Source organism: Oculina patagonica, chromosome 1 (assembly GCF_052425735.1).
Source record: "Oculina patagonica isolate OP01 chromosome 1, crgOcupat, whole genome shotgun sequence".
Lineage (NCBI taxonomy): Eukaryota > Metazoa > Cnidaria > Anthozoa > Scleractinia > Oculinidae > Oculina > Oculina patagonica.
Genome location: NC_135758.1, coordinates 41786690 through 41929255, shown reverse-complemented (window position 1 = coordinate 41929255; position 142566 = coordinate 41786690). Strand labels below are relative to the sequence as shown.

General features: G+C 38.3%; 8 protein-coding genes, 1 long non-coding RNA gene and 2 other non-coding genes across 15 annotated transcripts; 8 read left to right on the top strand and 3 right to left on the bottom strand.

Moving 5' to 3' along the window:
• The first annotated feature begins 2552 nt into the window (after window positions 1-2552).
• On the top strand, window positions 2553-3935 carry LOC144632230 (histamine H2 receptor-like). Its single transcript, XM_078490828.1, has one exon. It carries the CDS (start codon window positions 2553-2555, stop codon window positions 3723-3725), a length of 1173 nt encoding a protein of 390 aa, XP_078346954.1. The 3' UTR covers window positions 3726-3935.
• A 3216-nt stretch (window positions 3936-7151) lies between these two features.
• LOC144632496 (transmembrane protein 223-like) lies at window positions 7152-12072 on the top strand. The gene is made up of 6 exons (XM_078491170.1): window positions 7152-7284; window positions 8061-8336; window positions 9450-9529; window positions 10787-10908; window positions 11423-11576; window positions 11770-12072. Exons 1-5 carry the CDS (start codon window positions 7210-7212, stop codon window positions 11542-11544), a joined length of 675 nt encoding a protein of 224 aa, XP_078347296.1. The 5' UTR covers window positions 7152-7209; the 3' UTR covers window positions 11545-11576; window positions 11770-12072.
• A 12540-nt stretch (window positions 12073-24612) lies between these two features.
• Window positions 24613-24699, top strand: Trnastop-uca (transfer RNA opal suppressor (anticodon UCA)). Its single transcript has one exon. It is a non-coding gene; the product is annotated as a tRNA-Sec (tRNA).
• A 13748-nt stretch (window positions 24700-38447) lies between these two features.
• Window positions 38448-59543, bottom strand: LOC144631955 (Na(+)/H(+) exchanger beta-like). Its single transcript, XM_078490546.1, has 27 exons — window positions 59203-59543; window positions 59044-59089; window positions 57067-57108; window positions 56387-56455; window positions 55851-55932; window positions 55615-55642; window positions 55071-55171; window positions 54525-54600; window positions 53761-53831; window positions 53523-53634; window positions 52180-52261; window positions 51510-51605; window positions 50482-50603; window positions 49490-49566; window positions 49280-49408; window positions 48046-48135; window positions 47296-47361; window positions 46762-46874; window positions 46160-46216; window positions 45619-45672; window positions 44900-44941; window positions 44374-44432; window positions 43370-43452; window positions 43178-43257; window positions 42416-42581; window positions 41186-41343; window positions 38448-39876 (listed from the first exon to the last, which is right to left on the bottom strand). Exons 1-27 carry the CDS (start codon window positions 59441-59443, stop codon window positions 39699-39701), a joined length of 2520 nt encoding a protein of 839 aa, XP_078346672.1. The 5' UTR covers window positions 59444-59543; the 3' UTR covers window positions 38448-39698.
• On the top strand, window positions 42971-43057 carry Trnastop-uca (transfer RNA opal suppressor (anticodon UCA)). The gene has a single exon. It is a non-coding gene; the product is annotated as a tRNA-Sec (tRNA).
• A 113-nt stretch (window positions 59544-59656) lies between the features above and the next one.
• On the top strand, window positions 59657-71875 carry LOC144632088 (kynurenine--oxoglutarate transaminase 3-like). 3 transcript variants are annotated; one of them, XM_078490693.1, is made up of 15 exons: window positions 59657-59855; window positions 61828-61895; window positions 62207-62258; window positions 62541-62639; window positions 62883-62960; window positions 63319-63390; window positions 63657-63743; window positions 63838-63954; window positions 64077-64197; window positions 64543-64619; window positions 65049-65138; window positions 66825-67011; window positions 68984-69060; window positions 69771-69857; window positions 70215-71875. In XM_078490693.1, the coding sequence occupies exons 1-15, from the start codon at window positions 59745-59747 to the stop codon at window positions 70278-70280; spliced, it is 1389 nt and encodes a 462-aa protein (XP_078346819.1). In that variant the 5' UTR covers window positions 59657-59744; the 3' UTR covers window positions 70281-71875. The 3 variants fall into 3 exon arrangements, with proteins under 3 accessions (XP_078346819.1, XP_078346826.1, XP_078346831.1); XM_078490700.1 differs by lacking the exon at window positions 59657-59855 and adding an exon at window positions 59938-60691; XM_078490705.1 differs by lacking the exon at window positions 59657-59855 and adding an exon at window positions 59938-60749.
• Window positions 71876-72830: 955 nt separating this feature from the next.
• On the bottom strand, window positions 72831-79413 carry LOC144631657 (tubulin polyglutamylase TTLL11-like). The gene is made up of 6 exons (XM_078490144.1): window positions 78981-79413; window positions 77724-77823; window positions 75496-76387; window positions 74899-75066; window positions 73687-74277; window positions 72831-72861 (listed from the first exon to the last, which is right to left on the bottom strand). The coding sequence occupies exons 1-5, from the start codon at window positions 79326-79328 to the stop codon at window positions 73938-73940; spliced, it is 1848 nt and encodes a 615-aa protein (XP_078346270.1). The 5' UTR covers window positions 79329-79413; the 3' UTR covers window positions 72831-72861; window positions 73687-73937.
• A 115-nt stretch (window positions 79414-79528) lies between these two features.
• On the top strand, window positions 79529-112584 carry LOC144631458 (hemicentin-1-like). 2 transcript variants are annotated; one of them, XM_078489900.1, is made up of 33 exons: window positions 79529-80655; window positions 82252-82448; window positions 82798-83131; window positions 83636-83860; window positions 85341-85598; window positions 85970-86236; window positions 86707-86964; window positions 87364-87633; window positions 88567-88836; window positions 89315-89590; window positions 90067-90345; window positions 91191-91466; window positions 92347-92595; window positions 93605-93877; window positions 94438-94689; window positions 95454-95489; window positions 96159-96425; window positions 97401-97571; window positions 98456-98626; window positions 99187-99652; window positions 100586-100770; window positions 101366-101428; window positions 101972-102094; window positions 102938-103069; window positions 103959-104099; window positions 105291-105407; window positions 108133-108264; window positions 108756-108884; window positions 109234-109356; window positions 109499-109621; window positions 110023-110148; window positions 110902-111022; window positions 111344-112584. In XM_078489900.1, the coding sequence occupies exons 1-33, from the start codon at window positions 80394-80396 to the stop codon at window positions 111705-111707; spliced, it is 6936 nt and encodes a 2311-aa protein (XP_078346026.1). In that variant the 5' UTR covers window positions 79529-80393; the 3' UTR covers window positions 111708-112584. The 2 variants fall into 2 exon arrangements, with proteins under 2 accessions (XP_078346026.1, XP_078346018.1); XM_078489892.1 differs by having other exon boundaries at window positions 82237-82448.
• Window positions 112585-113260: 676 nt separating this feature from the next.
• LOC144631635 (uncharacterized) lies at window positions 113261-119393 on the bottom strand. Of its 2 annotated transcripts, XR_013566785.1 has the most exons (4): window positions 119242-119393; window positions 116596-117057; window positions 115096-116055; window positions 113261-113786 (listed from the first exon to the last, which is right to left on the bottom strand). It is a non-coding gene; the product is annotated as an uncharacterized LOC144631635 (long non-coding RNA). The 2 variants fall into 2 exon arrangements; XR_013566784.1 differs by having other exon boundaries at window positions 115096-117057.
• A 116-nt stretch (window positions 119394-119509) lies between these two features.
• Window positions 119510-128345, top strand: LOC144631596 (uncharacterized). The gene is made up of 4 exons (XM_078490071.1): window positions 119510-119683; window positions 124135-124352; window positions 125224-125303; window positions 127358-128345. The coding sequence occupies exons 1-4, from the start codon at window positions 119623-119625 to the stop codon at window positions 127473-127475; spliced, it is 477 nt and encodes a 158-aa protein (XP_078346197.1). The 5' UTR covers window positions 119510-119622; the 3' UTR covers window positions 127476-128345.
• A 4032-nt stretch (window positions 128346-132377) lies between these two features.
• On the top strand, window positions 132378-139694 carry LOC144650719 (thrombospondin-type laminin G domain and EAR repeat-containing protein-like). The gene is made up of 2 exons (XM_078510460.1): window positions 132378-132655; window positions 138175-139694. The coding sequence occupies exons 1-2, from the start codon at window positions 132461-132463 to the stop codon at window positions 139258-139260; spliced, it is 1281 nt and encodes a 426-aa protein (XP_078366586.1). The 5' UTR covers window positions 132378-132460; the 3' UTR covers window positions 139261-139694.
• Window positions 139695-142566: the final 2872 nt, after the last annotated feature.

Below are 142566 nucleotides of genomic sequence, written 5' to 3'. Positions count from 1 at the left end.
GAAAAATGTGTTATGCGTCTTCTTTTAGGACAATTCACCCGGAAGAAGATGACCCTGTGTTCTGGCTTCAATATATCTTTTATTATTAAAAACTAGCAATGGTATATTGCGATTCCTGCATTTTGATTGGTTAACAGGCAATGGTATATGAGCTCATATACCATGGACCACAAATATGGTAGCCGAAACGCGTCAGCGAAAACAGCTGGGGAGCTCAAATATTGCAATTGTTTGGGAGTTTTTAATAAAACAAATATTCCATTCGCGTTTGTTGGATATGAGATCGTTATAGCCAACAAGGCGCGTAATCTCAGCGCTACGCGCCTCGTTGGCTATCTACTATCTCATATCCAACGAGCGCTCGTGGAATAATTGCTAATTATGAGACAGTGAGCAAAACAGTGCAATTTTCAAATAAGTGTCATAAAACCAAACTTCCAATCAAAACTCGACGCAAAATACATGTAGTCAGCACGGAAAACGTGCGCGAGCGAGTCACGATTGGTTTTGGTTTTACGTCTGATTGGTTAAGAAAATTGCAAAGTGGCACGATTTTTTTTTAACCAATCACGAAGCGTAGAAATGCAAAACAAACGCGAATTTAACTTTCGACACTACTCAACTGAAAATCGCTCTAAAACACAGTTTTCTGTATTTTATTCTCTGGCCATAAGCAAATTGGAATGCGCGCAGGATCAAACTGTATACCGTATTATAAAACAGAAAAAAAATCACTTTTCTAAGTGTGAAAAAAAAAACTAGCTTCCTTTTGGAGCAAATATAAAAATAAATTGTAAGCTTTGTTAGTCGTATCCGTTGGTAATTTTTTGTAATATAGTGTTTACTCTTTTAGTTGCAACATATTAAAACTTATCGCCACCATAGTGTTTTCACTTTAATTTGCTAAAACTAATAATTTTAAATTTCGTAACATAGCTTACAAGTATTCGGATAAAATTTGGTTGATATCACCTCTGAAGAGATCACGAACATGCTCGCCGGTTTTCAAGTCTTTAAATGAAGCCGAGGAAAAAAGAGACGCAAATTTAGCCCGAAACAATGAAAAAATGAATTTGAGCGCGTCAATCGCTTGCTATCTAGGTAGAATCTTTTAGCTCAGTGTTATAATGTTGCAACGGATAAAGCTGTCATCAAACTTCGATCAGAAAATGAAAATGCATTAAAAACGTTTTTACCACCCAGTATACATAGGATTTAATAAAAAAAGAACATAATGCCAAAATTATATCAAATTTTATGAGGAAAACAAAGCGAAGCCCTCACCGAGAAGCCGAAAAGATTCATTTATTGATAAACAAAGACATTTCGATTGAAACGTCAAATACTTCACCGACAATCAAAGTCAATTGAAAGAAAGAAGATTTTAAAACACTCTTTAAGTAAACTGCTCATAGAAAATAGATTAACTATACGTAAAGACAGATAGAAAATCCCGGAGTAACACGTCTCGCTTCATTCTAGAGTTTTCGTATTCATTTTAAATAAGTCTTCATTAATTAAGATTCTGAACCCATGTAAATACGATTTCCTTTTGAGATTATTTTTAAAATTGCCTTTTTCATTTTGCAGTCAGCTCGATGACACTTCTTTAAATGAAAACTAATAGAACCCCCAGGAGAAAAAAGTTCGGATTTCCCGGCGAAATTTTTTATTTGTTAAAACTATATTAAAAATGAAATATTAAAGATGTCAAATCAAACATTATATGTCAGAAAATGACTGACCTGGCGGTGGTACAATTAAATCAAGCACTTTCGCCAGAAATTGTTTGCGTTATACCTCACATAAAGATTTTCACTTAATAACAAGAGCTAGCAGCAAACAAAGAATTGACCCCTTGCGTAATACAGTTAATTGTAGGTAATAACAGCCCAGGAGTCTTAAAGCACCATAAAAGTGGCTTATGTTTGCAATAAGACTCGCTGATGAAAGTTTACATGTGACAATTTCTTTGCCCATACTGAGTTAATTGCGTCCGGTAGTGGGAGGGAATATATCGAGATAAAAGAAAAAGCTCTGTCAAAAACTACCGCCAAAGTCCGGTTTTCATCACAGTTCACGTCAGATCATTCTTCATCGCCTTGAAATATTACTTTTGCCCTGGAGGGAGACGCTTTCACGCGATAACAGTTCACATGTTACATGTTTTGCAACCAAAATATCGTATTTAGATGTTACATTTAGCGGTTTAACTCTGCTGAGAAGCGGGTTTCCGGTAGGAGCAGTACTTTTCAATCCATGTTGTTGATTAGTTTCGCTTCTTTGGAATTCACCTGTTTTCAGGTTCAGAGAAAGAAGGCGAAAGTGGTCGTTTCACAAAAAAGTGGAGGATTTGCCGAGCAAAGGGAACAAAAGAAGCGATACAACACTTTTTCTCCGCTCCTTTGACGAAGCGACTTCTAAGCTACAAGTTGTTTTATAGCGGCATAACTCGCCACAACCTTGCCGATTCAATTCCGTATTGATACAAAAGGTGACGGAAAAGAATTCTAAAACACTTAGGCTTGACTTCTGTACAATATATCGAGAGCATGAGTTTCAACAACAACACTATTACCGCAGCAAATTTCAATGCCGGCGGCTCAAGCTCGCTACACAGTTTCTACCTTGTCTCGGCAAGTGTCCTAATATTAATCATCATTGTCACCATCATTGGAAACATATTGGTGTGCGTGGCTATTCTTGTCAACGGCCAACTTCGTTCATCTCCCACAATGTTATTTATTTTTTCCTTGGCGGTCAGCGACTTGTTGACAGCAACTCTTTCGATGCCTTTTGATGTTGATCAACAACTTTCAGACTCCGAATGGACCCACAGCGAGGGCCTTTGTCAGGCATGGACGACTGCGTATCTTATCACTGTACCCTCGTCTATTTGGAACCTTCTGGTGGTGAGCGTGGATCGGTATAAGAGCCTAAAGGACCCGTTAAGTCGCTACAGACAAAGTCCCTTTATGACGCGCAAGCGAGCGGCCCTGGTCATAGTGCTCCTGTGGGCCTACTCGGTGTCATTCGCTTTGATACCAGTTATGGGATGGAAATTCCGGCCGTCGAGCTTAGAAAACAACAAATGTTATTTCAACATAACAACGGATTACTCAATACTCAGCTCGTTCGTTAACTTTATTTTTCCACTGCTGGTAATGTGCTTTCTGTATTTCAAGATATTCATGATAGCGCGAAACATCAACAGCAGGAAATTCTCTCAGCGAAACGGAAGAACCTCCGAACTGATGCCTTCTGAAGCTAATTCTTCAGCAGACGTTGCAAAAATCACACGGCGCGCCAAGAGATCTCAGAAAAGATACAAACGAAACATGAAGGCGGCCAAAAACATTTTGATCATCGTCTGTGCGTTCTTTTTCTGCTGGATGCCGCACACGCTTTTAAGTCTGGTCGCCATTTTTCACGGGGTGGAGCTATCGAATAAAATTCCGACAGAATTGTTCTCAGCTTTCTTGCTCTTGGGCTATCTCAATTCAGCTCTCAACCCGCCATTGTACACCTTCCACAACAAGCGATTTAAAGAAACATACGTGAAAATGTTCGGGCTCAAGCGACAGAAAACGCCACCAAATCGATACTCGAACATAACCGCTTTGAGCAACATTGACGGCTCAAATCATTCCGGTTCAACAACGAGACAGACAAACAGTTATCTGCACGCTGAAGAACCTGTCGATATCGAAGAAAATAATGTGTAGATAAAAAGAAAATAATGGCTTTGACACCAGGCTTGTCAAAAACCAAAAGCTTTTATTTTTCTGGGCCGGCTGTCATCGCATAAATGCATCACTACGAAGATCACACTTTGAATAAATCATTTTAGCAATTTTCATTGTAATGTAACTCTCGCTTTCCAAAAAAATGCTTTTTTCGCACGTAACACTGCAGACAAATTAGTATTTCGCTGTTAAAAATTTCTTTTTAGGTCCACAGAGAACAGACTAAGGACATTTATGCGTTTCTTTCTAGTCGCTAGCCGCCATTCCGACTGAAAGTTTTCACCAAAACGAATTTTCTCTTGATAGATAGATACTTTATAGATACTTTGTCAACGTGAAATAAGCTTAGCTTTACGGTCAGTTTACAGTTATTCCACGAATTAAAACTTAAAATCTATATATCGTTTTGACAAAATTGTTTTTTTTTTTTTCTGTTCGTGATACAAATCAATCCTGATAGCCGGAAATCAATAAGGATAGACAAACCCGTTTCATTTTATTTGTACAAAAGAGAAAAACAATTCATACAATCCCCAGTGAGCGTAAGACGACAGATAGGATTTTCCTAACTCGCAGTTGCTCTCAGTTTATTTATATTTTCATTCTCTTTGTATTTAAGTCAACAATATTTGTAGAAATCACTTTTTTATCGATATTGCTGAATCAATTCTCAAATCCAAAGACTCTGTAATGAAAACAAAAAACTAGCTTTGCCTGTAATTAAGATTTCTATTGATAATTCCTGATAACAGAATTTAGATGCGAAATATAGTAGTTTTTATGACTTCCCTTTCCTCCCTGATTTCCATGTTTTTTAACTTTTAAATCTTTAGCCGTCAAGTTTTTGTAAAGACCACATAGACACAAGTTTTTCTTTTTCATTCTTCTTAATGGGAGCTTGTTTACATTTCGATTAAAACTCGCCGCTTCCTTGTGTAGCCGTCGGTCTTTCCGGACTGGGCGGTTCCATTTATATTACGGTTGTAAAAGTACGTTCATTTAATGAATATAATAAAAAAGGGGGCTACTTTTTTGTACTTATACCGGCCCCCCAGGCTACCATTATTAAGATAAAAGGCCAAAACAACAAACACTTAAATATCAATGCTAAAATATTGCGCTTAAATCCATGTACCTTAATTAGAAGAACTTGGTAGTTTAGAAAACATTACGCGATTTCTGTGCGTTAAGAAAACATACAAAGGTGTAACACGCCCGATAAGATTTATCTTTTAGTATTGGTTACGTTTAAAAGTAATAATATATTATATCTATTCGAGATTGTAAGATCGAATTTTTCATTAAACTTATCTAGTGCCTTGAGCTGATAAGAATCTCCTTTTTCAGCATTTCTAATTATAAAGAAGTCGAGCTTGTAATGTATATATTTAGCGGATACTCTCTGCAATTTAACGGAATTGAAAGCAGTTTAGATCCCGAAATAAGTTGCACTCTAAGCATATAAGGGGGCACTGGCCCATTGTTTGAGGTTAAAATAAAAGGTAGTTTCCTCTTTAGGTTATTTTAATATGGACATATTAGGCAATAGAAGGCAAGATTGTGGCTCAAACGTTTCTTAGCTAACAATTTTTCTTATATAAAAAACATTGGTTGATAAAGTTCCCGTCATTAATCAACACTTTGTCAGTGTCGTTCGCTGATTTTTTGTTTCATTAGACCTTTTTTATGTTTTTTTTTTTTAACTGAGATTGGTTTAACTAGTTGATTAACAAAGCGCTAGAAAGCGCAAAGCATCTGGGGTCACATTTTTGAGAGGAGTTGCTGTAACATAACTATTTACTATAGCTTTCCGTTAAATGTGTACTCAGTTTAATTTATCTTTATTAAAAAATATAGTAAGAAAATATAATAAGAAATATAGAAATAATAAGTGCAAGGCATATGGGACTCATTTTTGCGAGGAGTTGCTGTAACATAACTATTTACTATAACTTTATTTTAAATGTGTATTCAGTCTATTTTATCTTTATTAAAAAAATATAGTAAGAAATATAATAAGAAATATAGTACACAAAATTTATTAATTCAACGTTGTATCGAACTCTGCTTTTAAATTCATTATTCTGTATGTTAAACTGATTAGATCACTATTGATCCAACGTATACCGGTAGGATTATCGTCGATAGTTGCTTGTTTGAACATTTATTATAAATCTTTATTATTTATGTAGCTATATAGTATATGGCGCATTGAATGGGAAAAAATCTGCCCAAGTATAAAGCGCGCGCATACAAGTTTGTAGAAAAGCTTTATAGTTCAATAATCCTCATTTTGCAGAATGAAGGCATATTTCTCGACGAAGTGAGAGCTGCTATTAACAAAGCGAAGAATAAAAAAAAAGCTAGTTGTAGTCTGTTAAGGTTATAAGAGACGAGACCCGTAGATTGAAATAGTTATCAACATTTTCTCTTCTCTTCTTTTGTGCTCTCGTTACTTCCTTTAGGGCGTCCCCTTTTTTTAATCTGTTTACCGTCGTCCAACCGGCCCAAATTTTGGAGTTTTCCAAAAAAAACTGTTTTTTTTTTTTTTTAGTTTTTCTTTTTTTTTCTTTAGTTTTCTTAGTTTTTTAGTTCTCCTGGCGGGGGCAACTGCCCCCTCGCCCCCCCCCCCCCCCCCTCGCTAGGTACGGGCCTGGCTATTCCAGCGATTGCTGCGTAGATGCTCGCAGATCGCAAAGAGTTTTGGTGGTTCTACATCTGCTTTCGCTTTCCTCGGTTGAGTTTAACCACTACATCGTTCTTTTCTTTCTCCATTGCCGCCATGTTGATTTTGTGACCAACTTTGGTTGTTTCCAGGCTCTCAGTTTCAGCTTGCTCTTGATTTTTTTTTTTTATTTTTATTATTTTTTTTTTTGACTGACCTACCGACCCAAAATTAGGAAACGCATTTGACGGTAAACGAAGAAAAAAGGGGACGGCCTTACAAAAAACAACAAAAAAACAAAAACAAAACAAAAAACAAAACAAAAAACAACAACAAGAAGAAAACAAACAAACAAACAAACAAAGAAACAAACAGACAAAAAACAAAAAAAGACTTTTTTTAACTTTTTTTTAAAATGTGCACTTATGTCGTAAAACTTGACGGTTATTTGAGAATACTTTAAGATGAGCCTGCGGCAAGCGCTCGTGTTTTAAGCTCAAATTCCCGTCGTGGTTTATCAATGTATCGCTGTTTTTTTTGTTTTTTTTTCTTCATTTGTTTAATAAAGCAAAATCGGTCTATATTTAACAAATAAGGAACTCAAACCTGTTTGTTAAAGGTTACTGTACTTTCATTAAACAGGACGGACGGGAATTTGAGAACACGAGAAAAAAATTGAAATTTGTATAATTTTATCACCTTTGCAACAGCTCGGTCATCAAGTGTCGCGCGAAGGCTGGCGCTAGGTGACTTCAAGATGGCGGACAGCTAAGAAATCTTAGCTAAATCTTTCCCGCAATGTTTCTCTTCTCAATTTTTACCCATCAAAGGAAGATACCAATTTCTTTCTTAGGCCGCATAAGGTGTTTACAGGTATTTATTTTCTTGCATTTATTTTTGAAGTTGGTATTTTTAATCTTGCTTCAGAACGAAGCTGTACGAACACTGCACTTGTTCATTCTGTAGTTTATTTACCATCGTTTTTTTTTTCATTCAGTTCCTGTCTTATTGTTTGCATTTTCACGGGTTGTTCGTGTAAAAACTAAGGTTTTTCATTCACACAAACGGCGATAGTTTACTAACAGAGTTTAATAATTAATGGGAATAATTTTCAGAGGCGGCCCAGAACGATGTGATCCATGACAGTGATTAAGCTTATGTATACGAATGGTTCGTAAATCGCTCTGAATTCAACTTGTAGTAAAGGATTCAAATAAAAGTAGCTTACCTTACCCTGCACTTGTGTTATTTTGATGTCTCTGAGGTGGCTGACGATTTAAACTTTCCCAGTTTGCTTTCAAGCAAGCGGATCACAAATAACGTCTGTGCTGCCTGTGAATAATACCCCACCAAATCATTGTACTTTATCTCAAGTCAGCTACCCCCTCCCCCGTGCTCTAACGTTTTGTGCGTTGCTTCTCTTACTATCTTATGGTGGTAGATGTACTGCAGAAAAGGATGGGGGCAGGGAGCGAGTAAGGGTGTGGTGGTGGTGGGTGGGGGGTTTTGAGGGGTGGTACTGGGCTCCCTGGGTCCCATCAAGCACTGTTTCCAAGAGATCAACATGTGTACAAGCTATAGAATTAATTAAAGGCATTGCTCTAAATTAATGGTGTGGTCTTACTGTACTTTTTGGTTCTTATTTTCAGTGTTTAAAGAAATCAAGGCTCTCATCTTACACCAAGAAGAAAGAACCTGCATGGAAAGATGTAACGCTCTACTATTACAATCGTCAGAAATTCTTTCGTCTTGTTGGCCTTGCCTGTGCCAGTCAGTTCATATTTTGGGCATGGATGGTTTATTTCCAGTTAAGCCGAATGAAATTAGCAGACCTGTTAAATCTTGAAAGCAAGAGGAGCCAGGGAAAGATTCTTGATGTCTCATCCAACCCTGGAGTCTCATGGAAAATAGTCAGATTTGTGGAGGTCAGTTTTAGGCCCTGTCCACACCTGGGGTGCATTCCGTGTACACGCCACGCTGAAGAAATGCCAAGCTTTTTTATAGGTCTACGCCAAGGTCCTTTATCATTCATACCTAAAAAAGTCATCTGTACACCAGTTAAAAGGTGCTGACTAAGATTGTACGCCAATACACCATGCAAGTTTGAAATCCACGCCAAAGATCTTTGGCTAAACCTACGTAGAATGCAGCCTGGGTCCACACTAATCTGGATTAATTGTGAATATGCATAATTTTTCTCTGGTTTGACCAACCATCCACACTACCGTAATGATTCGATTTAGTGCCCTCCTTCAAATAAGCGCCCCCTTCCGAATAAACACCCCTCTTCGAATGTGTTTTTGTAAATAAGCGCCCCTATTCCAATAAGCGCCCCCATTCTAATTAGCGCCCCCGTTCTCATAAGCACCCCTATTCTAATAAGTGCCCTTATTGTGGATAACTGCCCATACCGAAGTCATTGACGTCAACTAGATAAACTCCTGACCGTTCGCCGTACAGTTCATGTATATATTTACTCTAAAATGAACAATTCTTTAAAAAGTAACTGAACTTCAAACAATTTTAACTGTTAAAGTTTCTGTTATTGTTAGATACATTTGGTTGTTTCTCAAGAAATTAAATAAGCGCCCTGTCCCGAATAAGCGCCCTGTCTCGAATAAGCGCCCTCCCTCGAGGTGCCAAAAGTAAATGCGCCCCAGGCGCTAAATCGAATCATTACGGTAATCCAGATAAATTGTCCACCAAAAGCTGACCTTTTTGAAAACGCTCTTCAAAGTGGGTATTGGAAAATGCATAAATTTTTATCTGTTTCTGACCAAAATAGATGCACTTTCAAATTTATCCGGACTAGTGTGGATGAAAATTATTTTATTAGGCATTGTCAAATTGCTCTGTTTACACATTGTAACACGTTGGTAACCACCGAATGAAAATAATTTGTTCTCTTTATGAAACCAGAAAGGTACTGAAAACTATCACATCCTTTGTGATTAACAATGGCAAGTTTTTTTAAAGAAATCAAATTAACTGAACATTTATTATTAAAATGCATTCCTCCTGTGCTAATAAATTCACAGGAGAGGCCTGTTATGCTGGCTTCTTTTGCTGTGGCAGTGGGATTATTTTTTACCACATCAGGATTCATCTATAGTCTCAGGTATGTGTAGGTTTAATTGATTCACTTTTTGGGACGTTTTGGCAGATTTTTTGGGAAGCACTTAAGGTGGTGGCCTGACTTAAGGTCACGCAGGACCCTTGCAATCATTAGTATGTATTTATTTAAAGAGTATGCACGAACTGCCGGACGACTGAAGCCGACAACAAACGAAATATTCATGAGAATGTTTGTTTTTAAACTCTTTTGTAAAAGTAATTACTAGTAATTGTTCTCAGCTTTGTGCCACGTGCGCTGGAACATAGGGAATTATCATAATTAGATTCACAGCTTTGAATATATCACCGTTGTTGTAAACATTGACTCGGGTCTTGGGCCTCACCTCTTGTGTCCGTCTCCCCGTTGAATTCAAGAGTGATTCGTGAGGAACATAAACTTGGTGTACTCTATTGTGCTATGACTAGAGCGAATTTTTAAATTTCCTTCTGAAAATGAAGATAGCACGTTTCAAAGCTAAGATTTCACATTTTTGCTCTCTTAGAAGCCATTAACTTGTAGCAGTTTTTGAAATCGAAAATTTCGTTCTAGCCATAGCACAAAAGAGGTTAAGATTTATCACTAAGCTATATAATCATTTAATTTGGTGCGCTGTTCTAGCTGAAAACTTGGACACAAAATCGCATTATCTGCAGTTAAACTTTTAAGGGCTTGTAACATCACAGACAACAGTCATCTCTCAGTAAAAGGACAATCATGATGTAATTCCATCATCCCTGAGTATCCTTATTAAATTTTAGAGGAATCGATGTTCAAAATGTAGTGAATTAAAGCTTTACAAGATAGCACTCTGTCAAGAAATTTGGCTAATGAATTTATTAATGAGCAAGGGTCCCGCGCGACCTTAAGCTCAAAAAATATAACATACTAAGAAGTTCAACAATTTGAAAGATAACAGATTTACACACAGCCCCAAACTGCAAGAATTTGTTTCAGCTCATGCGATTTACACCAAATGCAAAAAGTAGACCCTTCTTAGCTTGGGTGAAGGCAGATCTTGGGGAGGTACCCAGGGTGCTTGCTCACCCCCTCCCATTTCGTAAAAGACACTAACATCAGAAGAGTTTGGAAGTCACATTTTTTTAAGCAAGAAAAGTTACTGTCAAATCATCATTTGGCTACCCTCCCCTCCTTGCTCTTTCCACTGTTTGGTCTCCTCGTGGTCTGACTTTGTGGTTTGTCCAGTTATGTTTGTATCCCTTTGATTGTAATATGCCTTATTTTTCTTTGATGGCATTTTAGGAGTGTTAATCGGCTGGTCCTGCAGGGAAATAATTTAAGGGTGGTGACACATACTCCACTAGGTGGAACACGGTCAGTGACTGTCCCGATCTCAGATGTGTCCTGTTTAGGTTCTAGATTGGGTATGTACATGTACTTACGATTTAACTTTTTGTGTTTTAGCTAATAATTATTTTGTAAATGACTTTTTTTGCATTTTAAAACTGGAAATTAGGATGTTTCTGCTTTGCTTATACAAGAAGCTCCTTTATAAATGGAAAGTTATCTCTTAAATTTTACACTTTTTGGGTTTAAAATTCAATATATTTTACTCTGCTAGATGTGGCACCTTACAGGGCAGTCACTGAGATGTATATGCAATTAGTGGGCAGAGAATTTAATTGCTAGGAAGTTCTTTTGATTCTATTTACATTTTTTTTGCATGAAAGTAGCCGGGGGGTTATGCTCATAGTAGGTGGGGGAAATCCCTGGCCCCTGGCCTTAGTGACAACCCTGACCATTCCATCCTTTAAACTGATCAAACTTCGTAGTCTCGTGAAACCAAAATGAAACAACAGCAAATTAAGATAATTAAATTATAAAAAAGAACTGAATAATGTTAAATAAATATACATTTTTTGTATGTTGTCTTTGAAGGTACAAAGCCTCAGATGTCACTGAAGTTGAAGGGACATCGTTTCTTTTTCCTTGTGGATAAAGAAGGAGAGTTCTTACAACCCACACTGTTTGACAAGACGGCTGGGGTAAAGAGATTCTAACAAGATGGCAGACAGGATCATGTGACGAGAATGTATGTTGAAAAATTTGTTCTACAAATAGATGTTGTTGCTTGTTGAAAATTTTTACTAGTGGTCTCCATACATTTCTTATTGATTTAGTTGGGAGAATTACTATTTATATTTAGTAGGGCTTCATAGGGGAAAATGGGAACTGGTGAACCCTAATATTACGTTATTTTGATAACTATGAATGTTCTCTTATAGGTTTATGTTAACTGGGAAATGCGTTGGTGACTACAGTGAAAGAGACATGCTTGTTACAGGGTGAGGGCCCCTTATTTGCCCCTGATGATACTTACAGGAAGTGTCTGCAAGTGAGGTACCATGTGCAGTTGGCTGGTTCAAATGAGTACCTCTGTCGGTCTTTAAAAGGGGCGTGTCTGGCTGTGAGAGATGTCTGTTAATAGCAGAGGTTCAAGTTAATCCCACACCGGAGCCAACAGGGCAAGCAGGAAGGGTGTAAAGTGGTGGTCGGAATAGAATGGTGACAGGAAACAGATTTATTTTCAACCCTTCCCAGTCACTCTTATCAAGAGAAAATTATTATTTTTTTTTTTTTTTTTCTGGGAAAAGACTTGGGCCTCAACATTACTCAGGCTATGATTTTCATTGTATACCCGGTAATAAAATTGGAAACTCTGGATGCATCAATCCAGTACTCAGGCAAAGATTTGCAAAAAATGGTGCTTGTTCTTATGTCGGTTATGACTGGCATGCAAAGGTACACAGCAAAGAAAGATGTTCCTAAAATGGTTATTCAATATTTTATTAATACAAAATTAAAGCTCGTAAGATTTTACTTTGTACTTTCATTGTGAATGATACTCAACCATAGGGATGTGCTTTCTAATCTTTAATAAATTATTTATCATTACCCAAATTTAATAAAATTTGTTTCATATTTGCAACCTGAAACTTGTTGTTTACTTGTGGAGAACCTTCTTGTACAGATCATTAAATGGATTTTCTCTGTTATATATATGACTGGATTTATGAAAACCAGCACGTTAGTGAAATTTTCACTGTTGTTAGCGCAAATTAACGTAAGCGCGTTTTTTTCTCCCCACTATCTCCAAAGTAGACGATATAAAAACTAAAGTGAATGTCAGTCTTTTTTTCTCTCCTCCTCTCTCTTTTTTACCTTTCAGCGCTGTAGTTCATTTTCTTTTTTACTTTCTTGGCATGTTAATTAGGCTTTTCACATCGCAGTGTAATGTACTTGGTCAAAAACACTCAGGTCACCGGATTTTCTTTGACCACGTTTTCATAAATCCAGTTATATATATATATAGTTATATATATTCTCTGTTCTCTGTTATTTTCTTTACATGACATGATGTGCATGACTTGATATGATACTAAAAAATTACCTCACATCTTCCAGTTAAATCTATAACCTTAACATTTCTTTCCTCAAGTAAAGACTTTGTAACAATTTAACATTAATTTGTCTGTTGCAATATTGGCATCTTGCATTGATCTGCTTTTGTAGCAGAGAATGCCCATGGTCCAAAAATTAATAATTGCGTTCATATGCAACTCTGTTTCTATATCTTAGTACTAGAAAAATTAACCAAGTTTGTAATGTTTTAAATATTTATCAGTATTGTGCTTATTATCTTGCTCCCCGGGGCTCCCTCCCGGGGCCCCGGGGGAGAGGGAGAAATTCTGTCATTAAGATATTTAAAAAAGCCTTTAAATTAAATATTTCGAACAGACGCAACTTATGGCTGTATCGTCTTAATTTATTAAGCGCTACATGAAAATGACAAGAAAACGTCTTGTTTTAAGTATATGTTGTGTCGTGTAGGTATATGAAAGGGGTACTTTTTTCAATAAAAGGTATACGAAAGGGGTACCTTTTTTGTTAAAACGGTATATAAAAGGGTAATGGGTTGGACCTCGGGGCGGAGCCTCCCCGTATAAAACTTTTTTGAGTGCCCCCCCCCCCCCCCCCAGGACTGTGTCACGGTTGTCGTCTGAGTTAAGTTTATTTATTAAAGTTTTGCCAAATACTCACTATGAAACTTAATGGTTGCAAAGAAATTACTTCCATGGATCTAAATGACAAAACCTTAGCTTCATTTGCATCCAAATGTGTCTCCCGGGAGTCATAATTTAAAGTTACAAGCAAACAAGATTAAATTTGAAAACTGTTCAGCCCAACAATATTTCGAAACCCCATTTCGCAATCCGTTTCAATCTTCGTCACGTTTGGCCACCCGTTACTTCTTTTGTATTTGCTGTGTTATTGAAATGTTTCTTTACTGTTTTAGGTGGTTATTTTTATATTTCACCGAAGTTGGTGGCCATTTCCCATGCCTAAATTTGGCTACAATCCGTGAGGAGGCAGCGTGGCCTAGTGGTAGGGCGCTGGACTTGTAATCCGGAGGTCCCGGGTTCAAATCCACCTCCCTGCCACTAGATGGATTTGTGTTTGGTGGTCCCAGATTCAAATTCTCAACGCTGTATGCCAGCTGGTGAGCCTCCTGCCAGCTGGGATTTTTAACTACTTTATGTTTGATTTATAATTTTTATATATTTACAGTTCCCCAATTACACGTCAAATACATGCACTTAAAAAAGTTATTTATTTTTTTATTTTATTTTACACAGTCCCTTTAAGTCACAAGTTCTTTTTCCAAAATAACTTATGTAGTCTTTATAACACTGTGAACACTAGAATCTTTTTAAGTTAGCGTGCATTTGTTTTTCTATTTAGATCTGTCCCGTATATGCTTGATTGTGAATGAAAACCCGTTTGTTTGAATTCACATAATTTGATGTCATGTAAATTGCCTTATTCTATTTTGTAACCACTGAAATTAATCTATTTTAGGCTATTGAATAGTAACTCGGTATTGAAGCAAAAGTCTATAGCTTCATCAAGAAAAAAAAAACTAAACGTCTGCAGACAAATTCAAGCCGTAATAAGCACAAACGTGATTTCTATTAAAGGTTAAAAAAGCAAAACATTTTATTTCAAAAACGCTAAACAAATGAAATCTCTTTCACTTTCCTTTGTAATCATTTAGTTTTATAAAAAAAATAATACTCATTCAATTTATTTAGCAAACTATCGAAAAGTGTCGACTGTCAACTTATTTTCAACCTATTACGTCCATCAATGTAATAATTAACAACAGGACTTTTCGCTTTTGTAAAAATCATCAGTTAATTAAGCTAAAGTAAAAAACTAAAACTAATTACAACCTGCTTTACATGATTGCCGTGTGGGAATCCGATATATCAGCTACCTTCTTAATAATGTGCTTAAAATTATTAACAGATACAGCATCGTTTGGGCATTTGGGCAGGTTATTCCATAACATAGCCTCAGCTGTAAGAGACGGTTCGTTTGTTTTCTTCGTTTGTTTTCTACGAGTGATGGTAAACTCCGTGTAATTAGTGAAAAAACTTTCCTTGTTATGCAATTTTCTATGAGAAATATAAAGAGAAGCCACTTTTAAAAATGTTCGGAATTTTAGCGCAAAGGTTATTCTTGAATTCAGTGCATTTAGCACATTTAGCACTTTTTCTTACTTGAGTCTTTTTTCTTTTCTAATCATTTTGGCATTGCGGTTATTAGAATCTTGTACAACTTATGTTTTTTTAATACCGAGCTTTCCATTGCTACAGAAGACGTGGTAATGTTTGGAATCCTCATAAAAATCCTTTTTTTTTTTTTTTTTTTTTTTTTTTTTTTTTTTTTTTTTTTTTTTTTTTTTTTTTTTTTTTTTTTTTTTTTTTTTTTTTTTTTTTGATTGTTTTTTTTGGGGGGGTAATTAAAATGTATGTATGTATGTATGTATGTATGTAGGTAGGTAGGTAGGTAGGTAGGTAGGTAGGTAGGTAGGTAGGTAGGTAGGTAGGTAGGTAGGTAGGTAGGTAGGTAGGTAGGTAGGTAGGTAGGTAGGTAGGTAGGTAGGTAGGTAGGTAGGTAGGTAGGTATGTATGTATGTATTTTAGTCATAGTCAAAATAAATTTACGTTACAAAAGTAAAAAAATAAATAAATAAATAATTTTGATCATTACATAACGCTCTCTGCATGCATTTTCTTCTTCCTTCTTCCAGTTTTTCTCGCCTTCTATATCAACAACAAAAGAATCTCATGGTATGTTGTCTCGCTTTGTTGGCGATTCTTCTGTTGGCTTACTTTCTTCTTTGTTTTTATCAGGATTCGGTGTCCTCAGACGTGGGTTCTTCGGGAGCAGAGTCTTTGCTAAAAACAAAATATATGAGACATGAATTTCGTCACTCTGCACTACAACAGCTTTGCAGGGGAGCTTTTGGCCCCGCCACACTATTATGGTTACCACAGACATTAGCTTTCAAAATCCCCTGACTTTTCACTGATAAAAATAAAATTTCCCCGACCAAATAAATTCAAAATGTCAGATAAAGTAGCGGCCTCCCACCCCCACTTCCAAGAAAAAAAACATATCGCCGAGATCACATTGACCTGAAATGTTTCTTCCAGCCATCAATTGTATAAAATCAGCGGTGTTATATTATAATTTTCCCTGACTTGTCTTCAAAATGCCAATTTTCCCTCACTCAAAATAAAATTCCCTGACCTTGAAGAAATTTATTTTTCCCTGAGGCCATCCCAATAAAATGTTTCGTTTCCCATCGCCCGACCGACCCATTTTTTTCGAAAAGTAAAAAAAGAAATCCAGATTCACTAGTCAAAGAAGCAATTACTTTAATTTACAAGCGCACGATCTTGTTTTATTAACAACAATTGGTATGATGTAATGTCCTTGTCTTTAATTAACATCGATACTACGTTTTTTAAAGCCTGTTTATACATTTGATAGTCGTGTTAATATACATCTTTTATAATGAACGAAAAGACCACGTTTTCCAGTTGACTGTGTTTTTTGACTTTGTGTTTTTGTGTTTTCAAGTGTTTATTCTTTTTTCTTTGTTTTTTTTTTCTTTTGCCCGACCGACCGACCCACCATCACAAGAGACGGGGCGATCGGAAGCGAAACATTTTATTGGGATGGCCTAACCATTTCCTGACCTTTGGCAACCCTGACTAATCCGTTTTCATTGATGCGTTTTCGGCTATCGTCCACTTTGATACGATCGAAAACGCAGCGTTTTCGACAGCCTCCGTTTTCGCCGTCCACACTTCTACGATAGGAATCCTTTTTCAAGTGTCTCCACTCTGAACGGCGTTTTCAAATGTATTCGTTTTCGATGGAAACGATAAAAGTTTTATGTCGTATCAGTGTGGACAATAGGCGAAAACGCATCGACAAAAACTTTTCGACGAAAATGCACCGACGAAAACGCAAAAGTGTGGACGAGGCCTTGTCCAATTCGGGTTTCTGCTTTTACCAAACACGGTGTCATTTCACGTCAAACTTGCGTAAAACAGAATGCTGAGTGACGGTTGTTTCCAGATGAAATGACACCTTTTTTCTACGTAGAATGCGGCTATATTTTCCCGAAACTGCCTCGTGTCTGCCTCGTTCCCACTCACCAGGCGCTAGGCGGTCAAGGGCGGGAAACGAGAAACGCGCGGCTGGATGGCTGGGCGGCGAAACGCGTTTGCGTTATAGTTTAAAGGTCTCCGCACACGTGGGGACAAGACGCAGGGACATGTCGCAGCAACATGTAGCAGCGTCAAAATAATGTATTGTTCACACTGAGGGGACATGTAGCAGGGATGTGTAGCGGGGACATGTAGCAGCAACAAAATCAAAATGTGTACACACACAAGGAACTGTAGCGGGGACATGTCCAGGGACACATCCCCTCCTGTGTGCTGATAATGTTTGGCACGTGCAACACGAATTCCTGCAATATTTTGTCCCTGCGACATGTTGCACGAATTTCAACTCATCGAACTTCGTGCAACATGTCGCAGGGACAAAACAGCTTCAAAGTTCGTGTTGCGCACGCCAAAAATAATCAGCACACGCGAGGGGACGCGTCGCTGCGACATGTCCCTGGAACATGTCGCTGCTACGTTTTCTTGCATGCGTATGTACACATTCTGATTCTGTTGCTACTACATGTCCCCGCTCCGCGTCCCCACAGTGTGAACAACACATGATTTTGTCCGGCGCTACAACATGTCGCTGCGACGTGTCCCTGCGACGGCCAGTTAAAAGAAGCTGCTCCCAAACTGACCAATAGCCAGGGTACTAACCTTGGTTGATTTTCAAAGGATGCATATCGGCCCAGTCTTCCCCTGTGTTTCGCCTCGAACGTTATTCCAGGTTCATCGTCTTCACTACTTGGAATTTTCCCCACTGTCTCTTCTATTGTTGGAACAGTCTCTTCTATTGTTGGCGAAGTCCTTCCATCCTAAAATAAATTTTTTTTTATGTTAACAGAAAAGGTACTACATAACAAGTTAAAACCGAGGGATTGTCACATTTGCTTACCGAAATTTTACTTCAATGATTTTTACCTGAACTACACAAAGATATACCAACTCAACTGCCCTTTTACTGTAAAATGGTAGGCACGCATAGAATTTTTTTTTTTTTTTTTTTGTGGGAGAACTCAAAGTTAAAGCCGGGAGTAATGCTAGCCCCATTTTCTTTTGGCGCGTCACGCAATCTTTTGCAGGAGGAGGAACGTTGCGTGACAAGCCGTTGTTTGCGTTGTATACTGCACCTCTCGTTTCTTAATGCAATATTCGAGACTGACTCTAAAGTTTAATACTCTTCTAGGGTCAAGGGTCAAGGATCAAGATCCTCGGCAGCATACACTTACTTAAACGTTCCTTGAATACCTGCCCTAGGGTCATTTGTTTACGATTTTTTTCTGCCGGGAGTAACCTAGCCTGCGTTGCATCCGGGGTTAAGTTCGTCTGCAACGCAGGCTAGGAGATACCCTGTGTGCCAGAGGTTTCTTCTGCGGGGCTTGCGACGGCCTTTGGCCGCCGAAGAAAAATCCGCTGAGCGCGAAGAAAAACCTTCTGGTACCCAGAGTAGCCGGGAGTTGTCAAGAGGAAGTTATACAGTTAGAGCTGTCCCAAAGATGCTCGAAATGATTTCCCAAAAAGTTGCTTCAAAAAATCCAAAACGTTGTTTTCAAATAAGAAAATTCCCCAAATATATGCTAATTTCCCTTTGAAGGTGTGATTTCTAAGCATTTTCATGCAATTTAACTGCAGCAGAAATGTATCTAAATAACATTGTTAGGACAAAATTTGTTGATACAAGGATTTCATTCACACACACAAAAAAAAAAAAACATGAAGAAGATACCGAAGACGTCGTGTTTCCTGATCCGAATGTTGAACATCTGAACTTCGATCCTGGGGAATCTTCGTAAAATTTTGTTACTCTTCGGAAAAGTTCCAAAAATGCTCGGAAACGTTCGTATGGCATTCGAACAACACTCGGACAATCGTTGGAATTCTTCGGTCTATAAATTGCAAAAAGTTGCTCGAAATTGCAAAGTTGCTCAAAAGATGAAAACTTGCTTAAAAGTTGCCGAGCATTTTCGGGACAGCCCTATATACAGTCACGTACCTGGTCCTCCTCTTCAAATATAGCAGAAAGGTTTTGTCGCTTGCGGTGTTTATGTCGTTTTTTGTGTTTTGGCTTGTGTTTCTCATCATAGTGGACAGGTTTGGAATTTACTAAAATCTGATTTTGATACGCTGTTTCTCTTGGTTTCCTATATAAAAAAAAAATTAAAAAGAGAGCAACTATTAGCAGATTGACTTGAGCTGTAAGGAATTAGTTGGAAATTGTCAAATTAACAGGAAAATTCACCAATTTCTGATCCATAAACTAAAAAAAAAGAAAATCTAAATTGGCGTAATGGCGTTTAATTGTAAGTAATGTACGTGTTTTTAAGTGTATCAATAAAGTATGTTTATCTTCAAAAAAAAAAAAAAAAAAAAAAAGTAATGGCGTTTAAGTTAAACAGAGGGCATGCAAATAAATAAATAAATAAATAAATAAATAACAAAGAAAATAGGACAGAGGAAAGGTAACGTGGCTGCCTATTTTTTTTTTATTGCCTTTTTAAATACTATATTTATTGTTGAGGGTTACAACTGTATCTGTTACTTAGATTTATGCTTCTCCATCTGAATTTTACTTGTAAGGATGGCCATGAAAGCTTCCCAGTAGTACTCTTCTTCTTTGCTAGAGGCAGTGTAAATATAATGTTTTGCGATAATCAAGCAGAGGTTCAGAAACCAAGTTGACGAGAGAAGTCATTGGTAACACCGTATATAATCATGTTTTCATCAAGAGTTATTGGCTCGGAGTTTTTGGAATTCCACCAATTAGTATAGTGAGACCAAGAACTTTGAACTTTCAAACAGCAAAAAGATGAGTAAGTGTTTGTCTTTCAGAGCATAGATGACATTTATCGGTTTCTTTTAGTGCATCTCTAAAAGGTGTTGAATTTGTTGGCAGAATATGATGAATAATTTTAAATTGAAAGATGGCAAGTCTGGTGTCCTTAGTGACTTTGAAAGGAAGGCTATATAAAATGAGTTGTATTGTTTTCTCATTCAAATTTGCTTTTACCATCCTTTTTTCAGCAGTCGGTGTTACAAACTTTTTTTTAACAAGGAATCGTGTTGCCGATTTGCAAGAGAGCTTATTTCAAGGGAACCTCGACTGTAAAACAGTTCTGGTCAAAATAATAAGTTTACCACAGTCTAAAATCGTTTTGGTTGTTTAAAGTTTTATTAGAAAGCAGAGGTTCTTTTGTGTGAAACAATTGAGCAACGCACTGACGTCATAAATTCCAAAATGGCGCCGAGCGGGAAATTTAAAAGCCATAATCTTTTCCGTTTACGGTTGTTATTAAATGTTGTTTCTCCCCTGTCCTGTAAAATTTGTAGTTTAGGCATTAATTCTAACAACTCAACGTCAACTTGCCTCAAGAACAGAGGTTCCCTTTAAAGGTATTCTATCGTAATCTTTACCATCCAATGGCACCTGGATATTCCCTTTTAGGATATTAATCCATTCTCTAGGGATTGAGTGGCATAAGCCATGATACGTACGAAAGTTAGCTTTGATTTTAAATCTAGAGCAGAACTCAGGAAAAGATAGAAAGGCGTTGTTTTGGTTTCTAAGGTTTCCAGGATACCATAAGTTAAAAAGGCTTTTCATTGAGTTCAGCTTTTGTTCGATGTTTTTGTTATATGCAACTTCATCATCATATGAATAGTGAATACCAAGTGCGAGTATTGAGTTGGAAGGCCAAGCTATTCCGAGGGGTTCTGTTGTATTATTTCTGTTCGCGCCTAACCACAATCTTTCAGTTTTGCTTTTATTAATCTCTAGACCTGAGAATTCCTGAAAGTTTGACAATTGTTGGAACAAGTTTGTTGCAGATTTTAAGTCAGAAACAAAGACAGTTGTGTCATCGGCATATTGAGAAAGCTTAAATTTTTTGTTATGTATATTAATTCCTTGAATAGATTTGTCAGTTCTGATAGCATTAGCTAGAATTTCAGCACATAAAACAGATAAAATGCCTGAGAGTGGACAGCCTTGACGAACGCCCCTCTCAGGTTTGAAAAACTCAGACGCATATCCGTTGTTTATGAAGCAACTGGAGCAATCCGTATAAAAGGTTTTTATCCACTTTTGAATGATGGACCGAAGTTAAAAGCTTGTAGGGTTTTATGAAGAAAATTCCAGTCGACAGTGTCAAAGGCTTTCTTAAAATCGATGAATATAGCCAGCCCAGGGATGTCTTCTAATTCAGTTACCTTCATGATATCCATAATAAGCCTAATGTTTTGACCAATATAACGGTCTTTGACGTAACCGGTCTGATCATCATTGATTATTTTGGGAAGAACTTTTGAAATCCTATGAGCTGTGGCTTTAGATGCGATTTTGTAATCACCATTACATATAAGTAGTGTTAGCGGTCTCCAGTTTTCAAGATATGATTTATCTTTACGTTTTTTTGGTATTACTTTGATAATTCCTTGCTTTTGCGTTATATTTAAGTGTTGATGATCGAACCCGTAATTTAGACTTTGTACCAACTCTTTACCCAGCATCGGTCAGAAGTGGAAATAAAACTCTACTGAAAGTCCGTCGCTTCCAGGGCATTTGCCCTTGGCGCACTGCTCAAAAATGTGAAGACACTCTTCGTTAGTAAGTGGGTGCTCTAGTTCATTTTTTCCAGTTTCATCTAGCTTATCAAGATTAGGATCCTCAAAGAATAGTTTGTACTTTGAATTGTTGCACAGCGCTGCAGTATAGAGGTTTTTATAGAACATCTTTCCTTGTTCTAGGATTTCATTCGGAGAAGTGATTTCTCTATCGTCGTTTGTTTTCAATTTTGAAATATGCGTCTTACAGTGCTGTCTTTTCTCTAAATTCAAGAAATATTTAGTGTTTTTTTTCGCCTTGTTCATGCCAGCGTTTCTCTTCTTTTATTGCGCCTTTTGTTCGTCCACAGCACATAAGTCAGCTCTAAGACGATAAAGTTACTTCGCGCTCCGCTTCAGCAGTCATCAAATGATCAATTTGAGTTAAAGGTCCTTTTCTGCGTTCTCTATTTTTCCGTTTTGTATACTGGACACAGAAGCCTATCACTTCCATCTTTATCATGTCCCAGTAAAGACCTTTGTCCTCTGGATTTTTAAAATCAGGTATCTTGTTAGAAAGTTCCTGTATGAACTTTTTATCACCCAGCAGGGAGTTGTTTATTTTTCCAAAAACCGGGGCCTCGTTGAATGTATTCTTTTAATTGCAGATTAAGAATAACTGCAGAATGATCAGACAATGTGTAATTAACAATTGTAGAGTCTTTCACAGAGTTTGACAAGTCTTTTGAAACCAGCCAGTAATCTAGCCTGCATTGTACTTTTTGGGAATTGCTACGCCACGTGTATTGTGACTGATTGGGGTGTTGACTCCTCCATACATCTTGTAAATTGTCGGTTTTGCATAAATATAGATTACTTCATAGAAAGTGCGACGTACGGATTTTTATTCACGAGTTGCAAAGTTTTGCAACGAGTGAATAAAATCCGTACAAAGCACTTTCTATGCTGTGATTTGTTTATTGTATATATCGAGAATTAAACCATTGTAAACTTTACGCGATTTTTCTAGTTTAATAAATGCAGTTATTAAAATTTCTCAGCAGCGCGAGGAAAAACGAAGCTGTAAAATAAACAACGCTTTCCAAGCAAACTCGCTATATTTATCGAATTAAAAATAAAAAGAAATACTGGCGACAAACTCTCCTAGACAAAAACTTTATTTAAATAAACACACAGCGTTATATTTTGAAAGAAGAACCTTTCGTATCGCATCGAATAAAAGGTCGCCACAAGCGAATGAACTACTGGCGAATCAACTGGCGAATTTTGAACACATTGTGATAACACAAGAAGTCGGTGATTTAAACAATGATAACGACGTAAATACACATTCAAAAATGCAATTTACTTTACCAGGGCGTTCCCAAGAGTGCTTGAATATTCTTAAAAAGTCCGCGGATGCGTTGTCCGAAGAAAGTCTTAAGGTTTTTTTGTTGTGGGGGGGGGGCGGAGAAGGGGGTTTTGGAATGGAAAAAAAAAAAGGAAGGCGCGGATGTTTTGCTTGTAAACATTCCTTCGTGGTGGGCCAAAAAAATGAGCCGAGACGCAGAGGACGGAATTCATCTTTAATTGCTTTCGCTTCCACTTATCGACACTCGTTTGTCTTCATTTCGCCTTTGCGGATTGATTCAGTATAATTACTGCTATGCATTCTTTAGGCTTTGCTGAGCATGCCACTTTATAAAGCCTGAATTGTCTTTCCATAAAATTCTTTATAAAAAGTAAGTTTTGCAAAGAAAATGAAACGTGTAGCCATGTTTTCAAAACATAAACTGCCGTCGAGAGCAAACTTGCTGCTCGCTGTTTCCTCAACCTCGTTGGAAACCATTTGAGTTCTTGCGAATTCTCGCGCTTTGATTGGTCGAGTCGTTCTACTCTAGATGCTGATTGGTTATATTCTTCACATGTAAAAAAAGCTATACGTGAAGCTGATTGGACGTATCGCTTTTCTCACATGTGAAATATAGCAAATATGAGTTCTATTTGAAATATTTATTGCCCAAAATTCTCGCTATATATATAATAAATTATTGATTTCGCTAATTACTGCTTTTTTCCTTTCAATAGAAGTTCCGCCGGTTTTGTCTAAAGGTGCTAGGGTGCAATTGAAGTCACCCCCAAGAATTATTTGCATATCAGCGTATTCTCGAAGGGTGTCATTGAGCTTTGAAAAGAATATTTTTTGACTGTTATTGTCGTTTGGGCTGTAAATATTGCAAAGTAAAAACGAAGAATCATACAGCGAGACTTCTAGCAGTATATACCTTCCGTTTTTATCAGTTATAACGTTTTTAATGCAAACATCTAATTTCGGATTAAAAAAGATTGCAACGCCTTTTGAATGATTTGTCCCGTGACTGAAGAAAAAATTCCCTCCCAATTCTGATTTTCACACTGCTTCTATATTTTCCGTAGAGTAAGTTTCTTGAAGAAAGATTACATCAAATTTATAGTTGTGAAGCCATCTGAAAAGTTGTCTCCTTTTTCTTGTTTGGTTTAAACCTCTTGCATTGAGTCGGAGCAAAACGAAGCTTTAAACGGTGCTGTCATATCCCGTGATTGTGTAATATTTTCTTACCGCTTTGAGGGAAGACTTCATGGTAATCCGAGTTGTGATATTTGAACCATATTTCGATTTTTAAAAAGATAGTGCTATTCTTGCAGCTTGACTTTAGAAATTGGAACAAGGCATAGTTGTATCTTACAAGATTGATCAAATATAGTTGTTTACTTGTAGATATTACTGTATTACTAGATAGTTGCCAACTGACACGCTTTCAATTTACGACTCGGAGAGCTGTTTTTGATCAGTTCAGAGTGAAAAATAAACAAAATAATAGCTCTTTAAAAGATCCTTCTCGTAGCCGAAACCGATCACAAGAAGAAGCACAATAGGTGAGTGAGGTTCCGTACCACAAGTGAACAGTGGAGTGAATTGTGACTTTACATAAAGGCACGTGTAAGTCTAGATAGGGTGCGCGGATGACTCTCACTGGTGTGGGGTGCAGGCTTCAAACCTGTAGCCGATTAGCGTCGGAGCGGTTCGATTCCGCCTTCTGCGCGCCACTTTTTTTTACCCAGATGTTTACCGGTAAAAGAAGGATTTGAACGACTTAAGCTGTGTTCACATCTAACCCGAAACATGTTTAGAATAAACTTGATTCAACGAAACATGTTTCGCCTAAACATGCTTGTTATTGCACTGTTCACATTAGGTGTCAGTTTCAAACACGTTCCATGCCCAGTGTGTACTTTATGCGGTTTTCTATAAATCTTGTACACTTAAACCGAAAAATATAGCTCAAAATTTCAATAAAGTTTCCATTAAATCTTTGTCCTTCTGTTTATTTTCAAGCTATTCGATGGAGCAGGCTTTCAAGGGTTTAGCAAGGAGATAGTATTGTCAGTATTTGCGGTATCTTGGGTAAAAGAATATTCTTTAGTGAAGTTTGTTTTTGCATTGCAATGCTGTGCGCTTGTATCCGCCGTCGTAAACTTTCGTGGCGATGTTCTACAAAATATTCTGCTTTCTACCCATCGCCGATAATTCCTGTTGTACCGCTTCATTAGCCCATATTTTAAATAAACATTTGGTCTCATAGAAGCTCATAGAAGGCCCAATTTTAAAGCTTTTGGCCACTCGCCTTCTCATCGCATGTCCGCCATTTTGAACGTGTTTAGTCTGATCATGATTGAAACTACTTCGTGAGGTAGTTTCAATCATGATCAGAATAAACATGTTTCAATCATGATTCGCGCAATGCACTGCCTGATGTGAACACTTTTCACAAGGAAACATGTTCCATTCGTGATCAGACTAATTATGTTTCGGCCTAGTGTGAACACAGCTGTGGACTATTTTCTCCAGAAAAATCTTTACAGGATACTGCCTACTGACAGTTCACACTTAGTGCTTACATGGGGACAAGGTATCCTCTCTCTCTGAAGAATTCTTCATCGTCGTCAATGAGGTTATTTCTATACATTTTCCTATGTCTCTGCTATGAAAGAAATATATTTAACAGGAAGGTAACGCAAAGAAAAACATTGAATCTAAATCAGGAGAATGTACTGAATGTATTCATCCATACTTACAAATGTTTTTCTGTTTCTTTCTATAAGACTGTTGTTTAAGCTGTGTCTTGAGGTGTCGTAAATTTCAAGTTCTCCACCGCTGGGTACTAAAATTTCAGAAAAGAGGAAGGGTTACAATATAATGAAAGTGCAATTAAAACCGAAAAAAAAAAGCCTGGAGCCATTAAGGACGTTCGCGCGAAAATCTTCCAAAATTGCAATTTTTTTTTAAACTTTCACCACTGCTAGTTTACAAGTTACTTATGTCAGAAATATAAAAAAAATTGGGGTCACCGAATTCGTTTTCGAGATATGATATCGGAAAGAAGGCGCTTATTTGGATAAAATTGACTTCGTCACTCGATATGATCTCTGCGGCTTCTGGCAACAAAATATTTTAAATGAATTGATGCAGGCCAAATGCCTTTGTCCGAATTTATTTGAGTGGGTCTATTGAAGAAAAAATGAAAAAAAATAATAAACTTCTAACATTCAAATTTGGCTCATTTTTTGTTAATCGATAGAGATCTATCTCAAAAGGTTATATATCCCGAAAAAAATGGGTGTCACCGACCGTTTAAGAGAGGAAACTGCAAGCGAAGTTAACGCAACGGCTACCCACCCTATATGTGTTTGGAAAGTTTTCTCAGCGCGCACGCTCATACATGGCGTGGCGTGACGTTGCGACATGAATTACGTGCGCAGTAAGGATGCGCATAAACAATTAGCGCGAATAAACCCATTCTATACCGCAATCCCACCCTCTATGCGCGCGCCTGCAGGGAATCTCGGTAGTTGTATTCATCAAACCCTGCGCGAAACTCAGCAACGATGCACATTGCAGAGTCTCGCGCATGGTTTGATGAATACAACTACCGTGATTCCCTGCAGGCGCGCGCTATAGAGGGAATCGGGTATTGTTATTAGGTTAAAACCGACAGTGGTTTCCTTAAGGCCCGTTTACACAGGCGATTTTTGTCTCGCAACTCAATGCAATTTTTGTCGCGCCGAAGTTGCAGCAAGTCGCCGCGATATCGCGACGACTTCATGCAACTTCGCTGCGATATCGCAGCGATAAAAAAATCGCCATGAAATCGCTGCGAGTTTGCACGCGTGAAAACTAGTGGCGATAAAATCGCCGCGAGTCGCAGGAGTTTCGAGCCTGTTCGAAACTTGATGCAACTTCGGCGCGACAAAAGTTGCATTGAGTTGCGCGACAAAATCGCCTGTGTAAACGGGCCTTTAGTACTGAGTAATAACGAAAAAAAAAAACGCCGCTAAAATGAGGTGACATTTCTATTGCAACAATCCAATGTACAACGAAGCGAAAGCCAAGAAAAAACTAAAAGAGCGGAACGTTTTCACATTTATCTGTTGTGGATATTAATAAATATTGAAAACTACATTCATTCCTGTAAACTGTGACAACCAATATTTTTGTTTTCGTTTGTAAAGGCCTGAACTAAACTAGGAAACATTGTTGCGGAAACATTGTTCCTTGTCATGTTTCCAAGGTGGCTAAATTATCGAGAAGCAAGGAAAATGTTTTGCTGCCCGGGTGGCTAAACTAGGAAACAATGTTCCGTGAGCAAAGTGTCAAACATGCGCATAAACTAGTAAACATTGCTTCCATGGTGGCTAAACTGGGCAACGTACATATCTTTCGGAAGCAAAATTTGTGTCCGGGAAGCAAAAATGTTTTTGACTTGAGGCAAAAACATTTTTTGTTTCCGTGAAGCAAAATTTGTTTCCGAAACATATGTTTCCCGTGCGGCTAAAATGGGAAACATGGGCGTCCGCAACAATGTATTCTAGTTAAGCCAGGCCTTAAGAAAGCTTCTTCTTAAAACGGGCCGGGGTAAAACAATACTGTGAACTACGGTATCGTGTACCTTATTGTTACTTATTTTCGCGGCAACTTAATTTCGCGAATTGGCGAATGCGTTTAAAGGAACTAAATTTCGCGAAAATTGTCAAAATACTGGTCTGCATGCATTAACAAACAGTAAGTCTCAAAATTGACACAACTGATTTTAAGTTTCCACCGCAATAGTTTCTAGTGACACTGAACAAAACCATACAACAAAATGAAACTAAAAAAAATTGACATGTTCCTTTGTAACAAAGTAGAGCTAGTTCGACGACTGAATCAAGATAATTATATAGTAAACTGATGGTAACGCTGATTAATCATAACGAATTACATAGAAGGGTACTTAAGTTCGCGTCGTTATATTTCGCGTAAACCTTTTTTCGCGGGTCTTTAATTTTCGCGATTTTCAAAAAAACGCGAAAATTAAGTTCCGCGAAAATAAGTAACAATATATAAAGTATTTAACTGTACCTCCTTCCGCTCTCCAGTCAACTTGAATAGCGTCTGGAACACGACATTCGTCCCCCGCTCTGAAAAAAGGAAAACAACATTGCAACATCACAAAAGTGCTGGCTTTTTTTTTTCTTAATTTTGTAGTACAAAAAGTATTCTTTTTTCTTTGAATTCTGCCTTCTGCGCGCCACTTTTTTTTACCCAGATGTTTACCGGTAAAAGTAGGATTTGAACGACTTGGACGATTTTCTCCAGAAAAATCTTTACAGGATACTGCCTACTGACAGTTCACACCTAGTACTTACATGGGGACAAGGTATCCTCTCTCTGTGAAGAATTCTACATCGTCGTCAATGAGGTTATTTCTATACATTTTCCTATGTCTCTGCTATGAAAGAAATATATTTAACAGGTAGGTAACGCAAAGTAAAACATTGAATCTAAATCAGGAGAATGTATTCATCCATCCATTTACCATCTTTATTATTTACTACAAACTTGATGAATTCGATATTGCTGATCTTAGCAGTATGCAGGACGCGTGTCACTTATCAACCTAGTAAAAATGGCCCAGCTCACAACGAGTCTCTCGTAGCTCAGTTGGTTAGAGCGCCCAACCGGTATCTGGGAGGCCATGGGTTTGATTCCTGTCGGGGACTCAGAATTTTTCTTTGTCCCATGCTCGTGTCATGTTGAATACTTCATCTTCATTATTCATCCATACTTACCACTGTTTTTCTGTTTCTTTCTATAAGACTATTAAAGCTGTGTCTTGAGGTGTCGTAAATTTTAAGTTCTCCACCGCTGGGAACTAAAATGTCAGAAAAGAGGAAGGGTTACAATGAAAGCGCAATTAAAACCGAAAAAAAAGCCTGGTGCCATTAAGTGTGCATTGCACGTATTTGTTTCGCAGCTTCGCTGAGCCAGGCACACAGCTGGAACCAATGGATTTAAGAGAAAAATAAACCTACCCCAAAACACAATTGTTATTTGGTCAAAACCGACAGTGGTTTCCTCTAGCACTGAGTAACAAAAAAAAACAATGAAAAACGCCGCTAAAATGAGGTGACATTTCTATTGCAACAATCCAATGTACAACGAAGTAAAAGCCGAGAAAAACTAAAAGAGCGGAACGTTTTCACATATGTCTGTTGTGGATATTAATAAATATTGAATACTACATTCATTCCTGTAAACTGTGAGAGACTGTGAGAGACTGTGAACTATGTTTCTCGCGCAGCTAAACTGGGAAACATTGGCCTCCGTAGCAATGTTTCTGCAAAAATGTATTCTAGTTTAGCCAGGCCTTAAGGAAGCTTTTCCTTTAAAACGGGGGTAAAACAATACTGTGAACTACAGTATCGTGTATTTAACCGTACCTTCTGCCGCTCTCCAGTCAACTTGAATAGCGTCTGGAACACGACATTCGGCGCACGCTCTAAAAAAAAAAAGAACATTGAAACATCACAAAAGTGCTGGCGGTTTTTTTTTTAAATTTTGTAGTACAAAAAGTATTCTTCAATTTGTAGCAACTTTTTTCAGTGGAATCCCGACTTCCGATAACTCCAACCAAAAGTCATTTCCCTTTGGATTTGCTTTATTCAGTTAAGGTTATTCCCCAGTATTGCATTGCGCATCCCTGCTGCGCGTAATTGCACGCGTGATTAGCACGCACTCACTAAAAATGGCGGCTTTTTCTTTACGGCTGGACCTCGCCAGAGAGGTAAAACGTCATTTTCTCGAAAACGAGCACGGTGACCTATCATTGTTTTCTTTTGTTTTGAATTGAGTATTAAATTCCTCACTGTAAAATAAATATGGACAAATTCTCAGTGTAAAATAAGAAACAATCGTCGAAAACGTGAATTTAGCCAGCATTCATGACTATAATCATGGTGAAATTATAAGGATTTATTGGGTATAAACAAGGTGATGTTGCTCTTAAACGAGCATGGGGACCCCCAATTTTTATTTCAAAATTTAAGTTCATATAAAATAAACAATCAATAGGCAAAGTTTGACAAAAATCTCAGTGCAGGATTCTATTTCAGTGGAATAACCTTAAACACTGAAATTTACCCCCGAATTCTCGCTCTCCCTTGGAGGTTCCACGAGAAATCAGGATAGATAGATAGATAGATAGATAGATAGATAGACAGACAGACAGATAGACAGACAGACAGACAGACAGATAAAGAAGTAGAAGTGAAGTGAAGTGAAGTGAAACTTTATTTAAACTCAGAATTCCATCAATTACAATTGGTTTTCATGAAAGCCGAGTAAGATTTAAAAATTTAAATAGAGTTAAATAACACGTAAATATTAAAGTGGGACAAACTATCAATAAGAAGACAGTAACATATCAAAGTCAATATCTTGCAGTCCTCTTTTAAAGGCTACAAGATTTTTGGCTGATTTAATTGAATTAGGCAAGGAATTCCACAATTTAGGACCAGCGTAGAGAAAACTCCTTTTCATAAAATCAGTTTTCGGTAATGGTAAATTAATATTTAATTCACTGTTCCTATAATATTGTAAGGATTTCTTGCCTCGACTTTGCAAAATCTGTCAGTTAAATAGGATGGGGCTTCACCAGTAGAAATGTTAAACATTTGAGTGGCCTTATGCTTAGCTCTTCGGGATTTTAGATCAGATCGACCATCCAAGTTCCTTTAGAACATCCTTTGAGCTTACATCATAGGCAGCCCTTAAAATAACCCTACCAGCCCTATTCTGTAGTTTTTGTAATCTGGTTGCTAGACCTTTAGATAAATTATCCCATCCAAATCACAATAGTCAAAAGATGGCTGGATAAGGGAATTATAAATAGTTATAAGAGTATCATCATTAACGAATTGCCTTATTTGTCTCAAGCCCCCGATTGCAGATGAGACCTTTTTTGCCTCATGGTTAATATGAGCGGACCATGATAAACGATCATCAATATAAACACCAAGAGATTTAGCAGAGTAGACACGTTTTATACTTGTATCACCTAACCTGATCTCAGGAGAATAGCCAAGGTTGGCAAGATTGTAGTTAGAGCCAATAATTAAAAATTCTGTTTTAGTGGTGTTTAAACTCAATTTGTTTCCTAAGAGCCACTGTCTAATATTTTCCAAATCATGATTTGTACCATTCTGTAATTCAAAATAATTCTTACCAGAAATGATTAAATTAGTGTCATCTGCAAACATTCTTGGGGCTGAGAAATTTAAGCAATTGGGTAAATCATTGATGTATAATAATAAATAGATAGATAGATAGATAGATAGATAGATAGATAGATAGATAGATAGATAGATAGATAGATAGATAGATAGATAGATAGATAGATAGATAGATAGATAGATAGATAGATAGATAGATAGATAGATCGAAGATAGATAGATAGATAGATAGATAGATAGATAGATAGATAGATAGATAGATAGGTAGATAGGTAGGTAGATAGGTAGGTAGGTAGGTAGGTAGATAGATAGATGGATGGATGGATGGATGAATGAATGGATGGATAGATAGAAAACTATATTTAACGACGGTAGCTTTGTTCACAAAAGCCGTCAATTACTATATTTATTACATTAAAAAATAGTGACAAGATTACAATACACAATTATCTATATAAATAGCTATGAACAAAAAGGATCAAACGCTTTTACAAACTATTCTAAAAATCGACAGAGAGATTGAAAGATTCTAGGATGGGTGGATGGATAGATAGATAATTTATTAGGCACAGAATTAATAAAGTTAACACTTATTTACAATCAAGCTGTGCATCTAAAGTATAGACTAAACAAAAGGATTCCACTGTTTTATTAGGGAAAGTACCAGTGACTGGTACTTTCCCTAATAATACAGTGGAATTGAGTGGTTTGATAGTAAAAAGCCAAACACCCCTGACAATGTCACAGAACAATATTATAGACACAGGTAAAGGTCAAATGAACCGAAATTTCGATTTTTTTATTTTAAGCCAAAGTGCTTATTAAAAATCCATACTATTAAAGCTGATTTCCAGTCCGTACTGCGCAGACTCAGGGTTTGTTTACGTTTTTGTTTTGAATTCGTTGAAACGTTACACTTCGGTGACAGCATACATGACGGTTTTTTTAGTCCGCCATTACAGTTCGTTTCGTTCAAGATTTCCGATGAGCTGAAACGTCGGTTTGAAATAGCGTCAAGGTTCTTTTACTCGTTATTATTTGTTCTGCAAGGATATCTGGCGTTAATAATGAAGAAAAAGGTAAGTTTGTCGGGGAATTTTTAGTTTTGCTTGTAAACATTCCCTTCGTGTGGGCTCACATAAACATTGCAGCCGAGATTGCGCAGTACGGACTGGAATTCATCTTTAAGGAATGAAACGAAAACAGTGAACGTTACCTTATTCGGCTTAACATTGGTTTGTTTGCGCCTTCTTCTTCACTTGATTCACTGAGAAATTAACAAGACAAGTTAACAAGATATGGAAGTTTTATATTGAAAGCAGTTGTATGTTTATACTTTGGTTCTGTTCAATTTATGAGCCCAGCTATCATTGGTTAGAAAAGTCGTGCAACGTCGGAGCTTACGTGTTGTTTTTCAACCAAACAGGTCCTTGTTAAGACGCCAGATCCCACTACTTTGGGACATTTAATTTAGACTGCATTTCTTGGGGCTCCGAATTTAGTTATTTTACGTTATTTTTTAAAAAAAATGCAAAATTGATAACGTATTAACAGATAAAACACAAATCTGATTGGACGTATCGCTTTTCTCACATGTGAAATATAGCAAATATGGAGTTCTATTTGAAAGGTTTATTGCCCAAACTTCTCGCTATATATATATAATAAATTATTGATTTCGCTAATTACTGCTTTTTTCCTTTCAATAGAAGTTCCGCCGGTTTTGTCTAAAGGTGCTAGGGCGCAATTGAAGTCACCCCCAAGAATAATTTGCATATCATTCATTGAGCTTTTAAAAGAACGAGGACGCAAAAACAAGCAAAATTTGACGGATTCTCGGCACCTGTGCGAAAATAAAAATATTTTCCAAGCATTTTATTAAATTCTTCTGAAATTTGGCAGAGTTAACAAACATAAATGGAGCTATGTTCTCGACTTAGCCGACATGTATCGTTGCTTTCGATCGATGTTACGGTACGTCACATGTTTGGTTTAGAGAGGTTCAATTATTTTTTGCTTGATCAACATTTGGATGTCAGCTAAGTCACACAAGAAACCTTTTTTCACAAGTATTAAATGCCACAAAGCAGAAAGGTTTTAAAAGAAAAGCTAGGGAGAAAGTCACATAAATATTTATTTGCGTGACATTTTTAGGTGTTCATTTTCACACCTTTCTGATGGGAAATTGACATTTTTGACTTTAAATTTGCATTCTACGGTAAAAATTACCTTTAGGTAGTGTTAGCAGGAATTCATTCAAAGTTGATAAATTATTTTAAAATGGCCCCATTTTACATCCATCTGACCCGTACGTAATACCTTAATACAATTGAGTTCGACACGACGATAGCGCGACGTTTGAACGGGGCCTAACATCCCTTTGCACTCTACAGAAAGTAAATTCGTCTCATGTAATGGATGTCATGGTTTTACTGTTTAAAATAAAAGTCACTTACGCAGCTGTGATCGCTAAAGCCTCAAATGCACTCCGAGCCAACAGCTCAACCGGAAGGCTGCGAGTAATGGAAAGAAGAGACAAAATATAATACGAGCGATGAAACGAGCGATGGGAAAATTTTGAAAAAGGTTTTTAACGTGACACAGAAACGCGAGTAGGGACCTTACGAGACCAAGACGGCGACTCTGACGACAACGTCGACTAAAAAATGAATTTATATTTTACTTAACAATCCCACGTCTATCCTAATTTATTTAGTGCGTTCACTGGTGTCAGAATTGATCTCGAGCTGAATATGTAAGCGCATTATAAAATTCAAACTAGAAACATGAAAATTTCGCTGTCGTTGGTTCACGTTCTCCAGACTACTCAAAATTTGGCCATTTCACGTCGTTGTTTTGCAGAGGATGACAGAAATGTACCAAGATCATGATGGATAACGCAAGCTATTGTACTGCTGCTTGTTTGGCGACGTTCTCGTTACAGTCGCCGTCGTGGTTTCGTAAGGTTCCTAGTATGTTACCAACAAGAACGGGCCTTGAACGAATCATACCTAAAAACAATGGTGGTAGAACACGAACATCTCATTTCCATTTCTAAGTTTAAACCTTGTAGCGAGAGGATGACAATCGCCTTAAATCGCCCAACAAAGTGTGCAAATGAGAACAGAGTAATCTCGAATTATTCCAGGTCAAGGCTATAGGAAAAACAAGTTTTTCAACTTGTTAAAACATGTTTAAAACATGTCTGTCTGCCTAAACAGAAAACGAGCTTAACAGGTTGGAAGAAAAGAAACCTTGCCAGGCCGAACAGGCATGCAACAAGCTAAACACGTCGTGTCGTGTATCACATTGTGTCCTTTATAAATATTCTAATATTTTACCCTGAAGGAAACAGCACTGTACGGCTACCTTCTCTTTCTAACCGAGTCAGGACATCTCTGAAAAAATAAGAAAACGTCAACAGAACAAAGGAAAACTCGAAACTTTCATACAATAAAATTCCAACAATAATACCCCACACACATATGATGATGGTTGTGTGACAGCTGTAGTATTACTTGTTTTTTTTTTTTTTTTATCCCGAAACTCGGCTTCCATAGTCACCTCGTTTCTGACAACAGACAAAATAAAGTAATACTACAGCTGTCCACAGAAACCTCATCATTTATTTATGCGTGTATGTTAATTAAAACGCGTGACTTTGCGGCCTGAATTTTATATATATTGCGCGATGTGTGCCAGCAGCGGGCGAATATTCATCAAGAAAAATAAACATGCGTGACGGTTGCGTGACGGTATAACTTTATGTTAATTACGACACAAAATACAATCAAAGGATGACATTGCACAATTGCGCTGGGAAAACATTTAAACAAAACCAATCACTTCGAGAACACGAAAACTACGCTTTCGAGAAATTGGAAACGCAAAAGCGTTCAAGGAAAGAATGTCCAAAATATGGGAAAATGGTTTGTGAAAAGAAAAAAAAAAACAAGCGAGGCGGTGCCTCACAACACGTAAAGAATGTTTTAGAACTTTTGAACGAACGTCATGTTTAAATATAGAACATGACACTGGACAATAAAAGGTATATTATGCCACGGTGACAATAAAGCTTAAGTTGATTTTAAAAATGGCTGAGAGTGAAACCGGTTAACCGATTTGATGGATAATTTGGATTTAGAAGATGTGATTGACATTAGCTATGAAAGAGATATCGACGTAGAAGTCATTGATAAGTTTTGTTACCAAAACGTGGCCTTAATTAACGACAAGGTCCGGTTATTTGCAGACTATTGGATGCAGTTGTATTCAAGCTGCTGTTTACAGCGAGATTATGCTGTTGAACTGCTAAATGACAACAACCATTCAGGCATTTTTCCACAATCTTGATGCATTATTAGATGATGGATGCAGAGGCTGTATTATTGTATTACATAATCCACTGTACAAAGTCTCGTAATATATTTTAACTTAGATCAAAATTTTGTTGTAAATATCTATAGTTTTCTAGCATTTTCTTTTAGTTTAACTCTTTTTTGTTATGTCCCCGTATTAGTAGGGGAGTTTTTCCCCAGCTAGGGAAAAATGATATCTATCTATCTATCTATCTATCTATCTATCTATCTATCTATCTATCTATCTATCTATCTATCTATCTATCTATCTATCTCGTCTGTCTGTCTGTCTGTCTGTCTGTCTGTCTGTCTGTCTGTCTGTCTGTCTGTCTGTCTGTCTGTCTGTCTGTCTGTCTGTCTTATCTCTGGCTGAGGCCGCAAAGTCACGCTATTTAATTGTCATACACGCACACACAAAAAAAGCACTAAAAGTCTAATACTAAAGCTGTCCACAGAAACCTCATCATCTATGTGTGCATAAAGCTATCCATGGTGAATCAGCATTAGAAATCCCATGTTATATCAAAAGGCGCAATTGTCAACTTCAAGCTTTTCACAGAGAGAAGTTCATCGAACTAACTCCGAACTCTGAAGCCTACCGGAATTCATTTTATTGCAGAACTATCAGGGAATGGAACGCCTTACCTTACGATGTTAGGAAGGAAATCCCAGGCACAAAACATCCTGCGATACCCTCCTCCCTCCCCTTAACTCCCGATTACAAGTGGAATCTCTCAGCGTAATAGACTTAGGTCTAACTGACAAGGATGGAACAGCAACAACGACAACAACAACAGCAACTGAACAACAACATTCATTATTCCGCTTACTTATAAGCCAGTCTTCTGTAAGCCAGCAAAGGACGAACTGATAACTGTCACGTATTAGCCATCTTCTGAGATAATGTGTGTGAAAATACTCTATCATTTCTTGTAAAATTATAATCAGAAAAAAAAATGTTTAGAGGTGGAGAAACGGAAGTTTCCAAGTATAATTCTCTTACCAAAAATGGCCTAGAGGAAAAAACGCTGTTACGTCATCGTGATACGTCATCTGGTCAGGTTACTTAGCAACAATTGACAGTACACATTCATTCAGGTCTAATTGCTGGGTATATGCAATTAGTGGGCAGGGAATTTAACTGCTAGAAAGTTCTTTTGTTTTTATTTACATTTTTTGTATGAAAGTAGCCGGGGGTTATGCTCATAGTAGGCGGGGGAAATCCCTGGTCCCCGGCCTTAGTGAAAACCCTGACACGCTGTTTGACGTTTGACAAGACGGCTGGGGCAAAGAGGTTCTATTAAGATGGCAGACAGGATCATGTGACGAGAATGTACCGTATTTTCTCAAATAAACGCCGGGGGCGTTTATTTAAAACTTGGCCTCAGAGACCCGGCGTTTATTTGAAGCCGGCGTTTATTTGAAGCCGGCGTTTAATCGGGGTCCGGCGTTTATTTATGAAGTAAAATTTTCAATCATTTTTAAGTTGATTTATTATTTCACATTCTTCGAGACCCATGAACAGTTTGTCGTGGCGGGACGTTGTATCCCTTGGACCCGACCTCAAATTATGTCCGTTTTTCTCATACATACGGCATTACATACGGCCCGTGTATATTGTAATCAGTTTTGTGCAAACAGAACAGCTAGCAACTTGGAACAAGGCGGCCTTGAAGTCCCTATTACTGTTCAATGCGCGATTTCCACCCAGAAAGACTAGAAAGCACAATTTTTGACAAGGCTAAAACAACTGATAAACAAACGCTGGAGGGATCCTCGCGATTTTAGCGACAGCGAGCACTACAACAAAAGAAAGAGAGTGCGTAAAAAACAAAAAGAGCATGCCGGAACATTGACTAACATTACTATATTTTCAATTTTGTGTTGTTGTACGTCATAAACCGCAGTTAATGTTACGCCAGACTTATTCGTTAAGCATTTATTAAAATAACAAAAGCCGTATACCATATAGTACGCGTCATATCAGTGCTTTTCTAGTGAATATCTTCACTTATTGGATCGACTCAAATAAACGCCGGGACCTCGATTAAACGCCGGGACCCCGAATAAACGCCGGGGGCGTTTATTTAAAACTTGGCCTCAGAGACCCGGCGTTTATTTGAAGCCGGCGTTTAATCGGGGTCCGGCGTTTAATCGAGAAAATACGGTATGTTGAAGAAATTGTTCTACAAATAGATGTTGTTGCTTGTTGCAAATTTTTACATTTCTTGTTGTTTTAGTTGGGAGAATTACTATTTATATTTAGTAGGGCTTCATAGGGGAAAATGGGAACTGGTGAACCCTAATATTACGTTATTTTGATAACTATGAATGTTCTCTTATAGGTTTATGTTAACTGGGAAATGCGTTGGTGACTACAGTGAAAGAGACATGCTTGTTACAGGGTGAGGGCCCCTTATTTGCCCCTGATGATACTTACAGGAAGTGTCTGCAAGTGAGGTACCATGTGCAGTTGGCTGGTTCAAATGAGTACCTCTGTCGGTCTTTAAAAGGGGCGTGTCTGGTTGTGAGAGATGTCTGTCAATAGCAGAGGTTCAAGTTAACCCCAAACCGGGGCCAACAGGGCAAGCGGGATGGGTGTAAAGTGGTGGAATAGAATGGTGACAGGAAACAGATTTATTTTCAACCCTTCCGAGTCACTCTAATCAAGAGAAAATTATTATTATTTTTTTTTTCTGGGAAAAGACTTAGGCCTCAACATTACTCAGGCTATATTTTTCATTGTATACCCGGTAATAAAATTGGAAACTCTGGATGCGTCAATGCAGTACTCAGGCAAAGATTTGCAAAACATGGTGCTTGATCTTATGTCGGTTATGACTGGCATGCAAAGGTACAGAGCAAAGCAAAATGTTCCTAAAATGTTATTCATTTTTTTTATTACAAAATTAAGCTCTAGAGATTTCACTTCACACTTTCATGGTGAATGATTCTCAACCACAGGGATGTGCTTTTCAATCTTTAAATTATCATTACCCAACTTTAATAAAATTGTTTCATTTTGTAACCTGAAACTTGTTGTTTACTTGAGGATCTTCTTGTACAGATCATTAAATAAATTTTGTCTGGAAGTTCAATTATATGTACATGTCTTGACATGGTACTAAAAAATTACATCGCATCTTCCAGTTCAATCTACAGTATAACCTTAAACATTTCTTTCCTCGTGTAAGGTTTTTATAACAATTTAACAGTAATTTGTCTGTTGCAATATTGGCATCTTGCATTGATCTGCTTTTGTAGCAGAGAATATCTAGAGAACAAAAGTTAAATTATTACTAACGTTTGCTCTTTTCGTCAAATTACGTTCATATCCAACTCTGTTTTTACAATATCGTAGCACTTAAAAAATTAACTAAATATTCACCAATATAATGTGCTGATTATCTTGGTTAAGTGGTTCTTTTTCCAAAATAACTAAATGTAGTATTTAAACTTATTTATAACACTGCGGACACTGTTGATTCCTTTTTTAAGTTGGCGTGCATTTAGTCTAAAAGCTTTATTTAGAAAAAAATAAACTTAACGTCTGAAGCTGTAAAAACACAAAGGTGATTCTATTAAAGGTAAAAAAGCAAAACATTTTATTTCAAAAAGGCCAAAAAAATGAAATCTCTTTCACTTTCCTTTGTAATCATTTAATTTCTAAAAAAATAACCATTTTATTTGCTCAGCAAACAGTCAAAAAATGTATATTCAAAGATACTATCTACCTATAACGTCCATCAATGTTATAATTAACAACAAGACTTTTTGCTCTTGTTTCCTACGAGTCACAAACTTTACTTGTTATGGCAGAACTTCAATTTTCTGCAACTTTTTACGAGAAATGACAAGAGAAGCCGCTTTTAAAAATGCTCGGAATTTCAACGCACAGATTATTTATATTTTATTCAGCGCATTTAGTTTTTCTTTCTAAATTCTTTTCTTTTCTAAGCATTTTGGCATTGTAGTTAGTAGAATCTTGTACAACTTGACGTTTTTAATATAAATTTTCTAATGCTACACGAAACCGCCATTTTACCCTTAAATGCTTGAAATCCTCATAATAATCCTTTTTTAATTAATTACGTTTCTAAAATAAACTTAAAACCGTCATAAATAAATTGTTCATTACATAACGCTCTCTGCATTTTCTTCTTCCTTTTTCTCGCCTTCTATATCAACAACAAATGAATCTAATGGTATGTTATCTGGCTTTGTTGGTGATTCTTCTGTTGGCTTACTTTCTTCTTTGTCCTTATCAGATTTGGTGTCCTCAGCGGCGGGCTCGTCGGGAGCAGAGTCTTTGCTAAAAAACAAAACATATCAAACATAGTGAATTTCATCACTGCCTGCACTACAACGACTTTGCAGTGGAGCTTTTGGCCCCGCTACAAGGTAATATAGTTATCACAGACACAAGCTTTCAAAATCTCCTGACTTTACTCTGATACTTGAAAATTAAATTTCCCTGACCAAATAAATTCAAAATGTCAAATATAGTAGCGGCCTCCAGCCCCTACTTCCAAGAAAAGACATATCGTTTCTTCCAGTTATCAATTATATGAAATATATTCCAATTTTCCCTGACTTTTCTTCAAAATGTCAATTTTCCCTGACTCAAAATAAAATTCCCAGAACTTGAAGAGTTTTATTATTCCCTGACCATTTCCGGACCAGTGGCAACACTGTTTAATCCGTTTTCGTTGATGCGTTTTCTCGTACGAGGTCCCGGGATCAAATCCACCTTCCTGCCACTAGATGGATTTCCCTTTCCTTCCTTATTTAGTGTCCACAACAGTGCTAAAAACTCTGGCACTGAAATAAAGTAATTCGTAGCCTGCCAACAACCTTCGAGTTTTTGCTTTTGCCGAACACGGTGCCATTTCACGTCTACTTGGGTAAAACAGAATGCTGAGTGACGGTTGTTAACAGATGAAATGACACTTTTTTACGCAGAAGGTAGCTTTATTTTCCCGAAACTGCCTCGTGCCTGCCTCGTCCCAGGCGTTAGGCGGTCAAGGGCGAGAAACAGGAAACGCACGGCTGGATGGCTGGGCGGCGAAACGCGTTTACGTTGTAGTTTGACTAAAAAAATGCTTCTGTTAATAAACACGAGGTTTTCTTTGCAATGCAACTACTGAACAAGGCGCAGAATTAATAGTGGCCAGTTAAAAGAAGCCGAAAAAAAGTAAAATGCTCCCCAAATGACCAATAGGAAAGATTATGCTACTATAATGTACTCGACCGCGGTTAAACAATAGAAATACGTATAAAACAAGAAAAGTACTTCAAAAATAAGATTCTAATTTTTTACTCTTCAAAGATCGATACTTATCCGGCATTCTGATGGTTTACTAAAAAAGTTTTACGTGTACTGTTTGAACAGGTAAAAACGGGCTTGTCGGCACCATTTGTCAAAGCATTCGGTTCGGTTGCGGAGCGTTTAAAAAGTAAACATACTCGCTTATTCGAGGGAATGGGAAAATATTTACACTCAGCAACTATGTTATCAAACCTTGCTCATACACTGTACTTGCTCTCTAATATAAACGGCATTCTCCGAAATAAAAAGAAAAACTGCCTCAGTGAGACGTTTGACCGTCACATATACCAACCTTGGTTGAGTTTCAAAGGATGCATATCGGCCCAGTCTCCCCCTGGGTTTCGCCTCGAACGTTATTCCAGGTTCATCGTCTTCACTACTTGGAATTTTTCCCACTGTCTCTTCTATTGTTGGAACTGTATCCTCTATTGTTGGCGAAGTCCTTCCATTCTAAAACAAATTTGTTTATGTTAACTGAAAAGGGACTACACAGGGCTGCCACTCATTTGAGCCCAAAACATTCCCAGACTTCTCCCTGACTTTTCACTGACCTGACCTCAAAACAATTTTCACTGTCCTTGAATTAGACGAATTAACAAATAAGCCCAACCTTTTTTTACATTTGCTTCAGCTTCTTTTGCAGACCATCAATAATCTTCTCTTCATTTTCGATCTCTTTACGTTTTTCACGGGATTTTGAACGCATGGCATTTGACTTCACCAACAAATCCATTTTGTTTTCTTGTTTCCGCCAAAATTCCCTGACTTTTCACTGCCTTGACAATAACTAAATTTTCTTTGACTTTTGCAAAATTCCCTGACTTTAAACCGAGGGATTGTCAAATTTGCTTCCCGAAATTCCTACACAAAAAACTAGTTACCTGAACTAGACAAAGATATACAAACTTAATTACCCTTTATAATTTTACTGTAAAATGAAAGGCGTACATGGAAAAAACGTTTTATAAATTAGTAATGCCAGCCCTATTTTCTTTTGGCGTGTCACGCAATCCTTTGTCGGGAGGAACGTTGCGTGACAAGCCATCGTTGGCGTTGTTTACTGTATCGCTCGTTTCTTGATGCAATATTCGATTCTGACGAGTTTAATACTCTCCTAGAGTCAAGGATCAAAGACCAAGATCCCCTGTGGCATACCCTTACTTAACAGTTTCTTTAACACCTCCCATAGGGGCATTTGTTTACGATTTCTTTCAGCCGGGAGTTGTCAAGAGAAGGTTATTGTTGGTTTGCATGTGACGTCATTATTTTCTAAACTCAAAATTGTACCTCAATATGGCGTCTCCATACAAAGCTCTGTAAAGTTGCTTGAAACGTTTCGGCAAATAACTCAGAAACGGCGTACCACAGAGACCTGAGACTTTGAGAATTTTTTTCCTGTGTCCCCCCCTAGTCTTTTATAACATTTCATTTTCTGAAGGGTTTTCTTTCACTGAAGGGTTTCCAATTTATTTTTTTTTTATGGCGTGACAGTGCAAACCAGCAATACATTACAGTCACGTACCTGATCTTCCTCTTCAAATATAGCAGAAAGTTTTTTCTTGGGAGGCTCCTCGTGTCGCTTGCGGTGTTTATGTCGTTTTTTGTGTTTTGGCTTGTGTTTGTGATGATAGTGTACAGGTTTGGAATTGACCATAATCTGATTTTGATACGCTGTTTCTCTTGGTTTCCTATAAAAAAAGAAAGAAACTATTAGCAGATTAACTTGAGTTAAAAGGAATTAGTTAGAAATTGTCAAATTAACAGGAAAATTCACCAATTTTTGATCCATAAAATTAAAAAAAAATCTAAATTGGTGTAATGGCGTTTAAGTTCTTGGCTGAAAAGCGCATGCGCAAAACTGACACGCTTTCAATTTACGACTCGGAGAACCGTTTTTGATCAGTTCAGAGTGAAAAATAAACAAAATAATAGCGACGACTTTAAAAGATCCTTGTCGTAGCCGAAACCTATCAAAAGAAGAATTCTAAAGCACTTTGGTGAGCGATGTTCTGTACCACAAGTGAACGATGAAGTGTATTGTAACTTATATAAAGGCACGTGTAAGCTAAGATAGGGTGCGCGGATGACCCTCACTGGTGTGGGGTGCAGGCTTCAAACCTGTAGCCGATTAGCGTCGGAGCGGTTCGATTCCGCCTTCTGCGCGCCACATTTTTACCCAGATGTTTACCGATAAAAGCAGGATTTAACGACTTGGACTATTTTCTCCAGAAAAAATCTTTACAGGATAGTGCCTACTGACAGTTAGTTTACACTTAGTACTTACATGGGAAAAAGGTATCCTCTCTCACTGAAGAGTTCTTCATCGTCGTCGAGAATGTTATTTCTATACATTTTCCTATGTCTCTGTTATGAAAGAAATATATTTAACAAGTAAGTAACGCAAGTTACTGGTCATGCTTCATAAGTCGCGCAGATGAAGAAAAAAACATTGAATCGAAATCAGGAAAGTACTTACAAATGATTTTCTGTTTCTTTCTATAAGACTGTTTAAGCTGTGACTTGAGGTGTCATAAATTTCAAGTTCTCCACCGCTGGGTACTAAAATGTTAGAAAAGAGAAAAGTTTACAATGAAAGCGCATTTAAAACCAAACAAACCTAGTGCACATTGTACAACTTCGTTTTGCAGTTTTGCTTAGTCAGGTACATAAGCGACTCGATTACGAGGCAAAAGACAACATCCATCCCAAAAACACAATTGGCACTGGGTCTTAACCAACATTGGTTTCCTCGATACCAATTTTAAAATAACGGAAATTATGAATAACGGCGCTAAAATGAGGTGGCATTTCTATAGCTACAATACAACGAAACAAAAGCTGAGAAAAACCTAAAAAAGCAGAACGTATTGAATTCACATTTTTCTACTGTGGAAGTGATGGAAAATTGAATAAAGTCAACTCTCTTTTAACGGACACCTCTATAAGACGGACACCTGGTGTTGATCCTGTCCCTGCCGTTTTTCAGTCATTTTACTGTAACTAAACTCCCTATAAGACGGACATCTCTTTAAGGCAGACAGTTGGAGCCGGTGTCCGACGGTTTTAGAGAGAATGGCTGTATGACATTCATTCCTGTAAACTGTGACAGCAAACACTTTTGTTTTTAAGCAAATGAAAGATCATCGCAATAATGTACTCAACTTAAGCAGTTGAGAAAAGCAAGGCTGAAAAAAATTCAAGCTTGAACGGGAATCGAACCCATGACCTCTGCGATACTAGTGCAGCGCTCTTACCAACTGAGCTATCAAGCCAACTGGGAGCTGGTCACTTGTGAGTTCGTAATATACCCGTGGATGGAGAAGATATGAAATGAATATATGAAATTCATATATGAATTATATATGAATTTTATATATGAATTTCAAAAATTCATTTCATACTTTTGTTTTTGTTTATAAGGAAGCTTTTCTCAAAACGATACAACAAGTGTGAACTACAGCATCATGTATTACAGTATACCTCCTGTCGCTCTCCAGTCAACTTGAATAGCGTCTGGAACACGACATTCGTCACCCGCTCTGAAGAAAGGAAAAACAATATTGCAACATCACAAAAGTGTTAAGATGGAATTTTTTACATTTTGTATTACAAGAAGAGCTCATTATGTTTCAATCTGTAGCAATTTACGGTGGAATCTCGACTTCTGGAAGCCTCGATTTCTCGAATCTCCCGAAAACTCGAAGCAGTAGTTGTCTCCCTTGAATTTGCTTCAGTCAGTAACTCAGGTTTTGTACGGCGGCCATGTTGCATGGCAGGAACAATAAAAAGGTTTTGCCTCGAAAAAAACAGGTTTCCAATGTAGTTTTAGGCAAAGTAGCAGTGGTTTGATAGAAAAAAGTAAAACACTCCGAACAATATCACAGAACAATGTGCCCCCCCCCCCCCGCCCCGGCTTGTAGCCCGGATTATAGACACAGTTAAGGTTTGGCAGTGAGACGGAACCTTTTCACGTCAATTCAATTGAAACGAAAACAGTGAACGTTACCTCAACATGGGTTTGTTTTCGTCTTCTTCTTCACTTGATTCACTGAGATACAAGACAAACAAATGAGTTGTTTACTTCGGCTGTGTTTAAATTTATGAGCGCTCTCATTGGTTAGAAAAGTCGTGCAACGTCGGAGCATATATATGCGTTTTTCGATCAACATGAAAAACAGAGATTTGATTGGCTCATTAGGTTATTTACCGAGTCTGTTGTGACTCGCCAGATGTCACTACATGTACTTTGGTAGTTGGTGACATTTAATTTTAGCTGCACTACTTGTAGCTCCGAGTTTAGATTCAAATTCGGATAACGTTTTTACAGATAAGGCATTATGTACTTGTTGGGTGATATGAAGATTGCTATTTTAAGCAAGTTTTGATTTATAAATAATCTGTTTTGATTAGGCTTTCAGGAAATGGTTTATTAATCTATAATACAAAATAAGGCCAACCCAGGTAAAATTTATAAATAACGAATCGAATTTTACCTTCAGCTGTCAAGTGCAAAATTTGTTACTTGTATACTAAGGCCAATTAATTCTTTTGACAATTTTTTTCTTTGGCAAAAAATGGGCGAGCTTTACCAGACATTTGTATGTGTAATATCCCTTTGCCTTTAACCATTTCATTTTTTTTTCGTTTTTCAAAGATGCACAAAAAGTAGATTCGTCTCATTCAATAAATGTCATCGTTTTACTGTTTAAAATAAAAGCCACTTACGCAGCTGTGATCGCTGAAGCCTCAAATGCACTACGAGCCAAAAGCTCAGGAAGCCTGCGAGTAAAGAAAGAAAAGAACCATAAATAAATAAAACGTGACATATGAAAATTCTCAACATGAGATAAACGAAATGAAACATGAGTATGTCACCTATAGTACTTACATGCTTACGACCTGGTCTTAAAAAGGAGTTACTGTTAATAGACTACCTCCAAGTAATGAAGGTAAAACACAAGTCTACAGCTGAAAGCCTTTTGGTTGGAAGTGTAGATGATCAAACGTAGATAAGAACATTTCATTTTCTAGTTTGAAGCTTGTAGCGTGACATAATAATTGCCTGAAATAGCGTGATCTTGCGTGATATAATCGCCCAACAAAGCTTACAAAGGAGCGCGGGTAATTCTTGAATAATTTTAAGTTTAACAAGTCTGTCTAGCCAATCAGAAAACAAGTTTTTAACAGGTCAACAGGCATGAACCAAGCTTAACACGTCGTGTCGTGTATCATGTTTTGTCCCTTTTAAATATTCTCATCTTCTTACCCTGAAGGAAACAGCACTGTTCCACTACCTTCTCTTTCTAACCGAGTCAGGGCATCTCTGAAGAAAAAGACAAGAAATAGTAAAAACGTCCACAGATCAATCAATGAAAAATCCCAGCAATAATAAGCATCCCCACCCAAAGAAAGGAAATCTTAGGCACAAACATCCTCATTCTTGTCCCCATAGCCCTTTCCTTTCTCTTAGTCGGCTTGGCACGAGAAAACGGAGGGCTCTGGGGACATAGGGTTTTTGAATTAATTCGAATTTTTTTAATTGGCTGATTGGAACAAAGAATTCCTAAACGGAAGTCGAAAACGTAACGACTCTCTCATACACTCTTTTGAAACGTCACGAAGACCGAAAGTCCTAGAATCTAGGACTGGAAATCCTGTGTCCCCAGAGCCCTTTGTTTTCTCGTGCCAAGACCCAGCCGGCTAAGAGAAACGAAAGGCTATGGGGACGAGAATGAAATATCCTTTAATACCCTACTTCCCTCCCCCCTCCCCACTCCCGATTTAGCCATCGGCGTTACATTTAGTGGTAGATCTAAACAAGGATGGAACAACAATGACAACAACATTAACAATGGTTATTCCGCTCACTTGTAAGCCAGTCTTCTATAAGCCAGCAAAATATCTTCATCCTGGACGAACTGGTAACTGTCACGTATTAGCCATCTTCTGAGATAATGTGTGTGAAAATATTCTATCATTTCCTGTAAAATTAAAATCGAAAAATAAATAACTGTTCCCAGGTGGAGAAACGGAAGTTAAACAGTTTAACCCTCTAACCAAAAATGGCCTAGAAAAGAAAACGCTGTTACGTCGTCACATTACATCAGTCAGGTTACTTAGCAACAATTGACAGCACACATTCATTCGGGTCTCTCGTTCAACTTGCAATGCAACAATGTTGCGAGACAAGTTGAACAAAAATGTTGCTCTTATTACCGGGCCTTAATGCGAACCACGTCAAGACGGAGTCCTATACACTGATCAAATGGACATTGCAGTGATAATTTACATTGCTTACATTTCGTTAAGCATTACCGACACTAGCCGACTAGGGTTTCTTAAGCTAACGGTAAGCTACTTTAAGTAACTAACTAATTGAAAGCAACTGTTTGGAATTCTTACCCAGTAATATCCATGACCTCGATGGCCACTAATTTCTTCAATTCCAGCCACAAGGTGATCTAAAAACTACAAGCGATGAAATCAGGTGAATGTTTGAGAAAGTTGTAAGCAGTATTAAACCAGGTCTGTGCATAACAACTGGAAATGGATCAATGTTTATGCAATATTGTTGCAACACTGTTGCAATTACTGTTGCAACATGAAAAATTGCATTCTTTGTATTGTACAAAGTTGACATGATACAACTTGACATGAACGCCGTTATCCGCTATCCAACTCTAAGCGTAATTTTTTTCAGTCATCAATTTCACACGTATTGCGGTTGTGCAAATCGATCCAGAAGTTTCTATAGAAGATCGCCGTTCAGGGATTCGGTAAATAAGGACAACTTTTCATTTTATATACAATTAATTAGTCATTAAACGCTATTTTCTTAGAATATATAAATCGGGGTTGACACTGATTAAAAAGGTTAAATGTAAAATGTTTCGACTACTTCAGAGGCCTTCATTAATTGAAATGCCCAATAAACTTCGCATTTTAACTTATGAAGGCCACTGAAGTAGACGAAACGTTTTACATTTAATCTTTTTAATCAGCGTCAACCCCGATTTATATCTTTATTACATTATGCTAATTACGACCATAGCATTTTAATCGCTATTTTCTTTATTTTCCTTTTTCATAAACAAAGGAACATTCTCTGCATTATTGTGTAGTCTTGAGCAAATAACAGCAGGAAGAGATTACCTTTTCATTGAGCTCCGCATACATGTTACGCTGTTCTTTCCCTCTCAGCTTCACATGAAGAATTCGTACCAGTGGTTTGATGGTCATTCCCTTAAATAAATGAAATAATTTTTTTTACAACGTTAGTTACTGCTAATAGACATTCGCCACACTTTTTACGGCAAAAAACTCTGAGCATCGATTTTGCCGGGGTGCTTACGGAGCTTGCCGTAATCTAGAAAATTATGGTTGGAAATCATTTTGGAGTTCCGCTTTGGAGTACACTTTTTCTCGTTGGAAAGTGCGCGGAAAATGTTCATTCTCTTGGAACGTGTCTCGTCATGGACAACAGCACGGTCTTTGCAAACGTATACAAGCCGCCCCATCAAAATGTAAACATGGAGAGAGTTTTCATCGGTCCTTTGTTTACAAAAGAACGTATAACTTTTTACGTTTACATTTAACAGAGGCATAATCCGTCCAGACGAATTGTGGGTCAGTTTTTTTACGCGCGGAGAACTATCAGATGCACTAAGCCCTAGGTTCGTCGCTCAAGACAAACGAACCTGCAGACAGCTTGTCTTGAGGAGGGGGCTGAAGGAGTAGAATGAGAACTGGGATTTGGGCAAATTTTCACTGGGGAAATGGGATTTGGGTCACTGGGACTGGGAATCAGAGCCAAAAAACTAGGAAAAAATAGGACTGGGAAATGGGATTTATACCCCTCTTCAAGACCCTCCTTGACGAATAATCCGGACTTCGCCCGTCGTAATACTTCTGCATGACCATGCAGACGCACAAAGACGGATTATCTGTCTCAGCCAAGTTCGTCTCTTAACTCGTTGTCCAAGACGCACTTTAGCAGACGGTTACGGTCTTGACGTATAATCCGCCTTGGGCCTGCCTTTACACTGAGACGCATAACCAGACCAGGCTTTTAGCCAGGATTTAAAAAGTGGGAGTCCCGACTTTGTCCCCATAGCCTGAAAAGCATGCAAGGTGTTTTTCTGCAATTATAAGTGCCAAGGTATCTAAAGATTTCCAAATTTGCTAAAAACCCCTCTGTTTACAGTTATTCATATTAATTTTCTCTGAAAAGTGGCCGTCCATAGGACTCCTGGACTCCCACCTGGCTAAAAGCCTGAACCAGACACGCTAAAAAGACTTGTCCAAGTTCGTCCAGATCGCGGATTATGCGTCTCAAGTACAAAAACGGCCGTTGCATTCATAAAAGTCTGTTTGATATAGTTTTTACCTGAAAGAAAACCGTGAATAGGACGATAACAATTGTGGTCGTGACAAACATATTCTTCATAGGAAAATGATCTTCAACGAGAAGGATGGCCAGAGAAAACGATACAGCACCTCTGATTCCACCATAACTCTGAAAAATAAAAATAAAATGAGCCTTTTATACATCAGCGCTGCAAAAGCAACTTAAAAAAACCGACAAATCTCTCAGTACCATAATAAACTGGTCTACAGCACTGAGTTTGTTGAGCCGACCGAATCTGTTGGCAAAGAACGTCAGGATAACCACACCTGCAATAAGCCATAGGATCAGCCGTTAGGTACATTCCAGCCACATAGGTGAAACAAGTTTGTATATAAAGCTTACTTTCATTAGTCTCCTACGCAGACGTTCTTTTGGCTCGTCACGCAATCTTTCTCACGTAGGATGCTTACTACATGTTTATCAACCCGATACAAATTACTTTTTCCTGACACTCATATTAAGGGAAACTGGTCAAACGTCTCAGGCAGGTTTTCTTTCCATTTCGCCGTTTTTTGTTCAAATTGAAGGGTTATTACAAGCAAGGATAGAAAAAAATAGTTGCCGAGTGAAAGCATAATCCCATTTTCTCAGGTAAACCAGTGTTTTTAAACCAAAGGTGCTTTGACAAATGGCGCCGACAAGTCCGCATATCGCTATTTTCAAACACGTAGAACTTTTTTAGTAAAGCTTCAAAAAACTTAGTAAACCCTTAGGATACCGGTTATGTATCGAACTTTGAACTGTGAAAATTAAAACCTTATCTTTGCAGTACTTTTCTTATTTTTGCATATTTCGGTCGTTTGACCGCGGTGGAGAATGGAGGCCACAGCATGAAGCACCTAGTAATGTAGCAGCTCTCGTAAACTTGTAATTCTACTGGTCCTCCTGTGTTATTGTAGCTGTTATTGTTTTTGGAGGCTAGGGCATTGTTGCTTTTGTTTGTTTGTAATCTCTCGAAGGGTAGCGAGCCATTCATGTGAGACCTTGCGAGAGATGCAGGTCCCCCTTCCCCACCCCCCAAGCATTTTGTCACCCGGGTGGAGAGACGCACTGTAACAGTCAGTGTCTTGTACATGGCCATTGCCCAAACCCAGGCCGCTTGATCTGGAGTCCAGTGCACCAAGCGGTCACCACGCCTCCCCCTCTTAATAAAATTTATTATAAAAGTTTTACCATCTCACCTAAGGCCCGATAGACCAGTATAAATATCAGCGTAACAAACACAAACTGTGTATTCCATACGTGAGGCCAGCTAACCACTCGCACTCCAAGAAACATAAAGATCAGAGTTTCACTGCTGGAGCTGTAGACAGACACAAGGATACAAGTGTGAAAAGGTAGTAATTATTATACATAAGATATTTCTGTGATAATAAAGAAAGTTGGAAAGTGCCAAAGGTTTGAAAGAATCCATACACCTACAGACCTTACGAATTTCTTTTTGTTCTATTACGGGAGGTGTGACAGTGTGTTTTGAAGCTGGCACCTGAGGCCTCAGGTCGTTTTGTGGTTAGGAACGTTCGCAAAAAGCTGTTTCACACAAGCGAAATTTCGCCAAGACTCGCTTCGCATTGAAAATTCGAACGTCCGACTATTCGTGTTTGTAATTTTTTTCCTTTCACTAAGCACAAAATCGCCGATATTTCGCCAACATTTTAGCTAGCCGGCTGTCCAGCAGTATCATCCGAGACGAAATGTCAGTGTAATACGTCCTGTACATCAACTTTTAAATGCAGTGTTTTAATCTGATTTTGAATCATTTCCTTTCAAAAGTGGCACTTTCACTTATGCTCTTTCTGGTTCAGGGCAGTCAATAACATTTTTCATGAGCGGCTTCTGCATATGGAATAGGCTGATGTGTCCACGGAAGGGGCTGTAAGGCCCCTTTTCTCTAGGGGGTCTGGGGGCATGCTCCACAAGAAAAATTTGAAATCTAGAAGCTCGGAAATGCAATTTCCAGCAATCTGAGCATCAAAAAGAGTGCTGTTGATGACTATTTTTATTGACCACAGAACAAGTTTTTGAACAAATTACAGTATTAATTTTTTATTATGCAAATGTTATAGGGCCTATAGGTGGCGGTAGACCACCAGTAACCGGCAATTATTGAAACCCCTGCAACCAGTTTTATTATCTGTCTCTGAATTTCAAAACTGGAGATGCACCATCCATATACTAAGATGAACAACATAATCACACAGTAAATTACCTCATCATCTTGAGAAAATACTTGATTGTTGTGTGAGACTTTCTTGAAATGTTTAGCTCCACATAGGGCTTCATGATGATAGCACAGGTTACAATACTGTGAACAGTACCAACAAAGCCATAATGTCAATTTACATCTGGTATTTCTTGTGTTTTTTTTTTTTGGATGATTTTGCAGTCTACATCAAACTGTAACTAAAAAGTACACGACTTGCATTCTTGTGCTTCAGGGACTACACTCTATAATTTGACATTCTTGAAACTGTGTTAGCAGGGTCAGGAAAAGGTTAAGTCTGCATTCAAGCCTAGTGGCCCATCAGGCCAGAACTTTTCCCGGTTTCAGTAGCATGAAGCGACAGGAGTATTTCTAGTTCCCCCGGATGGGATGAATTCGCTGATACCCATTTTATACATCTGGGTGTAGAGAGGCACTGTGAGAGTAAAGCATCTTTCCCAAGAACAACGCAGTGACCCCGGCCAGGGCTCAAACCCTGACTGCTCAATCTGGAGCACGCTAATTACCATTAGGCCACCACCACCAACCAAGGAATTACATAATTACATGGTTAGTTAATGAACATTTTTAATGAGGAAGTTCCATGAACTGCAATATACCGGTAGTTCTTTATGGCGATGAAGTGTATTGTCAGATGAATATAGTCAGTGATTACCTCATGATTCCAGACAAGTGGAACAATTCTGCTGTCAGGTATGCAAGGTAACTCATAACAAACACAAAGATGGGCTCAATCACTGTGAAAATAAAATACAAATTCTAGTGACGAAGTATAATTAATTGGATTCACACACACACACACACACACACACACAAAAAAAAACAGTTTTAAGGTCACACACAGTACATGTTGAGAATGCCGATGTCAGATAAGTATCCTAAGAATACGCAAACATGCATGGGCACTTGAGAGAGATTGCAGCTAGGAGAGGGGCCCAGAGAGAGATGTCGAAAAAAAGAGAGTTGAATCCCTGGTGCTAAGATTGTCATTATGTTGTAAGGATTATAGATCTAACAAAGAACTTTTAAATTATCTTTTACAATCTATGGCAGATCTTTCAAGATCTTTAAAGATCCTGCAAAAAATATTAGTAAAATATTGTATGTTTTTACACAGAATCTTTATCAAAATGTTGCTAAAGCGTAAAAGTGCTTCTTTAGCAAAGTTGAGGTAAATTCAAGACCAAAGTACCAAAATTTCAGTTTAGCGGCGAAAAAAAAGCGTTTTTTTTGGGAAAATTTGGGTGTCAAAGGGTTAAGGCAGCCAGTGGCAGATTGAAGACTAATTAATAATCCCACAAATGTTGTGCTATTGTCCAGTGTGACTGAGATTTACAAACAATAGTTATGTTGAATCCAAATTTCTTGAACCTCCAAGGGAAATGAAAATTGCTTCAAGAAATCGGAGGTAAAATTACAAAGAAGTACTATCCATGGGAAACAAAAATTGGTTAGAGAAATCAGGAGTTTTGAGAAACCGAGGGTTTGAGAGATCAGGATTCAACTGTAACTGACAGAAAACGTTTTTGTACATGTTGCAGTTAATTTTTGATCTCAGTTAATTTTTTTTAACTAGTTAGTTTTTTTTCTAACTAGTTTTTATTTTATATACTAGGTTAATAAGTAGAAAAAGCAATACACCTCCCCTCCCTTGATGTCTCATTACCCCCCCCATCTTTACTAACACCCCCCCCCCCACCCCACTATCTGCTATTAACATTATCCCTCTCCCCCAAGTACTATCATCAATTTTTTTTTCTTTTTACTAACCTGCACTGCATTTGAACTCTTAACCTCTGGATTTGCTGTCCAACCCCTTACCACTTTGCCATGTAGGAAATGTTGGATGAACTGGCACTATTTTTTAAGAATATATGACTCCAACCCATACCCTAACCCTATTTTGTACCTAGTATAAAAAATTAACTAGTTAGAAAAAAGCTAACTAGGTAACATTTAAAATTAACTGAGATCAAAAATTAACTGCAACATACACACCTCTGACATGGTCAGTGTACTTTGTAACAAACGCTGTGGCCAAACCCCACAGCAATCCAAGCAGTGTGCCACCAATACTGACCACAAAGAATGATGCAAAACCAGTAAGGATCTGAAAGGTTTTAGAAATGTAAAGTTATATGCAGTAATGTAAAACTGAGTTCAATGACCCTTTAGAAACAAATTGGGTATGTCAATTTGAATACAATGGAGTTTTAAATATTGATCCTGTACATACCTCCTTATAAGTGACTACCTCGAAACCTGCTAAGCCTTCAAAGAGGTGATACAATACTACAGTTACAGCATCTGTGGAGAAAATAAATATAAAGAAAATTGTTCATACTTAGATATAATAGAAGCTAAATTTATTTTTTAGTCTCTACAAATAATTAAAATAAAGTTAATTACTATACTTGGAGAGGAAGTCACATCAGCCCTAGCTGGTTTTCATGCAGTCTTCTGTCCAGGTTGAATTTGTTTGTTTTTCAGGGGAAAAGAAAACTGCATGGCAAGAGTACTTGGAGAAAATCGCTGAAGCAAGGCAAGAACCATAACAAACTCAACACACTTATGGCACTGGGCTGGAATCGAACACAGGCCACATTGGCGGGGGGCAAGAACTCTCACCATTGCGCCATCCCCACTCACTTATTTGGGTGCAGGCATAGAGACACAAAATTGGATAATTCTATTCAGTCCTAAAGAGTTTTCCTTATAGAAATTAATGAATTTAAAATTTCATTAAAAAATCATTCGACAATCTTATTTTTCTTATTACGACTGTACCAGTGGCGGATCCAGACCTTAAGTTAATGAGATAACTGGGGGGCCTGATCATCCAGACCCTGGAATAAAAAGGCAGGGGGGGGGGGGCTCTTGAAAATAATTTTTCTTGGTCCTACAGGCTTTAGTTGGCCTAAAAATAAGGTGCAGCCTTGGCCCCGTAGATCCACCGTATTACTGTGTACAATTGTTATTGTAAAAGGGCATAATTCTTACCATTCAACAGCGATTCACCAAAAACCAGGATGTAAAGCATGACGTTGACATGAATCTCTTCAAACACAGCCAGCACCTAGTGAGAAACATGTTTATAATGCTAAGACTATTTATGATACCTTATAATTGCATGTAAAATCTTAGAACATAACTCCCTCCTCCCACTTTTTTAAGAAACATTATTTACTTGCCAATTTCATGTCCTATCTTTTAATTGATCAACCTTCAAGTCAGCAGATCAATCAATCACTTATTTGCGAAAATAGCGTCTAGTGAGCTAGAAGCTCATTTGAAATACATACGTGGCAAAAGAGTTAAGCGTTATTTTCCACTGCCTGAGTGAAACGCAATAAGTGGAAAATGTTTTTCTCACACACCGCTTATGGCAGGGGCCTGGCATGGCTACCAGTGGTGTGTGAGAAGTTTCAGTTCTCGGTGGCAGCTTCAGGTTGCAGGTCTAAATAAAGTAGTTATGGATACATTTAAAGTGGTTATCAATGATGGATACTAGAATTATTAATGTTTAATGCTTACAACTTAACTTACAGCAACTGGATCTACAGCTGCAATGAGTGAAGCAAATGTCAATGTATGCATCAATTTCAAGTCAGTTCCCATTTTTGCTGACACTCCAAACAAGGACAGACCTATCCACAAATAATATTAATAAAATAAAAATAAATATGAGAAGCAATGTTTTAGATAATTATAAGCAAGTCTTACAAGGTATTTGATAATGAAATTTAGTAGATAAACACATTTTTACATCTAGAATCTGAATAATTATTTAACATTGTGTAGTCCATAAATTATTCCATACCGTAGTTCCATAAATTATTCCATACCTCCCCCACCCCTCTGGAAATTCCAATTAACCTTCATACATTTCCTTATAGTTTTTGGCCTTTGAGACCCCTCCAACCCTCAGGAATTTCCAATCCTTCTGTGGTGGGAGTATCCATGGACATTTTCTGGAACCACACTTTTGACATTTGACATAGTCCTGAGTATAAAAGGAAGTATATGATACTAAATGTTTTGACAAGGTTCTTCATAAAGAAAGAATTTTTCTTGAAAATAACTGACTCACCTACTGTAAATGTATTAAAAATTGTTCCCTACAAGAAAAATAAAGAAAATAATTAGTTAGTTTACTTGATTCAAGTTATTGCTTTTTTAATAAATTGTGCACAAATACCAGATGGTATTTGTTTGTTTTTCAGGTGGTAGTAAAGGGAATGGTTCAAAAATAATTCTTAGATAACCCATCGTTTTAAAAGATTCTAAAACATTCTCCAAATACACTAGTTCATTTTTAACACATACCACAACTGCATATAATAATATTGTTCCTATGTTGTCAAAAAATGCTCTGTCCTGAAGAAAATAACCAGCCTCAAGTACAATTCTGAAAAAAAAAACATTAGGTAGAAAATAAAATGTATCATTAATTATTTTATAAATGCAAATTTTGATCCAAAAAGAATGCCGTCCCCCATTCCCCAAGAAGGGACATTGAACAAATATAAGCCAAGGGCTAACTTTTTTAATTTTATGGTCGTTTAATATCATATGGTACTTCCCCCCCCCCCCCACCTCCAAGCAATGAAGACATTTGTATCTAATTTTTATGTCATGCAATAAGAAAATAAAATAAAACAGTAATTTACTTTCTCGCTTTTTCTATTCTTGGAAATATTGATCTTTGGTCATTTCATAGGCACAGAGTACATACAGCAATGGTTATTATTAATATTACAACATAAAACCAATATTTCCCAATATAGCTTTTGAGAATAATAGTATTGATAAGTAATAATTATATTGATAGATAAAAAAGAGACTTTGGTCTAAGTACTTACGGTGGCAACATGAACAAAAAGAACGTGCGGGATGAGAAGGCTGGAGCTATGTCAGTGATGCCCATACCTCTGGATAAACATAAGATTCATAAACAAAATTAAAATCTATGTGAACATCACAGCTTGCATGAACATATTATTATGGATGCCTTCCATATGAGAGTTTCCCTGCCTGGGCGGGTGTATAAAAGGGTAGCAGAAATTAAACTGTTCCAGCACAACTTGCTGGAACTTGCAATTTGAAAATTTACTGTCTACTAGTCTTCATAAGCTACGAAAACTGGGATATGGTCTGGTTGTGTAGGGAATAAGCTCTGGTGGCATATGTAGACCACTTTGATCTGGCTGAGTGCAGTCTAAACCTTGTATGGAGCTCCTTACTACCTACAAAACCTACAGTCGTGTAGTTTAAATTTATTTATTATTAATGAATAAATATTTTTCTAAAATTTGTCAAACATTTCAGAAAATATCCATACCTCCCCCAAGAAAATATTTTGGTTTGATTCCCCCCCCCCCTCCCACCAACTCATTAAAAATTCCAGTCTAGCTCCATGCTTTCCTTTAAAAAGTTTGGCTTTGGAGACCCCCACCCCCTCAAAATTACCTTATGTTGGGGTGGGTATGTATGTTTTCTGGAAACACATAATTATGTTTGAATTTAAAAATAAAGCACTTACTCCATAATTCCTCCTATTACAATTCCAAGGACTATTACCAAGCTGAAGAAAGAAAACATATTTAATTATTCCATATCAGAACAAATTAATGAAATGTTTAGGTGACCTGTTGTATGCTATGAAAATATGATGACATCTACTCACTGTGACATATATAAATTAAAATATCCAGGATCTCAAGAGTGCAGTAATAAATGGCATGCAATGCATGCAGAGGTAATGACTTTTCCCAAAGGGATCTTAAAAAAATTTTAGGGAATTTGCCAAAAAAGTAACCTAAATAAAAGTAGCCGACAACTTCTCTGTTGAACATTATTCAACAAAAGTTGCGTTACCTTGTAGCATGACATCGATAAGCGATATACATGTATGATACTTCTCGCGAGCAACATGCAAGGTCAAGGGCTGTTTCGTAGTTGTTTACACAGACCGACAACATAGGCCCATTGTATTAATAACTGTAGAGATGTGATCATGTCTGTTGACTGAATTCAATATCTAACTCCTCAAATATATAATTTGAAAGTCTTTTTCAAATACTTTGCATCAGGCTTTTTTAACTTTCCAGGAGTATTTCCTTATTGTTTTTGCTGCAATTTCTTGTTAGCTTGGGTTCCGTTCGCTTAACATTTATTCCTGCAGTGCGTTCTCAGTCCCTTTCGGTTATCTTGATTGGTCGATCCAGTGCGACAGAAAGTGGTACAAATTCCCCCCACTGCCTCGTGACATAAGACTTGACTGACGTCATCCCATAAAAAATGGAATTTATGACATGAGTATTATTGCATTTAACTTAAGACAGTTACAATTTTTTTTATCATGTTGATCCTGGAACATCTGTTTTCAGGCGTTTTGACAGTTACAGGGTCACATAGTTTGATGTCAGTAAAGAAATAAGACAAAAGATAATGTGACTACAGTTGAATCCTGATAACTCGAACCTTCAAGAGAAATCAAAAAAGGGAGTTTGAGTTATCGAGGGTAAAATTAATAAGAAAATGACCTGAAGGGGAATCGAAAAAAGGTTCGAGTTAGCGGGAGTTCGAGTGACTGAGGGTTTGAGTTATGGTTTGGTTTGAGTTAAAGGTTCGTGTTAGCGGGAGTTCGAGTGACTAAGGGTTTGAGTTATTGGGATTCAACTGTAGTTTTTTCTCGATTGTTATCTCTTGCCTCTTGTTTGCTTTAATTCTTGTTCAAATATAAACTAATTATTTTGTTTGAACCCAGAATCTGAAAGCTTGCACGTTCCAATGTGCATACAAGGCACTATTGCAATATTTGTACATTGTTAAATGTCAAAGGCCAATACGAGGAGGAGTTTTCATCTTTGAATGTAATATCCAGCTGTTCTTTCCAACTTACGACATATTCAATAGCTAAACTAATGCACACAAAGAAATGGTGAAGCTAATATAAATGAATCCATTGAGCTGTGATATTATAATTGTTACGTATGTCGTTCACATGCATGTTGGTTGTAGAGTTGACAATTTTACAAATATAAGAATATAACAGCTAAAAGTTATTTCAAGGCCACTCAAGCAATACACTGAGCATGATATCTAAACCTGCTGGTAGACAATTAACAAGCGATCTAACTGTGCAAACAACAGAAAATTACTGTCTGACATCTGACAAAAAATGGGCGGGAACCCAAACAATTTTATTTGTGCTTATTCATAACCCGCTTAGATGCGCATTTCAATAAAGGTACCCAAATTTCTGTTGATCTGACATCGACAAAATCGGCGACAATATTTTTTTAGTTGCACAAATGGCTTCTTAAAGTATTTTTCCGTTTTCAGTTTAATTTAATTTAATTTTGGTAACAGGTTTTTCATTTCTCGCGCCAATAAATTTTGTTTACATATAAGCTTAAGTATGAACGGACGTAAAGAGCTACAAGTCTACAACAAGCGGAGAAGACATAAGATAATCTAATTTGCATATTAAGCCCGTCTTTTTAATTAAGCTTACCATGATTCAGGTATAACTGAAGATAGCTTGTGAGATAAATGAAATCCTAAAAGAGAGAGATCATTTATTTGAGGCGTTTTTAAAATGTGACCATTCTGAATAAATTAGAAATCGACACTCTGCTTGCTTCGCTAGCTAATTGTCATTTTTACAACTTACCTAGTTTTGCAAGACTTGCGATCAAAATCCACACGATAATCGTCAGAGGTCCAGATACATAAGCAAAGTCAAACTTAGCCACTTTAATCTCCGGTGGAGGTCCATGGCCCGAAGTATCGTTGTGATCCGACGAATTATTCTCGATCGCTGGGTCACCGACCGCGGCGCTTATGTGAACAATTAGCACACCTACTATCAACAAAGCTGCTGCTGGATTTATGAAAGACATCTTAACTTTCATTCCTTTCCTTGTCAAGACGAACTTTGTTTTCCTAAATAGTTTAAACGCAGAGTAAAACCCTTCATTGATTTTCGCGCCTTGACGAAGACTTCTTCTGCAATAAAATTTACTTTTTCGTCAAGTCACCTGATGAGAGATCATGAGAGAGCTGGTAACTAACAAGTGTCTTCCATTGGCTCTATAGGCTTTATGTAAGCTGTCACGAATTTTGAACAAAAACATTGGAGACAAAATATTTTGTGAAACGCAACAAACAGGAAATTGGAAGCGATCTATGGCATCGACAGTCGTTTAACTTGTCATGATTACAGGGATCCAAAGAGGAAGGCAGCTTTTAAGCAGAGCCGAAAAACTTTTCAGAAATGGAGGGTGTTCAATATTTGGCATCAAAGAATGGAGATTTGAACAAAACGTATGTAAGACCGCCGGCCGGTTGACCGTTGTGCAGTGTTGTGTTTTGTTTGTGTTTCACTCTAGGTCTATTTAACAATCCATCGATTTAGTAATCAACACTTTAAGTCTGTTGTAATGTAGAGTGCACAACAACTTACAAATCCCGTGAACTTTATTTCTTATATCAGGTGTTTTACGGATTTTATTATTGCTTATAAGCTTATACATCGATCCATCAATTTATTGCTATTTTTTGGAAAGAGGGCAAATGTCTCACGATAGGGACAATCATATTTTTCAAAGTCACACGGTACAGTAAGAAAATAAGGCAAATTCCCCGTCTTTGGGCTCATCAACATCTACTGCACTGACACACCTCCGACACACCTCCAACCAAAACACAGGGACACACGGCAGGCGAGACTCCTCTTAAGATCAGATTATCCATGCAGTTTCGATTAATGATGAGACTGGCCATTTGTCTCCTAATCTTGATTTATTTTCTAGCTGTTAAACTGTGTCCAAGAAAGTTCTTGCAGACAACAAGCTTGTTTGTACCTTCAAACTGAATCCCCAGTGTGATCAAACGAAATCATAATTCTTGCCAGGCAATTTGCATTAAACGAAAGATTATTTCTTCATGATATAACCTGGGATGGCCTCATAAGGTACATGCAACCCTGCAAGAAATTTAAAGAAATATAATAAAACAAATATTTTTATTTGCCAACCCTCGTACGGGATACGAGGTTTAAGGGAGCGCTAGGTATTGTGGGCATTGTTGTCTGGTGGGTTCACGGTTCGCGAAAATCGCGTTTAAATCGGTAGAAGTCTTAGAAGGGGTAAGCGACTCTGGTAAGTAGACGCAATACTTCTTTAGATATCCAGAGGCGGAGAAGATAGGAAAACTCTTGTAAGTTTGTCTTAAACTTGTTAACCTTGCTTTCGTTGCATTGTGTAATTTAAAACTTGATTGAATTCCATGGCGAGGTACGGCCGAGTGCTCATTTCATGTCATCTTAATATAATGGGCCGGTGTTCAGTTTTCGGATCAGAAAACTGTTCAGATCGAAATATTACAATAGTCATTACGCATATATTGCCTTTCCTGTTATAGAGCATTCTCAGGCCTTCCGCACGACGTGTTTTGAAGAAGTTTTTGCAGTTAAAAGCTTTTGATACGTGTCGCGCAAGTACTCATTCTATAAACTGCCGGAGTTCCGCTAAAAAAACGTGATAAAACGAGTCAAACGACTAACGAGGCCACTAGGTTGTATAAAATGAATAGCGGCCTGAATGACAAAGCAGATTTATGCCTTAAACATTCAAACGTTATTTGGAATTTTTAGCAGTGGTGGTGATAGGGTGTTTCACCGTGTTGGGGGCCGCCATTTTGAATTGGGGAAAATCTTGTTTGTAGGGGGTCTGGACTCGAGAGTGTGAACAACAGAATTTGAGTCCTGTGTAAAGTCATGCAATTCTGAGTCGTTGGCTTTTCCTTTTTCTTTTTTTTGTGTTTGTTGCAGTGATAAGTTTTTTGTTAATGGTGAGGGAAGGTTTGGTCAAGATTTTATTTTTATGCAACCTCCCCCCCCCTCCCCCCAGCCCCACCCCCAAAAGATTGTTACCCCTGTCTAGGCTTGATAAACAGCCCCTTTTGGGGAGGAACAAAGAAGGGACATGGGCGAGTGGTGGATATTGAGCCTAGCTCCTGTCGTGTCTGTAGAAACTTGCAGAAACTTGTCATCTTGACATCTTTGGTAAAAGAATTTAACAGTAATGAGAGGACAACTTAAAGTTGGGGAAACTAGTGATTTTTTGGTAACAGCTCTGATATCCAGAACCTAACTCCAATAAGTTTGTATCACACTCAAAAAGGTAGCCAAAAAGCATGAAAATCAAAAGTTATTGTTGTTGGTTTGTCTCAAATCCATTGTGTATAGCAGAAAGGTAACAGACTTTTAAAACATGATGGATTGCTTTTCTTGTAGAGAAAAATGAGTTCAAAAGAATTATACAAACCAGCAGACAGAATTATTGGACATGACAAGAATGTATGGTATGTACTGTAAAAGAAAGTTGGTTTGGTTTCTTACATTTATATATGTTGTAAATATGTTTCTAGTTCATGCATTTGGATATTATATACTTTACAATGTTAATATTGAAGCCTCATACCGGTTCTTTTATTACAATTCGCACTTGTAATTCTATCAGTATTTGTACTTGTGTTTACAAGCTGGACTGTTAATTTGTTATTGTCTGGTAATTTATTATTTAATTACCCATATGATAACAGACTGAACTGGTCTCCACTGAGTTCCAGTACATGATTTATGATTATTAAGTCATTGTTTTTGGTTGTTGTAGGGTTGAGTTCACTGCTTTAGCAAGAAATTACAAAGCAGTTAATTTAGGACAGGTGAGAGAACAGTTTTGCAATAAGGAGAGGTGGTAAATATTCTGTCTATCATGAATGTCAGTAAACGTGATATAGCAACATGAGCAATCCAGCAATAAACTAGTTATAATAAAATATTTCCTTAGAATACTTATGATTTTATACACGAAGAACTTTCTGAAGTTATAAAGGAAGTCCATTTTAATACTGACAATAAATTGTATTAAAATGCAAATAAATGCAAAATAGTCACTCCCCTAGGGTCTTTTCAGAACTAATTCAAAATAATTTCCACTTTTTTAGGGATTTCCAGATATTCCTACACCTTCCTTTGTGAAAGAAGCTCTTGCGAAGGTAGCAGCAAGTAGTGATGTTGCTGTTGATCAGTACACAAGAAGTCAGGTGAGTGGTACAGTTACATGGAATGACTCATGATGATAACAGGCAGAAAAAAAAAATTGAAAAATCCTTATAATATTTTTATTTTCTCTCATAAAATCAGCTATAAATACTTGCACCTTTTTGTGCTTGGTTACAAAGATGCTTGATGCAGTTTTTTTTTCTCCCAGAGCCAAATTGCAATACTGCATTTTTTGTTCAGGCCCCTGCACTTTAAAATGAATTTATTTGTTAATTCATTGTTAGGGTCATCCAAGACTAGTCAATGCTCTTGGAAAACTCTACACCAAGTTGATGAAGAGGGAAATCGATCCATTATCTGAGGTTAGTCAAATATTACATACATGTTATTGCAGTACAAAAAGTTCTGTACATTACATTAATGTCTACATGCTATTCTACATAAATTTTAGAATAAAATGGTACATTGGTTGTCCCATTGTTAAGAGAAATTTGAAGAGTTTAATAAATGAAGTTTGTTAAAGCTTATATCCTTATGTTATTTTTAAGCTCAGTACTGCAAACCACAGTTCCACAATCATACTATGAATCAAAGTGGTTGCCATAAATAAGGGAATTTTTATCAAAGGGATGCCATTAAATAAGGAATAATGACCTTTCCGGTCCCAAGTTTGAATTAGAAAATTTGCAGTTGTTGATTGCCTTTCTATTTGTCCTGCAGATCTTGGTAACAGGTGGAGCTTATGAGTCTCTTTATTGTTCTTTTCAAGGATTGATTGATCCAGGAGATGAGGTAAACATTCTTTGTGTTTCTTTTTAAAATTCATATTGTTTAGTGTCTTGACAGTGTAAAGTATTTAAACACAAAATTAGGAGGAGATATCCTTGTTTAGGAAGGAGAGAATGGACTGGAGAGATGATAGGCAAGCTGCTCTTTATGGCTTTTAAACCAAAGGCCTTTATCTCAGTCTATTGGACTCTAAGCGCATTATCCATGCTATTTGCTTTTTGACTTCTGTACTTAGTTCTTTGTAATAACAATCATTGATCAATCCACAGGTCATCGTTATTGAGCCGTTTTTTGATTGCTATTTCCCTCAAATATCAGTCGCTGGTGGAGTTCCCAAGTTTATCCCTTTGAGAGCTGTAAGTACTCATTTAAAGTGGTCTGTCTTCAGTTGTAGTTTTCATTTCTCGTTAAAATGCCTAACACAAACTTCTTTATTGTAATCTTCTTTAGAAAGAGAATGCTACCTCAACAAAGGACTGGGTCTTGGATAAAGAAGAACTGGAGTCAACATTTAGTGAAAAGACCAGAGCCATAATTATTAACACGCCTCACAATCCTGTTGGCAAGGTGATGATATAAAATGTGATTCATATTTATTAATTTTAACAATATTAGGGTCTTGAAACAGTTCAAACTGTTCAAATTCACTTCAGTTGGTATTTTTAATATTTAAAAATTCTGCATTCAAGGTTTTTAGCATGGAAGAGCTACAGCTCATTGCTGATTTGTGCAAGAAATACAATGCGATCTGTATCAGTGATGAAGTTTATGAGTGGCTGGTTTATGGTGGAGAACAGCACATCAGGATAGGTAAGCTTTAAAACAGGCTGACACATTAACATAACTACAATGTTCCATTCCATAAACATAATTTGACAGAAATTTTATAAGACATACACGTCATGAATTGAAAATGCTAGATTGATCATTGTGGCTAGCTGAAATAATAGTCTGTCATGTGTTGTAGTCACTTTGATGTGGATTTCCACATATACCGGTATATAACAGTCTGTGACTGCATATGATGTCGCAAACAAAGAAATCTATTAGCAAATACTGTCACTTGACTTTCATGTTGTTGATGATTTTGGTAAACAACCCTAGTAACATGTAATATATTGTAATGCAACATTTTGAACCATTTTTTTTTAATAGCGACTCTACCTGGCATGTGGGAAAGGACAATAACTATTGGCAGCGCAGGGAAAACATTTAGTGTCACAGGTTGGAAGGTATGGTAACTTATAGATCAGTTATTCCCATTCATTATAATGCCTTTGTCCTCTAACTGAAATGCACAGATGATGTCTAAATGTGAAAAAACAAAAAAACAAAACAAAAACAAAGTGGTATGCCCAGGGTTAAAAAAAAAACAACAACAACAATTAGAATTCCAGCTTGCCCTAAGTTGGACAAGCAGTGCCCAAATTTTGTTTCCTGGAGGAGTAGCATGCTTGTCTTAGTTTTTTTTTCAGTATAGTTTAGTTGGCAGATGACTTGCCTAGGTCCTTGCCCTTTGGGCAATTGATCATGAAAAGTTACTTACGTGGCAGGAAAATCTACTTGTCTGAGATGACCAGAGAACACTTATTTGAGCCATGATTAATGGTACTGTAAGTACACATAGCAATTAATTATTTTTTCTTTTCTTTTGTTTTCAGCTTGGCTGGTCCATAGGTCCAAAAGAATTAATAAAAAGTTTACAGACAGTGCAGGCTCAAGTGACTTACACCCTACCCACTCCTACACAGGTAGACAACATATAACATGTACCCAGACCATATACATGTATAGTTTATGAGTCTGAGGAGAGATGCAAAGCACATTCAGTTGTTCTTTGTCAAAGCTGAATGCAACAATCAGACTTCAAAAACTGATCTCTGTGTCAACTATTAATTTTGGGGCAATTAAAACTGTGTAGTGCATTGGAGTGAAATAAAAGTGCTAGAAGCATTCATGCAGCACTTTAAAATTCAAGTTTCAAGTTTTATCTGATTGTATCAACTTATGCAGTGATCGGCTCTGCTGCTGCTTCACTAAATAACTGTAATATTTGACTATCGTTGTCCTGCCTGTTATATTCACTTATTGACTGTCAAAAATCATCTTTAAATAAACCCTCAAAACTAATCAACCCCCGTGAACAGAGCTGACATAAAATCCACCAATTTGTTTGTTACAATGTTTCTACTTGAGAAAGATGTATTGGTCAATTCTGCTGTGTCAAGCATAGGACAAAGAAAAAATGTAGGTCCCTACATGAGTTGATGGGAGGCATGCGTGATGGCCTAATGGTTAGGGCCCTGGACTCCAGATCAAGCAAACCTGGGTTCAAACCTGGCCAGGGTCATTGTGTTGTGTTCTTGTCTTTACTCTCATAGTACCTGTCTCCACCCAGGGCCCGGTTGTTCGAAAGAGGGTTAAATTAACCTTGGGTTAGAGCTAAACCAGAGGTTAAATTTCTTAATCGCAGGTTTATTAACCCGAGGATAAAATGGTGTTGTTCAAAGCACGTTTAGCGGGCCGTTTAGTTAACCCCGGGTTACGCGCGCTAACCTGCGGATAGCATCCCATAATATTCTTTGTTTGTCTGTTTTATTTCGGGCCAGCGGTAAAATTAGCTTCCGCTACACCGGCACCTGCACGCAAGGCGAGAAGACAAGGCTTTAACGCGACCCAAATAGCCGTTTTAACGGACAAAGTAGATGAGAACTTGATCATTTTACAGAATAAACTGACGAACAGCGTGACAAACGAAAACAGAACGACGTATGGCAAGAATTTACCGTTGCGATAAATGCCGTCGGCGTGAAAATGAGGACTGTACACGAAGTTCGCGAAAAGTGGAAAAATTGAAACTTCGCGGCAAAGAAAGACTTCCCAGACATGATTCATCGACTGCAAAGCATAATTACGTCGAGTGTTGCCGTTTTGTTTGACTTTCACTATTGAATTTTACTATTTAATCCGAGGTTAACGATTTAACCCACCTAGCTAGGTGGGTTAAATTTAACCCCCTGTTTACCCCGAGGTTAACGTTAACTTGCCTTCGAACAACAGAACTAACCTGCGGATAAAATTTAACCGCAGGTTAAGTTGATTTAACCCGAGGTTAGGAGTTAACCCTCTTTCGAACAACCGGGCCCAGGACAGTAAGTAATAAAATAAGGTGTATAAATGGGTACCGGCAAACTAATGCTGGGTAGTAATCCTGCTATGGACTAGCATCCCATCCAGGGGGGAGTAGAATACTCATAGTCACTTCATGCTACAGAAACAGGGAAAAACTCCAGCCTGTATGGGCCACTAGGCTCGACGCAGACTATTTTTACATAAGTTGAATCGATTACCTTCTGGGTTCTGACTGGATACTAACCACTGAGTGGAGTGTTAACAGAATGTTGCTAAGTTGTATCATGTTTTTATGTCTTCTAAAGGAAGCCCTTGCTCAAGCCTTTGAACATGAAATTCCACTCATTGGAACAGAAAAGTCATATTTCACAGGACTTAGCAGAATGTTGGAACAAAAACGTGATCTAATGGCCAAACTACTTACTGAAGTTGGTTTTAAACCCATTATGCCTCAAGGAGGCTATTTTATGATGGCAGACACATCAGATATAGGTAAATTATTAGTTATTTTAGTGTCATATAGTCTATACATAAATTAAAGCATGTTATTTATAGATAATATTTATTATTAATTGAAAAGATTTAGAGATGGCAATGTTTCAAAATTGTTGGCAATCTATAAGGCAAATGGTATAAGTACTAAGTATGAATCATCTGGTTTTCTCCCTTTGCTTTGATTGGCTAAGAATCCACTACTTTGCTCAATCACATCCGGCCCTTTGCTGTGTCCCTTGCCAGTTACAGCAAATTAAATTACCGTAAACACCCGCGTATAAGCCGCACCCGCAGATAAGCCGCACCCCGAGTTTAACAACTCAAATGTTGGAAAAAAGTTTTTTGAAAGTAAATCAAAGAAAATCCAAAGTCGAGTCAAAAATCCAAAGTTGAGTCTTTAGGAAGTCTTCTTCATCGAACGTAAACTCAATGAACATTGAAACAGAAAATACTTCAGTCTTACCCACAATTTTAGCTCTTTGATATAATGAAAACCAACTTTGACATATTATGGGTGATCTTTTTCTGCCATTTGTTGACAGGTATTTCTTCATTCAACGCAGTTTTACATAGATTTTTGTGTCACAACAACAAGAACACGCGTTTGCAGAACGTTCGTAGCTTAGTAACCAGGCATTTGATCGGACGCGAAGTATGGGACTAGGGCGAGAACGTAAAGCAAAACAAGATGGCGATGGAGGCGTTCGGGTTTCGTGGCTATCATATCGACAAATTAAAGAGATTTGGGAGCCATCTATTGGAGATAAACTTGTTGCATAAAGAGAGTTTCGTAATCAGTTCGACAAATTTTCCATCAAAGTGAAAAATGAGAAAGAAACAATTGGCCATCTTACTCGTGAATACTCGTGGTATTTTCTCGCTCGTAAAAGTATCAATATTACTGTTAAAGTTATAGGCCATTGTCGACACTGCAAATAGTATAAGAGCTGTCAAACTTGCAAAAGCAATGACCGGTGCTCTCTTGTAGTTTTATGTTATGTTTATTTACATAATTTTCCATAAATTAGCATCAGTTAACGAAAATTTACGGCACCTTTTCCGAATGTTCCCGCAGATAAGCCGCACCCCCGCTTTCGAGCGAAAATTTTTGGAAAAAAGGTGCGGCTTATCTGCGGGTTTTTACGGTATAATAATTCTGCTTAAACTGTGTACAGCACTAACTGCCTCTACCAAGACAGTGCATGCTTTCCAAGACATTACAGTGTATATGTTGCAGTTAATTTTTGATATCAGGTAATTTTTTATTTTAACTAGTTAGTTTTTTCTAACTAGTTGATTTTTTTTAACTAGTTAAATAATGGGGTTAGGGTAAGGGTATCATATATTTAAAAATAAATAGTGGTTCACCCAACGTTTCCTACGTGGCATAGCGGATAAGGGGTTGGACAGCAAATCCAGAGGTTGAGAGTTCAAATCCAGTGCAGGTTAGTAAAAAAAAAAAAAAAAAAAAAGGATAATACTTAGGGGAGGGGGATAAGAGCAGATAGTAGGGGAGGGTTTGTAAGGATGGGGGGGGGGTATGAGATATCAAGGGAGGGGGGGATGTTCTACTTTTTCTACTTATTAACCTAGAATAAAAAAAAAAAACTAGTTAGAAAAAAATATAACTAGTTAAAATAAAAAATTAACTGAGATCAAAAATTAACTGCAACATATATAAAAGTACCTCCAGGGGAAAAAAAGCGATTCATCAGTGTCTTGCAAATTAATTTATTTTTTGTCTCTGTCTTTACCATTGGCAAATAAAATTTATTGATTGCTTACAGTTGCTGACAAATAACAATATTTTGGGTAGTTTGTTTAATTTTGTTATAACACTGGGAGAGATTATGATACGGATCAGTCAAGGTAATGGAAGCATAAATAACTCAAGTTAATGAAGAAAAAAAAACTATGTTGAATGGCTTGAGCTCGTTTTTCTTGATAAATATATGCCTTGGTTTTGTAGATGTGAATTTTGATGAATATGACAAAAGTGACGATCCACATGACTACAAGTTTGTACGATGGTTAACAAAAGAAAAGGTAGGAGAAACAGCATGTTTAGTTCCTTGCCCCTGGGTGGGGGATAGGGCCAGACGTCAGTGCTCGCCATTTGTCCCTATTCTTGGCCACAGCTGCTGCTGTGGCCAAAAGAGAAACAGCATACAGGTGATACAGTCGAATCCTGATAACTCGAACCTTCAAGGGAAATCGAAAAAGGTTTGAGATATCAGGAATTCGAGTTATCGACGGTAAAATTAGTAAGAAAATGACCTGAAGGGGAATCGAAAAAGGTTCGAGTTAGCATTACATTGAGCATTGCTTTAGAGGGCGTGAAATTGCGACTGATACGGGTGCATTTGCAACTAAACTTCACTTTTGCGAGTAAAAAATAATAGTTTATCAATTAGTCACAAATTTGCAAGTACTTTACATGGCTAGTTGATCGTTTACTAACATAACATAACATGTGATGGGATTGCTAAAGTATCACTCTGGTAATACTATAATTGCAATAGCATTTCAACTGTCGCATGACTATTGCAACAGTCAAATTGACGACTGTATTCAACTCAACCTCCTTCCCAGGGTCTCTCTCTCCCTGCCCCTCCCTCTTCTCTTGCTCTGGGGGGCGGGAGAGAGAGATCCTGGGAACGAGTGAGGTTGTATTCAACTGTCTTTGATTTTGATCCTTTTTTGAAGAATAATTATATTAATGTTAGCTCTGATCTTTTAATGTTTCTTTTTTTTAGGGAATTGCTGCTATTCCACCATCTGCATTCTATTCAGCTCAGCATAAACATTATGGAGCCAAGTACATTAGGTTTTGCTTTATAAAGGTCAGTAAAACTCCTAGTATGCCCTAAATCTAATTATTCTTCTCTATGTTTGTTGTAGACTTGTCAGTGACCTGTGCAACTGCAAAAAATAAAGTTTAACTTTTATTTCATGATTAATAATAATCCATAATTAAGGGTTGTCTAAAAAACTCTAAATATCAAGTAGTGGAAAGAAATAATATTTTTCTTTACCACTAACCTTATCTCACTGATCTACATCATTGCACATGTTAACATTACATTTTATTTTTTACTTGTACAGGTCAAGTTTATTGTGACTTTTTTTCTAATTAGAAACATTAAAATTAATTAATTTAACAAGCATTTTACGGTATTTAATTTTTTTTGGAATTCCAGGAGGACAGTACTTTAGAAAGTGGAGCAAAAAAGCTGAAGGAATGGAAAGATGAACTAGGAAAATGAGTATTTTAAGCAATCTAATGGCAGTCTAGGTTACAACATTATAATAATTATTATTACTAGTTTATAATACTTTCTAACTTGTGATTAATATTATAATTATTCACCGTGCTTCTGATTGCTAGCAACACTAAACATTCCAGAAGTATTTCTGATGTTCACGGGTGTATACGTCTCAGTAGTAGGTGTCACGTATAGGAGTCTAAAAAACTATTTTTGTAGAAAATTAATAAGATTTCAAACTTAGCACATTTTGAGTTTTACACTTGTCCACAAGTTCATTTATCTAAAATGTCTTCAATGGCATTGTTTCATTTTAAATATTGAATTCATTTGCCAAAAGAAAATTTGTGGTTTTTAAAATTATAAAAAAAGAGATAGGAAGAACACAAATAATAAGCACTAATGCCTGAATTATTTAAGATGGGTTCTAAGACATTTACCACATACATTGTATACTTTTTTTACAAATTGTTCATCACTGAGGTATGAAATGCCTTGCATGTCGACCGAACATTGTTTTAGGAATTATTATGTACATTGTATGGTCATTTTATTTCAGACAAATATGAATTGTGTATTGAACGCAGTCACACTACAAAAAGGGCTTGCAATTTGGTTCCACCTACTGTACTTTCTACACAACCACTGCTTTAGTCTTGCACTTGTTTATGGAAGAACGATTTAACAAATAGATTCCATTTTGCGGTGCGTCTGTTCAGTTATAGATCACAGATGACGTCAAAATGTGGTAAGAACAAAAAAAGTCGCCCACGAGCCGCTAGGCGAGTGGGTCACTGTTGTTCTTACAACATTTTGACGTCTTCTGTGATCTATAACTGAACAGACCCACGGCAAAATTGAATCTATTTGTTTTATATAATAAAACTCTGATTTGTTCTATGAACTCTGATCACGCGCGCGAGTCACACCACCGCGTGACGTCACCTATGCGTCTGTACTCTAATAGGTCATAAGTAATAAGAACCAATCATAATGCGCGTAGAATTCAGGTTATTATATAAAATGCAATAGAGCATGTTTCAAATGTAAGTACAACATGTACATGTGGTTCAATTTTACTCTTGGTACAATGTGGTATTTTCCTAATTGTTTTAATTTCATTATCATTTAATTATTACCATACACCAGAACAAAGGAAAATACCAAATTGTACCAAGCAGAGTAAACTGAACCATAACATACACACTACAAAATGTAATGTACAGCTGTACCATCTTGTAATATTGTTCATAATTTGTACATTTAATTTGCCAGTATGTATTAAAAATAGTGAGCAGGCATATAGACATCAAGGTGAGAGGCTAATCAGGGAGTGATTTTTTGTGTCTCCCATCACAGTCATAACACTTTCTGCCCATTTTTTGAACAAGCTGTCTAAACTGTGGTCTCTAAAGGTTTGTAGTTTCGAAAGGGTTGAACTCTAAACAATAAATCTTGAAAAAAAATTAAACCTGTTAATATTGACACCATGTATAAGGTGAAGAGTTTAAGAAAGATGTTCATACAAGGAACAACTTAAAATGGCTTGTAACAAGGAGCTAGTGAAACTGTCAAATAAATTTATATTTGAAGTGGCATGAACTGATTTGTTGATTATTGTACTGAAAATGCATATGGCTGATAGTGAAGCATAAGAAACGTTTTACTACCTTCTTAAGTTATATTTTTTATTTGACCTTGAAGATGACTTCTACTCTTTGATCAGCAGTAAAATAATAAGTTTCTTTCCCAAGCCATCTCTCCTTGACCCATTTGCTTGATTAACAATTATTCCATGAGCGCATGTTGGATACGAGATGGTAGATAGCCAACGAGGGGTGGTAGCACCAAGTTGGCTATAACAATCCCATATCCAACAAGCGCGAGTGGAATAATTGTTTTATTAAAAACGCCCAAAGAATTGCAATATTTGAGCTCCCCAGCTGTTTTCGTTGACGCGTATCAGCTACCATATTTGTGGTGAATGGTATATGAGCTCATATACCATTCTCTGTTAACCAGTCAAAACTCAGGAATTGCAATATACCATTGCTAGTTTTTAATAATACTTGATATCTAACAGATGCATTTATATCCAGTGGGTAAGTTTTGGCAAAACAAACCAGGATATCCACTGGATAGTGATTTGATGGTCTTGATCATACCACTATATGAAGTCTGATTCTTAGCCTGGCCATGAGTTCAAAACAATGAGCATGCAGAATGTATAAAAATGTAAATTTTAATTTTCAGTGAAATACATTGCACATTTTACAATACTATTATACTTACATTTTCATATACATGTACTGTAAAGTACATAAAATTAATTGATACTAGTTATAAAATAATTCCTTCTACATTTTATTTACAATTTTATACAAATTTTTCAATTTTGCATTTACAAAAAGATCATGTGTGTGATTCACTGTACCCAAAATGAAAAGTGTTAGTCAAGAGAGTTTGACAGTTCTAAGTCATTTTAAGTTTGTGCAAACCTCAGTTTTGTGGCCATCTAATAATAATGATAATAATGATAATGATAATGCATCTGTGTTTTCTAACAACTTAATCGAATTTTCTTAAAGTGCTACTGTGATGAAATTCGCATCTTTCCTTTCGTAGCCGTTTTAAAATATTAACAAGTTCTCTTTATGATATGAAAAATGCCGTTTACTGTTTTCCAATATCTCTTTTCTTTCCAGAGATATTCAAGTTTTTAAAATATGCAAATTAGCAAAGCGATGACGTCATAGACTCAACCAAATTTTGATCAAATATGAAGAAAGTGATATCTCAGCCAATTTGTATCTAAAGTCTCTGATTTTTTGTAGAAAAACTCTGCTAATTGTATTTTACCATTTGACTTCAACAGTTTGGTTACCATGGCAACACACTAGGTTCCAGATCCCCTCGATGCTAAAGGCTTTTCTGGCCAATTCTGGCATTCTTTATCGTTATTTGTCAATAATGCTTTACATATGTAATAAAGCAAGCATATGAAGAGATTAGGCAAACGTCTTGCCCGGGTTTCATTTTTCCAAACTGAAAAATTCTAAAATATTAAAAATAAATTGGTGGGGACTGGAAAGGAGTGCATTGCCATGGTAACATAATTTAATTAGAGCTGCACTTGTGTCACCTGTAGAACTATTAGTATACCAAGTTTCAATGGTCTCTGCAGAAAAATGACCGAGAGAACTCAAGTTTTGTACCTGACAAAATTGGGTTGAATAGATGACGTCATCAGTCACCTAATTTGCATATTTTACGATTTTTGTAAGCTTAAATATCTCCGGAACTAAAAAAGATATTTGAAAACGGAAAACGGCATTTTGAATCTTTCGTTAAATACTCTATAAAACGCTAAAAAAAGCAAGGGGTGAAAATTTGATCGCAGTAGCACTTTAATAGAGGTTTGTATTCAAAGTACAGTTGTTTACAGTATAAGCTCAGAACACTTTTGGGTGACACAAAATCTACTACCATGCTTACTACATGCCAGAGAGGGTGGTATGTCATATTAACACCTCGCCTTAGGGTTAGGGTTTAGGAACAACCTAAAAATTAGAGAAGGTTGCTATTAGCCTAAGTGATAAAAATTTTTCTTCTGTGCTTACATGACTTGAGTGCTTTTTTTCGTCTCTTTCTTGATGATTAAAAAGGACTTGTAGCTAAAGAAAGGTTGAAGCAACTCAATAATTTTCTATTACTCAGTTTAGAGGGAGGCTCAGCCATCCTTCGACGTGATGATGCATCCATTGACTTTCCCAAATGTTGCTCGCAATGATTCAAAACGTTCAATAGTATTTGCACAGGTTCCCTTCTCATCGTCAATGCAAATTTCTTATGTCCTATTACAATGAGTGATTCACAGAAACCATTGAAGTTAAGGGATGCACGACCTGAGTCACTAGCTGGATGGCGACGACTCATGTTGATAAACATAATGTCAAATGCGGCAAGAGTGAAACCAAAGTCAGTCAGATGACATCGCCTGACAGTAACAAAAAAGAGGAATATAGGTTAGAGACACCATGCACACAATCAACCACACAATCGATAGCACATTAAAATCCAGATTGACAGGTTGGCTTTAAGTCTTGGCCAGGTTTGTTGTGTCATCATGTTTCCTTGAGCAAGACACTTTATTTTACAATGGCTGTTTCCATCCAGTAATACATTGTGTATATGTTGTGGTTCAATTTTACATTTGGTACAATTTCATATTTCCCTTTGTTTTATGTTCATTATCATATATTACCATACGCCAGTACAAAGTGAAATACGAAATTGTACCAAGGGTGAAATTGAACCACAACATATACATGCAATATGGGTATAGGGCAGGTTTCTGCGAAATTGTAGGGGTGGGAGGAATGGCAAGGAGGGTAACCAGTGAGTGATCAAGTAGCATCCCAGCCAGGGGTGAGTAACAACACTCATTTGTTCTCATGGTGCAGAAACCAGAGTTAACAGCCAGCCCAGAGATCATGAGACAGTCAGCTCCAAAACGGTTTTACATGCCTTACTGCCAAAATATATGTGTATTTAACTAAGTAAGGGTATGTGTACATGTAACTGATGTTACAGTTTATGTGCAGTATAATGTTGGTACCTTGCCATCAATCGGAAGGAAGTGGGTCCCATTCTGTTGGACACACGGACACCTACAAAGTGTCTGAAGAGTGCAAGACACCTTTCCACTACTCTGAGGTGTTCTAATTGGGAAGCCAGTTTAGGATAAATTTGGAACAGGCAGCCTGACACATCTGGCAAACTATCCCTGAAATAGAAAGGATGATATATAATCTTTGGAAAATTCTGTATTCAATCTTTATGTCGAAATGGTGGGTAACTCAAGAAAAAAGTTATTTATTCATTAAAGGAACATAAAGTTCCCAAAAATGCAAAAAAATTAACATTTAAAATTCAATAAATTTTTTGGAATGTGATCCCCTCCCTCCCCCCAAAAAAGTGAGAAAGAAAAACATATTTATTAGTTTTTTGACACTGCTGGATTGCAAACCCCAGAGCCCCATTAGTTCAGTTGTGAGTTATTTCATAATGAGTACCTTAAAATAGTGCTACTTTTACTGAAAATTAGATGGCTTAGGCGCAAAATCCAGGAAATGTTTGGCTGCACTAGTCTAGAGTTATCCACCCTTTGAACAACTGGGCCCAGTTGTATGTTCCAAACCTAAGTAGTACTCACATTTTCTTGTGTTGCCATGCCAGCAACATGGCATCTTTCACAATTGGTAGTTTGATATCCAGATCTGTCTTGCTTACAAAGTACTCAACTTTACCGGGAGAAACTTCCTCCTCATGGTCAATCTTTAAACTTGGACTAGAGTTCACCTCAAGTAGGATTGGCTTAAGATCTTTATCCAACAGAATGTCAAAACCTAAGATTTGAAAAGATTTCAGATCCTGCTTCAATGCTGCGCTGGCAACTTGATTTTGAAGTTTCAGAACAGGTACGAGTGCAATTATGGTCTTGCAAGCCAACCGGTCTATTTCAGCCCATAAAAGTGGAATGTTGCATCCTTGTTTCTCTAGTTGTTTGAAGACAGCACTTAACTTACGCTTACTCCCCTTATCGTCAGCATCGCTTTGCACATATCCTGAGCTATGCTTGTTAAGAGAATAGTTTGTCAAATGCATGTATGTCTTGAAGATGTTTTTAGGTGTGGGAGGCTGGTAGTGCTCCGTGCAAAAACGTGCCATACCCTCACGGCATATTAACACTTGTAAAGGCTCTAAGCTCTTCAGTACAACATAAATCCGAAGATCAAATTTAAACTTTTCTAGAAGATATGGCTCAGCAATATATTCCTGGACAACTGATGGTTTCACAAGCGCAGTACTAATATGCACATCATGAACGTTTTGCATCAGAAAAATTCCATCACCCTGCGACCCTCCATCAGGCTTTACAATGAGAGTGGGCGGTTTCTTTGCTTTGGACATGTATCCAACAAGTTCACCATATTCCTCCGGCAACATCCAGGTCTTGGGATAAAAGGAAAACTCATGAGGAAAAAGCATTTGAAGCCTGTTAATGTGTCTTGTGAGCTCTACTTTGTGGGCAGCCTCTGACATACCTATGGAAAATGAAAACTTCCTATGAGAACAGTTTTAAATAAATTTCAAAAGTTGGTTTCAAGGCTTGCTTGGTTACTCTGATTAAATAAACATTGCATGCAGACTTTGACCCTTCAGTATATATATGTTGTGGTTTAATTTTGTCTTTGGTTTAAAATTTTGCAAACCAGTTTGGTTTTTATTTTTCATTGTCTCATATTCATTATCATAATCTGAAACAAAGGGCAATAAAAATCAAACTGGTTTGAAAAATTTTAAACCAAAGATAAAATTAAACCACAACATATGTCAGCAATAAAGAAATTAGCAATTAAACAATGATAACTGCTAACATGTACTTGGGCTAATTAGTCTGAGTTCAAAGATATCAGTCAATCAGAATTTACTTATTAATATGCCTTCAGTTTTATGCTTAATGTGGCATAATACTACGATTTCCAGTTGAGTGCGATGCGAACAAAGTTTGGTGACGAGGTTTCAACATAACAACGGCATAGTTGTCAAGGGCAGACTTTTCTGTTTCCATTGGTAACTGTCGTAAACAGGTACTGACCGCCCTTGTTCTTTTATACAAGGAGGACCTCTCGGGAAACAGAGCAATTTTTTGATTGGCTAATTTCCATCCAAGATGGCGTCAGTTTTAATTGAGCAATTTTGTGATTGGCTAATTTTTTGAAATTTCGATCCGAAATGGTGTTAGCTTTTGTCAGCTTTTCGAAGCGCCAAATGTTCCTCATTTCAGTGCCCGAATTTTTCATTTTGCACTTGAGAAAGATATATTATTTAAAGCTGAAGGAATTCTTAAAGCTGCTAGAAAATCCCTGGAGTTGGAAAACGATTTAATTTCAGTTGAACAGTAACTCTAACGATGAAGGTAAAGTGATGCACGTTGAACATAACGTCAACTCTCAACACAGATCTGTTACCGTCGATATAAATCAGCTAAGGCATAATGTATTTCATTATTTGTTTCTTTTATCGTTGTCTCTGTGTATATATTTTTTATTTGAAAGCGTAATAAAGTGTTGCTGACGATATTTGTAGTGTTTGTATTTATTTAAGCATCGAGATTGTCGAGCAAGACAGTTACAAACGCAAATTTGTTACCAATGGTAACAGAGAAGTTTGCCCTTGACAACAATGCCGTTGTTATGTTGAAACTTCGTCACCAAACTTTGTTCGCGTCGCACTCAACTGGAAATCGTAGTACTATTTATTACTAATATTAAGAAGACTTGAAAAACACTGGTCAAATGACCCAAAATTTAACAGATAAATATTGTGCCACAATTTGCATTGATTAGATTATTATATTTTGACACATGTGTAACTTACCAAAGAATTTACTGAGCTGTCCTGTTTCTGGACATTCAGGCATTTCAAAGTGTCCGCCAAGCCAGTAAAAGTCACACCCAGTACGTCGACCCATGGGATACTACAATTAGGAAATATATCTATTGTGATTATGGCTGTTGAAGGCACACTCAGGCATTTGATAAGTGTTGCTTGATAAAGTAAAGATAAAATTTCCTTAGACAAGTCAAATATTAAAACCTAGCTATTCTATTTACCTCCCCCCCCCACCCCCTTTCCAAAAACCCTTATAAGAGGTTCTGAATGGGGGGGTCCACATGTCGGTAGTCAGTTAAAATTTTATTACTTTGTCGGTTGTCAGTTATATTTTTCGCCCTTTGTCGCTAGTCGGGTATGAATTGGAGGGTCCTCATGTCGGTAGTCAGTTAAAATTTAATTATTTTGTTGTTTGTCGGTTATATTTTTTGCCCTTTGTCGGTAGTCGGTTAACCCCATCCAGACCCTCTTATAAATTATCTCATACATTTAGTGTGTTTCGTATCAAGGTCTATATTGTTCACAGAAATTTTCACAAAATAAATCAAGAAATGAAAGATTAAACTCAAATCTTAAAAATCTTAAAACAGGTTTTGAAGTGACAGACCAATGAGTGACCCTATCCTGTAATGTATTTTTCTACTATTAAAGTAATATTTATACAGTATTTTACAAGGCATCTGTCTGATTTATCTCCCCCACATGTAGTTCGACCAAATTTATTTCCTTAATACAGCATTCTATTTTGTAGAAGCATAAGTTACAAACCAAAAACTATTTTGGAAGTGCGTGATTAAAGATTAAATGCGTCTCATGGTTACGCCTCGTTGCTCAGAATTAAAGATTAACCAATTTTCTTCGAATTAACACCTTCGACCGCCCGTTCAAAATCATTTACGAATACAACTCAACGAACATTCGAATGGCCTTTTTACAAGACTCTTCGTGTGCTAAAAGTATATATGTCAACGTGACAAAGGCTATAAAGTAAACTTCAAATGAACTTTATTGTTTCAAATACCGGCTGATCGATCAAGTGTACAATGTTTGTTTGATCGAAGCTTCCAAAATTAGAACGACTGTTCCCAAGGTTAATTCGAAATAAATATACCACGTATTGACACCTGTATTAAACTATCAGTTTGTCAGTATGCATTGCTAGCTTCCTACAATATGTCACAGTAGTAAAAAGGATTTTTCATCATGCGTAATCTTCTTTAGCAAACATAAACAGAAACAAACCTCGCGCCAGCCTAAGTCCCTGACGGCAAGACGCACCACGTCAACACTGCCTCTCGCTCGCGAAGTATCCACAGATGGTCCACGAACTAATTTTCTTTTTTTATCCTTTCCATTGCCTCTCTTCACGTCCATTCTAGTGAGCTCAGAGACCAGCTTTCTTCCCTTCTTCCGGTCTTTCGTGCCGCTCTCAGAATGTGTGATCGTGGCCTTAGCAACGCCATCGTTGTCGCTTTTCTGCAACTTTTTCCCGGGAATTTGCGTAATCACGCGAGGAAGCTTGCGAGAAACAAGCGGTTGTATTTGGTCAATGGACACGGTTTTGTCCGATTCAGGATCATCAGATTTCATGGCGGCGAAGAGGAAAATTGTTCATTGGAAGCCCAACGCATCCCGCTCCCCTGCTAGCCTCGAGTCGCACTGCCCTCTTTTGTCGCCCCCCTGTTGCGAGTTCTTGATGTTTATCGCGGGCTCACAGTGACACTGCGGATATCCCACAAGAACTAGAACTCATTCCTAAGTATAGGCCTCACGGTCAGGCTCGAATCCAAAATGGCACCCAAAGGAATGGAGGGTCAAGTAGCTATCCAAAGTTGGAATTTACAAAAAAAGAAAGTATGGTACGACTTTAGGTTGTCGCTAAAAACAAGGAATGTTAGAAACGTTAATTAATTCTTCAAATTAATTTTTCGTGATTGTAACTTTTCGCGTGGGGTAAATTACCCGCAACCGCGGTTTCGCCGGGAAATTTAATTTCTAACCGGAATATTTCTCACGTTTTTGGAACAACCTTATGGCATGGCACATTGCCTGGCATATTACAGCCGTAACAACGATGTTTAAAACCATCTCCGTCATCGTGCAATTGAAAGACTTTTCTTTTTGGCAAGATGCAAGATAACAGGGACATGACATCCGGCGTGCGTGTCGAGATGAAAACATCTTCAGCACAAGTCAACTGTGGAGGTCATAGCACGGGGTATCAGATGACATTTACAGTAGTTAATAAACTGAGTATCATTTTCACGCTCACAGCCAGGTTTCGACCCCGAGTTGTAGTCTTTACGTGGCCTGATACGGCGCGAGTCTGGACCACATATGCACATGAGAGGGCTTTGTTCTTGATTCCTAAATCCTTCTGTGAAAACAGTCGCCCTCAAAGCTCGCCTTCCGGATCTATCTTCAACCGATTGAGAGATTTTACATAAAATCTGCTCAGCGTAGATTTTGGCAGAGCTATTGGCGGATACCTACAGCAGCCAGTATTTAGTAATTGGGCTTCGATTCAAAGATTTACCAGGATAAGTCGGTCCACAGTCTTGAGAGCAAGCTCCGTGTTTGGAACCTCGAGATCGACACGATTTTTGGTCGGATCTTTTCAGCGTCAATCTTCGCGTCGTGAAATTTGAAGACACCATGAAAGCTCGTCCTAAGACCCTTCATGCAACTCTTGTTTTGCTTCTGTACTTTGTTTTTGTTTTAAACTGGGGATTTTCTAAAGCGCAGAATGGAATTCCCGATGGCGCTGCGTCCCTTGTGTTCGTGTTTGACACTACAGGGAGTATGTATGATGACCTTATTCAAGTGCGGGCTGGAGCGGCGAAAATTCTATCTACAACGCTGGAAAGGAAAGTGAAACCTTTGTATAACTATGTGTTGATCCCTTTCCACGATCCAGGTTAGTCGTTTAGAGAAATTGTAGCTATATATCTTAGTTAAGCTTAATTAGTTGATCACAGATTCATCTTATCATCATGATGATGGGAGGTTTCGCTCTTCATACTTGTCGAGTGTTTGTACGTAGTATTTAGTGTAAGTTTCTCGTTGTTTACGTTGCTAAAAGGCTCACAAAGGCCTGCCGGCGGAATCGAATTAATCAAGTATACTTCAAAAGATCCGCAATTACAAACGATTCCTGCCGAGTGTCGGTACCGCGAACAAGCAAAATAAATGTATTGGTGTTTCTGTTAAACAAATTACGCGCGTTTGTACAAACAAACTTCGCGGCATACGTTTACAATAATTTCGTTTACTGGATGTTCAACTTCGTTTACCGTTTTCCCATGCCTTTATTCTGTTGCTGTAATTTTCGATTAAAATAAGATTAATCACATTACGATTTAACAAAAGACGCCGCGAAAAATATATAACGGAGTTCTTTGTACATATGTTGTACGTTTTGACAGTAGCTTTGTTTGGGGTCACTGTCACGCGAGAGGTGATTGAATACAACAGTGTGATAAGATAGCTTTGGATAACATAAACTGATCCTCCTGGATGTCTGCGGTTTTCGACTTACAGCTCTCATTACAATGGCATCAACCGCAAGTTTGCATCTCAAGTAGTCTGCAATATTAATGTGCTTGTGCAATGCTAAAACTATTATGGTCGATTTTCAGATCAAAACAAACAAACTTTATATCCCCCAAATCTCAGACACATGTTTAGATAGTCTCATTCTGTTGTTTTCTCGTATGCACCTAAAATTTCAGACGCAGTATACTTTCCAGATATCAGTTAATGCAATATTAATATGCTTGTGCAATGCTAAAACTATTATGGTCGATCTGTAGATCAAAACAAACAAACTTTATATCCCCTAAATCTCGTATGCACCTAAAATTTCAGACGCAGTATACTTTCCAGATATCAGTTAAACCAATTTTTTAAAATGCAAGTTTCCATCCACCCCCCCCCCCTCCCCACCCCAAATATAGGCTTTCCCTGTACCATCCTTGTACCCAGGGTCTTCATTTCCCTTAACCACCAGTCAAGGTTGGATTTTGTCCCTGCTACATGTCACTGCAACATACACAGTGACATCATCCATTTGTGTGTCAGTCAGCACCTAAATGAAGAACTGGTAATTTATATTATATTGTTCCAGAACATATCTATACTCCCCCCATGGAGGGTTTATTGGTTTGCAAACCCTTCCACCCCTCTGGAAATTAAAGTCAAGGTTCATACTTTCCTTTTAAAATTTTTGGTCTTTAAGACCCTCCCCCTCAGAATATCCTGTGACCCTCCATAGGGAGGGTATTTTTTTTTTTGCTACCACACATTTTACTTTAATTCTAACAATTTCTTACAGAAGTGCACTTTGAAGTGCTTAGCTTTTTATAAATCAAACTTTTTTTAGGCAATCTGAACTATCAAATTTTTCAATAACCATGCATCCTTTATTAATAAGTTTATTGATCAAATAGCCTTAACATTTGTAATAGCAGTTAGTTATTGATTGGCATTCAACTTGCAGCCTTTATATCAACAGATGTTGGCCCTGCAATTGTGACGACAAGCCCAGAGGAGTTTCAGGAACATTTAGACAATCTGTTTGTTCAGGGGGGAGGGGACTGCCCAGAAATGTCTTTGAATGCAATCATCTTAGCACTGGAGATAAGTTTACCTGGTTCATTCATATATGTCTTCACTGATGCAAACGCAAAGGACTTTGACCAAACTCAAAAGGTGATGCTCTATTTAAGAATGTGCAATCTTCTCAGTCTTTGACTTTTGTTATCTTTTCAAATTGTTATTCCAAAAAATGTCCATACTTCTTCCAAGGAAGGGTTTTTGGTTTGAACCACCCCTACCCCACCCCTCCAGAAATTCTACCCCCCTTGGACTTTCCACTGACAGCCCCCACAGGGTGGGTATGGATATTTTTACAGAACTGCACATTTAACCTCTGTCTTGTAGCTCTCAAGTTTCCTTCAGTTAAGAATGGTATACAAAGCAAGACATTGAAACAAATATAGCAAAACACTGATAGCAACTTTAAAAATAATGTGCAGTGTTATTTTCTTTCATTTCCCAGGTGCTTAAGTTGATCCAACAAAAGAAAAGTCAAGTCATCTTTGTCATTACAGGGGACTGCGGTAACCAGACTGTATCCACAGGTTCAACAGCTTATGAACTGATCTCTGCTGCAAGTTCTGGACAAGTGTTTTACTTGAAGAAGAAGGACATCAACCAGGTGTTAAAATCTGTGGAAGAGTCTGTACAGGCTAACAGGGTAAACCTTATTTCAATCGACGCTGAACGTGCTTCAAATGAGACTTCCATAAACATTCCAGTTGACAACACTTTAGAGGAGCTAACCATCTCTTTAAGTGGAGACCATGTGGCACTGGAGCTCTATGATCCTGATGGTAATTGCTGATTTCTTGTTTATTTCTTTCTGAGGTCAGAAACATCTTTTTGAAGAGCAGTTCCATTTTTTTTTTACAGTACACACAATGGTTACTATTTGGAATTTACAAGTTACAACACTTTCATTACAGTGTGAATATTACTTACAATGTAATACTTTATTACCTACTTACAATACAATACTTACACTAATTACACTACTTACATACTATACTTGTCTAATGTCTAAACATTTTTTTAAATTGTGCAGTTCCAGAAAATATCCATACCCACCCCATGGAAGGTCATTGAAAATTCCGAGGGGGTGGGGGTCTTAAAAGCCAAAATCTGTAAAGGAAATAACCCTCTGTTGGGGTGGGTATGGATATTTTTGTAACCACATGGTAAGAAAGATACCCAGTCCTTGAAAGCATGGAATATTAATTAAAAATTCTGAGAATGAAAAAAAACATGTTTTAGACTTTTGTCAATATCTTGTTTTTTTCTTATTTCGTTGTCATTAGGGAGTCTTTTTACTGAGGAAGAAGGACTTGAGAGGCTTTTAAATCTGAAAGGTGCAAAAATAGTCTTGATAAAGAACCCCCAGCCAGGTGTTTGGAGATTGATGACAAGTAGTAATGGGAGTCACGCCTTAAGAGTTACTGGTTTTAGTTCTATGACCTTTACTAGCGGCTTTGGACTGCGTCCAATCAAAAGCCAGGATGAAGCTATGCCAAGACCCGTTGCTGGTATGTACAGATTTGCCCCTGACCAATTAAATATAAGTAGGAGTCAGTGCTAAGACTGAAAACAAAAAGGAAATCGGAAGTGACTTTAAGTTTAGAAAGGATGGTAAGCTGAAACAGGGGGGATCTAGGGGGAGGGTGCAGGGGGTGCGCACCCCTCCCTGAGATGATCTGCGGCTTTGTATTCACTTTGAAATTTGTTTATGTCACCAGTCAGTTATGCCATTCTTTAGTGGTGCACCCCCTCCTAATAAAAATCCTGGATGTGCACCCCCTCCTAAGAAAAATCCTGGATCCGCCCCTGTGAAAGCTGCATAAGAGTCATTATGGAACCATATGGAAGCCAGTTCCAGCTTGAAAATAACTAGTTTATGAAAAAAACAGAGGCTTTATGTCCACATAATCAGGGCTGTCATTAAGGGCCGTAACCCGTAACACCTGTTACGGCTGAGCTCACTCAATGTTACGGGTGAAAATGTCAATTTTGGTTACTTTACACTTGCGTTCAGAAAGAAATGCTACAGGTGATAACTTCAATGTTACGGCTGCATAAAAACTTAATGACAGCTCTGCACATTGATTACAAGTGCAAAATTTAATCAACACTAACATTACAACAAGAAATGGCACTGACAGTAATTAGTGAGGATTCATTAAAATTACAGTTGATTCCCGATAACTGGAACCTTCATGGGAAAACAAAGAAGGTTCAAGGTATAGGGGGCTCGAGCCCGGGGGGGGGGGGGGTACTCCCTAAAATTTACCACGGGGGTGTGCCGCTGAGCCTCTGAGACTCTGGACCTGTTCCAGAGAAAAAAAGCTGAATTTGCGACCCTGTTCCAGACTAACATTGCAAAATAGGTACCCTGTTCCAGACAATATCCACAATGGAAATATATGTAGATAGATATAAAAACACTAGCGTATACATCACAAAGCGCTCACTCTGGCTCACTTGACTTCTTCTGTGGCTCGGAGATAAAGCGATGAGAGGAGCGGAGTTTAATAGCCAAACTTGATCGTGTTTAGTCCGGATTCTGGGAAAAAAAAACGACCCTGTTTCAGAGTCAAAATGGTGATTTTTATACCCTGTTCCAGAGTCAGAGAGGCAAAAAGCATACCCTGTTGAGCGGCACATACCCGTATAGCCCTTATATGGGAGTACCCCCCCCCCCCCCGGGGATTCGAGTTATCAAGGGTAAAGTTAGTACGAAAATTACCAGGAGGGAAATGGAAAAAAAGTTCACATTTTTAGTGGGGGGTTCGAGTTATCGAGGGTTCGAGTCATGGGATTCAACTGTAAATGGCAAATAAAAAGTGAGAAATTACAAGAAGAATAAATGACATACCAGTACTCCTAGAGATGGAATTTTAAGATGAACGAAATGGCAACAATCAATACATAAATTAACATTCTTTTATGGTACCAGTACATGTAGGCCCAGTTCCTGGGATTTACTAAAATTAAAAATCCACCTTGAAGGTTTTAGAAACTTTGTCCTGATCAAAGTACATGGCCTTCGACCTCCTGGTGCACCTGAACGAGTACAGCTGCTGGATTTACAGGGTCATCTGATTGGTGAAGTGCCATTCAAACCTCGTAAAGAAGACAAGTTTGCTTTTGATTGGCTTAATTTTGAGCCACCCAGAGGACTGTTTTACATGCGTGTGGTTGGTGTGGATGATGATTACAATGTTTTCTACAGGGCGAGTCCAACTGCTCTTAGTGCCGTGTTGCCAGGTTTGTTTATTTACACACATACACCCATAGCTGCATGTGTATTTGCAAAGAAATGATGTTAATCAGCCAAACCAGAATCTCCAAAAGAATTTGAACCTGTGGCATTTTGCACAGCGGACAGACACTCTAACTGTTGAGCTGCTTAAAACTCCTGATAAGTTAAGGTCACTATACTAGGTTCTATATAGTGACATGTATCCTGCCAAATAAAATGCAGGTAAAAGAAATCCTTGTTGATGTGTGTACTGCCAGGATCAGTAATGTCCATACAGTCTAATATATGTGATCATTGTGACCCTCACAAGTAGCCTTTATATTATCAAATCTTCACCACTTATATTGCAACTACTCCTGTCATTCTTCTCCTTTAGATTCCCCCAGAGTCTCAGCTCCAGCTACTGTAGAGGTCCTTTCTGGTTCCAGAGCAGAATTTTGGTGTATGGTAGAGACGAGTGCACTTGCAAAGGTACAGTGGATGATGGACAGGAGAACCCTTGGACCTGTTGTGACACGTATAGGATCAGCCAACGTCACTCATGTCATCCCTTCAGTTGCCAGAAAGGATCAGGGCCTGTACTCATGTTTTGCGAGTAATGTCGGAGGAGCAGCCACTGCTGTAACTACACTTGTTGTTAAAGGTAAGAAGGCTCCTGGCTTAAGTGCTGATAGGTTGGAATTAAGATGAAGGTCCAGTATCCAAGGAGAAAACCAAAAATAAAGTGCTTTTGATTATATCACCAGCCACAACATGGAAAGGGCTCTGGCCATGACCCTGTCGGGAGCAGTGATGGTTCAGTGGTGAGAGCGCTTGCCTCCCACCAATGTGTCCCGGGGTCGATTCTGGCCTGGTGCTTCATGCAAGTTGGGTTTGTTGTTGGTTCTTGCCTTGCTTCAGGGTCTTCTCCAGGTTTTCCATTTTTCCTCCCTCCTGAAAAACCAACATTTCCAAATTCCAATTTGACCTGGATAGAGGACCTGCATGAAAACCAGCTAAAGCTGAGAAGTGGTTTCCTCTCTAAATAAAGCAATTTATTAATTTATCCATAAGTATCCATCAAACTGACATTTGTGTCTTGTTGTGCTGACAAACGTTTCTAAACTCTTTCAGTTCCACGCACAGTTGTCATTGATAAGGAATACTCAAACTTGACATTGGTTACTGGAGACGTTGTTCGTCTTACCTGCATGCCAGACAGTGGCATTCCCATCAAGGTTACATGGCTAAAGGATGGCAATAAACTGACACCGCAAGCCAATGATTCCCTATTACTTCATATTCGTAGCAGGAAGGAAAGTGGGAGATATGAGTGTATTGCTACAAGCAAAAGAGGGGAAGAGGTGCTGGCCATAGATGTGATTGTTTATGGTGAGTTAATAACTGAAAATGGCGAGCTCCTTTATCATGGAGATGCTTGGGAGTAGTTTGGAATGTCTGCCTTTGAGATGGCTGTGCTGTATGGAGAGGTGTCTACTTTTGATAGATGCCCAACTTAGAGATCTGTTTTGTAGAGACTTTTTGAAAAGGCGCTGCGTTAAAAAAGCGCAAACATTTGAGTGGTAGTTACCTTTTGTAAGAGATGTCATAAAGATGTCCACTTTTAGGGTTGGTCTACCTCAGAGAACTGTTCACTTCAGAGAGGTCTTAGTCATTTACACCAAATCGTTTCTCCAACCTCAGGACATTGTTAATAGATATTTAGTTTACCAGTAGCAGTTTTAGAACCTTCTAAAACGTTTTACTCTGTTGTTGTTTCTCCTCTCCCAGAACAGCCATCTGCTACAATTCATCCCCCTACGAAAACCTACCAAGCAGGAAACAATGTGTCAGTTGAATGTAAGGTGAATGGATTTCCAATTCCTTCCCTTATGTGGTATAAAAATGGCCTTCAATTGCAGTTAAGCGGGAGGATCAGCACACACAAGAATGGTGTGCTGTTTATCAGAAATGCACAGCTGTTGGACGCTGGAGAGTACGAATGTGCCGTGTGGAACATCGCAGGTCAGAGCCAGGCCACAGTCACGCTAATATACACTGGTAAGCAGATTTCAATCAGTAAAACTCCCTACTTATTACCATACTTTTCTTGTAATGTTAGTTCCGAGAATTTGTTAATGCATCAAAATGACATTCTGCAGCTGATGACATTGTTTTTTCTCATCACCTTTCTGCTTGAGTATTCATTTGATATTGTTTTGAGAAATTATCGATTGATTGCCATTTGGTTGTCAATGATTTAAGCGTTTGTGTTGTTAGAAGATGCTTTGAAGAATTCAGTTAGAAGAGGCAGATAAAGGAAGTAAAATGTTAGCTGATATAGTCAACATTATAGTAAAATTAGATTTTCAGAAAACCTAGCACAATCCTGATCAATGTTATCGTGACAAATCGTGTAAAAAGTTTAAACACATAACTGAGCTGCCAGTTCATTGTTGGTAATACAAGTCAGAGTAATTAGTGTTATTCTCTCCTTAAAATATAGCAGAGGATTCATGAAAATGATTATTATCTTGTTGTATCCTCTGATTGTGAAAGCGAACATCAAAAGAACTGTATGCTCGATAACTTCAAGTTGAAGAGTTATATGACTGTTATTGTACTTACAAAGACCATAGAGCAGCTAAACCTTCTGTCAAAGGGACAACAGAATTTTGTCAGTCTAATTTTCACATTGCTTGTTGTATCAGATGTCTTGAGAACCGTTCATAATTGTAGTAAGTCACTTGGGTATGTATGAACAATGTTTTTGGGCCACCTGACCAAAATGTGGAGGTAAGGCGGTAATAAAGTAATGTCCTCATGTGCAATAATCCTAGCTGGTAGGTCTATACTACTAAGGTCTACCTGAGGTAAGCACTGGTCTGGTACTTTTTAAAAGGCTTATTTAAGACAACCTTCACGATCACCTGTTACATGATAGGCTTCAACTATTAACAAGACAACTGATTCATGAATTAAATTGCCCTACAGTACCCCCGTCAGTATTTGTTGACCAGGAAGAGGTGACTGCTAATGCTGGTGAGACTGTCACGATCCAGTGTTTGGCAAATGGCACACCAAGGGCACAGATAACATGGTATCAAGGACATGACAAAATTATTGCCAACCGTCGAATTGCCGTTAGTAGCCAGGGACATCTGGTTATCAATGCAGTTGAGTTAAATGACGCTGGATATTATACCTGTCTGGGCAACAACAGCGCTGGTCAAGACTCGGTTACTATTATCATACATGTGCAAAGTGAGTGAGATGTTTCTGTTTACTGATCTTAGTTTGTGTTTCCTGTTATAATTACCATTACATTAATAATGACTCGATCTAACGCACTGATAGCCTACAAGGGAACAGGACTGCAAACAACGGACTGTCATCGGACAATGGCTGACCAAAATTTGCTTCAGTCCAACAAAATCTCGACTGTCAGTGGTCGGACACTATAAGGCTGTTTACACGACAGAAAAAAATTGGGTACAGACCCATAAAAAAATCGGTCCAGACCCGATTATTTTTGTAGAGAAATTTGCAAGTTTTGGGGGTGGCCATGGGTGCCTTATGGCCCCACAAAAACCTAAAGCAATGCTGTCAATCAGCTCGAAACAATTTCCTTTTTGTACAAAATGGACACGAAATTGGGCCTTTTCCAGTACGTGGCTGTACTTGTACAAATGCATTTACTTTGAGTATAAGAATTATTGCTTTTTTGAAACTGTTTTTCTAGTTCCTCCACGTGTGACAGTAGACTATGATGAAATTCCTGTTATACTGGGTGAGACATTGGTATTACGTTGTGCAGTAGTCGGTGTTCCGATCCCAACCATAACATGGATGAAGAACAATAAGCCTCTGCAGATCAGCGACAGAATTTCCATCAGTGATGACGGAGGAGAGTTGGTAATAAGAGATGCTGTTCCACAGGATGTGGGAGATTATCAGTGTGTAGGGAAGAGTCCAGCTGGAAGCGCTACAGCTGAGATCATACTCTGGGGTGAAGGAGGTTTGTTTGGGAAAATTGTGGGGTAGTGAAGAATTAAAAAGTGTTGATCACATATTTCAGAAGCTGTTCACTTCTTCTTTCACTTTTCTTTTCAAAATTGGTTTTCAATGTTGCCATCGGGATCACCTTTGAATTTAGTTTTAGTTTTATTAAAGAAGGACGGAAGGCTATAAGTCATGATTTTTATAACTATACTAAAAATCATAAAAATCATAGGAACACGGGTTTGTACCAGAAAGCAAGACAAAGCAATTTTTCGTTTTGGGTGGCTGCTATGTTGTGATGTAATTTGCGCACAGTTTGTGTCCTTCTTGTGTAGTTCACAGGAACTTGACCAAATCTTTGCAGTTACCTATACAAAAGATTTTTGGTCATGTTCCTGCGGACTGTACTACATTGCATTTCACATTAATTTGTCTGGAAACTTATTTTTATAAATCGGTATTTTTATAAATCTACGTTTTTTTTATTTGTAGTTCCTTCTAGGATAACAACGCCTCCTTCTGACAAAACTGTGACCTTTGGTGGAAATGTGACCTTTACATGTCGTGCTGAGGGAGTACCTGAACCTCAAATCACATGGCTCAATAACTTAGGAATTGCGGCTGACACAGACCCTCGAGCTACAGTGCTGCCATCTGGTGACCTGTTTATGCAGAACATAGAACTCAAGGATGCTGGGAGATATGTATGTGTGGCAGAGAACAGTCTGGGGAGAGATACAGCCCAGGTCACTCTCATTCTGACAGGCCTTAGTAAGTGGCATGTAGCGTTTGTTATTCTTTGCGAATTTTAGAGGTTTGCAGACTTCATCTCGCAAGTAGTTGCAGATATGTCCAGGATTGAATGCTAATGAGATGCACGTTCCTCATGACAGGCATCACAAAGTGTCCTCATTAAAAAAAGTTCACCAAAACACACCAAAATCTGTCAAATATGAAGTAATATGGAAATGTCAAATAGCACAGTCAAACATAGACTTTCAATAAAGTCCTTCGTCTTGTTTATTATGGCGCGCCGAACGGCCCGGGTTCCAGGCCTGGCCGGGGCGCTGCGTTGTGTTCTTTGGCAAGACACTTTACTCTCACAGTGCCTCTCTCCACCCAGGTGTATAAATGGGTACCGGCGAATGTACTGCTGGGGGGTAACCCTGCGATGGACTAGCATCCCATCCAGGGGGGAGTAGCAATACTCCTAGTCGCTTAATGCTACGGAAACCGGGATAAGCTCCGGCTGTATGGGCCTCATGGCTCGGAGACAGACTTTACTTTTACTTATTCTGCCTCAGTTTTGGGAGAGCTCGGACTGAATATAACCGAACAGATGAATCTAGATTATCGCGAGATCCGTAAGGAAAATGTAAAAAATATTTATTTAATCGACGTTTTCTTCCCTGTCACCCTCGTGGTAGTCTCCTTCGCAACCGTTTTTAGTGTCGTCACGCAACGCTCCTTGTGGGAAGGAGCGTTGCGTGACGACACTAAAAACGGCTGTGAAGGAGACTACCCTCGTGGTTGCTTAAACTCCGTATAGTGTATTGTCTGTGCATGAAGCTTTCCATTCGACAATGCAAATGTATTTTCTATCTTCATTTCCTTAGCTCCACCCGTTATTATCAAACCGGACAAGACCACCATTATAGGCGACAGGGGCGGAACTGTTGAACTGCGGTGCCCAGCAATCGGTAACCCTCAACCTTCCATCACATGGCGTAAGAATCATCGGTCGATTGCTGTTGACGGCATCAAGTTCAAACAGAAAGATTCAGGTGCATTGGTGATCAGCTCATTACTGCCGCTAGATTCTGGAACATACCTGTGCACTGCAAAGAACCCCACTGGCCAAGATTTTCTCATCCTCACCCTCTATGTATACAGTGAGTTTACGTTTGTGGTTCTACTGTAAAAGGGACTGTGTCACAGATTTAAGCCAAATTTAGGCATGGGAAATGGCTAACAAATTGAATGAAAACAAAAAGGAACATTTCAATAACAGCAAAAACAAAAATTAATAAGGTACGGATGGCCAAAAGTGACGAAGATTGAAACGGATTGCGATAAGGGTTTTGGAAATACTGTTGGGCTGAACAGTTTTCAAAGTTAATCTTGTTTGCTTGTAACTTTACATTATAACACCCGGGAGACATATTTGGTTGTAATGAAGCTATGGTTTTGTCTTTTAGATCCATAGGAGTAATTCTTTGCAAATATTAAGTTTCATAGCGAGTATTTTGCAAAATTTAATAAATGAATTTAACTCAGCCATGACACAGTCCCTTTAAGTTTTACTAGTGATTTGCTATCTGATGACAATGCGTTCTTTCGTTGTCTGCACTAGATCATAATATTACAGTCAGTGTGCCAAAATCGGTTTGCCTGTAAGCCATTTAGAGTAGAAAGAACATATTTGCCTACAACAATTTAACAGTAGGTCTATGGTGTTCTTTTTAACAGAGTTTCGAGGAAACAAATTTCGAATCTAAGAAAACACACGATAGCATTTTCGTACAAAAAAACTAAACAGAAAAGAAATCATTATTTTTGCGATGACGTATTAAAAATATGTTGCATGAAATTATTACAATTCTTCCTCAAAGATTGGTACTGTACTAAGGATAAAAAACTCTGAGGTAACGCAGAATTTTCCTTTTGTACAGCAATTTGATTTCTTACTGTTTTTTTTTTTTAATTATTTCCTTATAAACCATGATAGAAAGAGGAACCCTTTATTTGAAGTTTACATCTTCTCTCTTTCAGTCTCTCCAGAGATTATCAAGCCACCACCAAACATGACTGTAGATGTTGGCGACTCCATCTTAATGGAATGTGTAGCAAGAGGATTTCCTATTCCACGTATCCGTTGGTTCCTTAACAACAAGCCTCTACCCATCAATGGCTCTGTTGTTGAAATAGCTGAGCTATCCTTAAAACACACTGGCGTGTATCTCTGCCTGGCTGAGAATGTGGCTGGTAATGCTACTGCTACCGCCACCCTTTCTGTTATGGGTGAGTAAGTTAATAAAAGTTCGTTCGTTCGTTCGTTTTGAAGACGCGCGAAAACGACTTGAAAAGTTAAGCCTAAATGTTTTGAAGTTGTAATCCATTTCCATCCTAGCCAACTGCAGCCAAAGACGCTTGTTAACAGTTTCAGTGGTCTAATATGGCAATTGTTAACAAAAATGGACCGTCATTTTTAGGTTTCCTAAGACACAAGTATAAATTTTAGCTGTTCATTAATCTGTTAAAAGTCCGCGACAAAGCCCCTTTAACGGGTAATTTAAAGTGCTGAAAAATAACCTTCTCGCGAGAATTTCCTTCTGAGCGTTAGCCCAAGAAAGACAATCGAGGACTACACGAGACAAAGAAGAATTCTTTGACCTCGGTGACCTTCATCGTTGCTTTACCGACTGAGCTATAAGGCCAGACGGGAGCAAGTCTTGGGTAATAAAGGTGTTAATTCGTGGCAAGGTAGATATTAGCGGTACAATTGGGAATGCAATGTTGCGCCACGAAGTACTTACAAACTCTCAAACAAGTGGCTAATGTACTGATTTTACCTCTGATCAACACGCCTTTACAACGCGAGACATACAAGTGGCTAACAATTCAATTCAAATAACAATTACACATTGTCAAATACCGTAGAATTCCGGTTATAAGCTCTGGGCTTATACAACTTCGTAAGGGGTTTTGGGTGGGCTTACAAGCGGAGGGGCTTATATCCTGGAGGGCTTATCAGCGGAATGAGAAAATCGTCTTGAAAAGAGCCACGGCAGTGTTGATCAAAATACGTTTTTAAGTTAAAAACGCATAATAAAGCAACATTCAGCCCGGTTCAGTACTGTCATCCGGTAGAGGGGGGCTTATAATCGGATGTATGTTTTTGTTCCAGGTAGATGGGCCCATAACCGGGGGGGGGGGGGCTTATAACCGGAATTTTACGGTATGATAGTTATTGAGAAACGACAGGTAACATAGTCACTACACACTTACATTGCATTTAATTCACCAACAGCTCCGCCCAAGATATTTGAGCCCAAGTCACCTGTAAATGTGTTATCTGGAAGCTGGACAGAATTACCGTGCAATGTAACTGGTAATCCAAAGCCGACAGTTAGCTGGTTTTTACATGACGTGCCGATTGATGTAAGTGATCCTAAGTATCTGATTCTACCATCCGGGAGCCTGCGTATATTTGGCGTGACACCATCAGATAGTGGGACATATTCTTGTATGGCGTCTAATCCTCTTGGTGTAGCTCGTAATCCAGTGGAGCTCTCAGTACAAGGTAAGAACAATTGAGAACATTCTCTTCCCTATAGCCGTTGACGCTTATCGTAGCATGCACGGCCTTGGCATGAGAAACGAAGGGGTCTGGAGACACAGGATTTCCAGTCATAGATTCTAGGACTTCCGGTCTTCATGTATGCAGTAGTGATGGTTCTATATTGTGAGAGAGTCACTGATCATGAGCGTTTTTGACTTCCGTTCAAGAGTTCTTTATTTCAAACAACCAATCAAAAACTCGAATTAATTCAAAAATCCTTTGTCTCCAGAACCATTCGTTTCTCGTGCCAAGGCCCTGTCGGCTAAGAGAAACGAAAAAGGCTATGGGGACGAGAATGAATTTAGAAATGATAAAAGAGCAGTTTTAGCTTTCCAGTGACAGTCGAAAAAACTGAAATAAAAGCCACCTCCTCCCTGGTGGGGCAGTGTCCGCCGGTTTCAAAATGACTAATTTTGCATACCATTTTACTGACCTGGCTGCTTTCTTTTTTATTAAAGCCCACCGCCCACCCCCAACCCTTGAAATGTAAAGTCAGGTAACACTTGTTTGTTTTCTTGCAGTTCCACCTGAAATCATCAAACATCCACAAAACATTTCCATCGACGAGGGTGACACGATCATCTTAGAATGTGAGGCGCTTGGGTTCCCTGTGCCTGAGATCACGTGGTATATGAACGGCAGCTCCTTGCTAGCTAACGGTTCAGTGGTGGAGATTATCGAAGCCAGAAAATCACAACATGAAGGTCTCTACCGCTGTGAGGCAAAGAATCCTGCTGGGATTGTTTCAGCTAGTGCTTTTGTTGCGGTTAGAGGTCAGCACGAAAAGAAATATTTCTTCACTATGAAGTCTAATAAAAATGCTGCAGTTGCAGCCGCGGCTGGGTTGTTCAAGCACGATTAAACTTATCCAGATTAGCGTGAATTTTGATTTTAGTGATTCACTTTTCAGTAAGGAATTCTGTTTATCTTCTTAGCTAATCTAAAACTGCACAATACATTAGCAATAAAAGCACCTTTCTACAAGAGAAATTGAACCCTCAATCAACTTTTTATTCTGGGTTAGTGTTAATCGGCTTTGGAACAGCTTGGCCCAGGATTCATGATATAGAGGATATTATATGGTTGTGAGAAGATATGAATTTTATGTTCGAGTAACTAAAACAATTCGCTCACTCGTGAGATATTGTTTTTACCCATAATATTTTTAGCCATAATGGTCTCGTTTAGGGTTACACACGAAGAAATATACCAATATAAACTCCATTCTTATTTTTTTGGTATCTTTTAGGGGTCAAGAAAGGCTTGAGCCACACCCAGATTGGTCTCTTTTAGGGGTTCTTTTCAAAATTTCCGACGAGCATCCCCGTCCGTTTCATATGGGAGTCCCCCCCCCCCCCCCGGGGTAGAACCTTTCCTAGTGCTATCACACAAAGTTATAGTAGCTTTCATTCCAGCTACTTTTTGGAAAAGTCATATATATCTTACATTCAGTGTAATTGCCTTTGCTCACCACGAAGTTTGATGTTTTATGGGAGATTTGTGTTATTATTTATTTTATTTCTTGTTTGTTTTACAGGAAGAGACAAAAATGTTGCCCAAAGAGGAAGGCCTGGTAATAATTATTTAGTATCAAAGTTTATTTAACTTTTTTTCTAATATCTGAAGCTTGTTTAAAAAATGACAATGGTGTTTTAATTAATACACGAAATTTAAGACAAAGAACGAAGTTTGTTTGGCAACAAAATTTGTTTTTCGTTCAAGGTGAAAATCAAACGAATTTTTTGACATTGTTATCTTGTACCTATAAAGTTTAAAAAGGCCACGAAAAGTCAATTTTTATCGGTTTCTCATTCGTTTTATCCGATGAACAAGTAACGCACCAGATATTATTATTTGTTAATTAAACAATTATAACACGTAACTTTCGTAATGTGCAAACTACTTTAAAATTGAAGCAAACTTAAAAAATAATAGATTTGCAAGCTAGAAAAAAAAAAGAAATTGTAATAAACCAAAACGGAACAAGGATGTTTAATATAAGGGAAAATGAGATGGATCAAAAAGACAAATTTTTCAAAGAGCTCTATCTGCGACCTAACTACCTTGAAATTCTCGGTTATTTTGATTTAATGTAGCTGTACCCAAAAAGAGATGTTTACACTTTTAAACCCTAAAAACAGTCATGTTTCATTGAATCTACCAACCTTGTCATGTGAAATGGCTCCGTAGTAAGGTTTCCTTCTCAATTTTCTGATTTTTTTTATTCTCCCCATTTCCGCAGAGTTTGTGCTCATACCACAGGACTCCGTAGTGGATGCAGGTTCAACTTTCGTCTGGGACTGTACAGCCACAGGAACCCCAACCCCTGTGTTGTCGTGGGCAAAGGATGGTACAAAGATTCAACCTGGTTTCCCTGAGCACATCAGTGTCTTGTCCAATAACAGTTTAGTAATAAGAGAAGTGAAGCCAGAGGATGCAGGGCAGTATCAGTGTCATGCTAGTAATGGCGTCGGTGCACATGTTGTACAAGCCACACTGAGTGTCAGAGGTGAGGCTTTGTAGTGTTTCCTTGCTCTCTTGCCTTCATTATCAAGGTTTCATGAAGAACTAGCACAGGGAGCCCACACTTCAAAGAAGAGGACAAGTCAACGCTTTCTTAGTTTTGTCTTGTGCCTGCCATTTTGAATTTGAAATACGCGGTTAGTTGACGCGAGGTCTAAAACCGAAAAATTACGGGTCTGGGAAAACCGAGAGAATTTAAAAATTCTCGGAGAACCGATTTCACGCCGAATATAATATAGTGACATTCTCTTAAAGTTCTGAGCATTTTCCGAAGACTTCTGGGCTCCAGACTTCTAATCAGCTGATCGCTTATATAAATCCAAGTTCAAATTTGATGCGAGGGCCCCCTATAAATCAGTATCATTATTTGTCAAACTCATTAAAAATTCATCAAGCTCACGTAAAGGAAGTCAGACCTTTGACGGTGGATTGGATATCTGATCTTAATTAGCTTCGACTAAGAAGATGTATCAAACTCAGGCGACAGTTCATCACAAAAAATACTCCGCTTCGTTTCGTATTTTCAACTCTGTTCTCAGTGTTTGGAAATGTGTTAAACAAAGTTCGTTAAAAAATTACGTAAAGGAACCACATTTCGGGGCTAAGTAGATTTGTTTTTAAAGCTACCCACAAGTGGATCTAAAACTTTAAGTTGAGACAAAGATTCGAAGATTAAAGTAAGTGGTGCCCTTTGACTTTTAGAGTCAAATATTTTGAGTTGTTATTTGGCTCTCAACTTTTGATTCTGTTTATGAAACTACAAAATAAAATGTGACCATTCTAATTAAAGCGAACTGCAATACTTTTTGGCTTCCCTATTTTTACTTTTCTATTTTTTTTTCTTAAAGTGGAAATTTTAAAACATTTGTCAAAATGTGGCCTTAACTTTGGCACTAACAGCACTTGGCGATAACGCCTTTTAATTTTTTCGTTTTATAATATTTCGTTGCACTTTTTTCAGTTAATGGACAGTGGAGTGAGTGGCTTGAGTGGGGCGCCTGCAGTAGATCGTGTGGATCTGGGGCCCAGTATCGATTCAGGTCATGTGACAATCCTGTGCCAAGTAATGGCGGGAAGCGGTGCCCTGGGAACAATGTACAATCACAGTCCTGTAATGTGCATTCCTGCCCGGGTAAGTGTATAATATACCGTAAAATCCCGGCTATTAGACACCCGTCTTATATAACCCCCCTGGTTATAGGCCCATTTACCTGGAAACAAAAATTAAAATACATCCGGTTAAAAGTCCCTCCGGATATAGGCCCCCCTCTGCTAGAAGACAGTACTGAACAGGGCTAAATGTTGCTTTATTATGATTTTTTAACTTCAACACGTATTTGATCAACACTGCCGTAGCTCGTAGCGGAATTTAACAGTTTTGCATAGTTAGTTGCCAATCAGGTTATGTTAAAGATGTAAATTATATCATAAAGCAAAAGGCTATAAGAACAAATATCAACTGCAGAACGGCAAATAACAGTCGGTCATCGGACAATGGCGGACTAAAATTTGCTTGTGTCCGGCAAATACCCAACCGTAGTCGGACATGATGTCCGGCCAATTTTTTAAACCATAAATGACTATTAATGTCATTTTTGAGATGAATTTACATGTAAATGTACCCTGAGCCAGATCGTAATTTGATTATACGCCACTTCTTTTAAATGTACTTTTAAGTTGCGACAATTTTGAATAAAAAATGGAGTTCAACGTAACGTCACATCCACCCACAATTTTGTTTTGTCCGACCAAAATGGTGACTTAGTCGGACATATGTCCTTTCAGTAAAAATAATAATTGCTGCAGCCTTGTAACTGCATTAAACGTGGGATAGTTTCTTAGATCCTGATAAATCTGAAACAGGAATAAACCAACTTGAAAGGTCTGTCGATATGCCGCTTGTCCACAAGGGACTGCTTGAAAAGTTAAACCCGCACAAAAACATAACGTACGAATTACTTTTAAGCACAAGCTCACTCTTCTTGATTGTATCGCGGTCTTTCTCCATTTTCTCAGTTGATGGAGGTTGGTCGGAGTGGACAGAATGGACATTGTGTTCTAAAGTTTGTGATGGCGGAGAACAAACCAGGTTCCGGGAATGCAACAACCCAGCTCCACTGCATGGCGGTAAAGACTGCTTGGGCAATAAAAGAGATTCAAGAGCTTGTAACTTTTTCAGATGTCCAGGTCAGTAAGGCCATGTTGGTAGAGGATGTCTTAAGGCTGTTTTCATATGCCGCCGACATACCTGGGATACAGAGCGTTTTCACTCGCGCGTGGCCTGCGTTTATGCAAAATAATTGGAAAAAGAAGCGTTTACATAAGAAAATACTTCATATCCTACAGTATTGGCTTGGTACATTAACATGGCCACCGTTTCATTGTTTCGGAACACCAAAATGGCCGCCGTGACGTCATGTGAAGACGCTCTATAGCCGCTGGCATATGGGAACGTTTCTCACCCGCATCCCAATCTGTCCCAAAATTGCACGTATTGATGCCAGCAAGGTTGAGTTGAGTTTAACTTCGTAGGCATGCTGGCTGTTGTTGGCGATAAACATGTTTTAAGAGAACGTCATCATCAGTGCCTGACGATAACATTTGTGACGTATAAACTAGTTTTTCCCACCATTTCTTACAACCCAACCTGATGTGTCCCACAATCGCGAAAATCGCAAAAAATACATGACACTAAATAATTACTTTAAGATTGCTAATTTTGAAAAGTTAACAAAAATGTATTTCAGATGGCGCTGAAGTAGCAATTGGTCAAGTTCACGGAACAGTCAATAACGTGATGTTACCAACCCTTTTCCTATTGGCCAACTTCACCAAGACTCCAACCAATGACACGCAAGTGTCGTGTTCAGTCAGTGGCCTGCCTGGACCAATCAGAAACTGGCTCAAGTCTTTGTCGATCCCACTGACCGCGCCAGTCTACTGGGCGACAGCGGGAGAGAAGCCTGGTGCGCAGAATGGCCTCACCATTACGAAAGGGCGGTTTGTGTACAAGACGGTGGTGCACTTTGACTCGGGAGAAACTATGCATATTGAACATCAAGGACAGGGCATCAATGAAAAAGGCGTGTTCGTTGTGGATGTCGACTTAAAAGGAGGAACGCCCAAGCTACCTTCTAATGCTGACGTCAAATTCCCAGACTTTGAAGAACTGTTTGTCAAGACAGGAGTCGGTGAAATTAGCTCTTCTACACAGTAAGTTTATTTGTTAACTACTTCAGTTTCTAGCTTTTATTTTCTTGTTGTTAGCCACAAAGGACGTAAATATCGGTGTCTTGTACGTGTTGTAGCACCTGTGTGAACGCCTACGAAAATAAAAGCAGATATGCCACAATATTCTTAAATCTCTCTTTGAAACTGAGCTAGAATCCCTGACAGAAGTCCTTGGAACAACGATCAAGGAAACAATTCGTCACGAATTGCTATGTTTCCACAAACAATGTTGTAAACTAGGCAGCAAAAGGAGGAATTATAAATAAGAAAAGAAAGCTCGTGCGTAATGCTAACATGCTACCATCGCCCAGGTGAACAGATCTTACACCCGCTTTCAGTGTTACGTACATAGCGGCTTTCTATTGACATCCATCTATCGACGTGATAAACAAACAACAAGGATGGAAATCCGCCAATCACAACACACTAGCGTAACCTTCTGAACTTGTGGCTGATTTGCATGAAACCAACACCGGTTAGCATCGGTTTTGATTGGCTCATTTCAGACAGCACTTCGAAAGACGATGCCAAAAGATGGATGGAGAAGGATAGCTATATGCACGTAACACTGAAAGCGGGTGTAATGGCTTTCAAGTCCCCAGGAGCGTCGTTGCTTATAAGTCTTACAATGTTTTGGTTGGAGAGGAATGAGGCGGACTACGTACAAACGCCCTGAAAGTCTAGGCTAAAATTTTCAAAACCCGCTGTCAGTGAGTCCCCAGGAGCTTCGTTGCTTAGAAGTCTTACAAGGTTTAGGTTGGAGAGGATTGAGGCGGACTACGTACAAACGCCCTGAAAGTCTAGGCTAAAATTTTCAAAATCCGCTGTCAGTGAAAGTTGTAGCTCATATAGATATACCCACGTGCAGGTCACATGCCAGACACGTGTTGATATGCTCATTTTATGTTGTTGCAGCCAAGTCATGAGTGTGGATGGCAAATTGTTTCCTTTCTCGTGTAACTCTACCATAACCTACTCTCCTGACGAGAAGCAGCAGAGCAAGGTGCTGTCAGAGACGGTTCAAGTCAGTGCTGTGGATATAAGCCACCCGCATCAGACTGATACGCTGAAAATTGATTTGACAACATCTATTCAAAGAGGTATGTGACGTTGTTGGATACTGCTGTGACATTCGCAGCTGTGAAACACACTGCAGTTCCTGCCAAAACTAGCGCTCATGGAACCCCTTCACTAACAAGCCTTAAGTTAAGACAGTTACTAAAACGGGGACTCAGATTTTTTCTTTGTCCCACGCTCGTGTCATGTTCAACAATTCACCTTCATTAAAAAAAATGTTCGACATGTTTTGTACCTGGTCGATAGTTCATGTCACTGTGTATCACGCAAGAGTAGTTTTTCATAGCATCGGCGTGCAATGCATGTAGAATATAAATGGACCTTAACGTTCCGGACACAAGACGGGGGATGCAGCAGGGACAACTTACTTGGTGCAGTATCGACACACACGAGGGAGCGTGTGTCACTGCAACATGCCCACCCCCTTTCCTGTGCGTGCTCATGTTCTTATGTTGTTCCCCTCGCGTGTAAGGACCTTAGCGGATGATTTATAAGGAGACAAAAAAATCAGCGTGGTATTGGCGTTGCCATTGCTGGTCGTCTTTTCCTTTTGAAGTAAGATTTACTGTGAGAGGTAATGAGTTCAATTACTATGAGTTGTTCTGTGTTTGGTTTTAGCGTCAGTATCCGACAAGTGCCCTGATGGTTTGGTAGAGCATCCCTCGAGCCAGTACTGTCAAGGTAATGCTCTGTTTAATGAATGTGATTTTTGACAGCGAGGGAAGTCGCGTATGATATATAGTGATATTAGTCAACAACACAAAAGGACCGCTTTTCAGTTCGATTACTCTACCATGTACTCTAGATTTCTCACATGAATTTTGTATATCTAATGGTTTCAAAAATATTACAACGCGTTAAACTAAGCGAAGTCTTTTACACGCTTCACAAGGATACAGTCAATGTTTTGACGGATGAGTTCACGTCTTCTTGTTTGTTCATGTTGTCTGCAGGGCTAGCGCATTTTGGTAAGGCATAATTCCAGCTGGGGCATATGTAGGTTGAGTTTATTTTTGGTTCTCTCGACTTGCCCCGAGTGTTTATCTCCGGGTTCCCTGGTTTTCCTTTGTGGAGCCTGCGCTTCACATAGGCCGGACACTAGAAAGCGGGGGAAATGGAGCCTAAAGTTTTTCTTCCTCTTTAAAAGCCAGTACTTCTTGTTATGTTACCCGATGTTCATTTTAATTTGAATTTTAATGAACCTAGTGCATTTTTTTTATTTAGATATCAACGAATGCGCTGCCGTTCCTCGAGTCTGTTCTCACTTTTGCGAGAACATTTTTGGATCATTCCGCTGTTCTTGTCCCGTGGGTCACGCTCTTTCCTCGGACAACAAGACTTGCACAGGTGAATTTCTCTTAAGGATTGCGTGACATTTGTTTTGTTTCATTCGCGTTTCTGAATTAACAAACGCTTCCACATTTTTTATCATACTTCACAGGTTTTCCTTCTAGAAAATCCTTAGCATTGATTACTCAGAAGTTTTAGCTTTTTCCCAGCTGAATTGATTCTAGTAGTTATTGTTGTTTCACTGCATAGAGAGTTTCGGGAAACCCGTTCATCAGTGTAAAACGGAACGCTTGAGCTTAGTGTACGTTAAAAGTCTTGCGTGCGCGTAGTTTAAATAAATTAAAAACAATGATGAGGGGGTTTCCCCGAAACAGTTTTTTTTTTAAACTCTCTATGCACTCCAAGAACTCAGTCTATTGAATTTATTGCAACTATTGAGTGAAGTGAAGTGAATACTTTGTTTACCCTCGGATTGTAGAGTAGCTTTTAACATAGCTAATATCTCCGAGCATTTCAACAGTACAACGGCACAATGGGCAAAGACCAGACCACAACACCGGGAACTTCATGCCCTACTCTTTACGATAAGTGTGTGGGTTCTTTTACGTCCCCTGCTGACCATAACACTGAAGATGCAGGAGACGGGGCCTACGGTTTATCGTCTTTATCCAAGAAGACTAGAATATCTAACCATTTGCAGTTGTTATTGCAAAGGCAGCATATTCTCCTCAGTTATTTTAAGACCCTGAGTGTTGGTCCGGTCTGGGACTCGAACCCGAGACCTCCCGCACGGTAGTCCGGCGCTCTACGAACTGAGCTAACCGGTCGGCGGTTAGTTGTTTCACTTGCTAACCGGAAGAAAAAACTTAAAAAGTTTGTTTTTCTTTTCTTTTCCACTAGATATGGACGAGTGTAGCCTGGGCACTGGTTCGTGCCCTTCAGGCCAGGAATGCGTCAACACTCCTGGGGCATACCGCTGCCGTGTTAAATGCGCGGACGGATTTATCATGGCTGCGAATGACACCTGTTATGGTAAGGTTTTGGTTGTGGACAAAGTCACATGGACAAATACAGAGTTCATTCTCTTCTCATGATCAGTAACAGAGATGTGCTGTTGGGATACCATAAAACGCCGGTTGAAAGTCCCCTCTCCCCTCCCTGCTCAAAAGCCCCTCCTGTTATGTACCCTTTGCGAACGAAAACAAATGTGAACTGTATAAGCCCCCTCCGGATGTAAGCCCTTTCCCGTCCAACTTTTCTGTTTTGACTGACCAAATTTCCCACCGTACATTGTATTTCAAATAAAAATTGGCAATGAATAGGTTTTCAATATGATAAAGACTTTCTAACAACATCGCAGATCAGAGCTGTTTTAAGTCATTTACTGTCAGCTTATTTCCAAACGTATTTTATGCGGCTATAACCCCCCACAAAAACCAACACTCCAAATTCCAATTCGATCATGGTTGTATGTACACGTCTTTAACGAGCTCCTAGCTCTTCAGTCTGTGTAACGCGGGTAATTGAATAACATTTTTTTTAAAATAAAATTTCATAATAACACAGTTTTGGCTTCGCCATCTGTCAGATACGTTAAAATGGCCGTTTTTGTACTATAGACGTGTTACCCGTCTGGACGAGCTTCGGCAAAAATGTTGTTGCTCGTCTGGCTACTTTTCGAATTAAATGTATCTTGAAAGACGGATAACAATAGGAAGCTTGTCTAGTCGCGTAACGCGTCTTGTGCCCGTCTTCATACTGGAGACGCATAACCAGACGAACAGCAAAATGTTTGCCGAAGCTCGTCCAGACGGGTAGGATATCATGATGTTAGCAGATAAGCGTAACAGAGACTCCTCGTTCTATTACTTACAAGAGGTTACATCAGCTGGCATGTGATTGGTTTTTGTTTTTCCTTCAGATGTAAATGAATGTGAGTTTGCACTTTCAAACGACTCGCTGCATCGAAACGATCCATGTTTACACCAGTGTGAGAATTTACCAGGATCGTACAGGTGTTACTGTAAGGACGGCTATCAACTATCAGGAGACCGATGTGAAGGTAAGAAACGAGAAATATCTATTTCTCTGTTGCATAGTAAAGTCATGAAAAACAGTCACTAAAGAGTCTTCAGGGGTAAGGTAGCAGATCTCGCAAGGTCTGACATGAATGACTCGCTACCCCTCGAGAGAACACTAGATCAAACAAGAGGAACAATGCCCCTAGAAAAAAACTATTAAAAGGTCTGTGTCACGGATTTTAGCCAAATTTTGTGATGGGAAATGACCATCAAATTTGGTGAGGTATAAAAAATAACCGCTTAAAATAGTGAAGGAACATTTCAATAACACAGCAAATACAAAAGAAGGTACAGATGGCCAAAAGTGACGAAGATTGAAACGGATTGCGATATGGGTTTTTGAAATATTGTTGGGCTTAACAGTTTTCAAAGTTAGTTCCCTTTGCTTAGAGCAGTTTTCAATTGAGTGTCGTTAAACCAAAACCAAAGTAATTACTCTGGCCAATCACAAACGACACAGACAATCCAGTGAACCAATCAAAACTCGAAGCAAATACATGTAGCTGGTACGAAGCGAGCAAGTCACGATTGGTTTTGGTTTTAGTTCTGATTGGTCAAGAAAGTGGCGCGAGATTTTTAAGCCAATCACTGAACGTAGTAATGCAAAACCAAAGCAAACGCAATTTACTTTTGACACTCAAGTGAAAACCGCTCTAATTGAAACTCTAAATTATAACCTCCGAGATACACATTTAGTTGCAATAAAGCTATGGTTGTGTCATACATGTTGTCATGAGGATCCATAGAATTAATTAATTTGCAAACATAATTTTCATAGCAAGCATTTGACAAAAGTAAATAAAATAAACTTAACTTAGTCGTGACACAGTCCCTTTAATTTCATTTCGGGACCTCCCTGAAAACAACCTTGGTGAGCAAAACCTTCTGTGTAACGCAACTGCTACACTAGAGGACCAGTAGAATTACAAGCTAATTAGAGCTGTCGCACTGCGGGTCTTCAGTATATAGAGTGACGTTTACCCTTGAATTTGTTGAAGTGTTTACAGTAAATTTCTGTGCCTAATGACATCTAGAAAACAAGCGTTGCGTTAGTAATCTTAACTGAACGGAAATATTTTTATTTTTTTTATCTTTTCAAGGTATATGTAATGTAATAACTTGGTAATGGGCTATTAAACTAAAATGGTTTTATGTAATGCTTACTTGTCTAGACATTGATGAGTGTGCTACCACCAGAGTGTGTGATCAAGGCTGTGAGAACAAAGAAGGCAGTTACAGATGCTTCTGTTTTCAAGGATATCGGTTCATATCTGACAGTCAGTGTCTGGGTGAGTTGAAGTGAAGACAATCTCGAACCACACACAGCGGCGGTCAAACGCCGCGCGCGTGCACAATTCCCGCCAAAAATGCTCCAAACTGCCCCGTACAAACGTCTTAGGGCCTGTTTATATGGAAGGCGGGTGCCCCGGCTAACCGAGTTACCCTGGGCGAGCCAACTTTTCATACATTTCTTTAGAAAACGCATTAAAGCGTTTACATGCTAGACGGGAAACCCGCCTTGCCAGGGCACTCGGTCTACTTGGCCGGAGGACCCTTTAGGCGGGATAGCTTTTTGCCATGTAAACGGTCATGCCCGGGCTATCCCGGCTTGCCGGTATAAGTCTTCGCGCGTTAAATTTGAAGTTAATGGCATAAAATGTATAAATTCTGGACCCAAACAGTGCTACTTAACCAGAATAAGATCAAATTAGTTTTATCTGTAGGCTAGATAATATTTATTGGAGCGACAGCTAATTAATTCGACATTTTTCGTAGGAATGGTTATCCTAATTCACGAAACAACAAATTTAATTTTAATTTGGCGGCCAAAGACTGTTGAATTTCAATTTAATTCCCCCAAAATAGACGCAGTAAACTTCTAAGAGCTTGCACATTAAAGTAAAATAGGTTTGAAGACGGCTAGCCTTGATTATTAATAATTTAATTTATACATTTATATAGCGCTAAAAACTATAAATATTCTAAAGCGCTGTTTACTATATGTAAAAATAATATAAAAATATAAAAATTAGAATGAACCTACATACAAATCAAACTAGAAACAGTGTGATTGAAAAGTTAAAACGCTTAAACGCGAAATGCTTTCTTAAAAAGGAAAGTCTTCAATTGACTTTTAAAAGTCTCCACTGATGACGCTTTGCGAATGTCAACAGGAAGCTCATTCCACAGGGAGGGGCCTGCCTTGGCAAAGGCTCTATCCCCAAAAGTTTTCAGCATTGTCTTAGGGACAACTAGCATATCATGGCCATCGGAACGCAGGTTGTACCGACCAACAGGCTTGGCCTTCAAAAGGCCAGAGATGTAAGGAGGAGCTTTCGCATGAAGGGCCTTGTACACCAGTAGCAGTATCTTAAACGTCACCCGGTACCGAACAGGAAGCCAGTGTAGTCTACTTAAGATGGGAGTAATATGGTCAAATTTAGGGACCAAGCAGACCACACGTGCCGCGGCATTGAGAACCCTTTGTAGACGGTCATATTGGTATTGTGGGAGACCATAGAGTAGTGAGTTACAGTAGTCGAGATGTGAGGTGACGAAAGCATGCACCAAAATCTTCGTTGTTTCCTCCGAAAGAAATTTCCTGATCTGCCGGATGTTATAAAGACTGCGGAATGCCTTACTACACACTTTCCCAATATGAGAATTCATTGACATGTGGGAATCAAACCATGCTCCAAGGTTGCGCACCATCTTCACAGGTTCGATCGTTGACTCTCCAACTGTAATCTTGTCGATATGAATCTTGGACAATTGCTGCCGGGAACCGATGATTAAAAACTCGGTCTTGGTGTCATTAATCAGAAGGCGGTTAGAAAGCATCCAGGCACGGACATCAGCAACACAGTTCTCGATACTCGCCAGCGCAGCATCCTGAGACACAGGTGGGTGTGGTCGGAAAGACAGATAGATTTGGGTGTCGTCGGCGTAACTGTGTGCGTTGGGTAGGTGTTTGTCAATGATCTTGAATAATCCAGCCGCGTAGAGTAAAAACAGGACAGGTCCCAGACAGCTTCCCTGTGGAACTCCCGACTCAAGGTTGAATGCATCCGATTTATGGTTCTTGATTAATATCCTCTGCTTTCTCTCAGATAAATAAGATGCTAGCCATTTCTGTGCATCTCCAATGACACCAAAGTCCTTTTCAAGGGTCTCCAAGAGGATTCCATGGTCAATGGTGTCAAAGGCGGCACTGAGGTCGATCATTACAAGAAGCGTAACCTCCTGTCTATCCATACTGAGGAGAATGTCATTTTGGACCTTTAATAGAGCTGTTTCCGTGGAATGATGTTCCCGATACGATGACTGATTCTCAGGGAGAGGAGCGTTAGTAGCACAGTGCGTAGACAACTGGGAGATCACTACCTTTTCAGCAGACTTGGCTACAAACGGCAAATTACTAACGGGTCTGAAGTTCTTAAATATCAGGTCGAGACCAAGTTTCTTTAACAGAGGTCGGACCAGCGCTGTAAAATTATTCAGTAAAAGTCATATTTTTTTTCAATCATTTGGAGCTACATGGTTTTCTCACGCCGTGACACGCTTCAATGACGCTGTCTCAACTCGGGTGGAAGGGCTGTGAATTCTGCATGTAAAGGCGGGCTAAGTTTCATCCCCTCTTGCCGGGTAACTCGGTTAGGCGGGGCAACCTCCCTCCATGTAAACAGGCCCTTAAATTTCCGAAATCTTTCGCTTTAAAGCCAAAAGTTAACGCCGTCACTGAAAAGTTTTGTTCACCATTTATTCACCATTGATTTTCCCAGCTTCAATTTTTTTTACCGTATTATTTCTTTAACGTTTCCCTACAAAAGTCTCGCACATTTTCAAGTCAAATTCTTAGAAAGTTCAAGGCGGCGAAAACCGGAAGTTACGTGCATTTTCGCGTTTTACCGCTGAGAAGGGCTCGATATTGAAATGAAAAACGTTTAAAAAATACCATTCGTAAAACGTTCCTCCCGCCGTAGGAATTTGCGAATTGAATTATTTCTTCTGTAGATGTGGACGAGTGTGCTGAAAACAGCACTCTGTGTGGCAGTCTACAGTGTGTAAACTTACCTGGAAGCTTTCAGTGTCTTGGAAAGTGTGACGTGGGCTTCAAGAGAACCATGGATGACAAGGACTGTGTAGGTAAGATGCATGGTTACAAAAGAATATTCTTTTTAAGGTGGCTGAACACAGTTTTCCAATCTTTGGAGTACCTATGTTTTGTTTTGCTTTCACGTCCAAACCGTTCCAGCTGACGAGCTCAAAACTGGCAGGTTAGAAGATGAGCTACTGCATTTGTAATGTGTGTGTGACCTTGTTTGTGTCTGCCTATGACCACGTCGCGTTACCATGGCAACACAGCTTATTATATATCAACCCATAAAATTGAATTTCGCTCGATTTCAGAGAATTCAGTCATTAGCTTTTTTCATCGTTTGTGTACAACAACCTCGGAAAAATTCCGACATTATGTTTTCACGTAATGTCCCAGGATTCTTTTGTTAAATTTCAGATTTTTGTAATCGGCAGTTTTCTTGCTTTCAAAAGTACAACTTTGTAAAACTTCTTAAAAATCTAATGACTGGTTCGTTAGAAATCGTGCCTTAAGTTATGCTTTGTGATTTGTTCTTCAGATATTAACGAGTGTAATGAAGGTCAACACAACTGCAAATCAAACCAGATGTGTATGAATACATACGGCAGCTTCTACTGTGTCTGCCCCAGGGGCTACTCGGCCAAGACGCCCCAGTCCCCTTGTAAAGGTAAGGGCAGTTCGCTTCACTCTTTTTAGCTTGTGACCAGGTTAAAAGAAAAAAACGTCTTTTGAACTGTTCACGTCAAAATAAACGACCCCACAAGCATTGTGCTTAAAACCCTTATCGTGTTTAAATAAAGGATATGATGATCATGGTGTTGATGGTATATTGGACTGATTTGTTTTGTGTGCATTTCGTAGCACGTAGCGGATCACCAGTCGTAAACTATAGTCTTACAATATAACTGTACATTTTGCGAAGTGGTATTCTTGCTACTTTTTAATACCACCCGCCAAATGCAATACAATAAACACTCGACTGTTTTTTTTATTTTATTTTTATTTATTTTTTGTAGACGTGGATGAGTGTGAGCAGTTTCAAGGAATCTGCGAGTTTCAGTGTATCAACACCATCGGCAGTTTCAAGTGCTCGTGCCCAGGTGGAGGCGTGCTCAATGCAGATCAACGCACGTGCTCAGGTACCTATGGACATATACCTCACATGCATTTTACTTCTATTAAAAATATTGGGACCAATTTTATATTAGTCATTAGTGCTATTATTGGTGCCAGTCCCGTGTCAGAGAGGGGAGTTATAAAAATTCAAAACTTCTTTCACAGGTGTGGATGGCTGCGCTCTTAATAACTTAAAATGTGAACAGCGGTGTGACTTTTCTGCGCAGGGGTACAAATGTTCGTGTTCGCGTGGATACCGACTAGCTGATAACAAGCAGGATTGTGTAGGTAAGAAAATAAAGAGTTCATAGTGATTTACCGTGTCCTCAGAGACGGACAAGCTCCCCAATCTCAAGCAAGCAAAATCTGCCAGCCATTAACATTTGGAGCCCTATCTCCAATACCCATACGTTTTCCCGCGCTTCGTATTTGACACTGGTTGCAAGTTTTCCCGCGCTGGCATTTTTCGCCGGTTGCAAGTTTTCCCGCGCTTGGCATTTGGCGCCAGTTGCATGCTTCCCGCGCTTGGCACCGGTTGCATGTATTTCCTTTGGGCCGGGATTGGTTCATCGCGTTAGTGACTTGTGTTGTGATTTGACATTGGTTTTACCATGGTAACTAGGAATCCGTTCTTTTAAGATCAAAGTTTACCGTTGTTTGATGTTCATTGTCTTTTGTGTGTTTGTCAGATATGGATGAGTGTTTATCTAATAGCACCAACTCGTGCCAGTTTGCCTGTATTAACACACTCGGTAGTTACAGATGTGAATGTCCAGTTGGATATCACCTCAGCGCTGACGGCAAAAAATGTCAAGGTAAGGAGTTTTGCTATTTATACACGGACAAATGACTTGGTCCGCTCGTGGATTAATTTTACTAATTTGCTTTCTTCGTCGTGTTTAGCCAAGGATTTTGGTTGACCCATGGCCAGTCTGCAAAGGTGACTTGAAAAATGGATGTTTCTTTTATAAGTGGAGTTGTGGAAGAGGCAATATTTTTTCCGTATTGGTGAAATACCGTTCTTATTTTTTATTCTTTTTGATTGTGGACCTCGCCGCCTTCGACTCGGTCCATAAACTGCAAAACGAGCTCTACTAATATTTGCATCACGCTAGTGATAAAATGTGCCACAATTAAGAGAATACCGTATGGGATAGAACCTATGTAATAATTCTGTATGCAACGCTACACGACGTCATTATAAATATTAATATAATATAAATAAAATATAAATGGTGTTTATAGTGGTCATGCACTTAGCTTCATATCTCTACGAGATAGCTAGTTTACAGGCATGCCACTGAAACAGAGGAAACAAATATTTAAATGAAAATAACAAGGTTAAAAATCCCAACTGGCAGGAGGCAGACCAGTTGGCTCTATACAAAGCGTGGTCAAGGATTTAAACTCGGGACAACCGAGAAACAAATCCAGCTAGTGGCCAGGGCAGGTCTTGAACCGGGGACCTCCGGATTACAACACCAGCGCCCCAACCCACTCGGCCACGCTTGCCTACTTGAAACACATTATCTTGACTTAGTCCGGGCTTGTTATTGTGTTTTCATTAGACACCGATGAATGTGCCCTGACGGGTGGACCGTGCAGTCAAAATCAGTGTTATAACACGAGAGGTAGTTACCAGTGCCTCCCTTCCTCGTGTCCTCAGCATTATAGTCATGTTGGAAGCGGGTAAGTAGACCGAGCACTTACGAACGTTTGGCGAAGATTCTACGATCATTAACCGACTTGCAACTTAACTAGCCTCCCACGCAGTCGTTCTTAGGGGCGATCGTGTTTCACTCCTCCCCACTAAAGTGAAACACGATTGCCCCTAAGAACGACTGCGTGGGAGGCTACAACTTAACCTGCTTGCAACAGTATACCTTTTTTATTATTAAGGCCTTAGATTACGAAGAAAGTCTACAAGAGTTAAAGCTCTGAAATTTTCAAAATGAAACATAACATCTTTTCGAACGCTGCATTTAATTGAATTGATTTGTTTTTTAACAGGTTCTGCGTAAATCAATGTTCGACCCCAGGCTACTGCACGGCTCAAGCAACCCGTCAAGAAGTGTTCACGTTACCTCTTGGATTTCCCGCCAATACCGACATTGCCCGCTTGATCCCATTTTTCCCGCCATACATGGCTGCCCTTCAGTACTACTGCCAGTTTCAGTACGCGTTCTCGGTCCAACCCTCGCCGTTCGATATAAGGATGCTTGCAAACGAGGCCATAATTTACACGAAAGAAAAGCTGGAAAAAGCGGGAATGCATCAGCTGAAGGTCACCGCGGATTTGTTTTATATGGATGGAACGCTGGCCTGTAGGACTGTGTTTACAGTGTATATAGACGTCTCTAGGTTTAGCTTTTGAGTAATGTGTATACCGCTGGTACATTTGACTGATATATCAATATATTTTATTGTAGCTTTGCTAAGATACCGTTGTTAGGCTAACGGGTAAATGCTTGGATTTGCAGTTTACGAAAACAACGGCTTTCGTAATTCTTGTTAACGTATAATTTAAATCTTTTCAAAGCGCAAAGTAGCGTCTTTTTTAGTTCTAAAGGAGAGAACCTCTTCCCAAACTTGTAAACATAACTGGCTCACTGTCACTGAGTTTCGTTTTCAATGGAATGTATATGCTGTATTTTATTGGAGTATTTATGTTTTTCTCGACTAGCCGCTAACCTGGCTTTAAACCTGACCTGTACTTTTACCAAAGTGTGAAGCCTCTATTTTTTTAAAACCGATTTTATTAGCTTTGATGCAGGTGTAATGAAGAATTTCTTTTTCTTGTTGTTTTCTGAGCATTTACTGTTAGTCTTTCCTTCTGAAGTTTCCTACGCACATCCCTGTCATTTACATCACAGCAGACAATCCTCTGTGTTTGAGGCTGCGTGACGTAAGCGTCACGAAACGCTGTTTGATGTCAAACGCTCACTGTGATTTGTAACGGCTGACGTCGGCTGGATTCAACTGATCGCGAGAAAAATGCTCCATAAAATACTAAATTGGGGTAAAAAGATGCAAAATTCAGTATTTTATGGAGCATTTCTCGCGATCAGTTGAATCAAGCCGAGGTCAGTCGTAGAGTAGAGTGAACGTATGAGATCAAATAGCGTTTCGTGACGCTAACGTCACGCGGCCTCAAAGTCAAACACAGAGGATTGTCTGCCTGTGTTTACATATAGAAGTCCTCTGGATCTTTTCACTGCAGTAGGTTCAACCAATAAAACTTTTTCATGGCATATGCACATGACTTTGTTCTTAGAACTGAGTTCCAGACGTATCCATAGGTTTAAGATAACAAATGTAAAGTACCTTTAGTTATGCACGAATATTCAGTAAACAAGGTTGTGGGACCGTGTAACTATATGAAACAACTATGAAACAAACGCAACATTTTTAAGAGGCCCAACTGGTTATGGCTGTCGCAAAAGTTTCATACAGTATTGTTTTGTGCAGGTGCACAAGTAATTTGCGTTCTGCATTACTACGCTTAGAAATTAGGTTAACCAAACCAAACCAATCGTGACTCGCTCATACACGTTTTTCAGGTCATATAAAAATGGGGTTAAAAACTTCAAAAGTACAAAAACGGAATTAAGCCCCAGTTAACATTAAATATTAACTCTCTCTGTCATCTTTGCAGTTATTGTGGCCCATACATTAAACTAAACTATTTTAAACTAAAGTTAACTAAACAGTGTTACAAAATTTTTAAAACGCCTGATAGTTGGGTTCAAAACCATTTTTAATTTATGAAAAATAACGGAACCCTGACTACAGATTAAAAAGAAAATTGCAAAAGTTGATCAAAAACGTGTTGACTTCAGTTAAAGGGAAAAAGGAGACTTTTTGGACCCTGACGAAGACTAATTTAAAATATATCCAAAACGTTTATTTTTTTCTTTTAAATGTAATAGTTATTTTAATCATTATAGACAATTCTTAAGCTGTTTTGTTTGCAAAACTTACAGCACTGTAGTCGACATGATTATTTAGCAGTTGATCGTTTCACAATCGCGCTCACCACCAAGAAAAGATAATCGCAAGTTCGGCGATTGAAGTAAAAGGACAGCTGTAGATTTATCACAAACTGAAGGCCTTTATGGAAAGGTCAGTGTTCCAAGCTAATTAAAGAATACCACAGTTTTATGCACTGACATCTGCATGTAAACAGCCCGTCCTGTATTGCCTTTCAAACGATACTGTACTCCAACATTAGTTACCCTGTAGCAGAAGGGACAGTTAAACCTGATTTCTTGAGTTTCACGTTTACACTTGCGGCAGATCACACCCTCGCCGCTGGCGTCTGGAATGAAGAGACCGCCACAGTACCTGAGGATTCGCTGATCAGAATCCTCCCACTCACCCAAACATTTTACGTCGTGCTTTATATAACCACAGCAACATTTAAGAGAGATTGTATCAAAGGGCATGTTCAGTCCTGGATAGAGATATTAAGAATGACTGTCAGAAAATATCGAGCATTGAGCAGCAGAATTTTAAGATTTTTTTTATTTTTTAATGATGATCCGAACATTATATCTTTCTCATTTCACTACTGAACTAACAATTACCATCTTTCTTTTTTATTATTACTCTACTGTGCGCTATCGACATTGCTGATCCAAGCAGTATGTAATACGCGTGTCAAATATGAACCTAGTAAATGGCCTTGCCCGCCATGAGTGTCATGAGTCTCTCCGTGGCTCAGTGGATAGAGCGCTCACTCTGGGTGCGGAAGGTCGAGCATGGGTTCGATTTACTCAGCTTTTTCCTTGTCTCACACTCGTGACATGATAAACACTACATCTTTTTGATTTATGAAAATCAGTTTCCACGGTCAGACACATTTGAATTCCCCAGTTTCTGCCCAAATTTCTTCTGCTCTGCAACCTGTGAAGTCATCGTTTTTCGATTCCAGGCCCTGTCACCCCTCCACCCTTCCCTTGCTAAATTTCTCCCGACTAATATATAAATGGCTGTGATTTGTATTCCTTTCCCAAGGTTTAGCTAATGACAGCTTCGATGTTTATTATATAGCGCGTGACAGGTTCTTTCATTTTCTAATCAACAAAAAGATAGTGACTTGGTTTCTTAAAACACCATCGATTCAAGAAATTAAGATGTCGCGAAAATTTCATGTGCGGATAAGATAGGTTGACTAAACCTGCCGTTAAGACAGATTTGATGGCTAACTAAGACTGGCAGTTTTCATTGGAAGGATTATCGAGAGCTCCAAATGGCTCACTTGAACTGAAACTAATATATACTCCGTGAATGTAGATAAATAAAGAACATTTTTTATGATACTTTCTTCGCTCGTTTTTTGCCAAGCTCTCACTACAGTATTTTAATCTCGGCCTTCAAAAATATAAAACAAAATGTAACATTTCAAATATGTGAGCACAAAATGCTAGAAATGCTGATTTGTCATGGCCACAATATGACTTATATACTTTTTTATAACAAGCATGTAAAATGAAACAAGAGATCACTCGTGTTTTCTGGGTTTATTTGCATGATCAGAATATTGTACTTGCCAGTCGAAACATCTTCTGATACATCCTACATTATCACCAAAGTGGTCAGAGGAAATATTTGCAACACCGAAGCCTTATTCGTTTTCCTTTACTGTAGTGCATGCATGTCTGCTTTGTTTAGTAAACCCTCGTATTACCTGCAATCCCTCCAAATGAAAAACTTGACATGTCATTATCCTCTATTTAAAATGTCTCAGTCGATTCTCTTACCTTTTATTAATTGATAATTTTAGCTAGCACGCGATGGTGAGAATACTGTCACTACATGTAGGAAGGTTTAAGTCCACAGCACCTCAAACTTATTTCAGTTTCTTTTCTTTTGGCTTTCCTTCAACTCTTCTCCGAAAGCGAAATAATAAAACACCATAAGAGTCCTATTCGGGGCATCCAGGATTGCAAGACTGTTGCAAGGGGTCTATGAACAGGACACCCAAACCTCTAACAGCGTTGGCTTCTCGATGCAAGACTTCGTGACTGAATAGGAACAGGGATGGCGGAATTGTGAGAGCTCTCGCATCCCACCAATGTGGGCCGGCGTGAGAACATAAGATCTAGCAAACAGGGTTTTGCTAACAACAAAAGTGAAAGGAATGGAGGAAAACTCTGTAGGGACTCTGACAGGTCTAATTTCTACATCGCATAAGGCGAGGAAACCGCAGTAAATACTGAGACTTCTACACAGCAACTCTTTAATAATGCTAAGTAACCTCGTAGATACTTCACATCTAATAAAAGCGTCTAGGTTAGTTGTAGGTAATCAGGATATCAAAGAACAGTTTTCTCGTTACTTCTATATCATCTAAAGTAAATAAAGGTGCTTGCTAATGCAAAAGAATACAAAGAGCCGTTAAGGCTAACACTTGAAAACTAAGACAATCCGATTGGTTAACTCTTAATCGTCATGATAGTAGCAAAGCGTACATGTACATCTGGTTTGGTTCTGGAAAAAGATCACTTTGAACTAGCTTACAGCAGGTGATCTATTTAGTACTTTCTAACATTCTGACTGACAATATACCTGAAACATTTGTTCAAACATGTGCTCTATTAAAAGTACGTTGCAATTTGTCAATACCTATTTGTTTGCTTTTGAAATTATACGCTTGTACAGGGCATTTTTTCGACTATTAACAACCACTAAATTACAGTACTTAATATACTCTCTGTAAACTGAAATTGAAGAAGCAGAGACCGATACAACGTAGAATGAGAGAGTTAGTCTTGTACTATATTTCGGCTGGCCAAACCAGCCTTCTTCAGGTACAATGAAGTTTACATTGGCTATGTTTAAATTTATATGGTGATAATGATATCTTACGAAATATCGGAAATACGTAAAACTAAATACAGGAAATATGTAAACAGTGTACTAGTATAAAACAAAAAATTTAAAATATGCTAAGCTTAAAAAATGACAACATAATAATATAAGTAAACAAACTAATAGGTTTCTTCGCGTTTGTTAAGGCCATCGGGAACAAGTGTTCTGCCTTTTAAAATTAAAAAAGCTTCCCTGGCCTTACGGATTGAGTCTCGGTTGGAGAAGACTTTTTCGATGGGGATTAATTGTATGTCATTAGCAGTGTGGTTAGGCGAGGAAGTGAAATGTTGTGCGGCTGTAGTGGGTTTAGATTTACTGTTAGGGTTATCTATGGTACGGCGGTGTTCATTAAATCGGTTTTTTAAACGTCGTTTAGTTCTCTGTAAAACACGCACTTCTTTTGTCTTCTAGAAGGAACTTTTTGCGATTGCTACCCTTGATTTGCGCGCGCTTCACCGTAAAAGCAGAAAAAGCCCGTGTTTGGCAGCGGAGAGTTTGTTAGAAAATGTCTTCATACGACATTCAGTGTTCCAAGCTAGTTAGCTGAAAACACCACAGTTTTATGCACTGACATCTGCATGGTCACCGCCCGTCCGGTATTCGCTTTAACACGATACTCCACACCAATGATAGTTACTCTGTCGCAGAAAGAGCAGTGGAACTCGATTTCCCGCGCCTTCTTGTTACACTTACGGCACGTGACACCCTCGCCATTGGAGTCTAAAATAAAGAGCCCGCCACAATGCTTGAGGATTCGCTGACTGTAATTCTGCCACTCACCCAAGCACATTACGTCATGCTTGATGTAACCGCAGGGGCATTTCATAGATAGCGTTTTAAAAGGCATTTTCCTAGAGGAAAGAAATAAAAATCATTTAGACTGGCGACTGTGGAATAAAAAAACGTGATGCATGCTTATATTTTCCCAGTGTGCTTAAGGTGTTTGTCAAGATAACAGGCCACGGTCGATACAACTGCCTCCGATGCGGAAAAACTTAGAAATTCGGCCTGTGATCGCGAAGTTTCCTATTTTAATCAGCTTCTACGTAGGGTCTTGGAAATATTAGAAAACGAGACCAAATTTAGACGTTTGTTCCCCTCTGCGCTTCGGAGGAAGATTACAATTCTGAGCCATTTGTGAATGCGAGATTATGGTGGTCCCTACATGCACCTACAAAGCTACAAGTACCTTAAGGTTACTATTGTTAGCGGCTACTAATTTTAGCGACTTTAGCGAGTTGGGCAAAAATCACTAAATTAAGGGCTTGCTAAAATTTGTCTCGGTCAAATTCCCCCCCCCCTCCCCACCCAATGGAAAACAAAATTAAACATAGTCGACTTGAAAAATTATTTTTTAAATGGATGCTGGTAACACTGTTCTTTCTGGCAATGCAAATGTTCGTTCAATTTCAAGTGAGTTTGTTCTTTTACTGAACATTTATTTCCATCATAGTTAAATTTTCATTAAAAACTGGTTTACACTGTATCACTAATTTTTTAAAATTTTTAGAAAATCGCTAAATTAATAGTCGTTAAATCTTCCTCAGAAAAAATCGCTCAAATTAGTAGCCGCTAAAAATAGTAACCTTAAGGTAGTTTCCGGGTATGTCACACGAACTGATAGGAAACAAACATTTCAAATACGGCTTTTTACTTTTCAAGCCCTTTTTTGGGGTACATAAACGAAATAAAGTATACATTTTAATGATTTAGCGCTGTTTGTTAACACATTTTTGTCAATAGAAACAATAACAAGTAACTGTGTTGGTGAATAACTTTAAAAGCGTAAATTGACCTTGTCTTCTTGTAGACAAAATGGTCTCAAATGTCATGATTTACCATCTTAGGAAAGGGGGCTGTAATAGAGAGGGGAGGGCTTATCACAAAAATTGAACTTCCGGAGGGAGGCTTATTAGAGCTTTTATGTTAAGCGCAAAATCTTTAAAAACCCAACTAGCTGAAGGCAGACCAGTTGAAGCTGAAGGCAGACCAGTTGGATAAAGTCAAAAAGCGTCCCACGGTGTTGAATTTGGATTGCTCCCGAGAACAACTAGTGAAAGGGTGGTTTTTGTACGCGTAATTTCAGATTACAATTCCAGCGCCCTAAACCGCTCGGTCATACTGTTTGTGCTGTTTGGGTATAGTGCACACAGAAAAAAAGTAGAGGACAGTAAATTTCCGTTATTTCATTAAAAGTTCACTAAACTTTTTAATTTTTTAAAATGTTGTTTCGAACTCTATTATTATTAAACCATTGTCAGCTGGTTGTCCCAATGCTCAACACGACGGCCACCGCGTAACACAACACCGCTTACCCTTGCTTACTTCTGAGTGTCACGTACGTTCCACTGGTGACCCGTAGATAAATTATAAATTATTCACCTCGATTGTTCGTATCATGAATTTGGGCTGCTTTTTCCCCCAAAAGGGGTTTTATGCTCCCAAAAGCGTTCAGATAGATTCTAGCATTCTAAAGTCTTTTCCAGTATTATATATATTTTCAACAAGATGTTGCTTTTGTCGATTCCAACTCGAGGGTGAATTTGCGCCCTGGCGTAACTCGACTATTGTTGCAAGTCGTAAACACATATTACTTCTTTCGTAAGTCCCCACGTCATTTTTGTCCTTTTATTACCGTCTCATGAAAGCAACTCCCGCGACAAAAAAAAACTAAGTTTGGCTTCACACCTAAAGAGAAATTCAGCAATCTAAGTAAATAGGTCTTGAATGTTATGACGTCTCAAGATCTTCTTTTTTCTGTGGCTGGTTGAGTCTTAGACGCCGATTTTAAATAGGCATGTTTTGATGATTATTGTAACTGTATTCGCAACATTTACACTCTGATTTACATCATTACACTACATTAGCAATTCGCAAGTAGCCTCTGACAGTTCAATTCCTCAGTGATTCCGAATCTTTCTGCAACACCGAAAATTGAATCCTTGGTTTGTTTCTATAAATTTGACTCTTAATGGTTCACTGTTGGACTGAAACCTCATTTCTACCTGCAATCCAAAAACATCGATTGGTCTTACCTTTGTTATTGGTTTTATCAATAGCAAGAAAACGTGTACTTTGGGCTGAAGCTTCACAGTTGTTCCACAATACCTCTAACGTCTTTCAATTTCTCTTCTTCCGGCCCTTCTAAAGCGAAAGTGAAAATAAACTGACGGAAGTGTCCTCCAGGGTTATTCCAAATCGACTCAAGGCGGAAGTAGATTGGGTGTCCTGTGGTAGAATCCACAATCCCTTGCGCACCCGATTACCCGAGGGTGAGGGGTGGTTACAAAGCATTCCCAATCGAGTTGTGCATTTTACATGTCGTGGCGTGGAATAATTTTAGCGCTTTTGTAATGTCTTGTGACTTCGGTTATACGACAAGATAGCCTGACGGTGGATAAACTGGTGTCTTCAATATGAATTCCTGGATAAAGCTGGTGTTGTTGATCTTGTTCGTGTCGTTAAATCTTCAACAAGGTGTGTATGATTTGTTAGTGTCAAACAAATTTAACTGTATTAAACACGTCCTATCGTTTGCCCGTTTGAATTTTAAATAATTGGAACAAAACCAAGGAGCGACGTTGTAAAATAGTCGAATTTGTGTTAAATGGTTTTTCCAGTGATATTAAAAATTATTCGCCCCCAAATGAGGAGTATTCGTGCTTCTCCTTCAAGTCCTTCGATCGATTATTCGATTCTTCACGCGCATTTAAAATGAAATTAAACCTTGAGTTTTCTTGAGGAAATAAATTCGTACGTTGCATCAATGTCTATAAATTTTAAGTTTCTCTAGAGAAAATTGTCGACTATGTGAACTTTACGGGAAACTTGAAATTAATATATTTAAAATTTTTGTAGGTATTTCGTGTTTTTCTTTTACAGACAATCGACAAACTTACATGTTAGGTTATTTATCTCTGTCTGTTTACTTTGTCTTTGTCTTGCACTTTCATTGAAACTAAGCTTTATAGCAGCATGTTTTCTTTAAGATCCCATATCGCGTGATAATTGCTTTCATTTTATTTACTAGTTATACATTTTATCCCAAGGTTTTGATGTAAGAAATATAGCTGGGTCCAATGCTTGAACTACAGTATTTAAAGAACAATAAACATAAGTCATAATATTGCTTGCTAATTCCAATCCAAGGGATTCCTTGTATTCCTTTCTTACTTGCCTTAGCTTTAACATTGTACAAACATTTTATTTTTCCATTTCAAAATACCCTTATAATCATTGTAAATGGTATGTGCATTTGCCACATTTCCCATCTAAGGCCTGGTTCACACTAGCGAGATAACGACATAACGGCAAGGCCACGCAAATGCATTAAAACACCTCATGTTGATGTTTTATGTCACCAGTGGGAACGACATAACATAACAACATAGTTGGAACATAATGACATAGGCATAACAACATAAGGAAAGAACTGAATTTTCTTTATGTCATTATGTCGCTAGTGTGAACCAGGCTCAAGAGGAGCCTGGCTTTCCTTATGTATCCACTTTAAGAAATTAATCACGTGAAAAACAGTGTAGCATTCCTGAGGTAATAATAATATTTGGCTCTGCCTTGATCTACTCCAGCACGTATGCCTTTGATTTGTTATTACAGTCTCATATCTTGTGGAGGGGGACAGGGGTGGATGGGGGGTGGTGGAGGAATTAGAAGTAAAGGCAGTGGGAACTCCACAGCAGCTGAAAGGAGAGGGGGCAGGAAGTGGGATTCCCAAGATGGCACAAACAGGAAAAAAATGGAAAAAAAAAATGCAAAATTACTCAATATTTTACAAGAGCGAAAGCACCACCAGGGGTGAACCCCTGAGGAGGGTGTAGGAAACCAGGAGTTAAAGGGACAAGAGTGGGAAGCTCACTTCCTATGCCCCCCCCCCCCCCTTCCCCCCACTTCACTAATGTAGAAGGGTTAATCCATTTGGTGCCTATGAGTCCAGGGACATGCATGTATAGTTTAGAAGATTTTCATGAAAGTAATGTATTTCTTACTTGCTAATCTCTTTGTCCCATGCTCGAGTCATGTTGAATACTTCATCTTTATTATTTATTACCGAGCTTAAAAATTTACCATCTTTATTATTTACTACAAACTTGATGAATTCGACATTGCTGATCCGAGCAGTATGCAGGACGCGTGTCACTTATCAACCTAGTAAAATGGCCCAGCTCACAACGAGTCTCTCGTAGATCAGTTGGTCAGAGCGCCCAACCGGTATCTGGGAGGCCATGGGTTCGATTCCCGTCGGGGACTCAGAATTTTTCTTTGTCCCGTGCTCGTGTCATGTTGAATACTTCATCTTCATTAAATTGGTGATTATTTGGTGATTTTCTCCCTGTAACCAGTTGAGGGCTTGCAGCGAATGCTAACATGTTTAGAACAACCTTAAAGCAGCACATGTTAAAGGGACACTGTCACAGTGTACTGTACTAAAATTGGCCAATAGGTCTTCTCGTACATGAAATGCACCTAGTACATTTTGTACATCAAGATGGAGATATTAAGTAAGTTGTTGTTTAAGGAAGAAAGGAGCCAATAATTTTTAGGTGTTTTTCTAATCCACAAGGACAAAACTTGAAAAAATCATTCAGACTTTTTCAAGAGGAGATCTAAAAGTGATGGAATCACAATAATATCACTTGCTTATCCCTTCAGTACACTTACAAGTTGATTTTTTAACAAAATTGGACCACTATTCATAGTTTCCATATGACTTTAGGTTCTTGAGTTTTTGAAGTGACACTGTACTTGTGACCGTGTCCCTTTAAGGGAGATGTCCGCAGTAACTGGAGATGCCCATCTCTAGGGTTTTACTGTTGTATAACTTAAGGTGGCTCAACTGGATTTTTTAGGGGTAACACTGCTCAAGTTTGAGAATTAACTACGTCGCCATTAACAATGCTATCGAAACACGATCACCACAGTTGTATTAGATAAAGATGAAATTTTTTATGATCTGTGTTATATTGACATCGGAGTTGCCATAGCGACGAAATGACGTCATTTCGTTTTTTACTTTCGCTCATATTACTCGGCACCAGGAGATTTTTACGAAAATCGCTCAGAGGAGCTTGTACCACACATAGCTGCCTCGATGTTGGCAAAGTTTGAACAAATTCTGTGAGAGCGTTTTCGAAATATTTGGGGATGAAGTTTCCGGGGCAATAAAAACAGTCAAAAACATACTAACGAGAAAATGGGGTAATATCTAAAGAAAACGACGCGCCTGTGAATTGCAATTTCATCTTATAGTTGTTTGATTTCATTTAAAATCGTGTGTAAAACAGTGGTGGGGATTGCTTTGGTTGATTGCGAGAAAAAAGAATTTGATGAGCGTGCGTTCAGGTGCTCTTGTTGCCATTTTGTTTATATTTTAGTCTATGCCTTCAAAAGTGATAATAAACTAAAAACCGCTCGATGAATTTTTTTTTAAATTTGACAAACTCGAGGTTTGTCATCAATTGATAAAGCTTGCAAGTTTCAAGCTCATTGAAAACATTTAAGGCAGTAAAATTGGGCCTCCAATGTATTGATTTTTTCTCGCAGATTTCGTATTTACAAGCGAGTGTCCTCATTATTCACGGGTATTGTTTTAAGTTTCATATCCACGTGCACGACTTGAGCAAAAAATTCATTTGTATTAAATAGGACGCTCGACTGCTTTCCGAACAATTTTCCGAAACATGCTTACATTGCTTAAAAAATTGTAACAGCATTTGTCGAGCTATTGATGTCAAGGGCCTCTGTCCAGAAAACGAAAGCTATTATTTTGCAGATATTGTCATTGCTATTCTCACCCCAAGGCAGATTAGCATGCTTCGGAAAATGTTTCGGAAAGCAACGAGCGTCCTGTTTAATGCAAATGAATTTTTTTACTGGAGTGGTGCACGAAGATATGAAACTTGAAAACAATACCCGTGAATAATGAGGACACTCGCTTGTAAACATGAAATCTGCGAGAAAAAATCAGTACATTGGAGGCCCAATTTTACTGCCTTAAATGTTTTCAATGAGCTTGAAACTTGCAAGCTTTATCAATAGATGACAAACCTCGAGTTTGTCAAATTTTAAAAAAAAATTCATCGAGCGGTTTTTAATTTATTATCACTTTTGTAGGCATAGACCAATTAATAAACGAAAATGGCAACAAGAGCACCGGAACGCACGCTCATCAAATTCTTTTTTCTCGCAATCGACCAAAGCAATCCCCACCACTGTTTTACACACGATTTTAAACGAAATCAAACTACCATAAGATGAAATTGCAATTCACAGGCGCGTCGTTTTCTTTAGATATTACCCCATTTTTTCGTTAGTATGTTTTTGACTGTTTTTATTGCCCCGAAAACTTCATCCCCAAATATTTCGAAAACGCTCTCATAGAATTTGTTCAAACTTTGCCAACATCGAGGCAGCTATGTTTGGTACAAGCTCCTTTGAGCGATTTTCGTAAAAATCTCTTGGTGCCGAGTAATACGAGCGAAAGTAAAAGACGTAATGACGTTATTTCGTCGCTATGGCAACTCTGATGTCAATATAACACTGATCATAAAAAAATTTCATCTTTATCTAATACAACTGTGGTGATCGTTTTTCGATAGCATTGTTAATGGCGACGTAGTTAATTATCAAACTTGAGCGGTGTTACCCCTTGAAAATCCAGTTGAGCCACCTTAAACTAGCTTGTTTTCATGTGTTAAGTATGCTCATGCATAGGAGATCTGTCTTGGCCATTTGTAATAGTGTTTATAACCATTCTTATTGATTGCCTGTAATTTCAACTCTGAGAATTTGTTCATTCTTCAAGATAGTACTATTTAGTTGTTGAATTTCTTTAATTTTGTTACCTGTCTGCTTGGTAATGTACTGAATGCTGGTGAAGAGAAATAAGTGTTAAACAATCTTGTACACAGATGTTGCCTCAGCTGTTACGCCAAGTAACACCAGTACTACCAAGGTTTCAAGTACGGCCACACAAGCAGTAACTACTTCGGCAAATGGATCACTTACTTCAACTACTCCAACAACTTCAACAACAACTTCCAGTAATAGGAATGGCACTTATTCAGACAATGAGCGGACAAAACAAAATCCCAATCAGAATGGTATGCTGGAGAGATCATTATATGTGGTACGTTACAACCTAAAGTTGGCTACTTACAATCTTTATTATCAATGTTGTCTAACAGTATTATGCAGACTTATGCACCACATGCTGCTAAGAAGCCTAATGAAGTCTTAATCTGCAGACTTTAAGGTGGTCCACCAACCAAACCTATCTATTTACAAAATGGTTGCATTTTTGAGTTGTGCTTTTTGGCCGGAAATATTTCTCTGATTTCTTTGCATCCTGACGGGTGTAGTGATTTTGCTTTAAAATGAACATTGCCAAAACAACTCCAAATTTTGTGTGCAGGTTTGTTTACCTAAATTAAACGTACTGTATTTATTTTTGCTGGCTTTTGCTTCATTTCCAAGAAATAATGTGTGCAAAAAACTTGGTTTTTTCCATGCGGCGTCTTAACCAAATTTTTGTTTTAGTAGAAAAAAGATACTACTGAAGATGCCGACTGGATTAACCAGGTTTTTTGGCATACATTATTTCTTGAAAATGAAGCTTAAACCAGCAAAAATAAAAACAGACATAAACAAACCCACATGTAAAATTTAAAATTGTTATGTCCATTTGTAGGCGAAAATCACTTCCACCTTTTTTTGCCGAGCCCTTCAATTATTGTCAGATGTTTATGGGTTTGTAGTGGTTTACAAGGTTTGTGAAACTGGTCAGTACTAATAACTGGCATCCAACCATAAATTATGTCTACTTAAAAATAACAGCTCGCAAGGATGTTGAACTGCTGACTGCAACAACAACAACAAAAATTCCAACCCTGGCCTTACCTTAAGATCAGAATGTTCTTCACTGTAAAAAAAATATAAAAATATATAGACAGTGAATATGTTCTTCACTGTTGATGTCAACTTTTATTTCATTTTTGCAGGCTATTGGCATTAGTGCACTTGTTGCAATTTACTTTATAGTTCGGTGGATGAAAACAAAAGGCAGAAGAAAAGCCAAGAAGTAAGTCACAACAATTTATTTATTTATACAATGGGATGTCATTGGTCAAAATGAGTCATATTGGTACATGTATTTTGGGATTCCAGGCCTTTTTTTTATTAAAAAGCCCTGTTACACATGGAAACAATTGCAAGAGATTGAGGATTAATAAAGCCTCCCCCCCACCCCCCCCCCCTTCCTTCGTTCCCCAACAAACTACTGACCCTCACAATTCCATGATTATTCTCCAAACTTAGCTTTGTGGGAAGTAATTAATATTAATCTTTCATACTTCAATTAATTGGTAGCTTCTGGCTGTGTTTATAAGTAGTAGATAAAATATGAGCGGGAGATCTGTATGGGCGTTTACAATGGCGAGCCGATAGGCGAGCCATTGTAAACGGCCATACAGATCGGACGCGAATATTTTATTCTACTTGTGAAATGAAAACAATAAATTGAATGTAAAGTATTGTTATGCGAATCAGTACAGATCTGTATCAAAAGTTAATGAATACTAATTAGCTGAGCAGGAGTTTGTATCAAAGTTAATTCTATTGTTTGATTTGTATTGGGGTTTACAGTTGTGTACATGTGATCTGAATATGGTACTGGGATTGGTTTGCACCCGCATGAATATTTAATGAATTTTAAAATGTTTATTAAACCCAGTTGCACTATTCAACTAAAATATAAAACAACAAGTTTATTTGCATGCCGATTTATATAGATGGTATTGCATGTAAATATTATAAACGTAAAATACATAAATAGCAAGATAACAGAGTAAATTTTAATCTGAATAATGTATAATGATCATTGTCTTTTCTGAAAGGCTTGAAAAATAAAGTAGCCTAATTTCTCACAAACAAAAGGATCTATGTTATTGAAAAGAAATTATAATATTTTATCAGAATTATTTAAGGTACAGTCGAAGCTCTCGTAAGCGGACACCCTCTGGACGCGAAAAAAGTGTCTGCAACTGGAGCTGGCCGCTTACAAGAATGGTTCTCGTAAGCGGCCACTAGAGGTGTAGTGGATAGATGGCCGCTTACGGGAGCTTGCCCAGCTAACATAATGCTAATATGCGCATAAGTGGTGTTTCGAAATGTAACCTGATGTAGATGACGACAAAACAAACACTGAAATACGGTACTATGATTACTGTAAAATCATTGCGACGAACGGCGATGTAAAAATGATTAATAAAAATAAGATTCAAAGTTTGTTACTAGAATTTTCTTTGGGGTGTCCGCTTACGAGAGCTTAAAAACAAAGAAAAAGTCTATGTCGTAATCTCTGAAAGTGTCCGCGGCCGCTTACGGGAATGTCCGCTTACGAGAAAGTAAAATACAGAGTTTGTATGGGAGTAAAAACGGGGTTTCAAACAAGGCGGCCGTAAGTAGAGCTGTCTGCTTACGAGAGTGTCCGTTTAGGGAGCCTCAACTGTATTAATGTTGGGATTTTTTAAACTTACATCATCAAAGCTGACTCGTCCCCAGTTGTTCTTGTGTGAAATTTGCAATGCGCGAAGGGTGATGGAAAGGATGATGTTGGAAAGGACGAAGGATGATGGACACGAAGGATGATGAAGCATGATGATGGCTCTGCTTCCTCCTTCCCATGATTCCCTCCTAGACTCACCACAGACTTAAAAGATGACTGGGGATGAGTCAGTCATCAAAAAACGTTTTTCTGATACTTTGATGTAAAGTACACGAAAAGAGGAAGTGAGACTCGTTCTCTACCTCGTTACATAAACAAAATTTACATATTCTTAGATGTTCTAGAATGTTTTGGTATACAATACAATGCAAATGCAACAATTCAATACAATGTTTAATGTGGTCATTACACTTAGCTATGGTTTCAATACGTCCAGCAGATGTGACCAGCAAAATCTGCGGGAATGCACCAGCTAGTTTACAGGAAAGCCACAGAAAAAAAAAAAGAAAAAAATTCTTCAAACTTTAAAAATGGTATACAATGTCTACCAGTTTCAATTCTTAAATAACCCAATTTTAAGTTTCAGTAATTCTTTTATAATTATTAAATATTGTTATTTTTTTTTCTAGGTATGGTGTTATACATGGTACAGGAGAATTGGAGCTTCAGCCATTAGACAAACACATGGATGAAGACGAAGAAGACATGACATTGTTTGACGTTAAAGACGCTAAACGGCCAAGATAAAGTACAGTCAAAATAATGCTTCAGCTAAAGAGATGTAGAAAATTGCCAAAGAACTGTGCTAAAAGAGCATTTCACAAGTATATTAAACTGAGCGTAGTGTTCGAATCCGAATTGAGCCTGCAGTGACCAGGATTATTGAGTATATAATTTTAAGTTATTTTTTTCTGTTTTGAATTGTCACTTAAACTCGTAAGGTAAATGTGTATATTTTAATGTTGAGTAAGGTTAGTCTTAAACAGAAAAACTAAAAACTAAATTGTTACTAATTAGGTCTTTGAACAAATGAGGTTTTCACTAGTGTTTCACGTATTTACTCTTAAGCTCGCCATGTCTCTATGTCATTTATTTTGTAAATGTAAAATTAAGAAATGTAGTGTGGTGCCGCAGTGTTAAATTGCTTCAGTCCTACAGGGCTTTCAATAAGACCTGGCACCTGCTGGAGCTCCGGCAGCTATTCTGTGCTGAATTACCAGCTAAAATTAATATAAAGGGGAGGTGTTTTCAGCTTCTTATATTGCTTTCTGACAGCTGTGACACAGGGGCAGCACATACATTGTAAATCTTTTTGAAAGCCCTGGGCCACTCCAAGGAAATGGATACATGTATCAGCCAGCATGTGGATTGCCTTGAAGTATGCCACAGTGCACAGAGATGTGAATTTTATTTTTGAGTGGTAAAAACAACATTTTTACGAATGTGTGCAGCAAATGAGAAGAATATCATTTTGCACACGGGGAAATATAATTCATGTCTTCAGGCTGCTGTATAATTGTCCTTTTATCATAGGAACAAAAGATGAATTTATTCATCTGGGTGGAGAGAGGCACTGAACGAAAAATTGTCTTGCCTTGGTCATCACACCTCCCCAAATTAGCACGAGAAAAAGAAAAAAGAAAGGGTTCTGTAATGTCGACATTCAATTGTTTATTGACCACTGCAGGTGGTAGGAGGAAATAATACTCCTGGGGCTAAAGTTTCATTCACAGTAATGCATACAGTTTTCAACTCCATTTGACTTTAAAATCAACATAAAAACTACACAATAACAACCTTTATTCTTTTATTCACAGTAATGTACGCATACTTTGATATACTTTAATATTTAATAATAATAAAAAATAAATAGATAAGACGTAAAAGAACATTAACTTTGGCATTATGATTCTCCAGTCAGACATGATTTGCTGGTTCCACTTTTTCAGTAATTGTGGAAAAAAGCTGGTTAATAACTAGATTACACCCAAATGAAACTGGCATTTTCAATTTGTCTTATTTAGACTGGCCCGTGCGAGCATACGTAATTTGACTACTAATGTAATTACGTAGAAATTTCTTTGGCAGGATTGATACAACATCAGGGCCGTAGGAATAGGGAGGGCCGGGGGAGCCCGTGCCCCCCCCCCCCCCCCCCACTTTTTAGATGTAATCAGCTCGTAATAGTCGGGAACAGTATATTTAATTTAGAGTTAATTAGCATCCGAGGCGAAAATGTGTATTGTGAAGGCATTTTAAGTTCAAATGTGTGTTAAATTTCCTTCTGGGAGCCAGAAATGTCAGTAGGGTCCACACTTCTTGCTACTTTATGTATGTCAGACAGCAATAAATATTCAAAAAATGGCTTTTAAATGGCTTAAGTGTTTCATCAAACTACTTCTCTGAAAGCGTTCCAAAATGCACCAAATTGCACTAGAGCGTGTCTTAATTTGTAAAAATTTCCGGGGGAGAATGCCTCCGTATCCCCCTATAAGGGATGGGCCTGTGGCCTATCCGAATAAACCCCCTCTAAGTTCTAACCTTTGGGCCCCCTCGCTCCAAAATTCGTTCTTACGGGCCTGAACATATCCTTTTGATCTCAAAATCAAAACTCTTTTCCACCACAGGTCTACTACTACTGTATATTTAAAAAGATATATGTTATTGATGTAAGCTGTAATTATCTTAGTTCTCGGAGCATAGTATTTAAATAATAAAGAAGGCCATACGGAATTGCGTTGTTGACCTCCCTCGTTAATTGTGTTTTGTCCCCCTTTTATTAGACCCAAATAAACAAAGAGAGGTGATAGAAAAACTATAGAACTCCTACAAGAATACTACGATAACAAGTCCCTTGTTTCCCATTTGGGCCAAATTAAGCCTGCAAAGTCAGGTAACGTACATGTAAATTTAAATTTTTCTTTTTTAGTGTTGGAAAACCTCAACTATAGATTGACTATCCTCGTTAACAGCCCTCTTTAATTCTTACCTCTTTGATGCCCCGCAAACCGGCTTAAGGAAAATAAATTTTCGAGTTTTGAAAGCTAGATTTATTGACTCGACTACTCTTACCCTCGGGAACTTACCGAAGTAAACTTCGCCTCGCGAACTAAGAGGCTGCGAAACAAAACTGTAATATCCAACAATGCTTTGCCGTTTGTCACTACTTTTAACACAGATATAATTCAGACCCTCCAATTGTTGCTTATCGGAAGGACAAGTCTCTCTAAAAAGACTGTTGTTCAGCAAAAAGTCCTTGACGCATTTAACAACATTTTGGAGTTATATACGGATCTGTACGGTAAGGGTCGAGTGACAATAGTACAAAACGCAAACTGAGAACCTAGCTACCTTGACTTTCTTGAACAGTGTTTTTTGCTCGGCCGTTATAACAAACGCATTTTTTCCGACAACTTGAGATGTCTTTAATATATGGGCTATGAATACAATTTATTTAATTGCCGTGGGATAGGACATGGTTTAAAGTGTGTTAACACACAAACACTGAAACCGTTCAACTTCCCATGCTTCAGAATAAAAATATATGGGCTATGAATACAATTTATTTAATTGCCGTGGGATAGGACATGGTTTAAAGTGTGTTAACACACAAACACTAAAACCGTTCAACTTCCCATGCTTCAGAATAAAAATAAGCAGGCCGGGCTCCTCTTCACATCTATTAAAGTTGTCGTTTTATCCTTGATTAGAGTGTTATTTTGGGGTTTGGGCCTTGAAAGAGGTTTGAATTGTTGATTTTACAACTTAACATGAGCTAACATGGAGTCGGGGTTCAAGAACCTTAGAGGCACACAACCATCCTAAATTTACGGAAGTACCCCACCCCCAACCTCGCCGGGGAATGGAGTATCTGTGCATGATGTTCTAGCTTTTCGATTGCTCTTCAAAAGGGTTGTATACATCTTCAAAGAAAGCTGAACCCGTGGAAATGTTCATAATTACATGTTTCAGTGTGATCACGGTTTCATAATTCTGTATTTATTACAAAGCTCAAATTATCTGTCAAATATTTGCGCGTGATTTTTTGCAACAAGCAGTTGACAGGAAAAACATTTGTGGTCGTCCCGTTTTTGAATAGTCATATCACTTCCTTTTCATCTCTCTGTGGAAATCTGATTAAAATGGAGTAAGTTTATCCTCTCAATTCAAATACTTTTACATTAGAACCCCGGTAACTCGAACTCGGATAACTCGAACTAAGTCCCATTTCCCGTGGATTTGACCACACACTGATTTTAGTTATTTTAACACGGTTAACTCGAATTCGGATAACTCGAACTCCTCAGCTATAAACTCGAACTAAGCTCCAATTTTCTTGGAATTGACCACACTCTTCAGTCATTTTCACTCGGTTTACTCAAGTTCCCCGCTAATTTGAACTAATTTTCGTTTCCCATGATCAAAAGTTATCCCGTTTAACTCGAATTCTGGTTCTTGTAACTCGCCAAGGATGCCCATAGGAATATCCCGTTTAGCTCTTCTTGTCGTGTAATCGGATTTAAACACTTAAAGCAACACTGCGGCAATTTGATTTTATTTAGTGTAACGAACAGATTACGTGTTTTGACAGACATATCCTGATCTTATTATAAGAATGCATAATTGCGTTACAGTTACTGTTGAGATGAATTTAAGGTTATTTCCCTGAAATGAACTGAACATAGATTTTCATTCTATTTCACTTTTCTATTAGTTCTTTAACTCAAGGGAAGTTATATTTTGAAATAAAAAGGGGGGTCACTGTATTCGTTTAGGAGCTGGAAGACTTTGTTTAAGGCTAGTTTGATACTAGCCAACTTAACGAAATCGATACATCTAATACTCTCAACCTCAGGGGGGTAGATTGTTCAGTCCACAGTGAAACTGCTCTATACAGGAAACTGCGTTGGCCTGTAGATGAGTAGCGCATTGGAATCTGCAGCATATTTCCGTTTCTAGTGTTGCAAGTGTGTATTTCTGATCTTTTTATTAACCTCTCGCTCAATATTTCCTTTGCGAGAACTAAGGGCAAAGTGCACGTTTTCGGTGATAATTTGTTTTTCAAACATAGAAATTTATCTGTATTCATTTTATAGAAATAATTTTATTACTGCACTCAAAGTATGAAAAAAATGAAAAATCACCGTACTCGTTTATGAGAAAACGACAATTACCCGGTAGAAAAAGCCGCCATTTTGTTTACGTATGTTACCGGGGTTGAGGCCCCATTAGGGGTTTTAGGGATACGGGATATTTGGGGAAAAAATTATAGGGATACGGAATATTAAGAAAAGAGATTGTGGGATATCGAACTTCAAAGTTTTTCAGGAATGAGTGGGATACGGGATATTTAGGCCAAAAATAAATGGGATACGGGATACTCAGACCCCCCACCCCCCAATGGGGCCTCGGGGTTCCATTGTTTTACCAGTAGTAAATTATAACAAAAGGTACACAATGTGTACGTGTAGCTAATGGCTACGTGTTCAATTAGACGAGAAATAACACTGTTCAGTACTGTCGTCGTTTATACTGTATCGAAAATGGTGATAAAAATATGTGAAAATTGTGTTAAAATTTATACCTACTACAAAAAAAAAAAAACGTTTGGATGCAAAGGACCACGCAACGAAGAATAAAACTACTTAGCTTGTCTGTTACCGGATCTCTTACTTAACACCGTAAGCATCCTAAATTAATTGTCGGTTGTGATCCAATTGTGATACCTGGCCATGAGCCATGCATGTGATACTTGTGTGATACAACTCTTGAGACAATTTAAAAGCGGGCCATCGCATGAGGTTTCACATTCGCCACTAACAGTGGAAGGGAAAATAGGAGACGAACACGACAAGATGTTTTGCTTGGTGCGCTTGTTGTGTTTTATCCTACTTTGCATCCTTGTTGATTCAAAGCAACAAAGTCAGGTAATGTAAACGTAAATTTTTCTTTTTTAGTGTTGAAAGACCTCAACTATAGGTTGACCGCCCTCGTTAACAGCCTCCTTTTTTACTTCTTCTTTGATGCCCCGCAAACCGGCTAAAAGAAAATTAATTTTCGACTTACGCAAGCTAAATTATTGACTCGACTGCTGTAACCATCGGGAGCTCGCCGAGGTAAAGTTCGCTTTGTGAACTGAGGCGCTTCGAAACAAAATTGTAATATGCAACAATGCTTTGCCGTTTGTTACTACTTTTAACCCGGCTACTCCGAATCTTTTTCTCATGAAAAACTCCCACATATATTCTAACCCTCCAATTGTCGCTTAGTAGATGGAAAAGTCTCTAAAAGAGGTCAGAGCGAAAATTCCTTCACGCATTTAACAACATTTTGGAATTATATACGGTAAGGGTCGAGTGACAATAGAACAAAACGCAAACCTAGCTGCGTATACGCTGACTTTCTCAAACAGTGTTCTTGCTCGGCCGTTATATTAACAAACGTATTTTTTCCGACAACTTGAGATGTCATTAATAGTAGTCTCAAATGGAGTGCGGGTAAATTGTTCGAGTGAGGGTGGAACCCCCATATCTGGGCTATATATTAAGTTATTTTGCCGTGGGATAGGGTATGGGTTATATGATTCTCACTGCTAAAAAAGGGTATCCTTGTGTTATCCTAAGATAGGGCTCCTTTAAATCGTATTAGTTAAAACTAAAGCGCGCAAACTCCCTGCTTAACGAAAAAGATAGTAAGTTAAAACTGAACTAATCGTCTAACTTTACATGCTTCAGAAAAGAAATAAGCATTGCCTCCTCTTAACACAATTCTTAGTTGCCGTTTTTTTTTCTTGAATAGAGTGTTATTTTGGGTATTGCGCCTTAAAAGGAGTTTGAATGTAGTCGGGTTAAAGAACCTTAGTGGCAGATAACTACCCTAAATCTACGGAAGTACCCCCCCCCCCCCCCCCTACCCACTCTTGCCGGGGAATAGAGTATCGATGTTGTAGCTTTTCGATCGCTGTAAAATAGGGTTGAATACATCCTCAAAGAAAGCTGAACGCATAGAAATGTTTTTGATTACATGTTCCAGTGTTATTACGGTTTCGTTTTGACTGCACACAAAAAAGGAGAAAAAATGGATAAGTCACCGTACTCGTTTACGAGAATATGAGAAGTTTTCTCTCTGGCGACCAAAGCCGCCTAGAAAATAGCCGCCATTTTGTTTATGTGAGTGTGGTGGACCAAGTGAAAATGTTCACACGAATTTTTTTCAAAAGTTGTGTTTTGATTTACAAGAACTTAAATTTTTAAATTGTCACGTGAACAAATGAAGACAGGCGCTAAGCAGGCTGTTCCGGTCTTAATAGGGTTCGATTCCCGGACCCGGCGTCATATGTGGGTTGAGTTTATTGTTGTCCTTGCTTCAAAAGTTTTTTTCCCGGGTTTTCTGGTTTTCCAAGCTCCTCAAAAACAAACACTTTTACATAAAAGTAATTTACTAACGTTGACTTTTGCAAACAGTCTTCTTGTTCGTCGTGACATTTACAAACGTCTTTCTCCCGACAACTTGAAATGTCTTTAATGGCGGTATCAAATTAAATGGGCGATATATATAATTATGTAAAGCTTTTGAATGCAGCGAACCACACAACGCAGAGTAAAACCCAGAACTTCTTGTTGCGGGATCTCTTTTTGTAGAAATGCTCGTACCAGACGTCATTCAGTAGCGTGTAGGAAAACCAAATAAAATGCAAGGCTAGCACTACGACAAAGGACACTTTTAACTAGTACAACTAGTCTTCTTCAGGGCCAGTGTACCAATGGGCAATGGAAGAAATAACGGTTTTAAAATTTAAAGTAACAACGTAAAAAAACAGTGGTAAATCATCTAATCTAACTTACATGATTGAATGCAAACGTTGCCGTAAGCAATATATTGGAGAAACTAAACGCCCGTTCCGTGAACATAGACAAGCTACAAATTATCCTAACCATTCAATTGCCTCAGGAGCTGTTCTCAGTCATTTCAACTCACCAGATCACTCGCTAGTACGTCCTTGTAGATATACATCTTTTAATATTCCCCTTGTATTACAGCCATCTAAAAACACAGCCCGCCGGAAAGCTAGAGAAGCTTACTTTACAGATAATGGGAGAACTCTTCGTCCTGACGGTTTGGACGAACGTAACAAACACTGACTGAGTTTCTTTGGACTTTCCTCTCGCCATCTTTATAATACACTTTTTATTGCATCCTTTCTTCTTCCGCGGCTTATCGTTCTTTAAATAATGTAGAGATTTTAGAACCTTAGTGGCACACAACTATCCTAAGTTTACGGGAGTACCCCACCTCCTCTGCGGGGGATGAAGTATCGACGTTTTGGCTTTTCCATCGGAGAAATAAGTTTATGCATCCTCAAAGAAAACAAAACGCATGAAAACACCTTGGTTTCATTTGATATATTAATTCTTAATTTACTTCTTACACTAATACTAAGTTCAAATCATCTGACAAAATATTTGCGCCTATTTTTGCACCAAGCACCAGATAGGAATTTACAGCGGCCTGCAAGGTCAATCACATCTCGGATCTCGTGTTCGTCGCCTGTTTGAATAATCATATATCCTCTCAATTAGCATTATTCCCGGTATTTAATTATACACGGATCCTTGCTGACGTCATTGCTTGCATCTTGAAAATTGAAATTTATTGGATAAAAAAAGATTATAACTAGAAAAGGAAAAAACATTTAGTTGACATGCAAAGTTTGAAAGAAAAAAAAAGTGCAACCGGTTTCAAATGATTCCACCAATTATATCAACATATACAGACATTTGTATTGCTGGGTGGCAACTCTCGCCACCCAGCAATACAAACGTCTGTAAATTTGACATTTTTCAAAAAGGAATAGCTCCTTCAATTTTCAACATTCTCCTCTTAACTATTTTTACTAATTGCGCCAGCCTTTTTCAATTTTTCGTATTTCATTTGCCATGCTAACTATAACATTTTCGATAATTTTTGGTGTAGACCAAAGGCTGCCGCAATAAACAAGGACTTTAGCAATGTGTACATGTGGCTAGCCTCAAGCCATGGATTTCCCAAAATTTCACCAAAAAGTTAAGGGGTGGTCTACTTTCTGAAGCTTTACCCATGACAATGTAAAGAATACGTTTGCAAATTTTGCCAAATTTTTTACGTAGCAGACTTAAGCAAATTAGGTCACGCGACTTGCCAAAGTTATTTTTAGCTTCAAATTCTTTTTAAGAAAATGGCACCACTTTTTACTGATTATTTTTCTTCTCTTTATGAGCTCAAGGTACTTCACTCAGTATTCAGTATTTGTTTCATATACACGGCCCCACAAGCTTCTAGCTTTAAACACAAACCGTGTATAAATAAAGTTGCTTTACTTTTTTTTTTTACCTTTTTTTCACTTCTGTGCGCGGATCTTGTGACAAAATTTTTAATTACGGTATGAAATAAGAAAGGACGTATTTCTAGAGGACTGGGCACTAGTACATAAGTTTACTTTTGGCATGATATGAATAAGGACTTTAACAAAGTCCAGGTGCAGCTCTTTTGTTGCTATCATGTGGCGAAAATTTGTTTGGGAAATTGAAAGCAGAAACCTTTGGACCCTGGATATTCCTGAATGCTCCGGAAACCGGAAAGGGTTTAAATCTTAATAAGTAAACCCCACAGGCCACTGGTGAATGTTGAATGTTACCTATGATACCTTTGCGTGACGTGAACCACAGGCAGCCCGAGCGATTGCTTCGTTAATAATTTGCAACGATCGTTGTCGGTTTGACTCAAACGATCGAAAAAATGCTCCATAAATCGCTGAATTTGAGATCGTTTGTTCCTAAATTACAATAAAATGTAAGCCAGATAAATAAAAATCACTTACCTATTGTTGATTGTGTGTTATTGCCCCCGCAGGGTTTTGGCCCAGAGGCCAAAACCCGAGGAGGCATCATTGTAATCCGCGTGAATATAGAGTATATATATAGTATATACCAGGAAAATTCTCGATTTGACCAAAGTGAGCGCGCAAATGGTATCGGGAGTTGTGCAATGCCGACAAGGTTGAAAGCCCGCAAGTGGGTATCGGGAGGTGTGATAAAATTGCCTTTACGGTGATTGGTCAATGATGACGCAAGTAAACGATGAGATTTACAAGAAATTTAAAAAAAAAGATCTCGAGATAATTGTTTAAGACTCGCGGCAGGCGAAACCGGAAACCAGAAGCGAGCGACTTTTAGAAAGTCAAGCGTTTTCATTGTCAAAGGTGAGAAATTCTTTCGGTATCCTTTCCTTTTAAAAAGTTGATCGTTGTCATGAAGCGTGATTTACGATAAGAAAGCCTTTGTCCAATACCACGATTTACCAGGCACAAACTACTTGAATGGAGAAAACTTCAAAAGTCTTGATCGGTCCACTTCCGGACGAAATTTTAATTTTACAAGATGATATGCGGCATCAAGAAAAGAAATTCAAAAGAGATCTCGAGATGCATTGTGATTATTTAAAACTCGCGGCAGGCGTTTGCTTTGACAGAGGTAAGAAATTCTTTCGACATCCTTTTCTTTCTAAAGATTGATCATTCTCATGTCATTCTTCATGCTCCGGCTCTCAGCCCATATATTTATAAAACAATTGGGCCGGCTCAAATGGTAATTTTAAAACGTTTTGCTGTTTCTAAAGTTTATCCTCGCTGAGATCAAGACTTTACCACAGTAAAGTGAGTTTGATTCGAGCCCGCAAGGCGGCCCATTCAAAGCGACGAAGTCGCGAAAACGAGCCACGCAAGTCACGATAGGTCGACCGTCCCGGCGTGTTAAATTAATAAAGACGACGGACTTTTTCTAAAGTCTAGCTTGAGTCTACCTGAGATCCCCCACCACAGCAAAACATGACAAAATGATGTCAAGATGTGTTGCGTTCTTGTAATTAAATGATTTACCGTATCATAATTAATAATCATCCAAAATAGAAAATTAATTTCCAATCAAATGTCTGAATTGTAGAAAAGGCTGAACAGCAAAGAAAAACCGATAAACATCGTCGAAACTTCGGGGGCAACCTAGTGTCAGCTATTTCTAGTTGAGAGATTTGGTGTGGTTTTGAGACGATTAATTCCTCACTTGCCGCTGACGCCCCCTACTAATACCAGAGAAAAAGACAAGGGATGCAGCGGCAAGTGAGGAATTAATCGTCCCAACACCCCACCAAATGTCATAATAACACACAATCAACCTTAGGTAAGTGATCTTTATTTATCTGGCTTACAGTTTATTGTAATTTAGGAACAAAAGATCTCAAATTCAGCGATTTATGGAGCATTTTTTCGATCGTTTGAGTCAAACCGACAACGATCGTTGCAAATTATTAACGAAGCAATCGCTTGGGCTGCCTGTGCACGAACTGACCCTTTCCCTGCTCCAGAAACTATTTCAGTTTACGGTGTGTTAATTTTTAGCACCTTATTTTCTAACAGTTTGTGAAGAACAGAAGTCCTGAAAAGTTTCAGGACCTTCCCACAAAAGGAGCAGTCGCCGTCAAATCCTTTTCAATTGGTGATGATCTGTTTCTGGTGTTCGCCAATCACTATGGGGACAAAGAAAGAAACAAAGCCGAGTCTGTTGTTTACAAAATGGAAAACGGGCGTTTTGTTCAAAACCAAACTCTCCCTACCCATGGCGCTTCTGGTATTGAACACTTCGTAATAGACAAAGTGCACTACATGGCCATTGCAAACCTCTATGATGGCGGCTATAAACAGAACTCTGTCATCTACAAATGGAGCGGAGACCAGTTTGAAGAGTTCCAGCTAATTTCAACGAATGGTGCTACGGGCTTCAAGTTTTTTACCATTGAGGGAAAACATTACTTGGCCGTTTCAGAGTCCAAAAACGACAGTACTTATTTAATCAACTCATCTGTTTACAAGTGGAAGAATGGAAGGTTCGTGAAATACCAGAACATTCCTACCGACGGTGCCAGGGCTTGTGATTCAATCGTGATCGCCAACGAGACTTTCCTTGTCTATGTAAACAATCATTACCACCCTCAGAAGAAATGCGTCGAGTCAAACGTTTACAAATGGTCCGGAAGTCATTTCTTAAAGTTCCAAACGATGCAGTCCCGAAGGGCATTCAGAGCAAAATTCTTTCGTGTTCGTGGTCACGTCTTTCTCGCTTTTGCCGACCCAACACTCCCCAGACCAGGGAAAAACAACTATAACATCAAATCGCCTATCTATAAGTGGGATGGTGCAAAGTTTACTTTATTTCAAGAGATTCCTACCTATGGTGCACTGGATATGTGCCCGTTTGAAGTGAATGGTGAAATATTCCTCGCTATTGCCAACTATTATGGATATGCTGCTGGATACTCGGTTCGTTCAGTTGTGTACAAGGCGTCAGGAGCACAGTTTACCCTTTACCAAGATGTTCCTACCTTTGCCGGAAGTCAAGGAGTAGACGCCTTTGTTGACAAAGGCCAAACGTACCTTGCGTTTGCTAAACACTCCAGACAGCCCAGCTATCACAACATCGATAGCTCTGTTTACAAATTTGTATAGAAGTAAAAAATCGCAGTGGTGTTGAAAAATGCAGCCTTTAGAAATGCTAAGCATTCACAAGAATTTTGTTGAGAATGGGTTTAGGCCTCAGTCTAGGGCATAACTGATCATAATTGTGTCGTAGATTTTAAAGTAGCCGCTCAAGAAAACTTTGTGGTAGAAACTCAAACGTAATTGAACTTTTTGTTTTCAGTAATGAATCTTTGAATAAATGATAAAAATATATGTATCACTTCTAATAGCTTAGCTTTTAGGGTTTAATTTCAGACAAAGTAAACCACATATCACTGTGTAATTAAGAACTGCAGGTTTTGAGAACTTGTGATCGTTTTTGTCTTTAAACTGATTTATAACTACAACTTTGTTACAGCTGCAGTTACAGGAAGTGCTTTCTCTAACATCAATATAAAGAAATAAAGCTTTGAGAAAACTTACTGGAATGATCATGATCACCAAATATATGGAATTATTGCCTATGGCATGCGCACCTGTCCAAATTTGACGTTAAACCCGCCTTAACAGCATGCATGCAAATTTCTTTGACATCTTAATCTTTTGGCACATTGACTGCAACTGCAAAATAGTTAAGCAATAGAGGACTTTTTTCCGTGTTTACATAGCCTCATCTAAACACTCGGGTGGTTGGGAGAATTCTCGACAGTTATGCAAACCCGAGACTGCGTCTCGAGGTTTGCATAACTGTCTCGAATTCTCCCAACCCCCCTCGTGTTTAGATGAGGCTATGTAAACACGGAAAAAAGTCCTCTATTGCTTTTATAAAATATTTTTCTCAAAAATAATTCGAAAAATGAGGGGATTTGGTTTATTTATTTCTTGATTGAAATAGATTTTCTCAAAACGCGCATTTGACAACACATGAACCAATCAAAATTCGTGTTATAAAAGTTCAAGTAAAATTAGGAATCATAGCACAAGCAGCGGATCTAGCGAGGTCGGTAGCAATGGTATGCATTTATTGTACGGTAAATTGTTCAGTTAGCGATCTTAACGGGTCCAGTTTCTTCTACTGTCGTTTCCTCCGTCTTTGTAGTGTGCTCCAAGCGTAGAATAAACCTCAAATTCTGCTTTGGTTCTCTGACAAATATTTCCATTCTTTCGTCTTCCCCAAGCCCATTTTGAATGGAAAAAGTTCACGACTATTATGGCCAATGTAACAGTAGAATTTTTACGCTAAGGAAGTCTCAGAGAAAATATATTTTAAGCGTCATTTTAATTGCATTTTAAGCAGATTTCCTGGTAAAAACACGGCAACCGATCGGCCGTGCAAAGTTTAAGTTTGTAGCTTATAGTTTCGTTTGCATTGACCTATAATTTTTTTCTAATAAAGAATGACTTGTAGGGAATTTTTTTGTAGTACTTAACCGCAAAAATGTACTTGCAAAAAGTTTACAGCGTATTTTGTTGCATATTTTGTCGTTCGCTTGAGCTCCCTCCAGGCAAAGCGCTGTGGTTCTTCTTTCTTTTGCTTTTTTTCCTCGGGCTCATATGGGAAGAGAAAGCTGGAACAAATATCAAAATTTGGTATTGTTTTCAATTTCTTTAATATCGTACTTGAAATTACTTTGCAAGTCTTTTCATGAGCTATAGGATAAGTGGAGTTTTTTCTAAATTAAAAGCCAATATCTTACCACTAAAGTCTTTTCTTTACTACTCTGTTTACTTCTTTGGTTGTTCGATCGCAACACATGGGTAACCAGGCTTTTATTCAACCGAGAAGACCTGGATGATAAACTAATTTGCATTTGGTGTTACGGCGAATAATAAAAACACTGGGTAGGAAAAACTTTTACTGTTGCTAGGAGATTTTGGTTTTTGGCCAATCACTAAACTGAACAAACAATGGGTATTGTTTTTTAATTTCGTGTTGAGCTCGTAAGATCAACGAGCACTCTCAATCCCCTAGTGAGGTATAAAAAGGCGACAAACTTGGGCCTTTCCCCACATGGACGAAGAAAGGTTTGGCAACCGGAAATGAATTTTGGTTTGTTTAAGAGGTGTTCGCAACTCAACGGTGGAAAAAATGTAAATTTCGGATAGTTTTGTGGTCGTTGTCGTTATTTTTGAAGGCTTTCGCTATGGAGTAAGCTGGAGTTGTCTTAAATTGCCTAAACAAGCAACGAGTGACTTTTTACCGGTGCAGCATGAACGGGAAAACACAGGCGTTAAACTCTATGCGTGTGTTTGTCTGTGTGTTGTCACAACTTACAAATATGAATATTCAAATCTATTCAGTAATTGTTGTTGTGAATTTAAGCTTCGAAAAATCGGCTTTTACGACTGAGTTTTTGAAATAAAATATATAAGAAAAATTTCCGCTTAGGGTGAGTTAGTTTTTATGCAGGTTTTTTGACGAATTTAAGCTTGTGAGAGCGCTTCTTTGTTTAATGTTTTCGACTCGTATATATAATACAATTATTTACATGCGGCGTGCAATTTATTATCGTCGGAGAATCCACTACTGTTTCTGGAATGTAGCCGATAAAACTAAATATTTCTCTCAACATTAGAACGTCAGATTATGACAGTAAAATAAAGGAAAGTAGTAAGAGCGGGCGAGCTCGTATTATTTCAATTTACTTCAAAGGTGATGTTAATAGTTCTTAACTCCAATTCATAGTCGCAAAATTCAACCATTTAATTAAGCAAGACTCCAACGACTTCGGGTAAACCCATGTTCACCTCATCCCACTCCCTGTGTGAATGAATGGTTTCCTTTGTATAGCCCCCAGGTGGGCCACCTTTACATTCCTTATAAGGAAAATGGCCACCTTTGGATCTTACGAGCTTCACACGAAAGAAGGGATTATCTTCCTACCCATGGTATTATACACATAGTCCCAAATGCAAATTAGCTTAGTGGTCCACATGTAGGAATACCTACCCCCAAAGGCATGAAATGGTGCTTTTTTTCGGGGAGTGGCCAGGGGCACTCCAAATGCAAATTAGTTTAGCATCCAGGTCTTCTCGGTTGAATAAAAGCCTGGTTACCCATGTATTGCGATCGAACAACGAAAGAAGTAAACAGAGTAGTAAAGAAAAGACATTAGTGGTAAGATATTGGCTTTTAATTTAGACAAACTCCACTTATCCTATAGCTCATGGTCTTTTTGGCAGTTTTATAATGTTTTTAAATTGTGCCGGGAAACACAGAAAGCGTGACGTCACAACCGTGTTTACATACTCTCATCTAAACACACCTATCGACCAATGAGAGCGCGCGTACTATCTTAATTATTTTATAATTTTCAAGGTTACACGGCCTCTTCATTACTGAACCGTATTGTA

Coding starts and splice junctions, on each gene's coding strand:
- LOC144632496 (XM_078491170.1), top strand. CDS start 7,210: ATGTTTCTCTTCTCAATTTTTACCCATCAAAGGAAGATACCAATTTCT. Junction 8,337..9,449: donor AAATAGTCAGATTTGTGGAG/GTCAGTTTTAGG, acceptor ATAAATTCACAG/GAGAGGCCTGTTATGCTGGC. Junction 10,909..11,422: donor CTGTTTAGGTTCTAGATTGG/GTATGTACATGT, acceptor TTGTCTTTGAAG/GTACAAAGCCTCAGATGTCA.
- LOC144631955 (XM_078490546.1), bottom strand. CDS start 59,443: ATGAAAGTTAAGATGTCTTTCATAAATCCAGCAGCAGCTTTGTTGATA. Junction 53,832..54,524: donor TGGTGAATCGCTGTTGAATG/GTAAGAATTATG, acceptor TTTTCTCCACAG/ATGCTGTAACTGTAGTATTG. Junction 39,877..41,185: donor TCCTTTGAAACTCAACCAAG/GTTGGTATATGT, acceptor TTTGTTTTTTAG/CAAAGACTCTGCTCCCGACG.
- LOC144632088 (XM_078490693.1), top strand. CDS start 59,745: ATGATTACAGGGATCCAAAGAGGAAGGCAGCTTTTAAGCAGAGCCGAA. Junction 59,856..61,827: donor AATGGAGATTTGAACAAAAC/GTATGTAAGACC, acceptor CTTTTCTTGTAG/AGAAAAATGAGTTCAAAAGA. Junction 63,955..64,076: donor CTCACAATCCTGTTGGCAAG/GTGATGATATAA, acceptor TCTGCATTCAAG/GTTTTTAGCATGGAAGAGCT.
- LOC144650719 (XM_078510460.1), top strand. CDS start 132,461: ATGAGCCATGCATGTGATACTTGTGTGATACAACTCTTGAGACAATTT. Junction 132,656..138,174: donor ATTCAAAGCAACAAAGTCAG/GTAATGTAAACG, acceptor ATTTTCTAACAG/TTTGTGAAGAACAGAAGTCC.
- LOC144631458 (XM_078489892.1), top strand. CDS start 80,394: ATGAAAGCTCGTCCTAAGACCCTTCATGCAACTCTTGTTTTGCTTCTG. Junction 110,149..110,901: donor TGACGGCAAAAAATGTCAAG/GTAAGGAGTTTT, acceptor TGTTTTCATTAG/ACACCGATGAATGTGCCCTG. Junction 111,023..111,343: donor TATAGTCATGTTGGAAGCGG/GTAAGTAGACCG, acceptor GTTTTTTAACAG/GTTCTGCGTAAATCAATGTT.
- LOC144631657 (XM_078490144.1), bottom strand. CDS start 79,328: ATGAAATCTGATGATCCTGAATCGGACAAAACCGTGTCCATTGACCAA. Junction 75,067..75,495: donor GCATGGCAACACAAGAAAAT/GTGAGTACTACT, acceptor TTTCTATTTCAG/GGATAGTTTGCCAGATGTGT. Junction 74,278..74,898: donor TCCTTCCGATTGATGGCAAG/GTACCAACATTA, acceptor TGTTACTGTCAG/GCGATGTCATCTGACTGACT.
- LOC144631596 (XM_078490071.1), top strand. CDS start 119,623: ATGAATTCCTGGATAAAGCTGGTGTTGTTGATCTTGTTCGTGTCGTTA. Junction 119,684..124,134: donor GTCGTTAAATCTTCAACAAG/GTGTGTATGATT, acceptor TCTTGTACACAG/ATGTTGCCTCAGCTGTTACG. Junction 124,353..125,223: donor TGGAGAGATCATTATATGTG/GTACGTTACAAC, acceptor TCATTTTTGCAG/GCTATTGGCATTAGTGCACT.
- LOC144632230 (XM_078490828.1), top strand. CDS start 2,553: ATGAGTTTCAACAACAACACTATTACCGCAGCAAATTTCAATGCCGGC.